The 144,179-nt window shown below is 41.4% G+C and overlaps 2 protein-coding genes and 1 long non-coding RNA gene across 5 annotated transcripts in view; 2 read left to right on the forward strand and 1 right to left on the reverse strand.

Annotated features, from left to right (window-relative positions):
• Positions 1-949: 949 nt before the first annotated feature.
• esr2a (estrogen receptor 2a) lies at positions 950-56,602 on the forward strand. The gene is made up of 9 exons (XM_088324608.1): positions 950-1,090; positions 22,072-22,692; positions 25,222-25,382; positions 25,477-25,593; positions 28,383-28,682; positions 34,180-34,318; positions 41,462-41,595; positions 53,821-54,004; positions 55,407-56,602. Exons 2-9 carry the CDS (start codon positions 22,307-22,309, stop codon positions 55,633-55,635), a joined length of 1,650 nt encoding a protein of 549 aa, XP_088180734.1. The 5' UTR covers positions 950-1,090; positions 22,072-22,306; the 3' UTR covers positions 55,636-56,602.
• A 4,563-nt stretch (positions 56,603-61,165) lies between these two features.
• On the reverse strand, positions 61,166-105,131 carry LOC148346495 (nesprin-2). 3 transcript variants are annotated; one of them, XM_088325002.1, is made up of 17 exons: positions 105,000-105,131; positions 90,470-90,562; positions 89,908-90,052; positions 87,892-88,082; positions 86,584-86,734; positions 85,309-85,491; positions 83,976-84,113; positions 82,545-82,736; positions 79,371-79,626; positions 73,487-73,575; positions 70,664-70,751; positions 70,374-70,564; positions 69,452-69,631; positions 67,599-67,727; positions 65,394-65,585; positions 62,497-62,576; positions 61,166-62,416 (listed from the first exon to the last, which is right to left on the reverse strand). In XM_088325002.1, exons 3-17 carry the CDS (start codon positions 90,016-90,018, stop codon positions 62,212-62,214), a joined length of 2,376 nt encoding a protein of 791 aa, XP_088181128.1. In that variant the 5' UTR covers positions 90,019-90,052; positions 90,470-90,562; positions 105,000-105,131; the 3' UTR covers positions 61,166-62,211. The 3 variants fall into 3 exon arrangements, with proteins under 3 accessions (XP_088181128.1, XP_088181127.1, XP_088181129.1); XM_088325001.1 differs by lacking the exon at positions 105,000-105,131 and having other exon boundaries at positions 90,470-90,570; XM_088325003.1 differs by lacking the exons at positions 87,892-88,082; positions 105,000-105,131 and having other exon boundaries at positions 90,470-90,570.
• Positions 105,132-142,430: 37,299 nt separating this feature from the next.
• Positions 142,431-144,179, forward strand: part of LOC148346496 (uncharacterized) — a 3,373-nt gene continuing 1,624 nt past the window's right edge. The window contains exon 1 of the long non-coding RNA XR_015848285.1: positions 142,431-142,881. This is a non-coding gene — a long non-coding RNA (uncharacterized LOC148346496). The remainder of the gene's footprint in view (positions 142,882-144,179) is intronic.

Raw genomic sequence — 144,179 nt, forward strand, 5'->3', positions numbered from 1 at the left:
GCGGGTAGTTTGCGCGGCCACAAAACGTAATCACCCCAAATTGGCTTGTGAGTGGCGAGAAATGAGTCGCATGGTCATTTGGAAAGATTATCTTGGCAGGCGAGGTGGTGGCGCTCTTCGCGTTCGGCTGCAAAATGACGAGGATGAAAATGCTCATTTGAACACACATCATGAATTTTACTTAGGCCGCTCGAAACGATGCATTTGCTCTACCTCGAAAATTACGCTTCTCGTTTTGTGTCATGGCTCTGTGAAAGAAATCCAGATATTTGTAAGAAATGAGTGTCTGTCTGTCTATCTATCTATCTATCTATCTATCTATCTATCTATCTATCTATCTATCTATCTATCTATCTATCTATCTATCTATCTATCTATCTATCTATCTATCTATCTATCTATCTATCTATCTTTATCCATTTCTTTCTTTTGTCCTGTTATTCTTTTGCTCATTCTCTCTTTTCCTCTCTCTCTGTCCTTCATCATTTCTTTCTTTTGTAACATCTCTCTCTCTCTCTCTCTTTCTCTCTTTCTCTCTTTCTCTGTCTTTCTCTTCTTTATCTATTTCTTTCTTCTGTCCTGTCTTTCTTTTGTTCCTTCTCTCTCTCTCTCTCTTTCTCTCTCTCTATCTCTCTCTGTTTCCTCCTTTCTTTCCTTCTTTCCTTCTTTCCTTCTCTCTTACTTTCTTTCTTTATTTATTTATTTCTGTCTGTCTTTCTATCTTTCTGTCTTTCTGTCTTTCTGACTTTCTGTCTTTCTTTCTTTCTCTTTCTTCTACTTCGTCTTTGAGAGCCCTGCACTAGATCACTTGAAATAAAAGATATAAATTATCCTAAAAGAATCAGCAACGTGGGGAGTGGGCGATATGTAGCTCGTTTTATTATTTACACTCGTTTATTTTGGAGGGAGCAACCGGATCTTATGTAACGGAGTATGACGATCTTGACAGCGCCTCAGTTGGGAGCTGGATTCAGTGCTCTCTGTTTTCGAACGCTATGTTTGAGAGCGCTCGCATTTTTGGCCACTCCTGTCGCGCGCGTTAGTGTGAGAGGACGTCGCCTCGTGACTCGCCCAACTACGACAACTTTGAGTAAGTCCACTTCTTTTTGATTCAATTTCTAAAACCCTTTATTAATGTTTCCCGTCCGGGCACTTTGCATTCAAGCTGGCGCTTGTTAAAGATTTTCTTCTCAAGCAACAAGTGGAAGGCCCGCTGCGTGCGTGGCTCTGTAATCCCATTACACTTGAACGCCACTCGATAGACAGTTCAACAGGTGACGGACAACAGTCGCTCGACAGTAAACAGTAAATGTAAATCCATTTATAGAGTGGCAACAATTTACTTTTGAATTCTTAATATTCATTTATCCTTCATATTTATGTGCTATAATCTTAGGAAGTAAAATACCTTTTCACAAAATACATGGAGCCACAACAAAAGAAGCCTTCTTAAATGAGAAAGATTCAAATTCAGATCTATTTTTTTGTCATTCCGGGCGGATTGATCTAAATATCAATATTATCGGTACTAATCAAGTGTTTGTATCAGATCGATACTGTTGTCTTGGTCTCTCCTCCACCGAGTCCCTCAAAGGACCGCTTCTCTATGAAGATAGCGCTGCCATTCTGTTGCATCCAGCCTTTCAGTCAAAAGAAAGGGCAAAATTGATGCGCTTAATCTTAAGTAAAAAATGAGTGAGGCAAACAGGAAGCACAGGCAGCACAGTATGGACTACCCCCCCCCCCCCACCAACAACTACAGAAAATCACAAGGCCAAGTGTCATTTTTTGTGGCAAAGTGGTCGGCTACTGCGGCAACACCACCAATTGACATGAACACACGATAAAGCTCAAACTGCAGAGAGCAACGAGCTGATATGTTCCTGGTTTTGAACAAAAACTAAAAAATGTTTTACGGCACAAAAATACTACAGATATACTACAACAATTCTACACATATAAAACAGAAATACTACTATGAAAATGCTAAAAAGAAATACTACTGCAGAAATACTACTAATCTACTTAAAACAAAATGACAGTAATACGACAGAAATACTACAGAATCTGTCTCTGAAAGTGTTACATATAACTAAAAAATGCATTTACAGTAATACCACAAAAATACTACAGTTATACTACAAAAAAATCGACAAATATAATACTGAAATACTACTATGGAACTGCTAAAAAATACTACTGGAGAAATACTACTAATATACTGAAAACAAAATGACAGTAATACTACTAAAATACGACAGAAATACTACAAAATCTGACCCAGGAAATATTCCATATAACTAAAAAATACAATTACAGTAATACCACAAAAATACTACAGATATACTACAAAGATTCTAAAAATATAGGACAGAAATACTACTATGGAAATGCTAAAAAATACTACTGCAGAAATAATACAGAAATACTACAAAAATACGACAGAAATACAACAAAATCTGACTCCGGAAATTTTTTATATAACTAAAAAATACATTTACAATAATACCACAAAAATACTACAGAAATACTACAAAAACTGACTCCGGAAATATTGCATATAACTAAAAAAATACATCTACAGTAATACCACAAAAATACTACAGATATACAAAAACATTCTACAAATATAATACAGAAATACTGCTATGGAAATGCTCAAAAAAATACTACTGGAGAAATACTACAGAAATGCTACAAAAATACGACAGAAATACTACAAAATCTGACTCCGGAAATATTGCATATAACTAAAAAGTACATCTACGGTAATACGACAAAAATACTACAGATATACTACAAAAATACGACAGAAATACTACAAAATCTGACTCCAGAAATATTGCATATAACTAAAAAATACATCTACAGTAATACCACAAAAATACTACAAAAGCTCTACAAATATAATACAGAACTACTACTATTACTATACTACTAAAAAAATACAAATGGAGAAATATTACTAATATACTGAAAACTTAATGACAGTAGTACTACAAAATACGACAGAAATACTGCAAAATCGGACTCAGGAAATATTCCGTATAACTAAAAAATACATCTACAATAAGATATTCATAATAAGATATTAATAAGATATTTTTTTGGGTTGTTCCAGAAGTGGATTTGCAGTGGTTTAAAAAAAATGGGCAGAAGGTAAAAATAAATATTGATTTGCTATTTGTTTTGGTAGCTCAATCGGCAATCTGATACTTCGGCAATACATGAGGAAACGTAAACAGATTGTAGGCAATTTATCTCATATCAAATTATAAGTGACGAAAAAGGAGATTCGTTTTTTTAGACTATCAGCGATAAATAAACATGCAGGCGTCTACAGTGTTATTTTATTTTTCATTGAAGGGACAGTGTGTATCAATTAAAACTTCCTAGTTCTTCAAAAAACCTTCAAACATTAAATATTGATTAAAATAATAAGTAAAAATACATAAATTTAATGGTTCATTTGTTTATTCATGGACCATGTCATCAAATTGAAATGAAAGCTGATTAAAAAAATCTAACTTGTGATCATATAATACATGCTGTCCCAAAGATCGGTGTGTCTTATCAACATATGTGTGAAAGAGTATAGTGTTGTTTGTATGAGAGTATAGTAGTATGTGTGAGAGAGTATAGTAGTGTGTATTGGAGTATAATGGTATATATATGAGAGAGTATAATAGAATTTGTGAAAGTGTTTGACTGTGTGTGAGAGTATAGTTGTGCATGTTTGAGAGTATGATTTTACATGTGAGAGCAATAATAATAATAATAATAATATACTTCTCTATGCCTGTCATCCACTACAAAGTTCTCTTACATATATTACTATACCTCATATCCACACTACTATACTCTCTCACACATTATTATACCCTCATACATACACTACTATACTTTCTCATCATATGACTATAGTCTCATACACACAAAACTATACACTCTCACACATACTACTATACTGGGAACAACTCCAATCTGACGTCAAACTGTACAGCATGTACACAGAGACACAGTTTGCATCAAACACACACTACAATAATCTCTCACACACACACCAGTATACCTTCACATACACAGTACTATACTCTCTCACACATATTGCTATACTTTCATACACATGACTATACTCTCTCAAACTTATTACTATACTCTAATAAACAAACTACTATACTCTCATATACACACGGTTATACTCTCACACATATGACTATACTCTCATTCACACAATACTATACACTCTCACACATACTACTATACTGGGAACAACTCCAGTTTGACGTCAAACTTTGCAACATGTACAGAGACACAACAGTGTGCATCAAACACGCACTACTATAGTCTCTCACACACACCACTATACCTTCATATACACACTACTATACTCTCTCACACATATGACTATACTTTCATACACATGACTATACTCTCTCAAACGTATTACTATACTGTCATACACAAACTACTATACTCTCATACACAAACTACTATACTCTCATATAAACACTGTTATACTCTCACACATATGACTATACTCTCATATACACAATACTATACACTCTCACACATACTGCTATACTGGGAACAACTCCAGTTTGACGTCAAACTGTACATCATGTACAAAGAGACGAACAGTTTGCATCAAACACACACTAATATAGTCTTTCACACACACCACTATACCTTCATATACACACTACTATACTCTCTCACACTCATTACTATACTCTCATACACACACACTGTTATACACTTGTACATGTCAAACTGTAAAACATGTACACACAGAAGAACAGTGTGCGTCATACACACTCTACTGTACATGATAAATGGGAGAGTTAACATCTGGATCCTGTTGTGGAGAACCACAGGGTTACGTCCTAGGTCCTAAGCTGTTCAATTCGTATATCAACGATATATTTAATGCTTCAAAACTATTAAAATTAGTCACATTTTATATTCCAATGATAATTATGTTAATGACAAACATTAATATTGAATGGATTAACCTAAAAACATGGATGGATATGAATGAATTTTCTCGTCATCGAAAAAAATCATCCTGTAAAACGTCTGTCCGAGTGAATTAAGGAAACAAAATAACTCCGGTCCTTGAGCAGGCAGCGCTCTCTTTAATTAAAACCCCCTCCAGTTAACTCCCACTCATTGGCCCACAGTCCGATCATTTATTGAGAAAAGCGCACAGCCGTTCCGTATCATCCCAGATATTCGGGAGGTGGCTTTTACTCGGGAATGCCGGATGGGAAACGGCGTCGGCCTTGAGCTTTTGCGTTCAAAGCAAAATGGCTACTCGTATCTTTGGTTAATTGTCCTTTCTTGGACCTAGATTTGGCTCCAGTGGTCGGTGCTGCGTGCGCTAATCCAAAATATTTGCGCATTCGATTCGGGAAAATCTGCTTAAAGGACACTGTGTCATATGTGACCTCTAGGTGTCGCTGTATTTTTAGCGCAGTCCCACACGTGATTCAATTTTACGAAGCCTTTGTAATGGAATTGATGATATGTGGCACGCCAGTGATGTTGACCGCCAAGTAAAATAAATTTGTACAGAAAATAAGAAATTCACCGGTTTACCAGATGATGGCGCTAGCTCTTTGGTCACCTTTCCCCTGGCTTTCTGTGAGAATTTTAACCCAACCCATTTCCGACATGGCGACTATGAATAAAAAAGGAAAGTTGACTGTGAGGGCCACCACTTCGAGGACAATTGGAAATTATTTTGGGGAGTATTTTTCCCACCAAAATCTAACTAATATGCAAAGAGACTATTGTTCTTTTCAAAGAATATAAACTCAAAAGGCACTGCTAAACAGAAAAAGCCAACTTCAAAAATCGGGTTTGGTCTCCTTTGAAAGGAAACACTCTTTTCATCTTTTTTTTTTGCTAGTTAGTAAGCTAAATGTTGACCTTCTTTCTTGCTAGCTATCTAGCTTTGTTTTTAGCTTTCTATTCAGCTATTTAGATATTTGTTTACTCTTTTAGCCAGCTCTCTTTTAGTTTTTTTAACTAGCTAACTATAAAGCTACCTTTTTAGTTATTTGGTAAGCTATCTAGCTTGCTTTTTACATTTTCTGCATGCTATTTCGCTAACATTTCGCCTATTTTGCTAGTTATCAAGCTAAATTTTGCCCCCCCTTTCTAGCTAGATTGCTAAGCTTTCTATTTAGATGGCTTTTCACTCTTTTAGCTAGCTATCTTTTAGTTTTCTAAGGTTCTAGCTAACTGTCAAGCTACCTTTTTAGCTATTCAGTAAGCTACATTTTTTTTTAATGTTTTTTAGCTACCATTTTATCTTTTATTTTTTTGCTAGTTATCAATTTAGGTTTTAGCCTTCTTTCTAGCTAGCTATCTAGCTTTTTTGTTTTTGTTATTTTAGCTTTTAATTGGATTTTTACTCTTTTAGCTATCTAGCTCCCTTTTAGTTTTTTGCCTGTTTAGTCTTTTAGCTAACTATCAAGCTACATTTTTAGATATTTAGCAAGCTTTCAAGCTAGCTTTTTACATTTTTTTGCATGCGACCCAGGTGACATTTCATCTTTCATTTTTTGCTAGTTATCAAGCTAGGTTTTGGCCTCCTTTTTAGCTAGCTATCAAGCTTTTTTTGTTTTTGTTATTTTAACTTCCTGGATGGTTCTTTAATTGGCTTTTTACTCTTTTAGCTTGCTATCTAGCTCCCTTTTAGTTTTTTACCTGTGTACATTTCTAGCTACTATCAAGCTAGCTTTTTAGCTATTTAGCCAGCCACCTAGCTAAGTCGATATCTTTTAGAAATTCCTATCAAACTAGGTGCCATTTACGCTAATTAGTAACAAAAAGTAGCTCGACGCTTGAAAAAGGCTGAGGACCCCTGCACTATGCAATACAGCGACATCTAGTGGCCACATATCAAACACTTTTTACATATATCCAAACTAAATTTCCTTGAATCGAATTTACAACCTACGTTACGTAATCAGGATACCCCCTACAGGAAAAATGGACGTCATCAAAAAATAGGTATAGCAGTTAAAAGGAAGATTACTTTGCGGGGATACGATTTTATTGAAAACTTTATTGAAAACTTTCAATCTCTGACACCAAAGTTTATTCTCAGTAGGGTCGCGGGGGTGCTGGAGCCCATCCCAGTTTGCTAAATTTGAATTCCTTTAGCTTGATGCCGGACTTGTAGATTAGAGAGAAAGAAAAAGAGAGAGAAACAAATATAGGAAAGAGAGGGAGAGAAAAAGAGAGAGGGTGGGACAAAGAAAGAGATAAAGGGAGAAATAGAGAGAGAGAGAGAATGTGAGAAACAAAAGAGGTAAGAGAAATAGTGAGGGGAGAAAGAAAGAGAAAGAAGGAAATCGAAAGAGAGAAGGAGAGCAAGAGAGAAGGGGAGAAAGAGATAAGGGGAAAGCAAGAGAGAGAAAGAGAGAAATAGAGAAAAGAAAGAGGAAAGGAAAAAAGGAAGAGAGAGCAAAAGAAGATTAAACGACACAGGGAGAGAAAGAGAGAGATACTGATAGTGAGAGAAAATGGAGGAAGAGAGAGAGAGAGAGAGAGAGAGAGAGAATGAAAGAAAAATCCAAAGAGAAATTAAAGGGGAAAGGAGAAAAAGAAAGAAGGGTAGAAACAGAGAAGGGAGAAGCAAGAGAGATAAAGAGAGAAAAGAGGGAGAAAAGGAAGAGTGAGCAAAATAATGTAAAAAGACAAAGAGAAAGAGAAAGAGACAGAAAGTGAGAGAAAAGAACCTTAGAAAAGAAAGAATTCCAAAGAGTAATTAAAAGAGAGAAGAGAGGAGAGAAAGAGGAAAGAAATAAAGATGGCTAGAAACGGAGAAGGGGAAAGCAAGAGACAGAGATAAAGAGAGGAAAAAGGGAAGAGAGAGCAACAGAAGGTGAAAAGACAGAGAGAGAAAGAGATGAAAGAGACACAAAGAGTGAAAGAGAGACAGAGAGTGAGAGAAAGGGAAGAAAAGAGAGAGAGAGAAAGAAATCCAAAGAGAACGTGAGACGGCGTGGTTTCGGTTAAGTCCCTGATTGGTCTCTGGGGTGCGTACGGGTGCTTGAAAGCCTTGAGAATGCTTGAATTTTAACCTTGTGTTTTAAAGGGTTGAAAAGTGCTCGTGAATGCTTGAAATGATTGCCATGTTTCTAAACCGGTCTGCCTAAAAGCGACACTGCTCGCCGGTGGCTTCCCCCTGCCGTTGGATTTCTTCTTCTTTCCCGATTAACGGCATCTGGCATGGGCTCGTATGACGTTATCCTGTGACGTCACCGCCCCCCTGGATTCACCAAAATCCAATCGACATTGCGATGTCATATAGTGTGATCGTACGACACCTCTGTTTTTTCTTAGAATTTATGGACAGAAAATCTAACAAAGCTCCCCAGAAGAGGGCGCTGTTTAACATGAGTGTATCCCCCTGTAAAATTCGCCTGATTTTCATTTTGGGACCACATCTCTGCAGATCAGTGTAGCATGGTCCCATTAGCTGGAAAACAGCATGGATCCTTGACTGGTCCCAGGTCAAAGTTGATGACCATCTAAAAAACTAAACATGATTATTTGATACATTTTTTAAGGGTTACCGTAGACCAGGGTTTTCCAACCTGGTGCCTGTGGGCATCTGGGTGCCCCTTAAGGACAGGTGAGGTGCCCGCCGACCTGACCAAGGCTGGGTCACATTGATTTTCTAGTAAAATGATTTTATTTTTTTGCCCGTTGACTAGTTTAAAAATAACCCTACTTCCTAATTATCTCTCCATTTCTCTTGTTTTCTTTCTTTTTTCCTTTCTTTTGTTCTTTCTTTATTTCTCTTTTTCTTTCTTTTTTGTCTTTCTTTCTCCTTTCTTTATCCCTTTCTTTTTCATGTGTCTCTTTGACCCTTTTGTTTTTTTCTCTTGTTCACACCATTCTTTCTGTCTCCCTGCCTCCCTTCCTCTCTTTTTCTTTTTCTTTCTTTCTGTCTTTCTTTCTTTCTTCCTTGCTTTCTTGATTTTTTATTCTCTATCTCTCTTTTACCCTCTCTCCCACTTACTTTCTTTGTTTATTTCTTTGTTTCTTTGTTTCTTTCTTTCTTTCTTTCTGTCTTTCTGTCTGTCTGTCGGTGGGTCTGTCTGTCTTTCTTTCTTTCTTTCTTTCTTTCTTTCTTTCTTTCTTTCTTTCTTTCTTTCTTTATTTCTTTATTTCTTTCTTTCTCTCCTTCTTGCCTGCTGACCTGTTCTCAAAACATACGACCATGGCTAGGTCATTGTGATTTTCTCGTTAAAATATTTTTTTGTTTTGTGGTTGATTAAGATAAAACTAATCCTACTTCCTAATTATCTCTGTCTTACTTTCCGTCTTTCTTTTTGTCTTTCTTTCTGTCTTTCTTTCGTTCTCTCTTTCTTTCTCTCTTTCATTCTTTCTTTTTTCTTTCTTTCTTTCTTTCTTTGATACATATCTTAAGGGAATGTATGCGGCACAGTTCTTAGGTCATGAGATCGAACCTCCTGTGTGGAGTTTGCATGTTCTCCCCGTGCTTGGGTGGGTTTCCTCCGGGCGTCTGGTTCCTCCCACATTCCAAAAACATGCATGTTAGGTTGATTGGCCGATCCAAATTTAGCCAAGGTGTGAATGAGCGAGCGAGTAATTGTCCCTAGGTGTGAATGAATGAATAAGTGAGTGAGTGAGTGAGTAATCGTCTCTAGGTGTGAATGAGCGAGTGAGTAACTGTCCCTAGATGTGAATAAGCAAGTGAGTAACTGTCCCTAGGTGTGAATGAATGAATGAGTGAGTGAGTGAGTAACTGTCCTAGGTGTAAATGAGCAAGTGAGTAACTCGCTCATTTTCGCGTCTGGTTTCCTCCCACATTCCAAAATCATGCATGTTAGGTTGATTGGCCAGTCCAAATTGAGCCGAGGTGTGAATGAGCGAGCGAGTAATTGTCCCTAGGTGTGAATGAATGAATGAGTGAGTGAGTGAGTGAGTAACTGTCCCTAGATGTGAATAAGCAAGTGAGTAACTGTCCCTATGTGTGAATGAATGAGTGAGTGAGTGAGTGAGTGAGTGAGTAACTGTCCTAGGTGTGAATGAGCGAGTGAGTAACTTTCCCTAGGTGTGACTGAATGAATGAGTGAGTGAGTAACTGTCCCCAGGTGTGAATGAGCGAGCGAGTAACTGTCCCTAGGTGTGAATGAATGAATGAGTGAGTGAGTGAGTGAGTGAGTGAGTAAGTAACTGTCCCTAGGCGTGAATGAGCGAGTGAGTAACTGTCCCTAGATGTGAATGAGCAAGTGAGTAACTGTCCTTGGGTGTGAATGAATGAATGAGTGAGTGAGTGAGTGAGTGAGTGAGTGAGTGAGTAACTGTCCTAGGTGTGAATGAGCGAGTGAGTAACTTTCCCTAAGTGTGACTGAATTAATGAGTGAGTGAGTGAGTAACTGTCCCTAGGTGTGAATGAGCGAGTGAGTAACTGTTCCCAGGTTTGAATGAGTGAGTGAGTAACTGTCCCGAGGTGTGAATGAGCGAGTGAGTAACTGTCCCTAGGTTTGAATGAGCGAGTGAGTAACTGTTCCCAGGTTTGAATGAGTGAGTTAGTAACTGTCCCTAGGTGTGAATGAGAGAAGGAGTAACTGTCCCTCGGTGTGAATGAGTGAGTGGTCTGTCTCTGTGTGCCCTGCGGCTGGCTGGCAACCAGTTCTAGGTGTCCCCTGCCCACTGCCCGAAGATAGCTGGGATGGGCTCCAGCACCCCTGCAACCCTACTGAGGATAAGCGGTGCAGATAATGGATGTCCAGGGGTGACTGGTGACACCATACAGACACGTAATTGCTTCTCAACAGTCTGTATAACCCTTGACTGCATAAATGGGATAAAAAAATGACGCCATGGGTTGCGATTCTTCAAGGTCTTTAAATATAAAACTAAATAATACCGGCATATTCCAATCCCGTAGAATGTGTGTACTGTTGGTTAAGTACTTAAGTACCAGAAAATGCACCTTTCCTTTAAAAATTGAAAATTAAAAAATTGAAATACTGGTCCGGACAATCGCAATCAGGTTTTTTTTTTTTTTCAAAATCGTGCCAAAAAATGAAAGTAGAATTCCCCATTGGTAAAATGTTGAGTGAAGAACTTCCTGGCATATTATCAAACACTTAAATGAGAGAGACGTCTCACAAAAATATTTACACACATATCGTTCAGATCTGGGTTTACTCAAGATCTAAAAATCATGTGTCTTGATAAAAAACCCACGCAAGATGTAGGTTTCAGATCAGGGGATGGTGTAATAATAGTCTGTAGTCTGTACCGCCCTTTGAGACTCTTTGCGATTAAAGACGTCACAAATACACATGGCTTGACCTGACTTGAAGTTTTTGAGTTTTTCCTTGCCTTCATGTAGGTCTTAGATCAGGGGATGGTGTAATAACAGTCTGTACAGCCCTTTGAGACTCCTTATCATTAAGGGTGTCACAAATAAACTTGACTTGACTGAGTTTTTCTTGCCCTCATGTAGGTCTTAGATCAGGTTGTGGAGTCATAATAGTCTGTAGTTTGTAATAGTCTGTGGTCTGGGCAGCCCTTTGAGACTCTTTGTGATTAAGGGCGTCACAAATACACATGGCTTGACCTTACTTGAGGTTTTTGAGTTTTTCCTTGTCCTCATGTAGGTTTCAGATCAGCGTATGGTGTCATAATAGTCTGTAGACTGTGCAGCCCTTTGAGACTCTTTGCGATTAAAGACGTCACAAATACACATGGCTTGACCTGACTTGAAGTTTTTGAGTTTTTCCTTGCCTTCATGTAGGTCTTAGATCAGGGGATGGTGTAATAACAGTCTGTACAGCCCTTTGAGACTCCTTATCATTAAGGGTGTCACAAATAAACTTGACTTGACTGAGTTTTTCTTGTCCTCATGTAGGTCTTAGATCAGGTTGTGGAGTCATAATAGTCTGTAGTTTGTAATAGTCTGTGGTCTGTGCAGCCCTTTGAGACTCTTTGTGATTAAGGGCGTCACAAATACACATGGCTTGACCTTACTTGAGGTTTTTGAGTTTTTCCTTGTCCTCATGTAGGTTTCAGATCAGCGTATGGTGTCATAATAGTCTGTAGACTGTGCAGCCCTTTGAGACTCTTTGCGATTAAAGACGTCACAAATACACATGGCTTGACCTGACTTGAAGTTTTTGAGTTTTTCCTTGCCTTCATGTAGGTCTTAGATCAGGGGATGGTGTAATAACAGTCTGTACAGCCCTTTGAGACTCCTTATCATTAAGGGTGTCACAAATAAACTTGACTTGACTGAGTTTTTCTTGTCCTCATGTAGGTCTTAGATCAGGTTGTGGAGTCATAATAGTCTGTAGTTTGTAATAGTCTGTGGTCTGTGCAGCCCTTTGAGACTCTTTGTGATTAAGGGCGTCACAAATACACATGGCTTGACCTTACTTGAGGTTTTTGAGTTTTTCCTTGTCCTCATGTAGGTTTCAGATCAGCGTATGGTGTCATAATAGTCTGTAGTCTGTGCAGCCCTTTGACACTCCTTGTGATTAAGAGCATTCCAAATAAACATGACTTGTCCTTGACTTGACTTTTGTTTATAAAATGTTCAAAAAGTGACTAGATAACAGTGGAACATGTTCATCAGACCTTTCCTGGTGCAAAACCCAATTTGGCCCAACTTAACCTAGCCTTTAGCTCCGGCGGCCCCCGAGAAAATGACACAGTATCCGACTATGTTATCATTATGCAATGTACTTGTCTGTTACGATGAAAAAAATCCATTTTGATACAACGTTTTTGGACAGGATTGAGCCACTCCCTCCTAAAACCCCCAAAACAAAAGTTCATCCCGGTTTCAAAGGCGAGGCGATAAACCCCGCGGTGACTGAGGCAAAGGTCAACTCCGGTGTTTGACTATCTTTTATCTTTTTGCCGAAATTGGATGATTTTCAAATCGTGTTTTCCAGTCAACTCCATTGACACTGACAGGGAAGGGCGGGCGGACCGACGGGAATATCGATACTATCGATATCGAGCGAGTGCTTGGATCGGATCGATACTGGTGTCTTAAGATCGGTGCTGGCTTCCCATAACTTTCGCTGTAATAAGGTTAGTGTGTCCTAACTATATACATCCCTAATCATTTTAGTTGCACTCCTGCTTTTATTTTGGAAATATTGTGCGATCGTAACTACCGTATTTTCTGGACTATTAGGCGCACCTGAATATAAGCACCTTGAAAAATATTTTTTCATATATGAGCGGCCACCAATTATAAACATACAACTTAAATATAAGGAATCTGGTTTCACAATTAAAATGAAGGAATGGTTCCCGTAGACCAGGGTTTTCCAACCTGGTGCCTGTGGGCATCTGGGTGCCCCGTAAGGACAGGTAAGGTGCCGGTGGACCTGTTCTGGAAATACCTGACCAAGGCTGGGTCATTGTGATTTTCTAGTGTTTTTTTTTTGTAGTGGACTGAGTTAAAAATAACCTTACTTCCTAATTATCTCTCTATTTCTTTTGTTTTCTTTCTTTTTTTTCTTTTTTTGTTCTTTCTTTATTTCTCCTTTTCTTTCTTTTTTGTCCTTCTTTCTCCTTTGCTTTCTTTTCCTCACTTTCCTTATCCCTTTCTTTTTTATCTGTCTCTTTCAGCCTATTGTTGTTTTCTCGTTCTTGTTCACACACTTCTTTCTGTCTCCCTCCCTTCCTCTCCTTTTCTTTTTCTTTCTTTCTGTCTTTCTTTCTTTTCTTGGTTTCTTGCTTTTTCTTATTCTCTATCTCTCTTTCACCCTCTCTCCCACTTTATTTGTTTGTTTGTTTCTTTTTTTCTTTCCTTCTTTCCTTCTTTCTTTCTTTCTCTCCTTCTTGCTCGCAGACCAGTTCTCAAAATATACGACCATGGCTGGGTCATTGTGATTTTCTCGTTAAAATATTTTTTTGTTTTGTGGTTGACTAAGTTAAAAACAATCCTACTTCCTAATTATATCTATCTATCTTTCTTTCTGTCTTTCCTTCTCTCTATCTTTCTTTCTTTCTGTCTTTCTTTCTCTTTCTTTGTTTCTTTCTTTCTCTTTCTTTGTTTCTTTCTTTCTTTCTTTCTCTTTATTTGTTTCTTTCTTTCTTTCTTTCTCTTTATTTGTTTCTTTCTTTCTTTCTTTCTCTTTATTTGTTTCTTTCTTTGTTTCTTTGTTTCTTTGTTTCTTTCTTTCTTTCTTTCTTTCTTTCTTTCTTTCTTTCTTTCTTTCTTTTCTCTCTCATTTGTACCCTTTCTCTCTTTCTTTCTTTCTGTTTTATTTTCTCTTTTTCTTCTTTCTACGTAGAAAATGAGTTCTTTTCAAAACGGATGTCAAACTGCGTGCCTTTTTCACCAATAAGTAGCAAAAAGTAGCTCGCCGCTTTGGAGACCCCTGCCGTAATTAATGTCTTTTTTGAAGGCACATTGCAAATTTGAGGGTCTTGGGTGCACCTCATAGTCCAGAAAATATGGTATTTTCCTGTCTCGTGGACACTGTATTTCTATTTTTGTTACGTTACTTTTTGGGAGTTGGACTCTCTTGACTTTTGTTCTGAAACACTCGTTAAAGTATTCTCGGCTGTTTTTATTGGAATTTTACACTAACTTAAGAGAGCAGTGGTTCAATTATTCAATGATCATGACACTCCCGAGCAAAAATTATCGTTCTCGGATCGGTATCGATAGATCCCAAAAAATCCCAGTATCGCCCACTCCTACTAACAGCACATCAAATGATAGTTTTAAGAGAGTTGTTTAGCACTCGATAAACAATTTCCGTTTGGCATTCTCGCGGCCACTCGATAGCCGTGCCCTTGCCTTATCAATCCATAAAAATCGATACTTTTATGGTTATTATTTGTGAAAATGCAATCGGAGAGTGTGCAGACTCTGCCCTGTGCCCTGCACTTGACCTGTGTTGGCATGTGACTCGTATTGGATGTCAGTCCTGTTTACATGTTTACACTATAAACACCTCCGTAACAGCTTCGGAACAGAGGACCGGTGGACGATATCATTTTGATATACTGTTCATTCGAAATATTGACCGGTGTTATATTTTGGGCTTAATTGGTATCGTCTTTTGGCATTATCGACCCCCTGTGAGTAGCCATTTTCCTACTAAACAAAATCTGTCCTATTGATATATATATATATTTATATCTTTTGCATACTTCAACTGTGTTTTCTCTTATTTGAATGAATGAATGAATGCATTTTAAGAATATTTTTTGCTGTTTTGCTATCTATCTCTCTATCTACAATATCTAGTATCTATCTATCTACATGGCTGTTTAATGTGTACATGGATGGCGTGGTGAGAGAGGTGAATGCAAGAGTATTTGGCAGAGGTGTAGAGATGATGGACAACAGTGGAACAGTGTGGCAGTCAGTTGTTGTTTGCAGATGACACAGCGCTTGTGGCTGATTCTGAGGAAACATTGAGAAGGTTGGTAACGGATTTTGGAAAAGTGTGTGATAGGCGTAAGTTATGTGTGAATGTTGGGAAGAGTAAGGTGATGAAGTGTTCACGGGATGGAGTGGGCATGACGTTAGAAATCAGGTTGCATGGACAGGTGCTGGAAGAAGTTGAAAGCTTTAGGTACTTGGGTTGTGATGGGGCTGCAGTCTGTGGAATGGATTTTAAAGTATTGCACGGTGAATCAAGGAAGCAAGGTTTTGGGTGCTCTGAGGAGAGTGATGAGCAACAAAAGTATGAGCATGGATGTTGCAGAGACTTGGAGCCTGAACGTAGATTTGAGAAGGAAATTAAATGTCTTTGAGATGAAGTGTTTGAGGAGTATGTTAGGAGTGACAAGATTGCATAGATTGAGAAATGAAATTGTGAGAGACAGAACTGGAGTAGTCGTGGAACTGAGCAAGTGTGTGGATGAGAGAGTACTCGGTTGGTTTGGACACATGGAGAGGATGGATGAGGAGCGAATGTTGAAGAGGATCTACAGAGCAGAAGTCAACGAAAGGAGATCAAGAGGAAGGCCGCGATTGACGTGGATGGATGGTGCTATGAGTACACTGAAGGAAACGGGTCTAAATATAATGGAAGCTAGAGCTCTTGTTGGTAATAGGAATGAGTGGAGAGGTGTTGTAAAAGGATAGTGGGATGTTTGGACGCTTTCAAAGGGATGGGCAGGGCACCTGTATGATGCGGTAGGGGTAAACCAGTGAAAGCTGTGGGGCCCTGCTGTTGAACAAAAAAGTGTGTTGAGTCACCCTGACCCGAGTGACATGGCCGCTTTCTTTTGTCCCGTTTCATCTGGAGGGACGAAAGCATGACCAACTTAGGTGCCGAGGTGCCTAACTTGTTTGGGTGTTTGGGCATTGTGTGTATTTTTGTAATTTGTTATTGTATGTGTTTGTCTTGCTGTCAGTCACCCCTCTTGAGGGATATGACCAAGAATGATAGATAGATAGATAGATAGATAGATAGATAGATAGATAGATAGATAGATAGATAGATAGATAGATAGATAGATAGATAGATAGATAGATAGATAGATAGATAGATAGATAGATAGATAGATAGATAGATAGATAGATAGATCAGACATGGGGACTTGAGACTTAGTGACTTGGACTCGAGTCGACTCGAGTCGCTGTTTTTATGACTTGTGACTTGACTTGGACTTGGCAATCTAAGACTCGGGACTTGACTTGTGACTTGACTTGCCCAAGAAAAAAATACTTGGGACTTACTTGGGACTTGAAGGTGAAGACTTGAGACTTACTTGAGACTTGCACATGTGTGACTTGGTCCCATGTCTGCGATAGATAGATAGATACATAGATACATAGATAGATACATAGATAGATAGATGTCTAGATGTCTAGATAGATAGATACATAGATAGATAGATGTCTAGATGTCTAGATAGATAGATGTCTAGATGTCTAGATAGATGTCTAGATGTCTAGATAGATAGATAGATAGATGTCTAGATAGATAGATAGATGTCTAGATAGATAGATAGATGTCTAGATAGATAGATAGATGTCTAGATAGATAGATAGATAGATAGATAGATAGATAGATAGATGGGACTGATTGTTAGAAATCTGCACAAAACAAAATCATACTTGGCAACCAAAACCTAAAGGAGGTTAAAAAGTATCTTCCGTTGTTCCAACTCTGGACAAGTGTTCCTTTTTACTAATTGCCGATCACCTCACAAGGTCACCGCGATCTGGGGAACGTTCTCCTTTCGAATCTCGACGTCAATGTATTACAGACTCCGATATTTCGCCAAATGCCGATAGCAACGCTGTGTGAAGTTCCGCGAGATGGATCACTTCGTAGTACATGGTTAACCTACCATCCTTCCAAAATACGCAGACAATAAATGAGAGACAGGCCCTCCCCCCAAAAAAAAGCAAATAACGTTCTCTGACAAGGGATTGAAGGTGAGACGGCTACCACCCAGGAATGATTAACTCTGCTGGCTTTGCTCTATCAGATGTCGTAAAAGCAAACGTGTTCTTTGCTTTCCCGGGATACGCTGCCGTGCATCCAGCTAGCACCGCCATGTACAAAGTACAGCACGTCGTTAATCATATTTTCCTCTCCCGGCCTGTAATATTTGTAATGCTGCAAAGGGAAATATGCAAGAGAAGAGCACAAATGGCATGGGCTGCACAGACCACGGATTATTGCAAATTACAGACTATTGTTACCCCATCCCCTGATATAAAACCGATATAAGGGCAAGGAAAAACTCAAAAACCTCAGTCAAGCCATGTTTATTTTCCCAGCCCTTAATCACAAGGAGTTTCGAAGGGCTGCACAGACTATTGCAGACTACAGACTATTAAGACACCATCCCCTGATCTAAAACCTATGTGAGGACAAGGAAAACCTAAAACAATTCAGTCAAGTCATGTTTATATGTATAGCTCTTAAACACCATGAGTCTCAAAGGGCTGCACAGACTACAGACTGTTGTGAACTACAAACTATTATGACACCATCCCCTGATTTAAAACCGACATGAGGGCAAGGAATAACGCAAAACCTCAGTCAAGTCATGTTTATTTGTCCAGCCCTTAATCACAAGGAGTCTCGAAGGGCTGCACAGACTATTGTGAACTACAGACTATTATGCTCCTGCCCTGCAACGAAAGTTAAAGGGACATTGGGTATAATTCAACACTAGATGTAACTGTTGTATAACCAAAAACAAATGCTAAAGAATACAAACTACAGATTCAGATCCCCAGATTCAGATCTACTTTATTGTCATTCTAGTACACGTGTATACAGAACGAAATGTCGATACATCTGACCCGCACAGTTTCCTCGAATGTACAGATATAAGTAAAAGTTGTATTGTATCATGGCTACGTATAGTATTTTACCATAGTGCCGATAGTGCAAGAGGAGTAGCTAACCAGATGTGCAAGATGGGCATTCAGGTTAACAAGTCAGGTAAACAGTAACATTAACACTGTAACAATAACGCTGAAAGTACAATAGTGCATAGAGCAAATGTGCAAGGAGTGGCAAGCTATAAAGAACTGCCAGTAGTGCAAAAAGTCAGATTAGCAGCCGTTTAGATTTAGGTTAACTATATGTTAGATTGACCATTTAACAGTCTAATGGCCAGGGGGACTAGACTACTGCGGAACCTGGTGGTCCTGCACCGCACTCCCAGAGGCTAGCAGAGTGAACAGTCCATGATGGGGGTGAGAGGGGTCCCCGATAATGTTCTTAGCATGGGATAGGCATGCTGCCAATGTCCTGAATGGAGGGAAGTGTAGTCCCGATTATTTTCTCTACAGAGTCTCAAAGTGACCATAACGCACTATTTCTCCTTTTTGCTCAGCGTTTTACAGGTTTGGGCTGAGGTTTTAAGTTTTTTTTCTTTAAAAGGACAGGTTGTATGACTTGACCTCTATATGGCACGGTATTCTGTCGGGCGATTGAAAACAAGTATTACAAAGCACAAGGAAGAATATAAACTTCAAAGACTCATACTGACCATAAAGCACCATTTATCCTTTATTTTGTGCCTACCCTTTGCCAAGTTGAATGCTTTTTTCTCTTAAATAGGACATGTTGTATGATTAGACCACTAGATTGCACTGTATTCTGTCGTGCAATCGAAAACAAGTGCTACAAAGCACAAGGAAGAATACATACTATGGAGATTCATAGTGACCATAAGGCAGCATTTTTCTTCCATTTTTTCCCCTTCAGCTTTTGGTTCGGTTTTTGGTTTTCTGTAGCAGCAAGATAGCAGACTCTCTTATGTCAAATAAGAACAAGTCCCTCAATCTACAAGTATTTAAAAAAATGCTAATTTAGCAGAATAAGAATCACCTTTATCAGTATTATAGTATTTCTGCACCCCAGGTGGCAAAATATACAATATAAAGACTAACAAATAGAAAAATATCAAGTATTCACACCTTATATTAAGCATTGAAATCCAAAATAAACACTCTACACATCTGTGATATTGCACTTGGAACATAAAAAAAATTTGCACTTAAAACTGTAACAATGTCAACATTACAACTGAAATACTTTCCATTTGCACAATATTTTGGAAATTAAGTGAAAGTGTAAATAAAATAAATAATACTACATAAAAACATTTAATAGTTCGAAAACAAAATACTTTCTATGCAACAAGTGTTAAAACCATCTCAAATAAAAATTATACCTAACCGGGATATTGCACTTTAACGAGGATATTGCATTTAAATCCTGGGGTTTGCACTTTGAAACCGGGACCTAATCGGTTTGGAATTGGACGAGTGTGTCCAATCACCACATAGTTGTCCCTAATGATCCTGAACCTTTATAAGGACATTGGACAGCACCTGTTGTCGGGTCATCCATTATTACCAACAATATCACCATCAGTTTTCAAGTTTCATCCTAGTTTGTGAGGTTTGGTTTTTGTTTTCTGGCTTGAGATAGTTTATGAATTGTTCATTGATCTTAACTTTGCTAATAATACATACAATTATTTTTATGCACCCTGTTACGTTGCGGGGTCTAAGTCGACCTCTTTTACATGTTGTGGGAGAGCTGATCGCTAAAAAGATACGCCAAGCATTCGACTTTTTTACAACTGCCAGTTGGAGAGGGGGAGGGGCAGAAGAGGAGGACTTACCTCCATCTCCTTGGTTGCGCTCCCAACTCTGGGGGCCCTTCCCCCACCAAACTGCATTTATTTAGGCAGAACAAAGACAGAGAAAGAAAGAAATGCCCCTTTGGGCGGTACTAATATTTGAAACAGAAACGTGATACCATCTGGTTTAGAGATATACACTTTTTGTGGAACTAGTTTAAGCCCACTTTACACACGGTTCCTGCTTACCTGCTTTGGTGTCCTCCGCTAATGGTAACACACAAATTACACCTGGCCTTGCCCCTTTTTGTAATTGGAAACATTGTCAGCACCACCCTGTGCTTCCCCTTTGCCGCTGTCATTTTTAGCTTCTGGTAGGGGTGGGCGCACAGGTATGGCCCTCTCTTATGACTGGCAGGCAGGATGAAGCTGCAGACCAGGTTGGGGGTGGTGCCAAAAGTGTGCCTGACAGTCACCATTCGGGCATTGACTTAGAGAGTGGCTGAGGATCCTGGGTGAGGGAGAGTAAGGCTGCGCTATCTTCATATAGAGGCACTTTGAGGAAATTGGCGGAGGAGTGAGGTATCGATCCCAGGACGATAGTGTCGATCCGATCTAAGTACTTTCTGTGTATCCATAATATCGATATTTGGATTAATCTGTCCCTTCCTAGGCCTAAGTGGTTTGAGGGAGACTAGGGAGGAACTCATTAAATCGTTACCATCTCCTTTTTCATTGAGAGAACTTCAACTCTGGTGTATTTAGTAGAACGTGGAACAATGGTTTATTGTTTTATTTGCTGTAAAAAACAAAGTGGTTACTCTTGAGAGTTAATGTTCTGACTTTTAAGTTCTTTCTCACATAAAGCCAAGAAAAAGGGTTTAAAAAGAACATTTATTGAAAAGTTTTGAGAGGTTGAATAGAGTTACACCAGGGGTCTGGAACCCAAATTTTTGAAAGAGCCGTAATGGACCAAAAAAACCAAACTGTAAATAATAAACCTTATAGGTCTATAGACAACCGCTTTACAATGCACTCCACACTTTACTCATTTACACACACACTCACACACCGATAGCAAATCAGCTTGCTTTCAATACCTGCTTATCAGTGGCATGGTGGGTCCAGTGTCTTGCCCAAGGAGGTTTTGATATCTAACACAGATGAGCAGGGAATCGAACCTGGGACCTCTTTAGTATAAAGACAGCCGCTCTACAATGCACTCCACACTTTACTCATTCACACACACACACTCACACACCGATAGCAGAGTCAGCTCTGCAAGGCTCCTACCTGGTTATCAGGGGCATGGGGGGTCCAGTGTCTTGCCCAAGGAGGTTTTGGTATCTTACTCGGATGAGCAGGGAATCGAACCTGGGACCTCTATAGTATGAAGACAACCGCTCTACAATGCACTCAACACTTGACTCATTCACTCACACACTCACACACCAATAGCAAAATAAGCCCCGCAAGGCCCCTACCTGCTTATCAGCAGCATGGGGGTCCATTGTCTTGCCCAAGGAGGTTTTGATGTCTAACTCAAATGAGCAGGGAATCGAACCTGGGACCTCTTTAGTATAAAGACAATCGCTCTACAATGCACTCCACACTTTACTCATTCACACACACACTCACACACCGATAGCAGAGTCAGCTCTGCAAGGCTCCTACCTGCTTATCAGGGGAATGTGGGGACCAGGTCCTTACCCAATGAGGCTTTGATATCTAACCTGCCCCGATCAGTCGGGGTTCAGTGTCTTGCCCAAGGTCACAGGACGAGCACCCTACCTCCTGAGATACTGTCGCCCCAATGTGCTTCACAGCATGTGCAGATGTAGTTTACAATATCATTTACAGTGCATGAGGGCACTTAGAGGGCAGTGTATTATTTCTTAGCGTGTTCAATTGTTACATACACAAACAGTCAACTCTGAATCAACTATTTAATGGAATTTGTTTGTCTTGCAGGAGAAGCCGGTTTCCTCAGTGACTCTTCATAACTGGGTAGAACAGACAGCGGTTCCTCGGATTCCCGGTTATTTCAGAGCTTTACCCGGAGCTCTAGGATGCATCCAGACCCTACAGGATTTTAGTACAGGAAAATCTGTTCAGCAAATTGCACTCAATGTATGAGAAAATGTGTATTGTTCTCCGATACGGATGATGTAGGACTTAGCTGAGAGTGACATCCTTGTAGCTAGCGATGGCCAATCGGCCTCTTCTTCAGCTCCAGGAGGTGGACTCCAGTCGAGTGAGCTGTCGTGTCCTCTCCCCCAGCCACAATGCAACCTCTCCTGGCTTGTCACTCGAAAACAATCAACCCATCTGCATCCCTTCACCTTACACCGAACTCAGCCATGACTTTACCGCAATCCCTTTCTACAGTCCGACTATCTTCTACGCCGGGCCGGGACTTTCGGACTGTTCGCCCGTGCACCAGTCCCTAAGGCCCTCCCTGTTCTGGCCGGGCCACAGTCACATGGGGCCGCCAGGACCGTTGCACCCGTCTCAGGCTCGCCCACAACCGGGACAGCCGGTTCAAAGTCCATGGGTGGAGCTGTCTCCAGGAGCCTGTGAGTTGACTGCAAGGTAGGACATTGTGTTACTTGTTGGACTTTAACCCTTCTAGCTCACAGAATATGCAGCATGAATTTAGTACCGTAAATTCCAGACTACAAGCCACTACTTTTTTGCTACAACACTAGGTCTTGAAAGGTTTGACACCCTTTCAAAGTTTTTTTGCCAATATTATTCATATAATACTTAACAGGAGCTAAACGGGAGATAAACCAGGACTTTAATGAATATTTACAACTTACTCACGCCAGGTGAATGGGGTGCTTCATATCAGGTGTCCTTAAAAAAGATATTTTCTCTATTAAGTATATGTTAGCAATGCCTAACTCGGATCAAAGAGCCCTTATGCTGTAATTCCCATCTCGTCTATCTGCTTTTATCTATCTTTTAACGAAGCTATTCAGGGCAGAACACATTGCTGGAGAGTGACATAATGCTTGTCCCTGTAGGTTTTTGTTCGTATTTGTTTGAGTAATAGTCTGTAGTTTGCAATAGTCTGTGGTCTGTGCAGCCCTTTGAGACTCTTTGTGATTAAGGGTGTTACAAATAAACATGACTTGACTTGACTGAGGTTTTGAATTTTTCCTTGCCCTCATGTAGGTCTTCAGATCAGGGGATGGTGTCATAATACAGTCTGTCGTTTGCAATAGTCTGTGGTCTGTGCAGCCCTTAGAGACTCCTTGAGATTAAGGGCTAAACAAATAAACATGACTTGACTTGACTTGACTGAGGTTTTTGAGTTTTTCCTCATGAAGGTTTTGGATCAGGGGATGGTGCCGTAAGTCTGTGGTCTGTGCAGCCCTTTGAGACTCCTTTTGATTAAGGGCGTCACAAATAAACATGACTTTACTTGACGTGTAGCATGAAAATGGTGAAAGTAAGAAGAAGGCTTTGTCAACTATACTACAAACGCTGACGCAAACCCAGAGGAAGATGAAAAAAGAGTTTTTTTCTCTCGTGTTCAATAAATACATGTACTTGCACATGCATTATGAATGAGTCGACATAGGCTGCAATGATGGAACAAGCCAGGTGATGGAGGCAGCAAGTAAAAATGTTCTGGGCAAGAGAGGGATAAGGGATTTTGGCAAAGTGCTCTCGCCGCATGGACTTGTAAAATGTAAAGCCTGTCTTTCAAAACAAAATCTAAGTTAAACAAGAATGTATAAACAGAGACAAAGGTGAACAATAACGTGTGGATAGTGGAACAAAAAGTGAGAGAAAATCTTGCCCCGACCAAAATGAAATGATTGACCAGAAATTCAGATAGGATCGGGCTTGGGCTCGGGCTTAAGATCTTACATATAGGATGAAAGTGGCGGACAAAAACGTTTCCAATGTTCGAAAGGCTTGCTCGCTTCAAAGTTGTTAGACCATATACTATTAAATCAACACAACAATATATCTCCTTGTGCAGCTCGGTCTCTTCACCACCCCAAAACCAATCATACGTTTCCTAAAGGCCTTCTAGCAGGTGCTCAGACACCAACACGGAATTTGATTGGCAAAACCAACGACTTTCTCAAAGAAATTTATTGTGAAAGTCTCTGACGGCAGATTTCTGAGCCTAGCAACATCTAATGGCTGAAAATGTGACTGCAGGCCGTGGTGTCCCACCACTGCTCCACAGTATTGTTGTGCTCTGGTTCATGTTTTCTTCTGGCGCAGTAGTAAATATGTGCTTGTCTTTGTAATCGCAATTTTTAATGGTCACGTGATCCAAAAACACAGGCTTGACAATTCTTAGACAACAGGCTGCTCCGTAGCCGCATGTGGATCTTCTGCGCTCCCTAGTGGCTCCTCGGTGCTTTTTCAAAAATGTTTGATAATGGAAAGATGTAGGGTGTCTGTAGGAGGATAAACTTGACACAAACAATTATCAATTATAAATCTATACAGCATACGCTTATATACAATGTGTCGCCCTCCTTACAAGGCTTACCCAAAGCTTTTAATCTACATGTGTGTGTTTTGGGGTCCAATATGGCTCTTTCAGCATTTTGGGTTATGAATGAAAACTTTATTCGAACATCAAAATGAAAACAGAGCAAAAACAATAACAATAACTAACAACAAAATAATGTTACATAATATGTTCGAAAAGGGGTAGTAAGAAGCATATGCTTATATTCCCTACCCCTTCATCTTCCCCACCAAATATACCAATGATATAACAACAATTGTAATGATGTTAATAATAACAGTTATGATAAAAGAACAGCAACAATAACACAAAGTTAAGGAGACGCACTATTGCCAATCTCCCGCACCACTCATACCCCACCCTCCTCATCTCTGCATTCCACCAGGAATGTTTCTTTGTATTTAAATTTGAACAGGTGAATAGTTGGACACCGTTTGATCTTGTCTTGTAAATTGTTCCAAAGTTTGACTCCACACACAGACACACACATACTTTTCCTGGTGGTTCTCACCTTTGGGATTATGAATTCACTACAGCCCCTTAAGTTATAATTTCCCTCTTTCCGAATGAATAATTGATGGTTATCAACCTATTCATATTGTCTGCATGTCTGTCAGCAAGCGCAGGCGATCTCAGGAGGGCGAGGAAGCTGTGGTGTCATCGGGAGGCAAGGCAGACCTTCACTTTTGTGCCGTATGCCAGGACTATGCCTCTGGCTACCATTACGGTGTCTGGTCTTGTGAAGGCTGTAAGGCCTTCTTTAAGAGGAGCATTCAAGGTGAGTGGGAACAAACCATTCTTTGATATCGTAGGGGATCTGTCTTCGATTATGTCAAACTCGATTTTCATCGGCACCGCCATCTTTGACTCAGGGCACAACGACTACATTTGCCCGGCAACCAACCAGTGCACCATAGACAAGAACCGTCGAAAGAGCTGTCAGGCGTGCCGCCTTCGCAAGTGCTACGAAGCTGGCATGACAAAATGTGGTGAGTTGGGGTTTAACCTTTAGGTTACATTTTATTGTTACTTTTAAAAATTGTGCCTGGTAGCGCTCGAGCCCAGAAACCATTTGGAGGGAGGGGCGACGGAGATTGTATACCTGTGTTTTCTGTTTCTCTATTCAGTTTTTTTTTATCATTTTAAATGCTGTACGCTGTATAACAATTTTTAAAACGGAAAAACAGACAATAAAAAAACGTTTATTATCGCTCGATAAGGGGAATTGCTAGCAATAATACGGGGTTGATCACTTTCGTTGATGATACGTAAGCACATTATCTTAAAATTAAAGTTACAGTAATTTAAAATGAACGGATTCACAACAATTTTTGCCTTTTCTAGTGTGCATGCGCAAACTGGAACTATCCGATGCTAGCGGTGAGCGGTTTCTAGTGGTAGCTTCTGGGACTGCTCGTGACCTGGATTTTCCTCCGTATAGTGAGCACGATTTCGGTTCCGAACGGAACTTGCATGTCAAAATTATTGTGTTTAGAGGTCCTCATATAGACAAGTAACCCTATAATTTAACTCTTTGTATATGCCAATTCAAATACTTGAATCCGATACCTCTGCAATACATCAGGCAAAGACTATCCAATTTTTCTCTTTTGTTTTTAAAGGCGCTAGTTATATTTAATTGAACATGTGTTTATAAAGTGATCAATTGGTTTGGATAAACTTAAACATTACAAACAAATGTGTTTTTTTAATAAATAAAGATTCAAATTGGAAGTAGTTATCGGACTACATTTGGAGAGAGAGAGAGAAGATCAAAACATTTCTTTTAAATTGGAAAGTCGACATTTTTGTTTATTTTAATCTGATTTATAAAACCACCACCACCACCACCGACAGTCAACCTCCATCAGGCAACTACCTTTGTCCAGGAAGGGGCTAAGGTACCCAAGGGCAGCTCTATACCCACTGAGCAAGGCCAGCTACGTTTGGAAGATGTTGGCTAATCTTGGCCGGCAGCTCCTGTTTCCTCCAGAGATCGCCATAACCACCTTGAGACCCGACTTGGTGCTGTGGTTGCCTTCACGGAAAAAGGCATTCATCATCGAGCTCACAGTTCCTTGGGAGGACTCAGCGGATGAGGCTTTCGAGAGAAAACGCCAACGGTATGCCGAGCTTGCCGCTGGAGCAAAACAACGTGGCTGGAACATTGAGGTCCGCCCAGGAGAGGTGGGCTGCAGAGCAATGTTCCCTCTAAGCTGCGTGTGTGCACAATTGCGCACTACCCAGAGCTTTTCCGCGCACAAGAAAATCTAGCCAGCTCACAAAAATCAGGGCTCGAAATTGCTAATTAAGAAGCAAATTAAGTCAAAGTTACTGTGCATGAAGGTAAAAATACAAGGGTTCCCCTGACGTTGTGTTCTAAATGCGGTATTTTGAAGTCAAGGTCGAAATAGAACGAAGTTGAGTAAAGTCAGTAGAGTTTTTCGAGAACTGGCTTCTTCGGCTCGGCTCACTAAAAGGAACCGGCTCTTTCGGGTCCTGAACGGCTCTTCAGGTTGTTTTTGCTTCTTTCATCCCTGTATGACCAAATATTATGTAAAATTATGCACAAAATGACTTAAAGGAAGGGGAAATAGAACAAAAAAGAAAAAATACCAAAGTGAAAAAGAAGTGAAAAGAAAGGAAGAGAAAAAAGAAGGAAAGGTTCAGAAAAAAAGCCAGAAAAAAGTAAAAAAAGAAACAAAGGAAAAAAGTAGATAGAGAACAAAAAGAAAAAAGGAACAGCTAGAAAAAATAAACACAATGAGATTTTTTTAAATGAATTTAAAAAAAAATGAAAAAAAAAACAGGGAAAAAGAAGAAAAAGTTTGTGTTGCATTCAAATAATTTCAAATTATGTCAAGTGAATCTTGTTGCCAACATTGTACTTCCACTAAAAAAATGTGATTAAATACAGTTGTGTATCGTGCAACAGACTAAATAAGCCCCCAAAAATGTTAGTATTATGCGACAAAAGATACCAGAAAAAAAAAAGAAATGGAAATCTTGTGAAAGAATTGTTGTAAAAACAAATGACGTTTGTAGGCCGTACAACCTTTGCAATAATACCTTAGTCAATTCACTCAAAAGTGAAAAAAAATGTTTGCATTGCCGGAAACTCAGCAAAATGTAACGTGATGTCAAGTTTTGGACATGTTTGATAATGACTTAGTTGCCACACTTGGGATTGCTGTAGCTTACTGTTGTTTCAAGCGTGGCTTTGTGTGAACACTCAGACCCTTGGAAAATTAGAGGGAACATTGCTGCAGAGGCTCTGTCGCAAGATCTACCACAAGTTATTGGTTGACCTGGGAATCCAGGCCCAAAGGCAGCCATGGGCTGTTTATTGGGAGGAAAGACCCCTGTTGGTCCTCCAAGTAGCATGTCAGGAGGTATGCAATGAGCTTTGGCTTGAACGTCTCTGCCATGCACAGTCCTATGAGAAGTGTGCTGCCCATCAAAGCAACTCTCATCAATGAGTAGAACTGACGCAAGCTTGGGGGCTGATCACCCTCTGGCTGGCCACCCCTGGTGAGGGTGTCTAGTGTTGTGGCCAAACTGCCCAATGACCCAGAGTCCCAGAGTGACGCTACTGATGATGCGTCCACACTACAACTTAGCCATCCACCATTCCACCAGTAACCACTAATACAACACTTTCAAGTATGTGCCAGCACAAGGACTCTCCATCCATGTCTTCTGCAAATGTAAACTGTAACTAAATTCATTGTACGAATTTTATGCTTTATCATTTTCCGTTTGGTGTTCACTGATTCAGGTATGCGCAAAGAGCGCGGAAGCTACCGTAACCAGCAGAGGCGGCGAGCGAGTTTATCCTCGCACAGCAAGGCCCAGGGAGCAAAGGCGCTAACGGAACCAGCGTCGGTTTCCGAGCTCCAGCCGCCAGCATTGACTCCTGAGCAGCTAATACAGCGAATAATGGAGGCGGAGCCACCTGAAATTTACCTTATGAAGGACATGAGAAGGCCATTTACCGAAGCCAACGTCATGATGTCTCTGACCAACCTTGCCGATAAGGAACTGGTGCACATGATCAGCTGGGCAAAGAAGATCCCAGGTAGGGGTGTGCTTATTTGCCGGAAAAGTTGGCCGCTATTTTTAACTATCTACTTACAAATTACCGTATATACTCGCATGGTCTCCTTCCTATCACTTAGACATGTGCGCAAGGGATGGGAGTGCTTAAGATAAGTTGCATGGTATGTGTGCAAGCTGTTGTGATTGTACTGACTAAGGCATTTGAGTCAGCGCAGTACATTGAGTTTGTTTTTTTTCGTACTCCAGCGTCTATGTTTAAAACAATTTAATTCATATTGACTGCTGTGCTAGTTGATTGACAAAGTCCAAAACCAGGGTCTTAATCACGGCACAATGTGTTACTTTTCTGTTCTAGACATTTACCCGCTGATTTTTTTTAAAATGTAAGAAATGGATGTGAATCATTTTATTTTTATGGCCTGTGGCTTCAAAATCTGGTGCAGCTTGTATAAAAACCAAGTTGGTGTTATTCCTTAAATTTGCACAGGTTGCTTTTAATCAGGTGCCCTCTGTAGTCCACGAATTTACGGTATTTTTATAAAGAATAAGACTACTTACATGCTCTTACTTTTATTTCAAGTATTTGTTTAGATGAAGAAAATTCTTACCAAACTATCAGTTTAATTCCAAATCACCAAATCCAAAGAAATTTTCCTTCTCCGGGTAAAAGACGCGCAGCTTCCTCTTTCCACCTCCCTCATGTCAGATGTCATTTCTTCGTCTTGCCAATAGCTTACACGTTTACAGACTTTCTTTCTGCTTTTAGGGCAAAAAATGCACTTTTTGCAGCTTGTGATCTGCAGAATTTGATTTTCTTTTCGGTGCCATCTTGTTTGGTTTCCCTTTCGTTCGCTGCACGTCGCCGAAATGCGCACATCGGCGCCATACCGTTTATTTGGGAGCTGCACACTTGATTCGAGGGACTAGGACACAAGTCAACCCCAACCTCTGTTCGGCGCTGAAGTGAATTTCTTGGGATTTGGCCAGGTTCGGGTCGGGTCGGGCTGAATTTTTTAGGCCCGATCTTACCTCTACTTCCAATTAACTTGTCAGGTCCCCTACATCTAATATAGCTGCATTGCTGATGTTTGTAGGAACAGTCCAACTTAATAATTCCCAGGCCAAACGGTTCGATTAGGTATTTTTTGAAATGTTTAACACGCAAGTTAGGAGCCTCGATTTTCACAGGGAGCCTGTTTGCTTGTTATGTTCAACGCTTTTTTTGGATTAAACAGAAAAAAAACAATAGTTAAATAACTTCATTGTTCACCCCCGAAACTATTCAATAAAGTATCGATATGTTTATCTGGTATTTAATATCGCAGACCTACAAATAAGATTGTTATTTTGACTATTATTTACCACCATAACCCTAACCCTTGAATTGTCTTGCCTGGGGATTGAACGCATGACACTATGAGTGTAACACAGACATCTTACTATTTGAGTTATCTGAGTTGTTACGCACCTCCATCAAACCCCAAACCTTAATTGTAGCTGCAACCACAACCTCAGAACCTACAGAAGTGTGTGTGGGCTCTAAATGGCTTACAGTATGGTTAGCCCAATTGGTAGTAGACCTGAACTTAATTCTTAGGATCTTGGGTTCATTTCCCAGGCAAGGCAGTACAAGTGCTAAGAGTAAGTTTTTATTGGAGCAGCCAAAATTCTTGCCCCAGCCTCAAACAAAATCTCAACCCTTATATTTGAACTGTCTTGTCTGGGGATAGCCTCATAACACTGTGTGTGACACAAACATCCTAACGTTTGAGCTATCAGGGTTGTTACACACCTCCACCAAACCTCAAACCTCAATTGAGGCTCCAACCACGACCTCAGGACCTACAAAACCATGTGTGGGCTGTAGGTGTCTTACACTGTTGTTAGCCCAATTGGTAGTAGACCTGTACTTCATTCTTAGGATCTTGGGTTCAATTCCAAGAAAGGGTTAATATTGGAGAAGCCAAATCCCTTGCCCCAGCTCCAGACAAAATCTGAATTCTAGTATTTGAACTGTCTTGCCTGGAGATAGAACTCACGATACTAAGTGTGCAGCTATTAGGGTCCTTATTCTTTTCCACCAAACCTCAAACTTTAATTGTAGTTGAAACCACAACCTCATGACCTACAAAAGCCTGTGTGGGTTATAGATGTTTTACAGTATTGGTAGCTCGAGTGGTAGTAGCCCTGATTTCAATCTCAGGATCTTGGGTTCAATTCCCAGGTGAAACAGTACAAACACCAAGAGTAGGTTTTTATTGGAGCAGCCGAAACAGTTGCCCCAGCTCCAAAAAAAAAATCTGAATTCTAGTATTTGAACCGTCTTGCCTGGTGATAGAACTCACGACATAATGTGTGCAACACAGACACCCTACCATTTGAGCTATTAAAATCGTTGCACTCTTTTACCAAACCTCAAACCTTAATTGTAGCTGCAACTACAACCTCAGGACCAACAAAAGCGTGTGTGGGCTAGAAGTGTCATACAGGATTGGTAGCCCAATTCGTAGAAGACTTGAACTTCACTCTCAGAGTCTTGGGTTCCCAGGGAAGGCAGTACAAGTTCCAAGAGTATGTTTTTATTGGAGCAGCCAAAACTCTTGCCCTTGCTCCAAACAAAATCTGAATTCTAGAATTTGAACTGTCTTGCCTGGTGATAGAACTCATGACACTATGTGTGCAACACAGACATCCGACCAATTGAGCTATCAGGGTTGTTACACACCTCCACCAAACCTCAAACCTTAATTGTAGCTGCAACCACAACTTCAGAACCTACAAAAGTGTGTGTGGGCTATGGATGCCCTGTAGCAGTGACAGCCCAATTGGTAGCAAACTTGTACATCAATTGCTTGGCCTTGAGTTCATTTCCCAGGCAAGGTAGCACAAGTTCCAAGAGTGTGTTTTTACTGGAGCAGCCAAATCTTTTGCCCCAGGTCCAAACAAAATCTGAATTCTAGTATTTGAACTGTCTTGCCTGGTGATAGAACTCATGACACTATGTGTGCAACACGGACATCCTACCATTTGAGCTCTCAGGGTCATTGCATTCTTCCACCAAACCTCAAACCTTAATTGTAGCTTCAACCACAACATTAGAACCTACAAAACTGTGCGTGGACTACAGATTTTGATAGCGTTGATAGCCCAATTAGTAGTAGGCCTGTACTTCATTTTCAGAATCTTGGGTTCATATCCCAGGCAAGGCAGTATAACTTCCAAGAGTATGTTTTTATTGGTGCAGCCAAAACTCTTACCCCAGCTCCAAACAAAATCTGAAATCTGGTATTTGAACTGTCTTGCTTGGTGATAGAACTCATGACACTATGTGTGCAACACAGACATTCTGCCAATTGAGCTATCAGGGTTGTTACACACCTCCACCAAACCTCAAACCTTAATTGTAGCTGCAACCACAACTTCAGAACCTACAAGAGTGTGTGTGGGCTATGGGTGCCTTGTAGCAGTGATAGCCCAATTGGTAGCAAACTTGTACATCAATTGCTTGGCCTTGAGTTCATTTCCCAGGCAAGGTAGCACAAGTTCCAAGAGTGTGTTTTTACTGGAACAGCCAAAACTCTTGCCCCAGGTCCAAACAAAGTCTGAATTCTGGTATTTGAACTGTCTTGCCTGGTGATAGAACTCATGACACTATGTGTGCAACACGGACATCCTACCATTTAAGCTCTCAGGGTCATTGCATTCTTCCACCAATCCTCAAACCCTAATTGTAGCTGCTACTACAACCTCAGAACCTACAAAAGTGTGCGTGGACTTCAGGTGTTTACAGCATTGATAGCCCAATTGGTAGTAGACCTCTACTTCATTCTCAGGATCTTGGGTTCATTTCCCAGGCAAGGCAGTACAAGTTCCAAGAGTATGTTTTTATTGGAGCAGTCAAAACTCTTGCCCCAGCTCCAAACAAAATCTGAATTCTAGTATTTGAACTGTCTTGCCTGGTGATAGAACTCATGACACTGTGAATGCAACACAGACATCCTACCAATTGAGTTATCAGCACTCCACCAAAACTTAAACCTTAATTGTTTCTGCCCAGCTCCAAACAAACATACTAACCTCTTTGTGTTTTTTTGACAATTGTGACACCTTACATCATTTTTTTTAACAATTTCTACATACCAACTAACACCTTAGTGTTTTTTTTCTCGACGTTTTCAACATACTTAAACCCTTTGTGTTTTTTCAACTTTTTTGACATGCTAACTAACCCTTTTGAGTTTTTTTTCGACATTTTCAACATACTAAACCCTTGGTGTTTTTCGAAATTTTCAAGATACTAACCCCTTTGTTTTTTTCTCGACATTTTTGACATACTAACCCCTTTGTGTTTTTCCGACATTTTCAACATACTAACCCCTTACTAACCCCCCAAAGGGTTTAACATTTTGAAAATGTAAAAAAGATACGTAAGGGGGGTATTATGTCGAAAATGATGGAAAAAAAACATGAAGGGTTAGTATGTCGAAAATGTCGAAAAAACACAAAGCGGTTAGTAAGTCGAAAATGCCGAAAAAACACAAAGGAGTTAGTATGTCGAAAATGTAAAAAAAAGATGTAAGGGGATGTAGTATGTCTAAAATGTAGGAATCGTTCTGTATACACGTGTACTAGAATGACAATAAAGTAGATCTGAATCTGAAAAAAAAACGTAAGCGTTTTTTGGACTAATATGAACTGTTGTGTACCTCACTGTTGTTCGTTAATTTGACTATTATGCAGAGTTTACATCATCAAGATTGGGAAATCTGTCAAGGAACAGAAACGGAGACAGGACCCAATAGCGCTTGTTTTATTCAGTTTTTATTAAGAAAGAGAGCAGTGCTTGCATCCACGATCCGATGATCGTCGGTCACGGGTAGCTGATAGCAGGAACGCGGAAGTAGCACTTCCGTGTGGAGCGAGGGTAGTCGTTGACAGCGAGAAAACAGGTCCATCCTGGACGGAGGAGCAAAGGCAGTAACGAGTCCAGAAAAGAGGTCGGCAACAGATATCAGGCAGGAAACAGAGCAAAACAGGTCAATGGCCGGGACGGAAGAGCAAAAGCAGAAACGGGTCCAGAAAAAGATCGGCAACAGGTGTCAGGCAGGAAAACAGGGCAGGATAATGTTGGAGAGTAAAAAAGCTTGCCTAGCTGAGAGCATAGGTTGCAGACGGTCTGACCAGTTCTTTTCGGAAGACGGGGGTTTAAAAAGAGCCATTCAGGTCCCGCGGCTGTTGACGCCAACGGGGCAGACGCAGGTGCCCCGAATAAGTAATCATGACAAAATCATGTTGCTGTTCTTTGATACTCACACCCCTTTAGGGCCTATCTGCTTGTAGTAACCTAGGAGATTTAATAAAAAGAAAAAGCTTGGGGGAGGACCTTTTAGAACAGTTTGGAATTTCTTATCTGAGGTTTGGGTACCTTCCTCTCCTGTTCTTCTTGCATGTTCCAAATCCATTGATGTCTCCTTTCCTTATTTTGAGTGTCAACTAAACTACTGTGACCTCTTCAGGGTTTGTGGAACTCAGTATTCTGGACCAGGTGCACCTATTGGAGTGCTGCTGGCTGGAAGTGCTAATGATAGGACTGATGTGGAGGTCGGTCAACCACCCTGGAAAACTCATCTTCTCTCCTGACCTCAGTCTGAGCAGGTAGGCTGCTCTTCCTTTCATCATTGAGCATGAGCACCGAATATCATTTGGAGCAGTGGTCGGCAACCTTCTCTGTACCGCGGACTGTTTTATGTCTGATAATATTTGGCCAGAGGGCGGCATTGAACATGTTTGTACTTTTTGTAAAATAATAATAGCAACAATTAGAACAATTATAGTTATAACTGTCAGGTACCAGGACAGTAAGCAGAACCCACTCGCGTGACGTTACTCACAGTTTATTGTGGAGAAGAGAAAGGAGCGCACACTCGATCCGGAGATCGTTGGTCGCGGGGAGTAGATTGCTCGGAACACGGAAGTGGTCAAAATCAAACAGATCGTGGCGAGAGCAAAACAAGAGCAAAAACACAGGAAAAACTGAGATACTCAGGGCTTGACATGTCAAAACAGTTTAGCAGACGCTCCGACCCAGGGCGACTCACAGGACAGCGTTTAAGTAGTCACAGGGATTAATCTGTCAACGAGCTTCAGCTGGTGTTATGGGCAAGGACCAATTGGGCGCCATGGCAACCGTGACAATAACATTATTACTTCAACCTAACGTCACCCGGACATTGTCTCCAGAGTCTTTCATGTAAATTGTGTTGGAGCCCCCTGATCAGAAGTCCCGGGTTCGATAAGTGGTTCCAAAAATCAAATAATATAATATTCAATCAGACATTTCCTTGAAAAATGTGCGTTTGTGTCAGTGACCAGAAACGGAGACAGGACCCACTTGCGTTAGTTTTTCATAGTTTTATTTAGAAGGAGGAAAAGGCTTGCACCCACGATCCGGTGATTGTCAGTCACAGGTAGCAGATCGCTCGGAACGCGGAAGTGGCACTTCCGTGGCGAGCGAAGGTAGTGTCCAGAGCGGGGGAAGGACAGATCGATGGCCGGGACGGTGGAGCAAAACGTAATCGAGTTCAGAAAAGGGGTCGGAGCCGGGAATCAAACAGGAATCAGGACAGCTGTGGAATGCTCTTCCCCCTGAGATTCGATCTGCAACCTCAGTGGAAATGTTTAAATCTAAACTTAAAACTCACTTCTACTCCATTGCATACGAATAACCTACTCCTCTTGTCGGTTGAAAATAGTTTGTGTAATATAGTGTAACAATCTGTGAAGCCCTTTGAGACTCTTCGTGATTTAGGGCTATACAAATAAAAATGACTTGACTTGACTTGACTTGACAGGAGAAAGTCAGGGTCAAAAAGGCTTGTCTAGCAGGAGCTGAGGTTCGCAGACGGACTGACAACGGGTGACAGGAAGACGGGGGTTTTTAAAAGAGATAAGCAGCCAATCAGCGTCCGAGACAGTTGGCGCTAAAGGAGCAGACTCAGCTGCCTTGCATCAGTAATCATGACAATATTCAATTTACTACTTACGAATTCAATTTGTTCTGGGAGTAGCTTCGTAACCTGAAATCTTTGTAAGTAGACGCATTTTGGATGTAAATGCACTAATCCGTTCCAAGCTTCTTTGTACAGTATGATATTATTAAAATAAACCATAAAAGAGAATCAGAACATGAAAGAAATACATGGCGATCTACCCAGACTAGGAATCCAACAAGGATCTGATTCTTCATAGAGCAGATCAAGGTTTCGGTAGGAATTTGACTATTCCTTTGGTCTTGACTGTGGAGCACTAAACTTTAAGATTCAATGTGGGCCTTAGCACAAACCCATGGATTTGGGATACTTGTCACAGACCAGGAACGGAGACGGAACCCAATAGCGTTCGTTTTACTCAGTTTTTATTAAAAAATAGAATAGTGCTTGCATCCACGTTTTGATGATCGTCGGTCACGGGTAGCAGATAGCAGGCACGCGGAAGTAGCGCTTCCGTGTCGAGCGAGGGTAGTCGTTGGCAGCGAGAAAAACAGGTCGATGGCCGGGGTGGAGGAGCAAAGACAGAAACGGGTCCAGAAAAGAGGTCGGCAACAGGTATCAGGCAGGAAACAGGGCAAAAACAGGTTGATGGCCGGGACGGAGGAGCAAAAAGAGAAACACGTCCAGAAAAGAGGTCGGCAACAGGTATCAGGCAGGAAACAGGGTAGGACAGTGTTGGAGAGTACAAAAGCTTGCCTAGCTGAGAGTAGCATTGTAACCTGAAATCTTTGTAAGTAGAGACACATTTTGGATGTAAATGCGCTAATCCGTTCCAAGCTTCTTTGTACAGTATGATATTTTTAAAATAAATCATAAAAGAGAATCAGAACATGAAAAAAATACATGGAGATCTACCCAGACCAGGAATCCAACAAGGATCTGATTCTTCATAGAGCTCCACATCAAGGTTGCGGTAGAAATTTGACTATTCTTTTGGTCTTGACTGTGGAGCACTGAACTTTAAGAATCAACGTGGGCATTTAGCACAAACCCATGGATTTGGGATACCCTAAATTGGAGAACGTCTAAGTTGTGTTTCTTTTTGCTGTTTGGTGAACCCTCTTGTCATTTATCCGAATTGTATTGGTGTAATAATAGTCTGTGCTCTGTGAAGCCCTTTGATACCTCTTGTGATTAAGGGCGTCACAAATAAACATGACTTGACCAAATAATGAGCAAAATTTCACTGTGTAGTCATGTGGAACATTTAGATGTTCTTGTAACTTCTACCAAAATTACATTTGATCATTTTCTCGAACTGCTTATCCTACTGAGGGTCGCGTAAGTGTTGGGCCCACGTTTCTGGAATACGGGAGGGAACCTGAGTCCCCCGGGATGGGGGGAACATGCAAACCCCACACAAGGAGGCCGGTAGCTAGAATTGAACCCGGGACCTCTGAATTGTGTTTTTCCATAGGGGCAGGTTCGTTTTGCCTGACATACTTGACCGTTGTCCACATTGATTTTAATTCCAACGGACCACCTCAAAGACCCGATTCGTGTTCAGTCTGAAACCTAGCATTGCCAGTAAGACAACAATAGGTTAGAAAATGAATGGGACTTTATTTTTTGTACGGCCGGGTGCCAATCTACCCATAGCCCGGTACTGGTCTGCAGCCTGGTGGTTGCCTACTACTGGTCTGGTGACGTGCTCCCACTGCCTTGACCTGGGTTCGATGCCTGTTGCATACACTTCTCAACCGATCAATTTACATATATGCTTATATACAGACGTCTTCCCTACTTACAAACGAAATAGGTTCTGGACGATCGATCATAAGTTGAATATGTTCGTAAGTTGCTTTAGTGCTATATTTTGTATGTTTAAGGTTTATATAAGTAACCTCTATTGTTTTGTACTAAAAAAGAAACATTTCACAAAATAATATGCTCTATCAAGATAAATAAAGTGAAGTTTAACTTACTTTTGGAAGATGAGCTTCAAGAGTTAGGCAACTTCCTCCTCCGTGGCAGAAAGTGGCGCAAAAAAGTGATCCGACCATTTTCTCAACCGCATCAAGCTTTTCTTATTCCACTATCATTTCAAAAGAAACGTCTCGCCTCTTCTTTAGATAGATAGATGGATACATAGATACTTTATTTATCCCCGTAGGGAAATTCACACTTCCAGCAGTATCCTTGTGTTGATTATTAACAGGATAGCCTCGGGGTGATGTGTTGTAGTTTAGCAACAGCGTAGTGGATGACGTCACACGCTAGGCCAAAAGTTCGACGTCCCTGCAGCAGATGGAAATCTTTGTGCCCAGGGTTACACCACCTCGTGTTCACGTGGATAGCGAGTCCACCTTCTCTCCGCTTCCCGCAGGCCTTTGTGTCTCTGTCTACAGATGTAGCACGTTAGCATCCGGATGCTAGACGTGAGCTACGTTTCCGTGAAAGACAGCAAACTGTACTCCCTGTACGCTTTGATGTTTTTCACCAGCACAGCCAGTTCGTCGGTCTTATTTGGTAGATAGTTCATTTCCCATGATTACGGACGGTACCGAAGGCTTATAACGCCGCTAGCCGCTTGGCCTTCACCATAGCTCTGGCTCTGCATCCACGATAGGGCTCCCTCATAACGTCGGCACGAGAATTCTTCAGGGCAAGGAGTTGATACCTCAAATCAACGCATTTTTGTGCGTTAAAACCCATAACCATAGGATAGAAAGTCATCCAAAGTGTAGTTGTCAAACGGTACGAAAAACACTAAAGATAGAAGCAGACGATAAAAACAAGAAATCACAAAAAGAGCAAAATAACACGGAGCAGCTGGAAAGGCTGCCGCTCGCGGCGGCGCCTATGATGTCAGAGATTTACACTTTACACCAACCATATATATGGGGCGGCAGTAGCTCAGGAGGTAGAGCGCTCGTCTTGGGATCAAGGATCGCAGTTCGAATCCCGGCTTGTCCGTGTTACATGTCGAAGTGTCCTTGGGTAAGACACTGAACCCCTAATACCCCCAATAAGCAGGTTAGCGTCTTACATGGCTGCAATACAAGGCCGCTATTGGGAAATGTGAAGCCCACTGTAAAGCGCTTTGGGGAAGTCTTGACTTGAAAAGTGCTATATAAATGCAGATCATTTTATTTCATTTCATTTCATTTCATTTCCATATCAAATGGATGCACGAGATATTAAACAATAAAAATATCAATGTTCTTAGCGTGCTGGAGATACAGTATAAAATGTTTACACACGAACTAGGAAGCGGATTTCTTCTTCGGGGTGAACGCTGGGTGAGCTCTCACAGCGCCACACGCTGGTAGAGGCGGAAAGAAGCACTACAGTAATTTCCTGTACTCGGAAAAAGGTGCAAAATCAAAATCAGCCAGTATTGTCCGACATCCTGAAAAAAAATGTTCGTATTTAATGCTATTCGTAACTCGAATGTTCTCTAGTAGGGGTGCGTCTGTATACTCTAAGGCACATGTGTCAAACTCCCGGCCCGCGGGCCATATCCGGCCTGCAATGTGATCATACCCGGCCCGCAAGACCATTTTACTTTATTGTTATTAATGGCCCGTTCTCTATCTCGTTCAAAACTTGAACCATTATTCCTGTTCAGATACACACAAAGCCAAACCAAAACTGAAATAAATAGCAGTACTTTTCAGGATATATAGGGCACCTTTTCACTACGATTTACAGTCAAGGTGCCACACAAAATAAAACTCGTTTTGGCTGTACAACGCTAAAGAATCCTATATGTATAAAAGCTCACTATATGATCTGTGTTCAGTGTTCAGATTATTTTTGCTGAATCCACGGAACAAATTGTAAATACGCAAAAACACCGGAAGACAACTTAAAGTTATTTGATTGGGTGAGTGGGAGGGATGGGAGGAGCTATGCAAAACATGCAAGCCTCCCATCTATCCCCCGACTCCGTCTGCGCCAAAAGTAAGCACATCAGGCTCCCTGTTCTCAGAATGTGTTGACGTTTCTACTAAATAAATGCTTTCATCTGGTTTTGAAACCAATATGTAGGAAAAAAAGGGTCAGCAATTTAGCAATTTAGTAAATTTGTCTCATAATATATGGTGTAGCTCTTTCCCAAAATAAAATTACTATATTTTGCTTTTATGACTCTTTGAGTCAAAAAGGTTCCCGACACTTGCTATATACTATATATACTATACCCTTTTGGCCACGCTGAAAACACAATACTGCAAAGAACTACACAGTGTCCTGCTGCGATCAGAGCAAATGATCAAATCAGAGTCATAAGAGCAAAGAAAACGGAATGATTAGAATTGTTATTTCTGAAAAATACATGTTTTATGTATATTCCCAGGTTTTGTAGCATTTTCATATTTCTACTATGACAGGAGATATATTAAGAGCAAAATCTTTTGGGATATTTAAGGTTTTTTTCATATATACATTGACATAAGAGCAAAGGAATTTGAATGTTATTTTAATGTTAAGTTGTTTAAGTTAAGTTCTAAGTTGTATAATTTAACAAGATATTTTTTGTTTAGAGCAAAAAAATAAATACAGTGGGACCTCGGTTTTTTGATTGCCTCTCAGTTCGAACAAATCGGTGTTCGACCAAAAATTTCGAGAAATTCTTGCTTCGCTGTTCGGTCAAAAATTCGGAGTTCGAACGCCGGTAATGCGTGAATGCGTACGCTAGAGTGCGATGCTGAGCGGCGTACGGGTGTAGATCGTGTAGATCGCCCCCACCCCTCGTGACCAACTGTTATCACGTGCGCACTTGCCTCTTTTTGCTTTCGCTTTTAATATCGGTGAACGGAGTGTTTTAGCCCCTAACTATGCCTTCCTAAGAAGGTCGGTGCAAGCAGGACAAGTGAAAAAAGAAAAGTTGTTCGTACAACTATTGCCTTTAAGAAAGACATAATAGCTAAATATGACAGAGGCGTGCGAGTTTCCGATCTTGCTAGGGAATACAGCATGCGCCTTCTGCTGACCACCACAAAGGTAAGAAATCCTATTCATAATTCTTTATCTATTTTTTTTTTTACACGTTTGTGTTATCGTAATCTTCCGTACGAAAGATTACGCTAACACGAACGTACGATTAGCCTGGGTGAGCTCTATGATTACGTTGAACATTCAGGTAAACATTCAGGGTGTTGGAACTGAGCCCAAAATTCAGGGTGTTGGAACGGAGCCCCCTTTCCAATGAAGCACTAGCCACTTGTGGTGCTAAATGACTTGTAAACGACCTGATTTTTTTTATTTTTACACGTTCCTGTTAGCATAATCTTTCGTACGGAAGATTACGATAACGCGAACGTACGATTAGCCTGGGTTAGCTTCATGTTTACGTTAAACATTTATGGTAAACATTCAGGGTGTTGGAACGGATTAAAACGATTTACATTATTTTTAATGGGAAAAATGATTTCGGTGATTGAACAAATCGGTTCTCAAACAGGGTTCTGGAACAGATTATGCTCGAGAACCGAGGTTCCACTGTACTGTATAAGTTATTTAAGGTTTAAATGTAATATTCTTGTCGGTTTTTATTCATATTTATGTTCCAAAAACATTAAGTTTAAGTGTGTTCAATAAATGTTTATCCTGGTTGGCCTCTTGTGCAATTGAGTTTGACATCCCTGCTCTAAGGGTATAAAGAGCCAAACGGTTATACAGAGTAGCTTTTACTGTAGTCTCAATTTCATTCGCCCTATAGTCTGGTGCGCCTCATGTATGATAAATATATGATAAAATACTATTACTATCTTATAATTGTGTTTTTTAAATTGTATGGCGGCAGAGAAGAGGGCAGCTGCGTCCAGGGCTTTGTGGAGATCTTCGATATGTTGGTGGCCGCCACATCCCGGGTGAGGGAACTCAAGCTGCAGAGGGAGGAGTACGTCTGCCTCAAGGCCATGATCCTCCTTAACTCCAGTGAGTCAACACATGCTTTTTTTTCTTCAGCATGTTCCTCCAGCGCAGCTTTCATCTCGTCCCCATTATTTGTCTAATAGGCGTGAGTCAGGGAAGAAAATGAATTCTTGTTACCAGAGTTCTGGAGAGCACGCGTGGCGCTATCCCAAAAAATAGGATTTAATGAAGAAATGCCGGCCAATTTGAATGGATTTTTTTCCGACGGGGCGCTCGGAGAATCAAAAAAATAAAAGCGAACCAGAGTTCAATTGTTCGCTTTGAAGTCTGGTAAGAGATAAGGAGATATTTTGTTCAAGAGGAGCTTATTAAGTTCGCTGTGTTCGTCCTAGGGTCTGCAAGGCGAAACGTTGAAAAAGCCAGGTTTAGTGTTCGTACGGCTGCTTGAAATCCTTGAATATGCTCGGATCTTACTGGTGGGTTTTCAAGGATTGAAAAGTGTAAGAATCTTGGGTGAAACGTGTCACAAGCCAGAAACGGAGACAGGACACAATATCGTTCGTTAAACTCAGTTTAATTGCAATAGAGAGCAGTGCTTGCTTCCACGATTCGATGATCGTCGGACACGGGTGGCTGATGGCAGGAGCGAGGATAGTCGTGGGTGGCAGGAAAGCTGGTCGGTAGCCGGGACAGGGGAGCAAGGGCGGTAATCGAGTCCAGATAAAAGGTCGGCAACAAGTATCAGGCAGGAAACGGGGTAAAACAGATCGATGGCCGGGACGGAAGAGCAGGGCAGAAACAGGTCTAGAAACAGGTCGGCAACAGGTAATCAGGCAGGAGAAAACAGAGCAGGAGATTATCGGAGGGTACAGTGCTCGCCTAGCAAAAGCGTAGGTTCTGACGGCTTCTTCTTAGATGTCGGGGGTTTAAAAAGGGTCCATGAACCAATCAGCGCTTGGGGCTGTTGGCGCTTACGGGGCATTCGCAGGTGCCCCGAATCAGCAATCATGACAGAAACGATTGTAAATGCTTGAAGTTGATGCTATGGTTGTCACGACCAGAACGGAAGTTGGACCCAGATGCGTAACGTTTATTGAGGTATAGTAGAAAGGCGGCGCGCGCGATCTGGTGCTCGCTGGACGCAGAAAGCAAGCTGCTCACAGAACTGGAACGTGTTCCGAATGCGGAAGTGGATCTTCCGGAGCGGGAGATCGTAGTGTAGTAGACAGAAAAACAGGTCGTTAGGAGAGCAGAACGTGGTCAGGGTCAAAAAACGGATCGTAGCAGGAGACAAACGGGGAAATCGGGAACGGACGGGTCGAAAAGGAGTGAAAAACAGGACCGACGGAGTCAGAGTCAAAAATGCTTGCCTTGTGAAAACAGAGGTTCCCAGACGGACTGACAAGAGGAGGGTGAAAGGACTGAGCTTAAGTAGGACGGGCAACCAATCAGGAAGCCAGCAGCGGCTGGCGCAAAACGAGAGGGCAGAGGTGAAATTAATCAGTCCTCATGACAATTGTTCTCAACAATTCTGCTTGAAAATGATGCCGACGTTGCTCCCTAGTGGATTCCCTCTGCCATTGCATTTCTTCTTCCCTCGCGTTACCGGCGGCTGAGTCGGATGCATGCACAATGAAATGTATATTCGTGAAAGGATCATGGATCAATTATGGGCCATGCAAAAAATGGAGTTTGTGTTTCCCAGTGTGTCATGAACTGGAACAGGATCAGGACCCAATCGCGTGATGTTTCTCACACAAGCTTTTTATTTTACGGGAAATGGGGAATCATGCACTTTAGGCAGCAGTCTGACGGGGAATGACAGGAAGCCAGAGGCCAACGAGATCGATACCAGCTGCCCGAGCATATATCGGACAGATGGGGTCGATACCGGACAGGACGGGACGGATAGGAATGATATCAAAACAGGATATCAAAATTAAACAGGACAAACTAGACGTGACCGAAACTGGAAACCTGTATTAAACAGGACAAAATGAACGTGAACAATAGCGGACAGGAAATACCAACAGAAAACAGGACCAGGTCAAAACCCACGTCTTCCTTGTTATTTTTACCCAACCCCTTTATGTAGGGAGATTTCTCTTAAAAATAAATATGTTCAGGATTTACTTAATATCTAAAAATCATAGGTCTTGATAAACGATACATGATTCATATCGGATATCTTCTTTCAATGGAACTGGAGAAATTGAAAAATTGGCTTTGAAAGTTCTTAAACAGTGCTCTGGGCCATTCCTGACCAAATTGTTTTAGGACTGTACACCACTAAAAGTCGAGTTAAAACGGGAGTCTGTATTGATCCCAATACCAATAATATCGACATTTGGATCGATCTGCCCATCTCTACCACAAATTAAATCAACTTGTGAAAACAACCCCAAAAAGTTGTTGTTTTGGGTCATTTTTGAACAAATTGCTCTAAAATAGAATAGAATAGAATAGAATAGAATATACCTTTTTTGTCATTGTTACAAAATGGGTTTACATATTGTGACAAAGAAATTGGGCATGACACTCCAGTTCACACATTCACAGTGAGGTAAAAAACCCAAAAAGATAAAGGAACAGAGAAGATAAGGTTATAAAACAAGAAGGATAAGGTTATAGTTATAATTTACACAAAATTTACCCAAGAAATGTCGGCATATAGAATGTTACATACAGTCTGGTATCCTAGGGTTGTGCAATATGCATTTGGTGCAAAAATAGTCATCATAGTGCAAAAATAGTCATCATAGTAAAAATAGTCATCATAGTATGCAGAAATAGTATTCATAGTGCTATTTTGCTGGGATGGACTGTACTCCACTAACAGCTAAGCAGTTAAAATAGGATCGATCCCTGTACCGATAATAACGACATTTGGATCGATATTCCCAGGTTTATAATAAGTTGCATCAACTTGTGTGAAACAACCCTAAAAAATGGGTCATGTTTGGAAAAAAAAACCCCAATTTTGGATCATTTTGTTCAGAAATAGACCAAACGTTCAGTATAAGACAACCCAAGTAATGGATCAGCCCATTCTGACCACATTTTGGATCATTTATGACCAAATTGATTCAAGACTGTACTCCACTAATAATTGAGTTAAAACTGGAGGACCGTATCGATCCGAGTACTGATAATATCGACATTTTGAATCGATCTTCCCAGGTTTATAACAAAATATGTCCACTTTTGTGAAAACAACCCTAAAAAATGGGTCAAGTTTTTAAAAATAACCCCCAATTTGTATCATTTTTTTTCAGAAATAGTCCAAACGTTCAGTACAAAACAACCCAAGTAATGGTTAAGCCCAGTTTGACCACATTTTGGATCATTTTTGACCAAATTGTTTCAAGACTGCACTCCACTGACAGCTGAGTTAAACTGGAGGACTGTATTGATTCCAATACTGGTAATATCGACATTTGGATCGATCTGCCCATCTCATCAGCTGCACCGCTTATCCTCAGTAGGGTCGCGGGGGTGCTAGAGCCCATCCCAGCAATCATCTAGCAGTGGGCAGAGGACACCCCTGAACTGGTTGCCAGCCAGTCGCCGGGCACACAGGGACAGACAACTCACACGCTCATTCGCACCTAGGGACAATTTGGACCGGCCAATTCACCTGAAATGCATGTCATTGGAATGTGGGAGGAAACCGGAGTGCCCGGAGGAAACCCACGCAAGCACGGGGAGAACATACAAACCCCGCACAGTAAGTCCGGTAGCTGGATTTGAACCCACACAGGAGGTTCCCAAGACCTTAGAACTGTGCCGCACACGTGCTAACCACTGCGCCGCCAAACGTCCAAACGTTCAGTACAAGACAACTTAAGTAATGGATCAGCCCATTTTGACCTCATTTTGGGTCATTTTTGACCAAATTGCTCTAAGACTGTTCTCCACTAACAGCTGAGTTAAAATCGTATAGCTCGCAGTACTGATAATATCAACATTTGGATCGATCTTCCCACGTTCATAACAAATTACGTCAACAACCCCAAAAAGTGGTTCATATTCTAAAAAAATAACCCACAATTTGGATCATTTTGTTCAGAAATAGTCCAAACGTTCAGTACGAGACAACCCAAGTAATGGATCAACCTGTTTTGACCTCATTTTGTGTCATTTTTGACAAATTTGTTTTAAGACTGTACTCCACTAACAGCTGAGTTAAAATGGGATCGATCTCAGTACCAATAATATCGACATTTGGATCCATCCGCCCAAATATATAACCTCAACTTGTGTAAAAGAACTGCAAAAAGTTGTTGATATTTTGAAAAATTTGGATCATTTTGTTCAGAAAAAGTCGAAACGTTCAGTACAAGACAACCACGTTTGTAATAAATTACGTCAACAACCCCAAAAAGTGGTTCATATTTAAAAAAAATAACCCCAATTTGGATCATTTTGTTCAGAAATAGTCCAAACGTTACAGTATGAGACAACCCAAGTAATGGATCAACCCGTTTTGACCTCATTTTGTGTCATTTTTGAGAAATTTGTTTTAAGACTGTACTCCACTAACAGCTGAGTTAAAATGGGATCGATCTCAGTACCAATAATATCGACATTTGGATCCATCCGCCCAAATATATAACAAATTACCTCAACTTGTGTAAAAGAACTGCAAAAAGTTGTTGATATTTTGAAAAATTTGGATCATTTTGTTCAGAAAAAACTGACGTTCAGTACAAGACAACCACGTTTGCAATAAATTACGTCAACAACCCCAAAAAGTGGTTCATATTTAAAAAAAATAACCCGAATATGGATCATTTTGTTCAGAAATAGTCCAAACGTTCAGTACGAAACAACCCAAGTAATGGATCAGCCCGTGTTGACTTCATTTTGGGTCATTATTGACCCAATTCTCTTAACACTGTACCCCCCTAACTATGGAGTCAAAATCAGATCCATATTTCCAGGAGAAAAAAACGAAAGAAACGGAAGATCGGCGCCTAACCCAGCAATTTGTACACGAACAGTAAAATTCTCTCCAAACAGAGACGTCGATGGCAATTCTGAATGAAAAAGCCTTTGGGCGGAGACTTTTTATGGAAAAGGATAAATCACAAGTCACATTTTATGACGTCGGCGGTTTCGGATTTTACGGGCCCAGAAGAAGTCGTAAAATGGCTCGTTTTCACCCCGCGCTAACTTTTTCATGTCTTTCGGTTCTGCTCGTGCCGAGCCTTTCGAGAAAAGACAACTCCGGTTCCTGGCGGTTCCTGAACGATCGTAAAAAGCGGAACACCCCGACGTTGAAAACTATTCGGTGCGAAGATCGGTATCGTCGATAGCGGGCGAGTGTTTGCGCCCCTTCTCTTGTTCTCTCTCTCTCTCTCTCTCTCTCTCTCTCTCTCTCTCTCTCTCTCTCTCTCTCTCTCTCTCTCTCTCTCTTTCTCTCTCATCTGTAGTGTTTTTTTTCTCTCTGTCATTCTCTTTTTTTCTCCCTTTTATTTCTCTTTCTCTTTTCGTCTCTCATACTCTCTTTGTCTCTCATTCTGTCTAATTCTCTCTCTATCCACCTTTCTTCCTCTATTTGTCTCGCTCTTTCTTTCTCCCCTTCTCTCTTTCTCTCTATCTCCACCCCTCTCCGATTTGCAAAGCAAGTGTAGTGATGTTTGTCTCTCTTTTTCTCCATCTCTCTCTCTCTTTCTCTCTCTCTCTCTCTCTCTTTCTCTCTCTCTCTAATTGTCTCTGTCTGTCTTTCTTACTTACTTTTTCTAACTTATTTGTATCGCTCTTTCTTTCTTCCCTCCTCTTTTTTTCTCTCTATTTCTCACTCTCACTCTCTCTCACTGTATTCCAATGTAGCTGTAGTGGTGTTTTTCTCTCTCCCAGTCCTTATTTTTCTTTCGTTTTCTATCTTTGTTTTTCTTCTTTTTCTTTCTCTTTGTCCCTCGTTCTGTCTATTTCTCTCTCTCTCTCTCTCCCTTTCTTTCTCTGTCTGTCTTTCTTTCTCTGTTTGTCTCTTTCTTTCTCCCCTTCTTTCTCTTTTTCTCCCTTTCTCTCTAAATCTTCTCCCCCTCTCTTTTTCTCTCTCTCTCTTATTTGAAAAGCAACGTTAGTGTTGTTTTTCTCTTTTTTTCCCTCTTTCTATCTCCCACTCTCTTTAAAATATTTTTTCTCATAATAGGCGCATCTAACTATTAGGCACTTGAAACTAAAACAGAAGATAAACACAAATATTAGAGAATCTGGTTTCACTACTAATTTGAATGTATTCATTCATAAATGGTTAGATTTTTCTTTTTTTTTTGGGTAATTATGCATCAGCCAATTTGTTTACCTGTAAAGACACACTAGATAGGTGGCCTTGGGGGTATGGCGCCCGCCCCGAGACTGGGAGGTTGTGGTTCAAGCCTCGGCCTAGTCATACCTAAGACTTAAACATTGGTACCCGTTGCCTCCCTGCTCCTCCGCTCGCGATTAGGGGATGGAATTGGGGGGTTTGCTCACCTAATGACCCCCAACACCTCCGTTGGGTTGAGCGAGGGGGCTGGGAATCCCCTCCTCTAAATCAATCTCCCAAAAAGAGTCAGAAATGACTCTAGCCACTTCCCACTAGGGGATATGGCTGTGGTATATATATATATATATATATATATATATATATATATATATATATACATATATAAAATAATCAAAGCATAGAGCCGCAACAACTAATCGATAAACTCATTCAGAATCGATTATTAAAAGTATTGGGATTGAATTTCATTATCGATTCATTGTGTGACACTATTTATGCGCCACGTTATTTCAATGCAAAACGAGAGTAGTACCACCTTGATCCAGCAGAAGGCGCCTCGAGACCCTTTTTAAACAAAATTATACTCTTTCGTATCATAGAATATTTTATCGTTTCGTGCGCTATTGTTCCCTCCGTCCAAATCTTCAACATTTGATTAAAGAGGAAGAAATTCGAGATGTGTTTTTTAAACATCTGATTCATCGATTAATCGAAAAAAAAAAAAATTGACCGATTCATTCATGATTAAAGTAATTGTTGGTTATAAACCTGCTTTGAAATCTCTGGCAAATGTTGGGGTTTTGCATGCGCCTTATAGTCCAGTAGTCTTGAGGGCATTGTTTTACGGTGTTTGTTTTTTTCCGACATTACTGCTTTTTGGGTTTGACTCGCTTGGCTTTCGTTCTAAAACAGTAAAGTTTTATAATTTTTATGCTGTGTTATGTTTTTACATCGTGTTGTTGACCCTATTTGCACTTTGACCTCGTTTTCGAAATATTGTGCAATGGAAAGTATTCTCGTTATGTTGCTTTTGTATTTTTCGTTACATTTCTGCTCGTTTTTGGTTTGACTCTTGACTTTTGTTCTGAAACGGTTGTAGTAAAAATTCATCCATCCAATATCTGCACCGCTTATCCTCAGTAGGGTTGCGGGGGTGCTGGAGCCAATCCCAGCTATCTTCGGGCAGTGGGCAGGGGACATCCTGAACTGGTTGCCAGCCAGCCGCAGGACACACAGAGACAGACGACCATTCACCCGTTCATTCACACCTAGGGACGATTATTAACTCACTCATTCATACCTAGGGGCAATTACTCACTCGCTCATTCATACCTAGGGACAATTCGGTTAGGTCAATTAACCCGACATGAATGGTTTTGGAATGTGGGAGGAAACCGGAGTGCCCGGAGGACACCCACGCAAGCACGGGGAGAACATGCAAACTCCGCACAGGAGCTTCGATCCCATGACCTCAGGACTGTGCCAAACACGCGCTAACCACTGCACCACCGTGCTGACCCTGTAGTAAAAATATTCATTTCTTGATACTGTCAAAGAAAAAAATAGACAATTTTTAGGCTGATTTTATCGTAATTACGGAGCAACTCATGGTGGGAGGGTTCATTTATTCAATGGTCATGAGATATCCAAGCAGTATTTACTGGGGTCGGACCGATACCAAGAATTCCTGTATCGCCCAACTCTTGTGCCGAAAGGAAGGGCTAAATACGCAGGTTTTTTGTTTAGCGAGCAACTGACTGAAGACCTTCCTGATGTATTTAACTGCTGAATGGTCCTAAATGTACCCTGGAGACCTTGATGGAGACATAAAACAGATGTTGGGCCTTCAAGAATCTCCACGAGGACGTAGAAATAAGATCATCTGAACCTGTGGAGAGACAAGATGTAACCTTCTTCACTCGGGTTCAAACGTGGTCAAAAACGGAGTATTTCATTAGTACGCAGTGCCTAGCAAAAGTATTGGCCCTCTGAGAACTTTGTGTCATGGGCTTTAAGCTAAAATACTGTCAAGACCCAGGACAGGAAACAGCAAGCAGAACCCACTCACGTAACGTTATTCACAGTTTATTGGGGAGAAGAGAAAGGAGCGCACACTCGATCCGGAGATCGTTGGTCGCGGGGAGTAGATTGCTCGGAACGCGGAAGTGCTCAAAATCAAACAGATCGTCGCGAGAGCAAAACAGGAGCAAAAACACAGGAAAAACTGAGATTCCCAGGGCGTGACCTGTCAAACAGAGTTTCGCAGACGCTCCAACAAAAAAAAAACGACTCACAGAACAGCGTTTAAGTAGTCACAGGGAGCAATCAGTCAAAGAGTTTCAGCTGGTGTGAACGGGAGGGGCCAATTGGGCGCCCTGGAAATCGTGACAGAAGCTGGCGCCACACGGCGTGGGCCAATTGGGCACCATGACAACCGTGACAAATACTAAAAACATTGTCTGAGAATCCACAAGATGTGAGATCATGAAATGAACGTTCAACGTTTTATGTTATATTTGCGACGAAAAAAACCAGAGAAGTAGGTGTTGCAAAAAATACTGGCCCCCTGTTCTCTCATCTCAGCCAACCTGACTAAAAAAAATGTGTCAGTGAGTCTCAGTCTGAATAAATCTGCTCTATGATGGGCTTAGAAGCCTGTGAAAGGAGTCACTGGAGAACAGACGGCATTATGAAGTCCAAAGAAGTCAAGTCATGTTTATTTGTGATGGCCTTAATGACAAAGAGTCTCAGAGAGTATTGCAAACTACAGACTATTATGACACCATCCCCTGATCTAAAACCTACATGAGGGCAAGGAAAAAGTCAAAAATCTCAACATGAGGAAAATGAAGAAACCTTGAAGGACCGCATATGAGGTAGTCCCCCTTCCAGGATGACCAGGCTGCTATGGATGTAGAATTAACAAGCAGTAAAATAAAATGAAAACATAAAACAATTCTGGTAAAAGATGTCAAATAAAAAACACACCAGGCAGGTCTTGGATAAAACTGTGGGGATAAAAGAAGACACATCTCCCGGTGCACTGTGTGAGCAATAATGTCAAAATACATAGATCATAAAACTCCTACAAGCCTACCAAGAACCGGCCATCCCTCTGAACTTTCGGCCCAAACCTGGAAAAAACTAATCTGAGAAGCAACCAAGAGGCTTGGAAGACCTGCAGGCATATACAACTGAGGTGGGACAATCAGTGCAAAAGACAACTATTAGTCATACTCTGCACAAAACTGCCCTTTATGGAAGAGTGGAAAGAAAGCCCTTTCTAAAAGAATTCCATAAAAGCCCGTTTGGTGTGAGAAGCCATACGGGAGACACAAATAACATGTTGAAATAGGTGCTCTGGTCATATGAGACTGGACTGAATGTTAAGTGTTACGTTTAACATAGGAATTAACACTGCATATCACCCTGAAAACACCATCCACACTTCGGCGGGGACAGGGGATATCGATGGAGCCAAATCCAGGGTGATTCTTGCTGAAAATCCTGTGGAGAGACCTAAGAATGGGGTGCAGGTTCACCTTCCAACAGGACTTCGACCCTATAAACAAAGCAAAATATTCAATGCAATGGTTCAAAAGTAACAATATAGAGGTGTGGGAACCACCAAGCCAAAGTCCAGACCTCACTCCTTTGGAGCATTTGTGGAAAAACCGGAAAGATTCTGTGCACAAACGATCCTAATCAAAATTTAAGGAAGTTGAGCTGTTTTGTAAGGAAGAATGGGCAAAAATGCCAGGGACATAATCTAAAAGACTTGTGGCTGTGATTGCATCAAAAGGAGGTGGTACAAAGCATTAGCTCAAAGGGGCCGATACTTTTGCAACCCCTACTTTTCATTTTCAAAAATTGTATGTTCAGTCTTAACATTTTGCTAGTTCAAATGGTCGGACAGTATTGATCCCTGGATCCGATTCGAATACTCGCTCGGTATCGACAATATCAATATTTGGATTTCTCCGCCACCCTATACTGGTGGTCATGTGATCAAGGTCTAATAGTCCAAATCCTCACGTGTTGTCAATAGCATTGTTGTGGCGGACGATAGATTCAAGTTCATATGAGTTAGGAAAGAACTTTCCCCCAATGAATTTCAACTTAAATTGCTTTATAAAAACAATACAAATAAAAAAATTAAAAAGTCCTTTTCCCCAGTAACTTCAAATAAGCAGACACTCGCAATGGATAAAGTCAAACCAAATCAACAGTAAAACAAATAAAACTATTAAATCAATCCCACATTTGCGAGGCCGGCAGTATGTCACCATGATTTCATAAATCAGGGTTTTACTGCGTCGAGAGAGAGAGATTAGGAGAGGGAGAGAGAGATTAGGAGAGAGAGAGAGAGCGAGAGAGAGAGAAAGGGGTAAGGAAAGAGAGAGAGAGGCAAAGAAAGAGAGAGGTAAAGAAAGAGAGAAAGGGAGAGAGAGAGAGGTTATGAAAGAGAGAGGTGGGGAGAGAGAGGCAGAGAGGTAAAGAAAGTGAGAGAGGTAAAGAGAGAGAGAGAGGTAAAGAAAGAGAGAGAGAAAGAGAGGTAAAGAAAGAGGTAAAGCAAGAGAGAGAGAGGGGTATAGAAAGAGAGAGAGAGAGAGAGGTAAAGAAAGAGAGAGAGAGAAGAAAAGAAAGAGGTAGAAAAGTAAAGAAAGAGAGAAACAGGGAAGTAAAGAGAAAGAGAGAGAAGTAAAGAAAGAGGGAAAAAGAGAGAGAAGTAAAGAAAGATACAGTTAGCGTGAGATGGAGAGTTAGAGAGAAAGACAAAAAAGTAAGCTAGACAGAGAAAAGAAGAGAAAAGGCGGAGAAAAAGTGACAAAGAGAGAAAAAGAAAGATAAATAAAGGAGACAAGAAGAAAACGAAAAATATACAGAAAAAAAGAGTAAAAGGGAGAGAGAAAGAGAGAAAGAAAGAGGGAGACGATAAATCAAAAGAGAGGGGGGAAAGGAAAGGGAGAAGGAAAGAGCGAGAGAAATAGAAGAAAGACAGTCAGAAAAAGAAAGAGTTAGAGAAATAGACGGAACAAAGGACAAATAGATAGAGAGAAAAGAGAGAGAGAAAAAGACAGCTAGTTGCTTTGCAGATGAAAAAGAGAAAGAGAGAGAGAGAGAGAGAAAAAAGTAAGCTGGACAGAAAAAGAGAGAAAAATAGACGGAATGCGGAACAAAGACAAAGAGAGACAAAGAGTGAGAGAGATAAAAGGGAGTGAAAAAGTGACAAAGAGAAAAAGAAAGAGATTTAAAGGAGAGAAGGAAAGAGATACAAAAATGAAGGGGGAAAAGAGTAAGAAAAGAGAGAGAAAGAAAGAATAAGGGAGAAGAGAAATAGAGCGTAAAAGAGAGAAGGGGATAAGGAAAGACTAAAAGAGCGGGACAATTAGAGGAAAAAAGACAGACATAGAAACAGAGAAATAGACAGAACAAAGGACAAAGAGATCGGGAGAAAAAAGAAAGAGACAGAGTAAGCAAGAGAAAAAAGAAAGAGAGACAAAGGGAGAAAGAAAAATAAAAGAGGGAATGAGAGAGGGAAAAATACCGCCACAGTTGCTTTGCAATTCAGAGAGAGGGTTATAGAGAGAGCGAGAGAAAGAGTAATCTTTACTTGATCTAAACCTGACTAATGTTACGATAAAAGCTAATTCATCAGTCTCCGACTGAACGTATCTCTCTAAAACAAGTGAACTACATTTTTAACGCTATCTCTAAATCGCAAACGCGCTTTTCTATCACGGGCCTTTTGGGACGAGTTAGCTGAGCTGCCGCTCTCTTCTGCTTCAATGGCTCCGCCCCCACTGGTCCCTCATCCAATCAGGAGGCACGGGGTGGGTAGCGAGGAGAGAAGAGGATTAGGAGCAAGTGATAGACAGTCTCGGCTGCATGACACTCAACAATGTACTCGTCTAATGAAAAAAAAAAACACCGATACCGATATCCGTCGAATTCCTAAATATCGTTCCTGCCCGATATACGGTGGACTTTACTAAATAAGTCTTGTTTTCCAGACATGTGCCTGGTCTCTTCCGAGGGAAACGAGGAGTTGCAGAGTCGCACCAAGCTTCTGCGCCTTCTGGACGCCGTGACCGATGCCCTGGTGTGGGCCATCGCCAAAACCGGCCTGACCTTCCGGCAACAATACACCCGATTGGCGCACCTACTCATGCTGCTATCGCATATCCGCCACGTCAGGTGAGGAATGATGATTTTAAGGTCCCAAACAGATTTTTTTCTGGATTGTTTGCTAGAGAGCAGTGGTGGGAAAACTACAACCTGCGGGCCACATTTTTAATCCGGCTCGCCATTGGTCAAAAAGGTGAAAATATAATGATGATAAATATATATATTTATAAAAAAAAACGTTGTCCCCGCTGCCCTGTTTTGTGTCCACAACTAAAATACTACGACCCGAATACTACAAAAATACTTGAACATACTGAAAAACTAAATTTAGAGCTTTGAACCAGAAATCCTATTTACTATTTTGATTTCATTCTAAAAAGAAAAAAAGAATTGTAGGAATACAACTAGAATAGTACTACAGAAATAGTCCAATAAGATTACTATATAAATACAACAACGGTCATATTAGAAAAATATAACGGAAATACTACAATAGAAATACAACAAAAAGAATACAACAATGCAACATTAATAATACAAACTACTGTGGGCATATTTCTGCAGAAATACTAAAAAAAAATACAAAAACAGTAATTGTATAGTACAAAAATACTATCCTAGAATAGTTGTAATACTAGAAATATTACAACAGATATACTACACTTCCTTCCCTTTCACTTCTTTTTCCCTTTCCCTTCCCATGCCTTCCCCTTCTTTACTTTCCATTGCCTTTCCCCTTCCCCTTTCCATTTCCTTTTCCTTACCCTTTACCTTCCCCTTCACTTTCCCATTCCTTCTCATTTACCTTTCCCTTCCTTTGCCCTTCCCCTTTACCTTTTCCTTCCCTTCCTCTTTATCTGACCCTTCTCATTTACCTTTCCTTCCCCTTCCCCTTTTCCATTCTCTTCCCCCTTACCTTCCCCTTTCCTTTCCCTTCCTCTTTCCCTTTCCTGTCCCTTCCCTTTGCACTTCCCTTCCCTGCTACCTTTCCCTTCCTTTGCCCTTCCCCTTTCCTTTCCCTTCCCCTTTATCTTTCCATCTCCTTCCCCTTTCCCTTTCCTTCCCTTCCCCTTTATCTTTCCATCTCCTTCCCCTTTCCCATTCCTTCCCTTTGCCCTTCCCCCTTACCTTCCCCTTTCCCTTTCCTGTCCCTTCCCTTTGCACTTCCCTTCCCAGCTACCTTTCCCTTCTTTTGTCCTTCCCATTTCCATTTCCGTTCCCCTTCCCTTACCTCCCCTACCCTTTCCCCTCCCCTTTCCCTTTGCCCTTCACTTCCCCTTCATATCAAACATAATCGAATGAATTCCCCCAAAAATATGTCGGTCGCTGTAATCCAAACATACTTTTGGTATCGTTAAGAGAACCGATACCTCGATTCATGGCCTGGTATTGTCCCAATACTACTATTGCCACTCTTCCATCCCTAATTATAGCCGAGCATAAGTGTACGTCTCATTTCCTTGATACACAGCAACAAGGGCATGGACCATCTCCACTGCATGAAAATGAAGAACATGGTGCCTTTGTATGACCTGCTGCTGGAGATGTTGGACGCCCATATCATGCACGGTTCCCGACTGCCCACCCGGCCACCGACCCAGGACACCTCCGAGACCGAGGGAGTCCCTGCCAAACAGGAGGAGTCCCAAGGGGTCCCCCCTGAGAACTGCGCGACCCACGACGGAGGTGACGCGCAGTGAAGGGTTTTCCATCGCTTTGCGTGATTTGAAAAACGCAAACTTTTGCAGAACTGTTTGTTGCCTCGGTGCATTAGAGGGCCCAGGAGTAGGGCAACAATCATCTCATTGCAGTAAGGACATGCGGACAAAGCGGGACAATCGGGACAAAAACCGATGGACTGTTTACATCACTTGCAGTCGGGTACAGAATTTTGGAGATCTGTTTTTGTTCCTGTCCGTGTTCTTAATTATTTCAATTTTATTTTTTCTTTTCTTTTATTGTTGCGGTATTGCTTTATGTTTACTGGCCAACAACCAAGAAATAGGGCCCCTTTATTTTGAAAAACCACAGTTGAAGGTAGTGCCTTAAATCAAAACAACGGAATTGAAAACAAAACGTTGACTCCAATATTTTACCTTTATTCATTGACCACTAGGTGTTGCTGTAGGGTGTAGTGTGACGAAAACGACTTGTAAAAAGCACAAGGGAGAATACAAACTACAGAGACTCAAAGTGAGCAAAATGCAGCATTTCATGTCTCAATTGTTTGGCCCATCGTTTTTGGGTACCCGTAGCAGCAAGATGGCGGACAATGTTTTCAGCTTCCTTGAGGAGAAGTTCATGTTATGTAATATAAAATGCTAATACCTTAATACACAAGTAGTTCATATATTTTTGCTTCTTATTATTTGGGGCTGTCTCATTGCCTCCTGGTAACGAGTCATGCTAACGGCTACATGCTAATGAGGAGATGCTAATGAGTCATGCTACGGCTACATGCTAACTCGTCAGGCTAACATTTAGATGCTAATAAAGAGATGCTCATGAGTCATGCTAACGGCTACATGTTACTGAGTCATGCCAACGGCTATATAAGCCTATGATTTATGCCATGCTAACAGGTAGATGCTGGTAAATAGATGCTACTAACGGGCCATGCTAAAACCTACATGCTAACGCGGTAATGCTTAAAGCCATGCTAATGGCTACATGCTAACGAGTCATGCTAACAGCTACATGCTAACAAAGGGGTGCTAATGAGTCTTGCTACGCCTACAGGTTAACTTGTCATGCTAACAGCTATATGCTAATAAGGAGATGCTAATAAGTCATGCTAACGGCTACACTTTATTGAGTCATGCCAACGGCTATATGCTTATGATTTATGCAAATGGATATATGCTAACAGGTCGATGCTGGTAAATAGATGCTTACGGGTACATACTAACGAGTCACGCTAAAACTTACATGCTAGCGAGGTAATGCTAATAAGTCATGCTGATGGCTACATGCTGATGAGTCATGCTAACAGCTATATGCTAACTTTGGCCTTTTCGAAACGTCGTGGTTTATATTCTCCCTTGTACTTTTCAGCACTCGTTTGGTCGTTGCGCCACACCGTACAGCAACATCTACCGGTCATATAATATACACTGTCCCTTTAAAAATGTTGACTGGATATGAAGAATGAAATAAAATGTTATCAAGAGCCAAGACATTATAGACAAAAGCTACCAAAGGCCAAGGAGGAGGAAAAACCTAGCATATACTGGACTGTCTCAGAAAATTAGAATATTGTGATAAAGTTCTTTATTTTCTGTAATGCAATTAAAAAAACAAAAATGTCATACATTCTGGATTCATTACACATCAACTGAACTATTTCAAGCCTTTTATTATTTGAATATTGCTGATTTTGGCTTACAGCTGAAAAAAACTCAAAAATCCTATCTCAAAATATTAGAATACTTCCTCAGACCAAGTAAAAAAATAATTTTATAACAGCAAAACTAAATCAAACATTTGAAAATGTCCATTGATGCACTTAGTACTTGGTTGGGAATCCTTTTGCACGGATTACTGCATCAATCCGGCGTGGCATGGAGGCAATCAGCCTGTGGCATTGCTGAGGTGTTATTGATGCCCAGGATGCTTCGATAGCGGCCTTCAGCTCATTTGCATTTGTAGGTCTGGTGTCTTTCATCTTCTTCTTAACTATACCCCACAAATTCTCAATGGGGTTCAGGTCAGGGGAATTAGCAGGCCAATCAAGGACAGTGATGCCATGGTCAGTGCATCAGTTACTGGTGGTTTTGGCACTGTGGGCAGGTGCCAGATCATGCTGGAAAATGAAATCCTCATCTCCATAGAGCTTTTCAGCAGATGGAAGCATGTAGTGCTCTAAAATCTCTTGGTACACAGTTGCATTTACTCTGGACTTGATGAAACACAGTGGACCAACACCAGCAGCTGACCTGGCTCCCCAAACCATTGCTGACTGTGGGAACTTCACACTGGATTTCAAGCAACTTGGATTTTGCTCCTCTCCAGCCTTTCTCCAGACTCTGGCGCCTTGACTTCCAAATGAAATGCAAAACTTGCTTTCGTCTGAAAAGAGGACTTTGGACCATTCTGCAACTGTCCAGTGCTTCTTCTCCATAGCCCAAGTCAGACGCTTCTTCCGTTGTCTTGAGTTCAGAAGTGGCTTGACCATGGGAATACGGCTATTGTAGCCCATTTCCCGGACACGTCTGTGAACTGTGGCTTTTGATACCTGGACTCCAGCTTCAGCCCACTGTCTTTGAAGCTCCCCCAAATTCTGGAAGCGGCTCTTCTTCACAATTTTGTTAAGGCTGCGGTCATCTCTCTTGGTTGTGCAGCGTTTCCGGCCACATTTTTCCCTTCCAACAGACTTTTTGTGGATATGCTTTGAAACTGCACTCTGTGAACAGCCTGCTCTTTGAGAAATTTTATTTTTGTGTCTTACCCTCCTGATGGAGGGTATCAATGATGGTCCTCTAGACAGCAGACAGATCAGCAGTCTTCCCCATACTTGTGATTTAGTTTACTGAACCAAGCTGAGTGTTTTTAAGGCTCAGGAAACCCTCGCAAGGTGTTTCAAGTTAATTAGATGATTCAGGTGATTAGTTGAATAGCCTACTTGTATACTTTTTCATGATATTCTAATATTTTGAGATAGGATTTTTGAGTTTTCTTAAGCTGTAAGCCAAATTCAGCAATATTCAAATAATAAAAGGCTTGAAATAGTTCAGTTGATGTGTAATGAATCCAGAATGTATGACATTTTTGTTTTTTTAATTGCATTACAGAAAATAAAGAACTTTATCACAATATTCTAATTTTCTGAGACAGTCCAGTATAGGAAAAGTGCCTTAAACCTTGAAGATTGTCCTAGTGGCCAGTAGGAGGCGACCTCGTAGATGTTAATCTATAAGGCAGCCTCTACTGCATCTTTATCAAAAGTTATGATTTTTCGGAATACATGCCAAACAAATGCTCCCTCGGGCCGCTAGAGGGGAGTGTTGACTTTTCGTAGCGTGGTGAATTGGTTCAGATGTAAAACTGCATTCACACAACTGTTAAGATGAACTAGTTAAAGCATTTAATGTCAAAGATGAAAGTGTTTATCTCCATTGTTTGTGAATAAATGTTTTGTGTTTTAAAAAAAGAGTTCTTTCCCTTCCCCTTCTCCTTTCCCTTTCCCTTTCCTTGCAATGTTTATAGAAGTATCTTGGAACTACTACCAAACTCTCTCCATCTCTCTATCAACTGCAGTATTTGCAGTGCAGGATTGTTTTCAAACGTGGCATTTTTCTCTCGTTTCGTTTAGAATAGGGCTGTCGAAAAGGCGGCCCGCGGGCCAGATCAGGCCCTCTAAGAAATTGAATCCGGCCGGCAAAACCGGAAAGCGCAAGACAAAAACGAACTGCAGGTTGAAATATGTCCATTTGATGTTGCCAGAGCCAGGTGCCTCTCACAAATGCTGTGCTTGTATTTCTTTTTTTCTTTCTCTCTCTTTCTCTTCCTCCTTTTTTCTCTCACTCTCTATCCCTCTCTCTTTCACTCTGTCTTTTTCTTTTCTTTCATTCCTCTTTGTATTTCTTCCTCTATGTCTTTTTACCTTCTTTTGCTTTCTTTTTTCCTTTTCTTTCGTTCTTTCCCCTTCTCTCTTTCTCCCCTTTTATTTTCTCTCCTCTCTTACTATTTTTCTTTGGAATTTTTTTCTCGCTCTTTCTTTCCCCCTCTCTCACATTTCTCTTTTTATCTCTTTTGTTTCTTTCTCTCTCTCTTTCTCCCCTCTCTCTCTCTCTCTCTCTCTCTCTCTCTCTCTCTCTCTCTCTCTCTCTCTCTCTCTCTCTCTCTCTCTCTCTCTCTTTTCACTCTCTCTGCCCTTCTCTCTTTCTCTCTCCCTGCCCTTCTCTCTTTCTATCTCTCTTTATCTCTCTCTCTTTCTGCCGTTCTTTCTTTTTTTCTCTCTCTGGCCTTCTCCCTCTATCTCTCCCTCTCTCTCTCTTTCTCTCTCTCTCTCTCTCTGCCCTTTTCTCTTTCCCTCTTTTCCCTTCTCCATTTCTCTCTCTCTCTCTCTCTCTCTCTCTCTCTCTCTCTCTGCCCTTCTCTCTTTTTCTCTGTCTTCCCTTCTCTCTCTCTTTCACTTTCTCTCTATCTGCCCTTCTCTCTGCCCTTCTCCTTCTCTCTCTGCCCTTCTCTCTTTCTCTCTCTCTCTCTGCCCTTCTCTCTCTCTCTCTCTTTCCCCTTCTCTCTTTCCCTTTCTCTCTTTGTCTCTACTCTACTAGTCCGGCCCCTGAGAGAATGTTTGTTCTATCGTGTAGGCCCGAGTTAAAATAAATTCGACACCCCTGGTTCAGAATCTCTCGAGTTCGTAACTACTAACCGTACTAAAATATTGGAGTTTTGATTCTACCGAAAGAAAAAATATTTTTGTACCTTGTTGAGTGCATTCAATGAAATATTACAATTCTCACATGTTTTGGAGGGGCGGTGGTTGGGGAGTTTTTGAGTTTTTTGTTTTTCAAGCAGAGTGAAAATACTAAAGCGGTTCAGGCTGTGCGCTTTTGTGGTATTTGAACGTAAATTACGATTGCCTGCTATCCCTTCAACAAGCAAACGTTTGAAGTGAAAAAAAAAGACGGCTGGCTTATGTGTTCGTGTTGAATAGGGTGGTCCTTAATGGGGGTCGAAATTTTTTTTTTTTGAAATATTGGGCTCTGACCCCCCGCATATGTTCTTATATCGATAAAAACACACTGTGTGCAATTTTGAACAATTTGGATAATATTTAGAGGTAGCTCAACGACTTTGACATTTCCCAAAATGGTAACATTTTGGCAATTTTCGAGAAAAAACGGAAATCTTAACCCTATGTGTACGGCGTTTTAGAACATCCAATTTCAGTCCATTGCTTATAATTGTAACACAAGAAAAGTTACAAGTAACTTTGTACACTAGGTCTGATATAATGTGCGAAAAATCCTTATTTTTCATACCAAAATTTCAGAGGCCTTGAGCGACCTCTAAATATCCTTTGATTTTGATGAAACTTTGCCTAATTACGTTTTGTATATATTGGAACATATTCAAGGGGTCAGAGCATGAAATTTTAAAAGTCGAAAAATAAGGACCACCCTAGTGTTGAATCATCCCGCAAAGGGTCTCTTTGTTGTGTCAAACGTACGGCCCGGGGGGCTAAAGCCGGCCTGATTTCCGGTACAAGCAGTGGACCCAAATGCGTAACGTTTTACACAATGCTTTATTAAGGGATCGGCGAAGTCAGGGCGAGAGAAAAAAGACTGCGATCTGGTGCTCGCTGGCCAGTAGGAGATCGGAACAATTCGGGTAGCCGGGACGTGCCAAATACATGTTAAAATTAGATTACCGCACAATAAACACAAACCAAATGGCACGTAATGTAAAAAAAACAAAGAATAAAATAAATAACAAAGGCAGACGTCATCATAATGAGCGATACCCAGACCTGTCAACGTTTTTCCCGGGTGATTCCTTTCCAAAATTCCAAAACTTCTTGGAATCTCGCCAAAATGTCTTTGATTTGGGCTGATGGAATGATGGCTCTGTCCTCCTCCTTGTCATTTCTAAACTCTTCCTGCACAGTGGTGTGTTTTCATACCTTCCTGCTATCTCCTGCTTTGTTTCGATGGCGAGAAAAAGTCTCTTCCTCTTCTTTTCTCCTTGTCCACTTTTCCGCATGTCCATTGTGAATGATAGCTTTTCGTAGGGGTACCATACAGTAAACTGTTTACAGAGCAGGAAGGGGACACGAAGAGCATGCTGGGATTCACGCATACCCACAGGAACTCTTATTCCTTCTGTATTCTCCCGCTTTCACTGTCCCTCTCTTTCTTGCTATCTATTTCTCTCTCATTTTTTCTCTCTTTTAGCTTTTTCTCTTTCTTGAACAGGAAAGTATTGCCTCTAGTTACAAAGGTGTTTCACGATACAAAGTCAAACAGACAGTACGCGTTGCCATTCGAGTTCTAACTGGCAACACGGTGCATATGCATGACTTTTTTGTATGTAGAGACATTTTGAAGTAGAGGGACCACTATTTCTTTTACGATAAGGCTATTCTAAAGCAGTTTTAGGGGGTTTGGTTTTTGCTGGTACTAGAGAATCACTATCTGAGTAACTCACTACTTTTTTGTTTCAGTAATCTGAAATACTTTTCACATAAGGTCACTAATAACTGTAACTTCTGATTTTTTTTCAGTAAGGAACCCGAAAATGTTGATTGTCCAGCTTTTACCCCTACGCTTGAATCACGTTGGCGGGGGTCCGTTGGTGTAATGCAACATGGGGTGAAACGATCGGGCAAAGTTGTTAGCCACGGTGCAGGCGTAGTGGTCTCTCTTGGACTGTGGCACCAAGTACAAGAGGATGAGTAGCAGCAAGAGGAGAAGGTGGAAGGGGATGGCGGCTCGCAGGACCCAACGAAAGAAAGAACGAACAGGGGAGGAGTCTCTCCTTTCACAAAGGCATTTAAAAAAAAAGTCAGACATACATGATGAATTATACTTCACGACTATTTCCGGACATTTGTGTACCTTTGAGGAGATTCCTTTGTTTGTGTGACGTCCAGCGAAGAATCAGCACCGATACTTTGACCTCTATGAACATTGCACTCCTGGATAGGAAGAGATTCAAAATGTTTATTTTGAATTCATTTTTTTTCTTTTCAACCCAACTTCATTTTTAAAGCCCTTTTAAAACAGCAACAGCTGAAGACAAAGTGCTGTACACAAGTTAAACCTTCATCCATCCATCCATTATCTGCTCCGCTTATCCTCAGTAGGGTCGCGGGGGTGCTGGAGCCCATCCCAGCTATCTTCGGGCAGTGGGAGAGGCAGACAACCGGTCACTCGCTCATTCACACCTAGGGACGATTACTAACTCACTCATTCATTCCTAGGGGCAATTACTCACTCACTCAATCAAGTCATGTTTATTTTTATAGCCCTTAATCACAAAGAGTCTCAAAGGGCTGGATAGACTACAGACGACTATTACAACATCAATAATATTTATCACACCAAAAAAGAAAAAAAAATTACTATGGAAATAGTACAAAAACACTAGTACAGTAATACTATAATACAAAAAAATACTACCACAGAAATATTACAGAACTACCCAATTAATACTACAAAAATACTGTGACGTAAATACAACATCAACAAAAACTACAGAAATATTACAAAAAATACCACTACAGTAATACCATAATCCATAAATACTACTACAGATATATTATGACGGAAATACTACAAAAATACCACTACAGTAATACTATAATGCTAAAATACTACAACAGAAATGTGACAGAAACACTACAAAAACATTACTATGGAAATACTACAAAAATACTAATATGGAAATATTTCAAAAAAACCCTGCAGAAATTCAACAGGAATTTCACTACAGCCATACTCTCATCTCATCTTATTAGCTGCACCGCTTATCCTCAGTAGGGTCGCGGGGGTGCTGGAGCCCATCCCAGCAATCATCGGGCAGTGGGCAGGGGACACCCTGAACTGGTTGCCAGCCAATCGCAGGGCACACAGGGACAGACAACTCGCTCGCACATTCACACCTAGGGACAATTTGGACCGGCCAATGCACCTGAAATGCATGTCTTTGGACTGTCGGAGGAAACCCACTCAAGCACGGGGAGAACATACAAACTCCGCACAGTAAGTCTGGTAGCTGGATTTGAACCCACACAGGAGGTTCCCAAGACCTTAAAACTGTGCCGCACACGCGCTAACCACTGCGCTTGTACCCATCCACTAGACCCCAAGGGATATAGATGAAACATGAAAAGGCAGTCATTATCATACTGTTTTTAGTCAGATTAATGTTGTCATACTTTTTCTCAGCTCAAACAGAGCATTGTAAGTGACTAATGTGGTGATTATGTGCGTTTATTTATATTTTTCGGGACGGTCGAATTACTTCTCACAATGGCTGTTGTCTCAATTCAATTCAGAATGACCAAATTACTTTCCCTAGCCCCTTATCAACATCGAGTTTAAAACGTGTGCGCCTCCTTAATATCTGACAGTATTTTCGCAGCCCGGCCCAATAATAACATCAACAATTTAGTACCATGGCTAAAAATCGTGTAATGTTAATAATAATAATAATAATAAGGCTCAAAACAGGTGCAAAGCAGTTCTTTTGTAAAAATGTCCCAGAATTCAGCAAAGGAGGATGCCAACCTTTAGTGCAGACGCCCCTGAGCGAGGAGTCCTGTGTATAGCTCCGCCCATTCCTACCACTCACCCAATCAAATTGCTCTAGGTGCCTTGCTAGAGCTTCTGGTAGTGGTTAGCGCGTGTGCGGCACAGTTCTAAGGTCTTGGGAACCTCATGTGTGGGTTCAAATCCAGCTACCGGACTTACTGTGCGGAGTTTGTATGTTCTCCCCGTGCTTGGTGGGTTTCCTCCGGGCACTCCGGTTTCCTCCCACATTTCAAAGACATGCATTTCAGGTGCATTGGCCGGTCCAAATTGTCCCTAGGTGTGAAATAGCGAGCGTGTTGTCTGTCCCTGTGTCCCCTGCGATTGGCTGGCAACCAGTTCAGGGTGTCCCCTGCCCACTGCCCAATGATTGCTGGGATGGGCTCCAGCACCCCGCGACCCTACTGAGGATAAGCGGTGCAGCTGATGAGATGAGATGAGATGAGATATTCAATGGCTGGGCTGTGGTGCGATTTCAGGGCACCCTGGTGGAAAATGTTGTCTACAGGAACGGCGGGAACGGGACGTAAGGCTGATATGATAATCAGCACATCCAGACGCAGAAAGGCCCTGATGACGTAGAAACGCTCGTACTTGTTTTGAATTTTCCAGACATCGCGACGCTCTTCGACGAGATGGTGAAGCCCAGAGGGGGGCTTACTTGGCACGCCCATGGGTGGAGCCGGCACGCCATTATTCGGGGAGAAGATGGCCAATAGGAGAAAGCTAAAATACTTGAGAAAAAGGCTTCCCACAGGCACAAACGACACTAATTCGGCCGTTTTCGAGTACACTTAGTTAAATTGTTAATGAAATCAAATCTGCCCCGAGTGAAAATGTCTGCTTTCCTGTTCATATTTTCCCTCAAGATAAGAGCGTGCATAAATTGTTGGGTGATTGTAGGTTGTGTTTGGTTAATGGAGTCAGATAACTAATTTGAACAATTTGGTAAATAGTACATTTTGATATTACTGGTAATTCCCAACAGTACTTATAAGGCTCACGAACCCTAGTTTTCCGACCCGTGGTCTAGTGGACGGGATTTGGCGCAAACCACGCCCTGATCTGTATTCAATTCCTGAAATACAGCTTTTTCTCCGCAGCCCTAGCTCTTATAGTAGATTTAATGCCATGCCCCCAATAGTCAGGTGCGCCTTATGCATGATAAAGATATCCCAAAATGTGGGAGTCAAGAACTTTACCAGACGCCGTTGCAGGATACCGAGGTCACCCCTCACATCCTTCAGGAGCGACTTGAGCTTGCCGGCCGCCACATGAAGTTTTTCGCGTGCCTCGTTGTCCGCTTGGTCCTCGACTTCTGGCTGGAGTTGGGACCGCAACGTCTGCAACAAGGCCTGCTGGCTCTGTCTCTCCACTAACTCTCCCAGCAGGGCCTGAACAGCAAATAACACTGAGAGAAGCTCAAGAGGAATATCAGCGGCAGTTTTAAATATGTCTACTTGATGGGACCAAGACCAGTCACCGCTCGCAAAGCAACTGTAGTAGTGTTTCTATCTATCTCTCTCTTTTCTTCTTCATTTTTTTTCTCCCTCTCCCTTTCACTGTCTCTCTCTTTCCTGCTATATGTTTCTCTCCTATTGCTCCCTCTTCTTTTTCTCTCCTTTTCTATTTTTTTCTGTTTCTTTTTCCCTCATTTGCTCTTTCCTTATTTTTTCTCACTTTCTCTCTTTCACATTCCCTTTCTTTCTCTCTCTTTCTCATGCTCACTCTTTTTTTCTCTGTCTGTGTTTTTCTGTTCTCTCATTCTCTCCGTCTTTCACTCTCTCATTCTCACTTTCTTTCTCTATCTATTTATTTCTTGTTCCCTTCCTTTCTTCTTATTTTTGTACTCTCTCTCCCTATTGTCCTTTCTCCATATTTTCCATATTCTGTCTTTCTTACCCTCTCTCTCTCTCTTACTCTGTAAACCTTTATCCCTCTCTCTTTTCATATTCTCTCTTTCTTCTTTTCCATTTTTCTCCCTCCTTCTCTCTCTCTCTCTCTCTCTCTCTCTCTCTCTCTCTCTCTCTCTGTGTCTCTCTCTCTCTCTCTCTCTCTCTCTCTCTCTCTCTCTCTCTCTCTCTCTCTCTCTTAAACCCACAAGTCCATGAGATTTTTTTTCATCATGTGGCCCCCGATTTATTAAACCTATAAATTGGAATTTAGTTTGTTTTATTTCCTGTAAAAAAAAAATCAAAAAAAGATCAGTAACTAGAACAATAGATTCCCATTCTATTCTCTTATCTAATTACTTAAAATAAATATCAATACTAGATTTTTGGTGTGCATGAAGCGAATGAACTATAATTTATTTATTTGTATTTCTAAAATAACAATATTTTTTTATCATCTTAGTACCAGGTTCATTATTAAACTAGGTTTAAATAGACTCATTCAACCAATAAAAAATAATTTTACTAAAAAAATCACAATGACCCAGCACAGGTGAGCTATTTTCAAAACAGGTCCGCTAGCCATCCTTAAGGGTCACCCTGGTGCCCGCGGGAACCACGTTGGAGACCCCTCTCCTACTGTATTTCAGCAACGATTGTCCAGTCGGTAACCATCTTCGACCTAAATCTCAAATCTATGAAACGGGAATCGAAGCTTAGTAAGAGGTTTGAGAGCTGTGCCAGAAACACTGATTTGCATAGTGCATTCTCTCTCCACTTGATAGCCAACGATTGTCAAGAAAATACTATCGGAGTTCTTTTACGTACGTATACTTATTAAAACACGTTCTTGACGCACAGGAAAAGAAGTGGAGCGACTCTTAAACCTCAGAATGGAGAACAGAATGCACTATGCAAAATCAGCGTTTGGGGAGGTTGCTTCTTTATGAATATTGAGTATATTGGATAATTAAAATATTGAATATCACAAGTTTTTATGATCCAATTTTTCTTTGCAATGAGGAAAACGAAACTGTGTACGATTGCCTGTTATGTTGAACGATTTTGTCTGTCAATAAAACAAATAAAATTTAAAAAGTCTATAAATAGCCCAACAGTTTTACACAAATATACACGGTTTCTCAAATTGTAGTCTCAATTTCTTGCGCCGGTGCACCTTATGTATGAAAAATATATGACAGGGTGTGCCTAATAATGTGGTGTGCCTTATAGTGTGCAAAATACAGTATACTGTGTATTTTTCTTTTTAGTTTATCTCTCTAGCAGTGGACATGCACCTACGATGAAAATTTCAGACCCCTCCATGATTTCTAAGTGGGAGGAATAGCAAAGTAGCAGGGTGTTCGAATACTCATTTTTTTCTCTGTATATATGTGTAAATTTCCATTCATTCATTCATTTTTATCATGTTCTCCATACATACCACACTATTGACACAGCTCAATCCAAGAATGACCGTATTGGGATCTCCCGTTGGGTGACAAATGTTCTTACGGTAAGGGAGCTATGTTGCTGTTTGAGAAGTAAGATGGGCGTGTCCGGATCTCTGATGTCCACCGTGTAGCGTCTGTTCTCGGCGTCTGCAAGCCACAGCAGCAAAGAATGGAGGCTCTCGTGGAACTCCTGCAAAACGGATGGCTAATGGGGTTTTGTTTTTCTTCGTATTTGTTGGTGCGCTTTTGTTTTTTTGTAGGATTGCATAAGGTCCTTGTTCCACTTGAATCACTGATACATTTCATCATGCTAAAAGTGGCATAGGAGCTGCACCAAAAACACACAAAAAAAGAAAAAAAATTGCTCTGTTCGCCATTCATTTTGACCATTTTCTTCTCATTCTAGGGGTGGGCAAACTACGGCTCTGTGGCCTAAGGCGGTTTAACCTGGCCCGCTTAACGCAAATGGTAAAAAGATAATGGTAAAAAATAGAAATACTCAAATACTGTTTTAAACACTGCGGCTTTAAATACCTGCTATTTTTCACAACGCGTGATGTCCGCAAAACTTTATGACGCCCTTCAAGAGAAATGAGTCCATGTTTTTTCAATAGTCATATAATACATTACAGTAACAAAACGTGAGGTAATACTACTTGATTTCCATATTTACAACATACTCACACCTATTTACCCTCACAAGGAGTCCTCAATGTATACATCTGAATTGAAGAGAAGTAGAAGTTAACCATGAAAAACTACCCTACTATTACTGTATCATTGGCGTCAATGTCAGGCCGCTGAAGTTTCCTTTAATCATGAAGGAACGATAACAAGCAAATGTATTTTGGTCCACCAATGACTTCAACACAAAAAAAACACTTCTGTGTTACAATCTGGCACTATCCTCCACAGTATGCTTGCCCTGGCACTGTTTTCTAGAAATTTAGGGCTCAGATTTTATGCGACGCATTTTGCATTTGTTTTCTCTTTTGGCGCAGTAGTAAATATGTGCTCTTCTTTGTGATTGCCATCTTGAATGGTCACATCATCCAAAAGCACGTGACCTAACCAACTCGGAGCAGAATTGATAAACGATTAGGAACACGGTGCTATTGCCGAAGGTGTCGAAGGATTTTATACATTTGACTATAAAGGATTTTATACGATCGAATACAAATTACATTTAATGCAAAAGATATTCATTGGCTGGGCTGTGGTGCGATGTCAGGGCACCCTGGTGGAAAATGTGGTTTACAGGAACGGTGGGAAGGGACGTAAGGCTGATAAGATAATCAGCATATCCAGACGCAGAAAGGCCCTGATGACGTAGAAACGCTCGGTGTTGTTTTGAGTATTCCAGACATCGCGAAGCTCTTCGACGAGATGGTGAAGCCCAGGGGGGGCCACCTTGGCACGCCCATGGGAGGAGTCGGCACGCCATTATGCGGGGAGAAGATGGCCAATAGGAGAGAGCTAAAGAACTTGAGAAAAAGGCTAATTGGGCCGTTTTCGATGGAGTACACTTAGTTAAGTTGTTAATGATATTAAATCTGCCCCCGTGTGGAAATGTCGGTTCTTTTTTCACCTTTTGCATCAAGAAACGAGCGTGCATAAATTGTTGGGTGAATGTAGGTTATGTTTGGTTAATGGAGTCGGATAACTAATTTGAACAATTTGGTAAACGCTACATTTTGATCATTTAATTCCCAACAGTGCCGACACCAAATTCCTCCCGCAGTTGGCCCTAGCCCTATCGAATGATTAAATTTTCTGGTTAGAAAAAGGTAGATGTTATAACCATGGTCAGTTTTTTGGACAAAAAGTTCTTGGGGATCTTGCTAGGGACTGTAGGACGGGATGGGTCCTAAAGTAAAACCAGTTAAAAAACCACAGTTTTACACTTCTTCTAACCTGGCAGCGCATCAGAGTCTTTCTCAAATCGCCTTCCCACTGGTGAAGACGCGCCAAAGCTGGATTCCGGGCTTGGTTTAAATCCATCAGCCTCTCCTGCTGCTGCATGACTTGCAGAGCAGTGCGCAAGTTGATGGACAGCAAGATTGGGTTGTAGTGCGTAAACATCCTCCGCATCTCCTAAAAAGGTGCAAATGCATACCAGTCAACCTGTACGTTTTTGCGTTTATTATGCATTTTAAGACGTGTACGACGTACAAGAAAATCTGTACGGAAAAATTCAAATTTGTCAATTATGGGTACCATCCGGTATACACAGACTATGACGAAACGGCAAATCAATCAAGTCAAACGAGTTCGCCGCGGTAGCCTCTATCTCGGTATCGTTGTTTTCGTTGCAAACGAAGCGAGCAATTTGATGCTACTGTGTGCATGCATCTGCCGCCTGAGGATTTCCCATCATGGATCATGCCGATCACACGTGAACAAAGCGAAAGCAGAGCAGTAGGCCTGCATTACAACATAGTTTTGAATATTCTTTGGATTCAATCATCAAGTCGCAATGGCCGAACCTGAATTAAAACGACGTAAGTCATTCTGATCTGAAAACAACAGGCGAGGTTGATTGAGTAAATTTGAAATACATGTGGTCTTAAAAAACATCGGATTTCATGTGGTAGTCGTGTAGTGAAAGGAAGTCCGTCTCTTTTTAGAGAACCGTCTTTTTCGGCTCAACTCATTAAAGAGAGCCGGCACTCAAACGGCTCACTTGCTTTGATGCATTATATTACAAATTTTTATGTCGTATAAAGAAGTTATAGATGATTTTGTATTTTATAAGGGAAAATACGACCGCTTGTAAGGGCATGGAGCCCTGGAGCTTGAGAGGTATGCACTAGGTAAATTCAGACCTCACTGTTACCTTCATTTCATGAGCTGTGGTTGCCATGTCAACAATCCTGTCGCTTGTGTTATACTGCTGGAGGCGGTCTAACTCTGGATGAAGGTGGGCCAACCAGGAGTTGACATCATTGAGATCAGACGAGAGATTTTGTGGCCCCCGGGGGGCGACGTCTGGCTCCTGGAGCAGCTCCCAGCATTCGTCCATCGCTCCTGTGGAGAATGGGCTCATCAGCTCGGGAGCTCGAACTGGACATTTGGTTTTGGTTTGCTCACTGGATTGCTCATCGGAATCACACATGTTGGACAAACCTGTCTCAGGATGACCTTCTACATCCAGTACCACGAAATCTCCTTTAACGTCTTCGTGGTTTTTGCTGCCATGCGATGTTTGAGGCGTCTGGAAGTAAAATTATTGAAGCAAAAAGCACATAGATGCAGTGGAGTGTCGCTTGGATAAATATAGTAAATTCTGGACAACAAGCCGCTATTTTTTTGCTTTATTTTAAACACTGTGCGAAGAAAATGGCTCTTTTCCAAAACCCATGCGCTCAAAATACAAAACACCGATGTGACATCCGTGAACATTTAGACCCTTCATGAGAAATTAGTTTTTTTTACATTAGTCATACATAACTGGATTAAAAAAACAAATAAATGCTGAACTTCTCTTTCCATATCGTCTGCATCATGTCAGGTTTCCTTTAATCTTCGAGGAACGATAACAAGCAAATGCAATTTGGTCGGGTGGCAGCCACCAAGGATAACAACGCAAAAAGACACGTCTGTGTTACAATCTGGCACTATCCTTCCACATTATGGTTGCCCTGGCTCACATTTTGCAGGACGTGGCTTTGCAATGGATTCAAAGTTATTTGATGGGGAGGAAGCAATATGTGAAAATGGGAGAGTTGGCATCTGAATACTTGGACATCTGTTGTGGAGTATCACAGGGGTCTATCCTGGGTCCAAAGTTATTTAATTTATATATTAACGATATTTTTAATGTTTCAAAACTATCAAAATTAGTAACATTTAGGAGACCCTTCATGAGAAACTAGTTTTTTACATTAGTCATACATAACTGGATTAAAAAAACAAATAAATGCAGAACTTCTCTTTCCATATCGTCTGCATCATGTCAGGTTTCCTTTAATCTTCGAGGAACGATAACAAGCAAATGCAATTTGGTCTGGTGGCAACCACCAATGACAACAACGCAAAAAGACACGTCTGTATTACAATCTGGCACTATCCTTCCACAGTATTGTTGCCCTGGCTCACATTTTGCAGGACGTGGCTTTGCAATGGATTTAAAGTTATTTGACGGGGAGGAAGCAATATGTGAAAATGGGAGGGTTGTCATCTGAATACTTGGACATCTGTTGGGGAGTACCACAGCGTTCTATCCTGGGTCCAAAGTTATTTAATTCATATATTAACGATATTTTTAATGTTTCAAAACTATTAAAATTAGTTAGTTAGACACTAACATTTTCTATTCAAATGAAAACAGTATTGATTTGGTAACCCGCATTAATCGTGAATTAATTAACCTAGAAGTATGGATGGATATAAATAGATTATCTTTAAATTTAAATAAAACCAAAGTAATATTCTTTGGTAATCGCAAGGCAAATCAAGATTTAGAAGTAAAAATGGATGGTGCTGCAATAGACGCTGTATCAGAAATTGAGTTTTTAGGGGTCATAATAGACAGTAAATTAAGCTGGAAAACACACATCAGACACATAAAAACTAAAGTATATAAAAGCATTTCAATAATTAATAAAGCCAAATTCATTTTAAACTACAATGCATTGATTGATTATATTGTTCTCTAGTTCTGCCATACTTAACATATTGTGCAGAAGTCTGGGGCAATAATTACAAAAGTTCACCACAGCCCCTTTTTATCCTCCAAAAACGTGCAATAAGGACCATACACAGGGTAGGATATTCAGATCATACTCATATTTTGTTCCCGCAGTCCAAATTATTAAAATGAGATGATTTAGTAAAATTTTTCACTGCACAACTGCTATTTAAGGTCAACAAAAACATCCAGAAAACATCCAAAAACTATTCATTCAGAAAGAGGTAAAAGTATGTGTGTGTCTGTGTGTGGAGAATAATTTACAAGATGAGATCTAACAATGTCCAACTATTCATGTGTTCAAACTCAAATACAAAAAACATTACTGGCAGAATACAGATATGAAGAAAATGTGGTATGAGTGATACGAGAGATTGGGAATAGTGCGTCTAGAACTATGGTTAACCTTGTTGTTATTGATACTAATATTATAAAATAACTGTTATTATTGCTATTGTTGTTATTATCATTGATGTCAAAATGATATTTGTGACTAGTAGCATTATGACGTTAGTAGATGGGTACTATGATGATCTTACCTAATGTTTACTATTCTGTGTACAGTAATGATAATTGTAATTCACCCTGGTCAATCCTGGAAGGGGGATTACCACGTGTGAGGTCCTTTCTCAAGGATTCTCTTTTTTCCCTCACGCTGAGGTTTTTGAGTTGTTCCTTGCCCGCATGCGGGTTTAGGATAAGGTAATTGTGCAATTTTGTAATTGTAATCCTGTGCAGTCCTTAGAGACATTTTTGTGATTAAGGGCTATATAAATAATTGTGACTTGACTTGACTTGAATAGTGTATGAAATATGTGACTATTGTTATTATTATAATTATTGATATCCGACCTATTTAATATGTATATCCGTGAGATTTTCTTTTATTTAGACACAAAAGAGGAGCTATCTGTAAAATGTAATTAATAAGGAAGATGAAGGGGTAGGAAAAATAAGCATCTGCTTCTTACTACCCCTTTTTGAACATTTTAACATTATTTTTGATGTTGAGTCATTGTTTTTACTTTATAATGTTCGAAATAAAGTTTTCATTCATTCATTCACATTCCGCATTCTCATTTTCTTTCGGTACAGTTGTAAATATATGTAATCGCCATTTTGAATGGTCACATGATCCTAAAACACGTGGTACAAAGACAAAATTAGGTTTCGTCCTTAAATTTGAGCATACGGCTACAAATCAGGTGCGCTCTGTCATCCGGAATTTACGTTAGATGAAAATAAAAATGGAATTGCACCTCTTTAGCAGTTGATCTTGTGAGTGTAGGCCTGATTTCAGTCTGTTGCCATCTGGGGGACTCATCGGCGTCCGTGGATCTGCCTGATACTGGAACACAATGACCGAAATCCAAAGTTTGAATGAAAGCACAGCACCAAGAAACATATCCCTAGTCTGATGAGACAATTGATTCTACCAGCTGACATTTGAACAGGATTACAAATTTGAACTTTAGAAACATTTTGTGACTCATGCTTAAAAATTAGCCATGAATGAGCTACTCATCGTGTACCTGAGAACATCATCTGCCCCATTTTAAGGCCATTTTAGAAGCAGGGACTATTGATTACAAGAATAAAGAAATAATGTTACATTTAGGTATTGTTAAACAAATTCTGACATGGTTTTTGGAATTTCATGTATCAGAGGTCGTAGTATTTCGTATTTGTACTAGTGTAAGATTAAATAAACAATGTTTTATAGTACATCCATATTAGGAACCATGGATTCATACGTATAACAGGTTGTTCTCGTTGGGAACTAAATATTTTTGATGTAGAATTTCTCCATATTTTTACCTTTTTAAAACCAGAATTTTTTTTGACCACCATAGGAGAGTCTAACACTTCTATCGACCCAAGACGATTTGTATTTTGTACTCGGGAGGCTGGATACTACTGCACTGATACCGACATTCAACTCTCACGGAGTCTCAAATGCGATATGATAGCTTACACAGTAATAATAAAATCGCGGATACCGATATAAACTCTCTTGGAGTCCTCAATACAATACGATACCTAAACAATTAATTAGAAAAGAAATCAATGCTAGTTTTAAAAATATATACATTTTAATTTATACTATCCTTTAAATTGTTTCAAATTTTTATTCCTACCCTAATTCAATTTTGCTCTAATTTCTCATTCTTGATTTTAAACGATCCGATGTGAATGCAGCTACCCTACTTATGAACGAGATACTGTAGATTCCGGGCGATCGTTCGTAAGTTGAATTTGTTCGTAAGTTGCTTCAGTGCTATATTTTGCATGTTTAAGGCTTGTATAAGTAACCTGTATTGTTTTGTACTAAAAAAATAAACATTTCATAAAATAATATGCTCTATAAGATAAATAAAGTTGGGTTTAACTTACATATGGAAGATGCGCTTCAACAGTTCTTCCTCCGTGGTAAAAACGTGGACGAAAAAAAGCAGTCGAACCATTTTTCTCAACCGCATCAAGCTTTCTTATTCCACTATAATTTTCAAAAGAAACGGCTCGACTATTCTTTACACTTTACACTATATTTTGTATGTTTAGGGTTTATAAAAGTATTTTTATGGCTTGTATAAGTAACCTGTATTGTTTGTGTACTAAAAAATAAACATTTCATTAAATAATATGCTCTATAAAGATAAATGAGGTTAAGATGAGCTTCAAGAGTTAGGCGACTTCCTCCTCCGTGGTAGAAAGTGGGCGAAAAAAGCGATCTGTCCATTTTCTCAACCGCATCAAGCTTTCTTATTGCACTTTCATTACACTCTTCACCAGTGGTTTTCAACCCTTTTCGAGCCAGGGCACGTTTTTTTTACATTGGAAATATTCTGCAGCACACCACTTACCAAAAATGTTATAAAATGACACTGAACAGTATGTTCCGTTTACCGTAAGTCGAATGGTCTCACTACAGCCCCTTTTTATCTTCCAAAAACGTGCAATACGAACCATACACATGGTAGGATATCGGGATCATACTAATATTTTATTCCTGCAGTCCAAATTATCAAAATTGGATGATTCAGGAAAATGTTTCACTTCACAACTGCTATTTAAGGTCAACAAAAACATGGCGCCAAAAAATATCCAAAAATTATTCATTCGGAAAGAAGGAAATTATATCTTGAAAGGGTGTAGTAAATTCAAAATCCCAAAGGTGAGAACAACCAGGAAAAGTATGTGTGTGTCTGTGTGTGGAGTGAAACTTTGGAACAATTTACAAGACGAGATCAAACATTGTCCAAATATTCACGTGTTCAAATTCAAATACAAAAAAACCTTACTGGCGGAATACAGAGATGAACAAAATGGGATATGAGTGATATGGGAGATTGAAAATACTGCATTTAAAACTATGGTTAACTTTGTTGTTATTGTTGCTATTATTATATCATAACTGTTATTATTAATATTAGTGCTATTCTTGTTATTATCATTGGTGACGAGTGGCATTATGACGTTGAGGGATGAGTAATACGAAGATTAGTGTATAAAATATGTGACTATTATTATTATAATTATTGATATCTGACCTATGTAATATGTATATCCATGAGACTTAGTTATATTAGACACAAGAGGAGAAGAGAATCTGTAAAATGTATTTAATAAGGAAGATGAAGGGGTAGGGAAAATAAGCATCTGCTTCTTACTACCCCTATTCGAACATGGTATGTGAACATTATTTTGTTATTGAATCAATGTTTTTGTCCTGTTTTTATTTTAATGTTCGAAATAAAGTTTTCATTCATTCATTCATTCATTCATTCATCCATTCATGGTCTGAATAGGGGAGCGTGTGTATTGGCCACTGTCAGAAGTAAAACTACCTTCAAAATAAGACTGGTAGTATTGGTACATACAGTAACTATTCTTTTTACATTCATGCTCTGCATGTGGCCCGTGGGCCATAGTTTGCCAACTGCTGCTCTGGCCTGATTGCGATGAATGATAATAGAAGAAACATGTCCAGTAAAGGTGCAGCTGGGATCATTCAAGTGAGCATAAAAAAACTCAAATAACGATGGAGGCATCCATAAAACCAGAGTGGACAGACTATGTCATGGTAAACATAATGGAAAAGGACACAATAAACTGTGAACGTCAGGATTTTGGCAAGCAGAGAACATTTTAGAACTTTCAGAACTGGTTGGTAAACAAAATGTTGATGAGGGTTTCTCATGTCTGAACACAAAGGAGAAAATTGTAGCGAGCTGAACCGAACGTGTCGCCTTGAATCAAGAATGTGTCAAAGTTTGAAAAACGAGTTTGAAGATTTTTGCATGGCGTAGATTAAACAAAAAGGGATACAGTAATCCCTCGCTGTATCGCTGCTTTGGTACTTTCGGCATGTGTTATGTTCTGCAGTCCGATTGAATAGACAAACAATCCGCTCCTTTTCTGCCTGTGTCTGCCTGTGGGTCAATTACGTTGTGGACACGGAAAACAGTTTCACCAACCTACGTGAAAATCTATTTCAAAGTGGAGTTCCTCTCAAATTTATAATGTCTACCAAACACTGGAAAGCAGAGGAAGATGCTTTCTACCACCAACAAAGTTGGACTTCTACATATGGTAAAGCAGTGGTTCTTTTTCTTGTGACCTATTATTATGATCAGAAAAAGGAGTAAAACCAAGAAAATCCCCCCAAAGTGATATGTGGTCCCTCTCAAATGCACCGATTGACTGAACAGGGAATGAAGAGATCGAGCGGGGTATTATCACCTACTGTTAAGGAGTGAAATCAATCCTTTGTTTGTTCTTCTTGTGTCCCCGATAACGTCCACATGATGGCGACAAAATATGATCTCAAGTAAAGTTCAGAAATAATCTTTAATTTTTAACATGGCCTGCAAAACAAAACTGGCAAACATTAAACGTGTCATACCCTTTGAGATGTAAATATCACAGAAAGTACATGATTTAGGCATGTAAAATTCAAATGTATTTTTGTTGAAGATCACAAGATTTATTCTTTAAAATTTGGATATTCGATGTATAATGAAGTATTTAATTAATGAGTAAATGTTTCTACTTTATTGGTTTTGACAGTCGCGGGACCTTTTTGCAAAGCAACCCCCGCAAAAAACGAGGTATTACTGTACGTGAATCTAAGGGATCAAAGTGTTAGGGTTTCTCCTTCCACCAGAGGGTGCCAACCAGGTTTGGAACTGGGCACTGGTGTGTCCAATATCCAAATACCTGTCACTAATTATCCTGAACCTATAAAATGACATTTTGGACAGCGCTTGTTGTCGGGTCATTGCATTTCCATTGTTTCCATTTGTTTATGGTGTCTTGGTTGTTTAGTACCCATTTGTTAGTTTGTTACTTTGTTCCTTGTATTATCCAATTCCGGTATTGGTCTCTGTTTCCAGTTTGGACTTACTGTAGTTAAATTTTGTTTGTACATGACGTTCGTTTTGTGCCCCCATGTTCGTTTGTTACTTTGTTCCTTGTATTATCAAATTCCGGTGTTGGTCTTTGTTTCCAGTTTGGACTTACTCCAATTAAATTTTGTCTGGACATGTCATTTGTTTAGTGCCCCCTTGTTCGTTTGTTACTTTGTTCCTTGTATCATCCAATTCCGGTATTGGTCTCTGTTTCCAGTTTGGACTTACTCTAGTTAAATTTTGTCTGTACATGTCGTTCGTTCTGTGCCCCCATGGTCGTTTGTTATTTTGTTCCTTGTATTATCCAATTCCGGTGTTGGTCTTTGTTTCCAGTTTGGACTTACTCAAATTAAATTTTGTTTGGACATGTCATTTGTTTAGTGCCCCCTTGTTCGTTTGTTACTTTGTTCCTTGTATCATCCAATTCCGGTATTGGTCTCTGTTTCCAGTTTGGACTTACTCTAGTTAAATTTTGCCTGTACATGTCGTTCGTTCTGTGCCCCCATGGTCGTTTGTTACTTTGTTCCTTGTATTATCCAATTCCGGTGTTGGTCTTTGTTTCCAGTTTGGACTTACTCAAATTAAATTTTGTTTGGACATGTTGTCCGTTTTGTGCCCCTTGTTCGTTTATTACTTTGTTCCGTCTTTTGTTAATAATATCATTCCTTTGTGGAGAACACCTGCTACCATTCCGGGTTTCCCGAATTTGGGTCCACCTCCCCAAATGTAACACAAACACTCAAGTGAGCTAGAAAATCATTGAAATATTTTTAATAGTGGATGTTCATGATGGTTCGATAAAGCAATCATTTGATGTCCGTAATCGTAATCTAATTCTGCTTTTTAATCATTTCACCAGCATCCAATCAAATATCACTATGGAAACATTTCGAGTGAAGTAAAAGAGAAATATGCACTTCGTCCCTCGCGCAGCATTTAAATGGAATGACAGACACAAGGTCAACAAGAGCGTTAACCCCTAAGCGTCCTGTAAAATTCGCCTAAAATCCCAATCCACGATGTACCTAAAGTAAATTGTAAGCTCTTTTTAGAGATTATGGATGGTTTTGGTCTCTTTTAAAGGTTCTACACTGAAGTATATCACTGCAACACACAGAAATAGAAGGTTTTTATTCTGGCCTGAATTTTGTTTTGCCTGCAGATTGTAGTGTAGCATTAGCATCCCTGCCCCACCTGCACTGTGATAGACGGCAGGGTAAAATGTGACATAGTGCGATTTTTCAACTCCCCGCCACCAGAAAAAAAGGTTTAGCCAGAGGGTTTTGCGCAGAAAACCCGTCCAATGCCCGCACTGCCGTTGTTTCCAACAGAGCGTAGAATTGAGGCGCTGCCATTTCATGCAAGAAGGAAAATTTGCTCAGAGCAGGAAAATGGACACAGGGGCCAAACTGTAGTTCATAAGTTGAGCATTACAATAACCTCCTGTGAACCATCGAAGAAGAATCGGCATTCTGTCATACCAGCAATCACAAAAGCAGTGGTACTGATATTTAATCCTGTCTGTTTACTCGCTGATTCAATAACTTAAACTAGCAAGTATCAGCATCAGAAGAACACTAGTGATTTCAAACCTGATTAGATGACGAGGAGATTTTGTGGGTGTGACTTGTGTTATGACGTTTCATAAAATTCTTCCGAGGGAGCATGCCCCCGGACCCCCTACACTAACTACCCGCCAGGGTCTCACAAAATTTTACGGGAAACACTGTACCTGATAAAGCACTGAAGTAAATACCCTCTTCGTCGTGATCCTTGTCGTCTTCATGGGAGTTCGACCCACCGACGTCTCCCATGTGGTCCCACTCTAACGGCAGTGAGTCCACGCTTAATGGTGTCTGGTACCCTGAATACTCAAGTGGGAAGGCCAGCGGGTGGGAGGGCGTGGTCGGCAAACTTACTTGGCGCCGGCAAACCAGCTCCAAGCTGGGCTCCATGGAAAAACAGGACACATTGGGTTCCTCTGTGATCTTTTTAGCAAATGAAATACATAAAGGGATCTCATTATGTAGTCTTACAAATAACCCAAAACTATTAACACAGGTGATCAAGAACTGATTAAATGTCCTCTGACTCCAGAATACTGCATCACACACGTTGGCATATACAACCCCTGTTCCAGTAGAGAGAAGCCTGAACGGTGTTTGTATTTATCTACAAATCACAACTGAATACAGTTATGGCAACATCTCAAGGACACTGAATTTCTCCTCATGTAGATATTCTCCCTACCGTATGTATTTGCATTGTACCAGGATATTGATATCAGGGGTCAGCTTTTATCTGCATATTTGGTTGTGTATCGCTAGTGGCAAATAGTAAGCTTGGAGGTGGGAGGCGTGACTTATACAGAGACAACAAACCGACGAGAAATCAATGGGGTAAGCGTGAGCACACGGACACTGACTTTACTGCTAAAGTGAACCGAATTTTGATGATTTCATTTGAAAAAGTATACTTGCAATAAACCATGGCTGGTATAAAAAAATAAAAATGTTTGTCCTATACTTCCGTCTTGAAAAGCGATAAACGCCACTGTAGAAACAAGTAACCTGGAAGCAGCAAGAAAGTTTGGTGTAGTGTCTGGTTCATTGAGACATTTTTTATTCCAATAATACCAAAAAGAAGAGGCACAGCTCGGAAAAAGCTGAGGAGCAACCAAACCTGGGTGCTTGCTCCTCAGCTTTCTGTGTCCCTCAGTTTCTCCACACACTTGGGAGGTCCCTAGATACACCTGTGTCTCCTAGATAAGGAAGATGGTTTGCATACTTAATTCGGAAACACGCCAAATTTGTCTTATCTCTAGCTAACATGAGTAGACTGTTTACAAAACATCCGACCATACTACTAGACCTTTACGAAACATACTAGATTGTATACCAATGTTAAGAATAAGAACATGTGTGATAGCTATCTTATGATTATCCCTAAATGTAGATACAAACAATGTCAGACGATGGAAAAATATCACATCGGTGGAAATTGCACTTAAGGGGATCAAAACATGGAAAGTACCCAGAAATGGAGATGATCTTCGAGTGGTTTGAAGCCCACGGACAAAATGTTTTCAAGCTCCTAAGATTTTATAAGTCAAGAAATGGAAACGGGTTTACATCTTCCACAGGTCATTCACCCTGAACTGGTTGCCAGCCAGTCGCAGGGCACACAGAGACAGACAACTCACTTGCTCATCCACACCTAGGGATGATTATTAACTCGCTCATTCACACCCAGGGGCAATTACTCACTCACTCATTCACACCTAGGGACAATTTGGACAGGCCAATTAACCTAACATGCATGTTTTTGGAATGTGGGAGGAAACCGGAGTGCCCGGAGGGAACCCACGCAAGCACAGGGAGAACATGCAAACTCCACACAGGAGGGTTCGATCTCATGACCTCAGAACTGTGCCGCACACGCTCTAACCACTGCGCCGCCGTGCTCTTCCACAGGTCAGTATACACATTTTCTTCAATTTCTTTTAGTATATAGCTATTCTAAAGCTTTTAGGAGGTTGGCTTTTGCGATGTAGCCTTATTATTAGGTTCCGGACGATCTTTGGTAAGTTGAATTTGTTCGTAAGTTGCTTCATTGCTATATTTTGTATGTTTAAGGCTTGTCTAGTATCCTTTATTGTTTTATACTAAAAAAGAATCATTTCATAAAAAAATATGCTCTATAAAGATAAGTAAAGTTAAGTGTAACTTACTTTTGGAAGATAAGCTCCAAGAGGTCCTCCACTGTGGTAAAGTTGGCCGAAATAAAGCGATCCTACCATTTTCTCAACCGCATTAAGCTTTCTTATTTCAAAAGAAACGGCTCGCCTCTTCTTTACACTTTACACCAACCATATTGAATGGATGCCAAGATATAATAATAATGTCAAAGTTCTTAGCGCGCTGGAGATACAGTGTAGAATGTTTACACACAAACTAGGAAGAGGAAGCCGGATTTCTTCTTCGGGGTTTCGCCACACCCCGGTAGTGGCGGAAAGAAGCACTACAGTAAGGTCCTCTGCTCGGAAAAAGGTGCGCACAATACAAAATCCAACTTTTTCGTAAGTCGAATGGTCGTAAGTAGGGGAGCATCTGCCGAGTCATTCCTAAGACTTAAAAAGTGGTCGGCGGCGCCCTCTGTTGGCTGCGGCTGCATCGGCTCGCTACAACGGGTCAGGTGCAATCGACATTTCGTTCTGTGTACATTGTTACACAGAATGACAATACAAGGAAATTATTATTATTATTATTATTATCTGTATGAGAGTGTATACAGCAATTTGAACCTAGATAGTAACACACTACTTTTCGGTGTCAGTAATCAGAGGGGTAACTGAAATACTTTTTAGCTAGTAACTGTAACCAATTACTGTTTTACAATAACGTGCCCAACACTGTTCACGAGTAATGCACCCAGACTTTGTAAGCTTACCTTGTTTCTTGGTTATTGTGTTTATAGAAATAGTACACAGCATCAGCGACAAGCAATCAAGAATTGGCCATGAAACACCCTGTAAGGTCCCAGTGCCCCAACACCAGGGGACGCTAGAGGAATGGTTACCTCATCGGGCGTCAGCGGTGCTTATTAAAACTCCAGTTTTTAAGGACAGCATGGACAGATCCCCGGGGTCGAATTGTTGATGTTCCTGCCCGTCCGCAACGCTCTCTAAAACCCTCGACGCCTCCTTTATGAATAGTAAGACTTTGTGTTTATCCAGCCTTTCGGTTTTTGGACCGTGTTTTGTTACCCGTTATTCAATATCCCTTTTCTACAGAGCGCCTTTTGTTCCTTTCCTTGTTCACATTAAAAATTGTCAACTTGACACGTGTGTCCGTACTTGGATCCTCCCCGCCCCATGTACCACACACCTGAGAAAAAACAAGCTTACCGGAGGCTGGCTGAGACGCTGGTGGAAGCCAACCAGTCGACCGAAGACCTCCTGACAGTAGGAGTGAAGTTCCTCTAGTTCTTCCTCTAACAATGCAGCATCCTGGGGTGCACTCTTCTGGATGAGACTTTCCCCAAAGACGATGAGCCCATCAATGCGATCCGTGTTGACGATGATCTCCTTCTTTAAACTCTGCATGAAGAAAGATGAACAAAAAAGTCATCACTAAAGATCCTTCAAATGACCTTCAACTTTCAGGAACATAAGTTTGAGTTGTGATTTTCCTTGGCCAGATTATGTATTAGCCACTTCCTACTTTCGCTAGCAGTAAAAGAAACAATATCAAAGCAGTATCTGTTTGTTTGAAACAAATATACAGTAATCCCTCGCTTGCATTGTGTTCTGCATTCTGATTGGCTAAACAGTCACTCTGCCTCTTTTCTGCCTGTGTCTGTCTGTGTGTCAATAACGTTGTGGTCTAAATTGTACGTATGTGCAAATCTTTTTTTATTTCCCGTTTCTCTAAGAGCGATCAAAAATATGCTCTGGACCAACAAAAGCACCAAAAAGCAGAGGAGGATGCATTCTATTGCCAACATCACGGGCCTCTCTACAGGTTAAAGGAAGGTAAAACACGTTTTTCTGTCACGTTTTCTTTTTCCAGTAACGTCCACATAATGGCAACAAAATGTCAACTGAAGTAGATAAAATAGTGTTGTGAAATTATTTCCCTCCTTTTTGGAATAAATAATGCAATGCAGTATAGCAGTAAGATTATTTTTGAAATACCAATTTGATGGTACAAAATGTATTCGCAAAACAAAAAAGCGTTATAATGAAATACAACACAACAGATTTAACTCCATGTTTGCTGGTTCTTGGGAATCCCCCCCAAATCGACTAGCATTATAGCGGGAAACTTTCTTTTTGTGCTCTTAACTTCCAGACTTTCAGCGGTCGAAATCTCCGGTGTCTTCCCCTCCCTTTTGTGTTCCTATCATTAATTCTCTGTGATTAAAAGTTGTGTGTCCTATTTCAATCGGCCTGGTTCATTGAAACTATTTCCTTGAGATTAGTAATTAATATCGGAACTCAAAGAACTCAAAGTAAAAACTTTTTTTTAAATCAGTGTAGGAATTTCTAGCATTCTTCAGAGCAATAAAAGGTTTATGGTGGACCAGAAGCAACACCTAGAAGCAAATTTGTTAACTGATTGCAGTAAAAAATAATTTGTCTCAATCCTAACTATTTTCAAAATCAAACCAGAAAAATCCCTACATGGAGTAATAAGAGTGCAGTTTGCAATAGTCTATGCAGCCCTTTGAGACTCCTTGTGGTTTACATTTCCATTTACTAAAAAATAGAAACCCCCACGAAATCCGAGAGATTACTGAAATTCATATTTAACATTGTATTCTCCTTTTCTCTTACACAAAGCTGTTGTATCTTTTGATGGACGTCGCTCTCAGAAAAGTGCTCGACATTGGTAAGCTGCATGTCCAGTTCTGTCAGCCACACCAGCATGCTCGTTCGGGTGCTCTCGAATTCTTCTCGCTGGCTGGTAAAATGCTGGAAGAACAGTTTGAAATTAAACACTTTTAAGAACTGACGTTTATTCTTCAGACTGCATGAATTTAATTTCAAATCCGTGTGGCACACTCTGGCAGAACGCCCAAGTTCTCTTTAGGGAAATATACGAGTATAAAATGTACAATGCATGTCATCAAATATTAGCTGTTGGCTTGAGCGTCACTTGAATCTTACCGAGGCGAGACAGACTCCGTTTCGTTCGACTGTTCAATTTTCTCTTTAACAATGTGTGTCATTGATCTACCGCCATGATATCCAAGGTCTGCTTTGCAAACTTTGCAATTACAGACGCTCCCCTCCTTATAAACATTCGACTTACGAAAAACAGTAGATACGAACATTTTTTTCGGGATGTCGAAAAATATCCGGACATTGCTGTAAGTTAGATTTTGGATTGTGTGCAACTTTTTCCGAGTACAGGACATTACTGTCATGCTTCTTTCCGCCGCTACTGGCGTGTAGTGGCGCTGTGAGAGGTCACCCAGCATCCACCCCGAAGAAGGAATTTGCTTCCTCTTCCTAGTTTTGTGTAAACCTACTATACTGTATCTCCAGCGCACTAAGAAGTTTGACATTTTTATTGTTTGATATCTCGTGCATCTCTTCCATATGGTTGGTGTGGAGTGTAAAGTAATGAGAGTGCAATAAGAAAGCTTGATGCGGTTGAGAAAATGGTTGGATCGCTTTTGTTCGGCCACTTTCTACCACGGAGGAGGAAGTTGCCTAACTCTTGAAGCTCATCTTCCAAAAGTAAGTTAAACTTAGCTTTATTAATCTTTATTGAGCATATTATTTTATGAAATGTTTATTTTTAAGTACAAAAAAATACAGGTTACTTATACAAGCCATAAATATACTTCTATAAACCTTAAACATACAAAATATAGCACTGAAGCATCTTACGAACAAAATCTCGTTCGTAAGTAGGGCAGCGTCCTTAGTGTTTTTACCGACTGTATCCAGGCTAAAATGCTGCAGAATTCAGAGGTTTTGGCACTACTGCTCGAGACATAAACACTATTGGCTACTGCGCACCCGGTACTTCCAGCTGACAAAAATCGACAATGAAATTCCTTGTTGACTATTTCTATTGTGGGTTTTTGTCGACAACCCTAGTTATCAGTAGGAAATCCACAAGATTTTGATGGAAGATGGTCCACGGAGTATTTCTTACCTTGAGCCTGCGAAGGATGATAGCCACCCGTCGGTGCAAAAGGTCCCAGCGTCGGTTGCCTTCAGTGACCATAGCTTTTAGCTGGCCGGCGCAGTCTGTCCGATTCTCCCGTGCCAAACAGCGATACTGGTTGTTGATGAGTTCTAACTGGTTTAGACGCTCATGTACCTGCCTTTGGAAAGTCTAAATCGGACACAGCAATAATCGTATAATAAAATCACTCATCGAGTACTCTGATGACAAAGGTCTGATGTTAGTATTGGATATCAGTCCGACATCAGGGGTGGTGGAGCCCATCCCAGCTGTCTTCGGGCAGTGGGAAGGGGACACCCTGAACTGGTTACCAGCCAGCCGCAGGGCACAAAGAGACAGACGACCATTCACTCGTTCATTCACACCTAGGGACGATTACTAACTCGCTCATTCATACCTAGGGGCAAATACTCACTCACTCATTCACACCTAGGGACAATTTGGACCAGACAATTAACCTGACATCCATGTTTTTGGAATGTGGGAGGAAACCGGAGTGCCCGGAGTAAACCCACTCAAGCACGGGGAGAACATGCAAACTCTGCACGAGTAGGCTTCGGTAGCTGGACTTGAACCCTGAATCTCGCGCTAACCACCCATCCGCCATGCCGCCTGCTTCTAAGAATATCATATCTATTATTTACACAGGCTGCACTAAAACTTATTAAGATAGGGGCCTCAAATGATCATCCTGCGGGCCACAATTGGCTTACAGCATTGTCACTATTGTCCCAAAATGTTACTGTTCTTTGATTCCCACATCCTTTAGGGTGGATCTTCTTTTAGTAACTCAGGATATTTTATAAAATGAAAAGGCTCAGGGGAGGACTTCTATAATTGATTAGAATTGTATTACAGTTTGTACAGTCTTCCCCTGTTCTCCTTACATTGAGGCATTGTTTCCTTATTTTGGATTTCTACTAAACTATAAACTCATCCAAAATATTTAATTTAATCTAATGTTAGATTTCAATCTGGGGTGTTTACGATTCAAACAAACAAAACTGAACTTTATGCTAATATCACGTTGGATTGTATTGGTTATTGGAAAATATTCTAGGCGTGAATGAGCGAGTGAGTTGTCTGTCTCTGTGTGCCCTGCGGCTGGCTGGAGACCAGTTCAGGGTGTCCCCTGCCCACTGCCCGAAGATAGTTGAGATGGGCTCCAGCACCCCCGCGACCCTACTGAGGGTAAGTGGTGCAGATAGTGGCTGAATGCCAAAACTGGTTTTCTCAACTTACCTCAAACCTTTTAAGTTCTTCCTTGGCAATTGTGTATCGAACATCTCCTGAGTTGGGGTTAACCGCAGTGTTTTCAGCCATCTTCAGCCATTGCTCAAACTGGGAATAGTCCTCGAAGAACTTGCACCACAATCTCCTTGTTTCCTCAACCCTACAAAGGTGGAAAAGGAGCCCTTTGTTACATATCCACAACCATCGATTCTGGACACTAAACTACATTCATGTTTTTTGTGTAGGACAAGTAGGTTATACATATCAGTTATTTCCTTGTGCCTTAGCGAACCTTTTTCGTATAGGTCGCAAATGCTGCTTTGATGGAGGTTTGTTTACCTCCCAGTCCAATTGTAGATGCACCTTCTTTATCTTTTACTTGTAATCCTTTTTGACATGACGTGATCATTTTTAAGGTGCTGGTACAAATGACTTGTGTTTCCTCTGGAAGAAGCGACTACGCGAAAGCAAATTCTGCAACGGGCGTTTTCTTCTGTTCCACGTTCGCTTCGTCAAAACCAAATTAGGTCCAAACAAGTGATCTACCGGCCTTCTTCGCTGCAAGCTTCGTTTCTTTCCAGTTTGTTGACCCTGGGACTATGTTTACGGAGTCTGCCATGACACTCAATGAGCTCACACGGTGGGTGTGGCATAGTGTGGCACTTGCAAACTTTAAATCGCATTTATCGGCTTGTGCTGTTATAAAAACTTGCCTCTGATTGGTCGGCTCTTTTAATACTCGAACAGTAACAACTGTGGTTGGCCAAAACTCCATCACTCACTACAAAACCTTGAAAAAAACACAGTGCTTTGCGGTTTCACAACCGCACTACGTCACATCGCGATGTCGATTTGATTTCGGTTAATGGTGCAGCCCCAACGTGTTGTGTACAAATCGTCAAACAAACATTCAAACTTCTAACTTCGACTTCGGACTGCCGCCCCCTAGCGCCCCCCTAGCGCCCCCTAGCGCCCCCTAGCGCCCCCTACCGCCCCCTGCCGCCCCTTTCTTCCTCACCGACCAACCCCCCTCCACCCCAGATATTTCCACAGCCCCCATTGCTTTAGATCGACAACTGTGGTGACCAAATGACGAGGGTGCTATATCTGAGTCAAAGCAGGAGTCTTTTCCCGCTCTTGGTAACAATGGAAACCAGTACTATTGGTTTCATGTGGGGGCGCAAACCTCAGCGCAAAACAATGAATGGGATGGGCGCCGCCGCGCTGCCCAAGTCACCCAACAGGAAGTGATGCCCCTGGTGGTTAAGGGGTCTGTAACTGGAACAAAAGTGCTACCAAACATCCACAAAATCCTACCTGAGTCGCCTATCTAAGGCCAAGGCGCGGATAGTCTTCCAGCGCTGGTCCAGGCTACGACTGGTTTCCAGCAGGAGGTCATTTTCCCGGTTGGTGCCACCGGCAACATCTTCATCCCTCAGCAAAATATCGCAGAGGTTCAGGACAGACATTGCTCCTTCTTTATGCAGCTCTGTGTCCCTTTGCAACTCCTAAACCAGTGGTTGGCAATCCAAAGTGTTACAAGAGCCATATTGGACCAAAAGGAAAAAAACCCACATGTTTGGAGCAGTTCAAAAATATAATCCAAAAACGTATTTGCCCCCTTCCTGATTCCTGTGTTTTATGCATATTCATCCTTCACAAAGGTTTCTGATCATTAAACCAACAGAGACAACCCAAGGCCAGAAAACCCTACAATCTAGCAGATTCGAAATTATTTTGCAAAGAAGAGTGGGCCAAATTTCCTCCACAGTACAGTGAAAGACTCGTTATTGTCATGATCTGCCAATTGCCCATACCTGTGATCACTCCTTCAGCCCTAGCTGCCACTCGTTCCCTAATTAGTCCTCCTCCTATTTAAACACGTCATTCTCCTTCACTCCGGGTCAGTCCGTCTGCGAACCTCGGTGCATGCAAGGCAAGCACTTTTGACTCTGGCTCCCGTTTTGATCCCAACCTGTTTCCTGTATCAAAGCTCCGTTCTCCTGTCCCGGCTACGCGTATCCTGTCTGATTTTGTTTCCTGTATCGATTCCCAATTCAAGCTCCGTTCTCCTGTCCTGGCGACCTGTATCCCGATTCTGTTTCCTGTATCGATCCCCAATCCAAGCTCCGTTCTCCTGTCTTGGCTACCTGTATCCTGCATGGTTCAGTTTCCTGTATTGATCCCTGATCCAAACTCTGTTCTCCCGTCCCGGCAACCCGACTTGTTCCGATCCACGATCACGCTTCATTCTCCGGCCCCGCCTGTGCGCCTGGCCATCTGTCATCGGCCGCAGGGGCTTCCTGTTCCACCTATCCAGCGAGCACCAGACCGCTGTCTTTTGGGTCAACAGTTTAATTCGGGCGTGACAGTTATTGCAAATGATTTGTTTCTCTTATGTCTGTCAAAGGTGGCCCGACTCGCTATAAGGTTCAGGGGGCAATTACTTTTTCACATAGGCCACATAGGTTTTGAATATTTACTGTGGTGTACACGTTTTCTTTTATTTCTTTTTATAATTTGGCTATTTTAAAGCCGTTATAGAGGGTTGGCTGAAATGTGACAGTATACACTAGTTTGTAACTAGATAGAGCAGGGGTGTCAAACAGGCGACCCGCGGGCCGAATCAGGCCCACTGAGGGATCGAATCAGGCCCGCGAGACATCGCTCAGAGAAGCGCAAGAGAAAAACAAGCTGCAGGTTGAAATATGTCCACTTGATGTTGCCAAAGCCAGGTGCCTCTCACAAAGATGCTGTACTTGTATTTCTTTCTCTCTCTTTCTCTCTCTCTCTCTTTTCCACCCTTTTTCTCTCACACTCTGTCGCTCTCTTTTTCACTCTCTCTGTCTCTCTTTTTCTCTTTCTTTGTTCCTCTTTGTCTCTTTCACTCTCTCCGTCTTTTCCTTTTCTTTGTCTCTCTCTCTCTTGCTTTCCCTTCTATCTCTCTACCCTTCTCTCTTTCTGTCATCTTTTCTCTATTCAATTCCTCTTTGGATTCCTCTCTCTTTCTTTTCCCCTCTCTCACTATTCCTATTTTCGTCTCTTTTGTGTCTCACATTCTCTCTCTTTTTTCTCTCTCTCTTTCCCCCTTTATCTTTCCTTGTCCCACACTCTCTCCTTTTCTCTCCCCCTGTTTTTCTTATTTCTATTGTCTTTTCTTTTTTCTCCACTTTTTGTGTCAGTATTACATGGCATGACTGAATTTTTGAATGAAGTACTTAGTAACCAATTACTGTTTTTCGGTGGCCCGCCCGACACTGGTGTCGACGTGGCCGTAATGAAAAGAGAAATGACGAGAGGAATAGATAGGGAACTATGAAAGGGGTGTGTTACCTGCTGCTCCATCAGCCTTTTCTGTATTTCTTGATGATGACACACACTGTAGGTTATGGGCCTGGACAATTCGGCCTCGACGCGTGAAAGCCACAATCGTAAGCTACTCATGTTTTTGTCCAAAGTAGCCTTCAACTTTGTCACTCTAAACAAACATACATAAATAGGAAACCTCAGGTTTTTCCATTTTTTCAACTTCAACAATGACAAATAGCCCTAAGAGAAAAAAGTATGCATATAAAAATTTGACAAGATGTCCTTGACCCTGCTGGTTCTGGCTCTGAGACTCTGCAGTGTTTTTACCTGAAAACAATATATTGTAGAGACATTTCGTTGCCTGTTTCAAAAGTGTTGAGCCACATTGGCTGAAAAACAATGAGGTGAAGGTCCTAAACAGGGTGATCCAACTGGATAGCTCAGGGGTGTGCAAACTACTGCCCACGGGCCACATTTCAATTCTCTAATAGCACTGTGTTTGTCTGCTTTATGATATACCAAACTGAAATTGTCTCTCTAAACAACCAATGATCTATAAGTGTCATGATTTGCCACTTGCCCTTACCTGCGCTCACTTGTTCAGCCCCAGCTGCCACTCGTTCCCTAATTAGTCCTCCTATTTAGACACGTCATTCTCGTTCACTCATGGTCACTCCGTCTGCGAACCGCAACAAAAATGTTAAAATCTACAAACTTCAATCTCCTTCAAACTTCACATTTTCGTAGTATCTTTATGTTTAATGTTTGTCTCGTGCATCGAATATGTATACCTGTAGTGCGCATATTGAACATTTGTGAAATCTTTCAAATAATCCACATGCTTTTATATTTCTCACTCATCCATCCATCCATCTGCTCCACTTATCCTCGGTAGGGTCGCGGGGGTGCTGGAGCCCATCCCAGGAATCTTCGGGCACTGGGCAGGGGACACCCTGAGCCAGCCAGTCGCAAGGCACACAGAGACATACCACTCACTTATTCACACCCAGGGACGATTACTCACTCGCTTATTCACACCTAGGGGCAATTACTCACTCACTCATTCACACCTAGGGACAATTACTCAAATGTGTAACGTTTCACACAACACTTTATTAAGGGATCGGGGGGATAAAGGAGAGGGGAACAGAAAGTCCCCGCGGCTGGTGACAGGTGGCTAGGTGGACAGCCGGGGCCAGAGAGCAGAGCGTGATCGTGAATCGGAGCAAGTCTGGTAGCCCGGACAGGACAACGGAGCGTGGTTGTGGATCAGAACAAGTCGGGTAGTCGGGACAGGAGAACGAAGCGTGGTCGGGTATCGGAAGCAAGTCAGGAAACTGGAGACGATCGGGAAGCCAGGGGCAGGTGAAACAGAAAGCCCCTGCGGCCGGTGACAGGTGGCGAGGCGGACGGTCCGCTGTCGGACTTACAAAGAGTGACCAGAGAGGAAGAACTTAAATAGGGAGAAGAAAAATTAGGGCACGAGGGGCAGCTGGGGCTGAAGGAGTGAGCGCAGGTGAGGGTAATCAGAGGGCAACTGATAGGATCGGGACATTTCGATAACCTTATTTAGACTAAATATTGTTTTTAAAATAAAGCTGTTTTTACCCCTTTTCTATAAAAAAAACAAGTGTTGTCAGTAATGAAATTTACTCATGACATGAAAGTATAACATATGCAATGTTATAAACTAAATAAAATAAACTAAAAATATTTTGGATATCAAGTCAAGTCAAGTCAAATTTATTTATATAGCCCTTAATCACAAAAATGTCTCAAAGGACTGCACAGGATTACAGTTACAAAATTACACAATTACTGATCTTAAACTAGCTGATCTTAAACTAGCAAACCATCTCCAGTCTACATTGATATATCATGGCGTGAAGTTCTCACTTATAATGCATTGTGGGAAATGTAGTTTTTTAGTCAAAATCACGCTTGTGTCACATCTATTTTTAAAAACACAGGCATCGTAAGCTCTCTCGGGTGACATAAAATCACGTGGTGGGCCTTGAATTTGGCATACGTTGGATGAAATTGAACCAATAGGATCTTTCGCTTAATTTCCCCGCCCGATTTGCTCCACTTGTATGAAAAGGTAAAGTAAACAAAATGTCCTTCGTAGGTGTTTTCTATTAGACCCCCACAGTATCCATGGTTACAGACCCCTGCTGGGTGCTATAGTAACACCTGGGACAAAAGAAGATCTCTCGGGAAAAAAAATGAATATCAGAGCCAAGAGTTTGGAGTAAATCTCCCCCTCCTTGATTCTTTCCTTCTCGTTGAGGACCAATGAGGCAATGGGAGATGCTCTCAACCCGAAAAATGAACACTCGGATGGTAATCAGTAGTAAAACAAATCGCCCAACGGTAGGGGTGGGCAGAACTTCGCAAATATTGATATTAGCGATAATAAGAAAGTACTTGGATCAAGTTGACACTATTGTCCTGGGATCAATACTTCTTCTTTTGAGCTGGGAGCTAAGGGCTGGGAATGAAAGACAATCAATATTGCATTATTTACTTTGTTTTCAAAACATTGTGTAAAAAGAGGTATTTTAGTCGTGTGGTTGACATTGTTATACAGTATTTGTGTTAGGGTTCGACACTCTTGACTTTTGTTCTGAAACAGTTGTTGTAGTACATATATATTTTTAAAAGGTTTTTATTATGTATTGTTTACACTACTTGTGCTTTGACTTAAAATATTGAGCAATAGAAAGATATGTATTTGTCTTGTTGACATTATATTACAGTATTTGTATTTCCGTTGTATTGTTTTTTGGTTGGACTCTCTAGACTTGGGTTTTGAAACGGGTGTAATATAGATACACATTTTTCAAAGTTTAAAGTTTACATTGCAGTTATTTAATTGAAAAAAAAACATGTTTAGAACTTACTATCTTTGTGCTGTTCGTATCGTCGTTATAAACTAACTCAAGGGGAAAGGGTTTGATTGATGTAGCTTTCTGCCTAATTTTATGAGGTTATTTTCGATGCTTTCGATGTGTCGCTGGTCTAGCTGCGGTAAAGGTTTTATAGCCATCAAATAGCAACAGAGGATTGGCAACATTGAAGGCCTAGGTGTGAAATGCGAATGGAAGCATCCAGTTTCCATTTCTGTTTTAATGGCGGTAAAATCCAAACAGCAAACTGGGTTTAAATTCACCTGAGCATCACCGTTGTGGCCTACTAAATGGTATTTTGCTCCCATAGTTGGTTGATAATTACACGATTATAGACATCTGAAAAATATTAAAAATATGAATCCTGGACAGAAAAATGTCCTGGAACAAGGGTCTCAAACTCAATTTACGTGGGGGCCTGTGGAGACATTTTTATCATTTAATATCTCGTGTAAAGAAGAGGTGAGTGTCACGACCGGAACAAGCAGTGGACCAAAATGCGTAACGTTTCACACAATGCTCTACTACGGGATCGGGGAAGTCCGGGCGAGAGGAAAAGACAGCGATCTGGTGCTCGATGGACAGGTGGAACCGGAAGCCCCCGCGGCCAATGACATGTGGCGAGGCGGACAGGCGGGGCCACAGGGCAGAGCGTGATCGTGGACCGGACAAGTCAGGTTGCAGAGACAGGAGAACGGAGCGTGATCGTGGATCAGAACAAGTCGCGTAGCCAGGACGGGAGAACGAAGCATGGATCGGGGATCGAAACAGGGGACGGAATCAAGCAGGATATGGGTAGCCGGGATAGGAGAACGAAGTGTGGTCGGTGATCGATACAGGAAACAGGGGACGGAATCAGGCAAGATACAAGTAGCAGGGACAGGAGAACGGAGTGTGGAACGGGGATCGATACAGAAAACAGAATCAGGATACGGGTCACCAGGACAGGAAAACGGAGCTTTTATTGGGGATTGATAAAGTTCAAATTTGTAATACTGGTCAAATTTCGGCTGATTAATAGATAGATAGATAGATAGATAGATAGATAGATAGATAGATAGACAGACAGAGAGACAGACAGACAGACAGACAGACAGACAGACAGACAGACAGATAGACAGATAGATAGATAGATAGATAGACAGACAGACAGACAGACAGACAGACAGACAGACAGACAGACAGACAGACAGACAGACAGACAGACAGACAGACAGACAGACAGACAGACAGACAGACAGACAGATAGATAGATAGATAGATAGATAGATAGATAGATAGATAGATAGATAGATAGATAGATAGATAGATAGATAGATAGATAGATAGATAGATAGATAGATAGATAGATAGATAAATAGATACTTTATCCATCCATGTCGGGAAATTCACACTTCCAGCAGTATCCTTGTGTTGAAAAATAAAATATTAAGATAAAATATATAGAATACAAAAATACCCTATATAACGTTTTGCTATAGAGTATTTAAATAGTCCTATGGAAAATACACACTGTAATGAAAATAGGGTAATATGCAAATGTGGGGGTAGGGTTTAATGTGGCCTTTTACTCCCCCGGGTGGAGTTAAAGAGCCTCGTGGCATGAGGAATAAATGATCTTCTCAGTCTGTGATGATGCTGTGTAAATCAATGCAAATTTGATGATTAGAGTATTCTGAAACGTTTATCTTATAGCTCAACTAAAAATGATGGAGGGGCTTCCGGTACCCCGATTTCTGTGTGCCTTTACATAACCAGATTATTGTAATCGGACTATTGCCTGTGCATGTAAACCTAATTTGAGAGAATGTTTCGGATGTCTTCTCTTGCATATTACAAACAATAGAGTATTGTTAGTGTCCTTAATATGCTCTGACGTAATTGGGGCTGACAGACTCCTCTCTTCCTCTGATCCCACCATCCCCTAACAGAAGGGGTTCTGCTGGAGTGCGCATATGGTCCTGTCTGAGATTTTAATTTTGGTTTCTTCTGGGTATGGTAGCAGCACAACATTGTTTAGAGGAGGGGGCGGCTTGATTATCGAGGGGGGTTGGACTGCTTTGTGATTTGGAGAAGTTTTCATGACAGCTGTGGAGCTGAGTGAGCGACAGCAGGTGGATGGACTCACATTGGATAGACCATGTGTTCTTTCGAAACAAGCCAGATTGAAGCCTGTGGATTTCCCATGTTTTTAATCTTGAAATTAGCTTGTTTTGCAGGGCGGTTTTGACTGAAATATGGCTCCGCCTTTTCAAGAATACATCCATCCATCCATTATCTGCACCGCTTATCCTCAGTAGGGTCGCGGGAGTGCCGGAGCCCATCCCAGCTATCTTCAGGCAGTGGGCAGGGGACACCCAGAACTGGTTGCCAGCTAGTTGCTGGGCATACAGGGACAAACAACTCACTCGCTCATTCACACCTAGGGACGATTACTAACTTGCTCATTCACACTTAGGGGCAATTACTCACTCGCTCATTCACACAAAGGGACGATTACTAACTTCCTCATTCACACCTAGGGGCAATTACTCACTCATTCATTCACACCTAGGGACAATTACTCACTCGCTCATTTACACCTTGGGACGATTACTAACTTGCTCATTCAAGCCTAGGGGCATTACTCACTCACTCATTCACAGCTAAGGACACCTACTCACTTACCCATTCACACCTAGGGAACACTCACTCATTCACACTTAGGGACAATTACTCACTTGCTCATTCACACATAGGGGCAATTACTCACTCACTCACTTAGACCTAGGGACAATTCGGTTAGGCCAATTAACGTTAAATGCATGTTTTTGGAATGTGGGAGGAAACCGGAGTGCCCGGAGGAAACCCACGCAAGCACGGGGAGAACATGCAAACTCCACACAGGAGGTTCATCTTATGACCTCATAACTGTGCTGCACACGCACTAACCACTGCGCCACCGTGCCGCCCCTTTTCAAGAATACACACGTTAAAATATGTCAGGTAGGGAGGTAATTAAAAACAGAATCGTTCGATTATCTCTACCTACAAACTTCACAGCTCACCAAGGCCACAGAAAGAAAAACAGTTCGTTTTTTCATTTTATGTACAGACGCTCACTTACGACCATTCGACTTAAGGAAATGTCAAAAAATATCCATGATTATATTTTGTATTGTGTGCACCATTTTCAGAGTAAAGGACAGTACTGTAGTGCTTCTTTCTGCCGGAGAGTGGCGCTGTGAGAGGTCACCCCAGCATCCACACCGAAGGAAAACAGGCTTCTACTTTCTAGTTCATGTGTAAACATTCTATACTGTATTTCCAGCACGCTAAGAACGTTGTCATTTTTATTGTTTAATATCTCATGCATCCATGAGACGTTTCTTTTGAGATAAAAGTGGAATAAGAAAGCCTGATGCGGTTGAGAAAATGGTTGGATTGCTTTTTTCGGCCACTTCCTACCACGGAGGAGGAAGTCGCCTAACCGTTGAAGCTCATCTTCCAAAAGTAAGTTAAATTTAACTTTATTTATCTTCATAGAGCACATTATTTTATAAAATGTTTATTTTTGAGTACAAAACAAGACGGGGTACTAATACAAGCCTTAAAGTACTGACTTTGGTACCCCATTCAGAGGGTTATGGCGGAAATAGTACATCTCCACTGATGTCAGGGAACAGGTTCTTGTTAGATATTTCTGCTCCCAACTTTCAATTCACTCATTTTTAGTTTGAAATAACGTCCCCATATTTTGTCTTTTCAAATCACATTGTAAACTAAGAGAGAGTCCTGGTTGGTTACTGAGTCTTTTAGGAATATACATCTTTTTGTGGTATTGCTGCCTGACCTCTGAAATTCTGCGAACCTGTCCACCTTCAAATCCGGACTGAAACTTCAAAGTACAATGTATTATTATTATTATTATTATTATACAGGCTGTATAACAGCCAAACCATAAAAGAAGCAATGTAAAGAAAATACAAATACAGTAATCCCTCAATCAATCACGGTTTACTTTTAACCAATTCGATACTTCAGCAGCAGACAACATAAAGCAAATGCTATCTTGGGGGCGGGTTGTGGAGGGCTGTGTGTGTAGGTTGGGTGGAGCTACTATGATAGGCTGGAGTTTGCTGACAGTCAAACAACAGGAAGGGCGCAGCAGTCAACGTGTCCGCTGAAACAAACTGCAAAGCATTGCGGCAACTAGTATTTTAGCGGCTCATTACATTGAAAATAAATTAAAATTTGACATTGAGGAATGTGCAAATAAATGCTGGTCACCACCGGGTGCTCTGAGAATTGTTATCAGGTCCAGGAAGAGACAGTGTCGAGAGAGAAAGCAATAGCCTAGCCGGAGGTCCGGCCTACTGTGGCTAGGCTATGTAGTACTCTCACAAGCTACCCCTGCCTAATCTCACCAAGGCCAGATCCATTACGCATGAAACGGATGATCTGGAGCTACAACTCGTGGGAAACCGCTACATTCGTGACTCTTGTATTTTAATCATCACGGAGACCTGGGTCACGCCGAGGATCCCGCGCTAGCGTGCAGCTCGCCGGACGCTCTCTAAATTGATTTCTTGCACTGAAAGGAGAAGCCCTCCTTCTGTTGTACCAACATAGACCGATTTCAACTGCAATTCTGTGTTCTGTGTCTTCATTTTTAGATTTATAGTTATTTTGTTCCAGTTGTATGTATCATACATGACTAAAAACAATAGTAGCAATCCGATTCCAGGTACTAGCTCAAGATTGATAGCTACAATTAGCACTGTGCCTCTCACATATATATATATATAATTACCTTTTCCAGCTTTCTTCAATGCTGAGTTTAGCGCCATGGCACACCCTGTTTTCATTCTGCCTGAGCCAATCGCAGAGCTCCTTGTTCTTGTCATTCAAGATAGTCCAGGCATAGAGCTAGTTAGCAATTTGTGGTATTTGATCAAGAGAGTGCAAGACCATTTTTTGTCTACTAGAATTGACGGATGCAACATAAAGAAACAGCTTAAGTAACCAGACTACAGATTCGCACAAGACAAACTAAAAAAGTGAATCTTTCAGTCGAGAAATAACAAAGTCCACTGAAATGATATGCGGTGGTTAGAAAAGGGACTGCATCATCGTAAAGCTACTGGACGTTCAGTTAGCTTTTTGTGGCGATGCCAGGACATCATTGCCTTGTCATTGCTTTGGTGTCTGCCACCTTTGATCTGCGTATTTAGACAAGGACTATGAATGTATTCACATATGAAGTATTTTGCACTGTTAATGTTTTTTGTTTGTCGACAACCTCGACTAACACACATCTTTGGATTACAGTAAACCCTCGTTTTTTGCAAAGGGGTTGCGTTCCAAAAAAGACATTGATTTTTCGATTAGATATCAGTAATAGTTCAACGAAATTGGAGGGTTTCTCCTTTCAGTGTAAGTGATGTAGCATCAGGGATCCGTGGGTTGGAGCCAGGTCCTTGTGATGATCAAGTCAACTCAAGTGTTTATTTGGAAAGGCCTTAATTACAAGAAACATCAAAAGGCCGTAGAGACTACAGACTAGTAATACACCAGTAATATACATCTACATGAAGAATGTGAAGAATCAACAAAAAGTGGGACACAATCATGAAGTGGAACACACGTTGTTGGATATTCTTAACTTTTTTAACAAATAAAAACCTTTACTTTCAGTGCAGCAAACTCTGTCCACAAGTTCAGTGAGGATTTTTGAATGATTTAATGTTGATCTAAATGACTAACGATGATAAACGGAATCCACCTGTGTGTAATCAAGTCTCTGTATAAATGCACCTGCACTGTGATAGTCTCAGAGGTCCGTTTAAAGTGCAGAGAGCATCATGAAGAAGGGAGGAACACACCAGGCAGGTCCGAGATACTGCTGTGGAGAAGTTTAAAGCTGGATTTGGATACAAAAAGATTTCCCAAGCTTTAAACATCCCAATGATTGTGTCCCACTTATTGTTGATTCTTTCTTTATTTGTTTTATATCTTTGTGTTTGAAGTCTGTAATGTGGCAAAAGAGCACAAAGTTCAAGGGGGGCAAATAGTTTCGCAAGCCCCTGTAATAACAGAATGTCCAGTTGACAGCTTCCTAAAGTCAACCTCATTCATAAGCTATGGAATAGAAGTGTGTTTTAGGCCTGGAATTAAACAGTTCCACCAAGGTTGCAGATCGAATCCCAGAGGGCAGGGCATTCCACAGCACCGGGGCCCGAACAGAGAACGCTCTCAAACCTGTGGATTTCTTCTTGGCTCTTGGGATCACTAGTAGACCAGCGTTTTCTAAGCGAAGGCACAGATTAAGGTACAAGTGTCACAAATGTAGTGCTTTCCCTTGGTGAGATAAAGGTTCCTGCAGGGGTAGCATGTGAGGCCTGTGACACCGCTGTGCCTTTTCTCCAGACGCCGCCTCAGTCTCTTCTTGGACTCGATAGCAATCCATGAAGCACCCAGGTGGTGATCAGCATTTGTTTGCCCTTTTCTGAATTTCGTCAGAGGCCAATATCATCGATAGATTTCTTTACAATATACTACAAACCAGCCTATCACAATCGCGCACCCACGCAAAACCTTCTGAAACCTGCCTCAGTGATAGCATTTGCTGTGTGCTGTCTGCTGCAGAACACAATGCAGAATACGTAACTATCAATGACAATTCAACTTTTAAGAATCGAAACTGCAAAAAGTAAACCGCGATACAGCCAGGGATTACTGGATATTGAAGTTATATTTTATGCGCTGTTTTATTCAACTTATACTCAAAAATACTTATCCTTTGTGTCACCTGAGCCTGGAGTGGAACTTTTTAAACGCCTGTGCTTTGGAATGTTTTCCTTGTTTTCAGTCTGTGCAGATAACAATGATTTAATCACCTCGCTGGGGGCAAGGGCGATGACCTATCACTTTTCTCCCAATGCTTAAAATTGCATCAACACGGCGCGGACCAATCAGCCAGAGGCTTGATCATGGGGTGTGGACAGTCCATCCCATGCGGCATTAAAGGGGCAACCCGGAAACCCCCGTCGCTCTGTCCCCTGCACACTATTGTAATTGGCCCAAACAGAAACCTGATTTGCTCAACTATGTGATTCGGCTAAATAAATTGATATGCGGACTATATGCGGCACTCGGCTCAATCATTTCCCTGACTTTAGAACATGCACCAACTGTACGGGTTTGGACAAGACATGTGAAGTGTCTGATGGAGTCAGATTTCAGTTTAGTAAATGTTAAAACCTTACAATATGTATCCTCAAATTTTGAACATACATCACTGTAGATTCTAGACAACAGAGTGTACATGCTAAAATTTAAGAACATAACTCAATTTTGTTTTTGTATTAGCCGCACCGGATTTAAAGTGAGATGATTGAATTTTTCATTTAGGATCTTTTTTTGTGCCAAAATTGCTTGCTGCTACGTTATACTTTGGTATTCAAAGCGATAGTTTTGAATAAAAGAATAAAAATCAAAAACAATTTTTGTAGTAGTGTCATAGTCTCATTGTCATGGTCGCCTTGGCGACCGATCTGCCCCGCCCCCTGGGCACCAGCTGAAGCAGTTCAACTAATCGCGTGTCTGCTATTTAAGGCTGGATTGTGGGCTTTGCGGGTGCTGGCTCATTATATACACATTGTCCGTTCTGTTATGCCTTGTCCTGTTTTGTTGAGTTGGAAGAAGCCTGTGTTTGCACGTTTTGTTAAAACCTGTTTGTTCTGTCTTATCCCTGAGTTATGGACAACTTTTATTTTGGTAAATAAAAGTTTTGGATCGTCACGCAATTGAGTTCTCCCTTCCTGCCTCCTGCCTCCGCTCTGGTCCGGTCACCCCTTCCATTCCGTGACACTCATAGTTGACACTGAATGGGGGTAACGCTTCCTCGGGGAATGCTTGATTAAAAAGATCCATTTACTTAAGGCCGTTAAAACGTCCCATCGCACAGCGGATACGGTGACGGTGTTTGTTCGCTCTCGAGTACTTCGCCTCACATTTTTGTATATTTTGCTATTTGCCGGCATTTATTTGATCCCAACTAGCCCGGCTTTCTTTTCAACCCGTGATTTGTAGCTCTGCTGGACTCTTGGGTATTAAACAGGCCTTAAAAGCTGCCGTCACTCGTGAAAACAATGGATGCAGGCACACAAATATCTGAGCTCCTAGGAGCCATCTGGTTGTCAGGGGCCACTCCAGAATCTTCACTCCAAATGAAAAAACTTTAATTTCTAAGGAAATAACTACGGTACATCGCAAACTAAGTGGTTAGCGCAGGGGTGTTAAGCAGGCGACCCGCGGGCCAGATCAGGCCCGTCAAGGGATTCGATTTGGCCCGTGAGACAATGCAAGAGAAAAACGAGCTGCAGGTTGAAATATGTCCACTCGATGTTACCAAAGCCAGATGCTTCTCACAAAGACGCTGTAGTTGTATTTCTCTCTCTCTCTCTCTCTCTCTCTCTCTCTCTCTCTCTCTCTCTCTCTCTCTCTCTCTCTCTCTCTCTCTCTCTCTCTCTCTCTCTCTCTCTCTCTCTCTCTCTCTCTCTCTCTCTCTCTCTCTCTCTCTCTTTCTTTCTCTGTGTCTTTTGCTCCCTCTTCCTTTTTCCCCTTTCACTCTCTTTTCTCTTTCTCTTGCTTCCCCCTTCTCTCTTTCTACCCTTCTCTCTTTCAATTTCTCTTTCAATTTCTTTCTTTCTCTCTTTTCCCCTCCCCCACTGTTTCTCTTATTATCTTTTTTGTTTCTCACGTTCTCTCTCTTTCTCGCTCTCTCTCTCTTTCTCTCTCTCTTTCCTCGTCCCACACTTTCTTTTTCACTCCCTCTCTTATTCTTATTTCTCTCTGTGTCTTTTTACCTTCTTTTGCTCTGTCTTCCTTTTTTTCCTTATCTCTCTCTTTTCTATCTTTCTCTTCCCTTCTCTCTTTCTCTTACCCTCTCTCACTATTTGTGTTCTTTTATATCTTTTGTTTCTCACGTTCTCTCTCTCTCTACCGTTCTCTCTTTCCCTCCTATTTTCCTCTCCTTCTCTCTTTCAATTTCTCTTTGGATTTCTTTCTTTCTCTTTCTTTTCCCCTCTCTCACCAGTTCTCTTTTATCTCTTTGGTTTCTCACGTTCTCTCCCTCCCCTGCTTTCTCCCTTTCTCTTTTTCCTTGTCCCACATTCTCTTTTTCTCTCCCTCTCTTATTCCTATTTCTCTCTGTGACTTTTTAAGTAATAAAATATCTATCTATCTATCTATCTATCTATCTATCTATCTATCTATCTATCTATCTATCTATCTATCTATCTATCTATCTATCTATCTATCTATCTATCTATCTATCTATCTATCTATCTATCTTTTTACCTTCCATTGCTCTCTCTTCCTTTTTTTCTTATATCTCTCTTTTCTCTCTCTCTCCCTTGCTTTCCCCTTCTCTCTTTCTCCCCTTCTCTCTTTCTCTCCTCATTTCTCTCCTCTCTTTCAGCCCTTTGAGATGCTTTATGAGTTCGAATCCCAGCTTGCCCGTGTTACATGTCGAAGTGTCCTTGGGTAAGACACTGAACCCCTAATACCCCCAATAAGCAGGTTAGCGCCTTACATGGCTGCAAGGCCGCTATTGGGAAATGTGGAGCACATTGTAAAGCGCTTTGGGAAGTCATTGACTTGAAAAGCGCTATAGAAATGCAGATCATTTCATTTCATTTCATAAGGGCTATAGAAATAAACATAACTTGACTGTCTTTCTATTTCTCTTTGGATTTCTTTCTTTCTCTCTATTTCTTTTCCCCTCTCTTACTTTTTCTCTTTTCATCTCTTTTGTTTCTTGTGTTCTCTCTCTCTCTCTCTCTCTCTCTCTCTCTCTCTCTCTCCCTTTCTCTCTTTCTTTGTCCCACTCTCTCTTTTTCTCTCCCTCTCTTTCTCTTATTTATTTATCTCTTTTATTCTTTCTCTCTAATCTACTAGAATGTTTGTTCTATCGTGTGGCCCCAAGTTAAAATGAGTTCGACACCCCTGGACTAGGGTATTGATGTAATTGAAAGGCAAGCTGTTAAAAGTTGGAAGTTGAATACAGAAAGCCGTCAAATGTAAAAAAAAAGTAGGGAATGGTATTTGATGTGGAAAACTGTCTGTCCACCATTTTATGACCTCAATCGTGCAGGCAATTTGTTGAAAGTCGAATATAGCAGGTGACTTTTAATGAGTTTCTAATTAGTTATTTGCCGTTTACACACAGAGTACTGTGTTCCAAAACCCTGCGAATAATCCAGTTGGGAAATAAGGAAGATATAAAAAAATATATATATATATATATATATTCATGAACACACTTATGTTATGTTGGAAGATAATTCTGCTAATGTATATTGTTTGTATAGGAAGAAGAAATCCGGCTTCCTCTTGCTAGTTCGTGTGTAAACATAGTATACTGTATCTCCAGCGCGCTAAGAACTTTGAAATTTGTATTGTTTAATATTTCGTGCATCCATTCAATATGGTTGGTGTAAAGTGTAAAGAAGAGGCGAGCCGTTTCTTTTTAAATGAAAGTGAAATAAGAAAGCTTGATGAGGTTGAGAAAATGGTCAGATCGCTTTTTTTGGTCACTTTCTACCACAGAAGAGGAAGTCGCCTAACTCTTGAAGCTCATCTTCCAAAAGTAAGTTAAATTTCACTTTATTTATCTTTATAGAGCATATTATTTTATGAAATGTTTATTTTTTTTAGTACAAAACAATACAGGTTACTTATACAAGCCTTAAACATACAAAATAAAGCACTGAAGCGATCTCGTTCGTAAGTAATGCAGCGTCTGACAAACCTCGAGTGTTTTTTGTAAGTTAAAGAAATGTGTTTATACACGAATACATACAGTATAAGGCAAGTAGGTCAAACATACGGCCCGCGGGATGGATTCAGCCTGTTAAACATTTCTAATATGTCCTTTCTGTCCCTCTCATTTTCTCTGTATCTCTCTCTCTCTCTCTCTCTCTTTTTTGTCTGTCTTTCTCTGTCTCTCTCTCTTTGTCATCTCTATCAAAAGTTATGATTTTTTTTTAAATAAATACAAACCAAATGGTTCTCCCCGCAGCTAAAGGTAAGTGTTGAGTTAGTTATAGCGTGGTGAGTTGGTTTAGGTGTACAACTGCATTCATTCAACTGTTTAAATAAACCATTTAATGCCAAATATGAAAATATGTTTCCCCATTGTTAGTGAATAAATGTCATCTGTGATTATACTGATATAGGGTAGGTTACTGAGTGATAAAGCAGACTACTGAAAACCAAAGCTAAAATTTAGAGTTGACATTCTTTTACTGATCTGGTATTGTGGAATAAAAAGTAGAAACAACTAGTGCATGGTTTGATGGTATGTTGAAGTCAATGTTTGAAGTGTCGGAGATTTTTAAGCAAAGCGTTAACAATAAAGTTAAAATTAATCAATTACAGCAGGCTGATGCGCCAGCGGCTAAGAATACAATTCGGGTCATTTAGAATTCGTGCTTTAGAAGTACAGTTATGATTTAGTATACTTTACCTTTACTCTTTATTTTTCTTACATTTCAATTTTCCGGTTGTTTTTGTTTATCTGATTGGGCGTGTGGGAGATAAATTTCCAAGGGGAGGATATATTGTGGAATAAAAAGTAGAAACATTTGGAAGGTGCGTGACTGACAGGACTTTGGCCGGGTCAGGGCGTCTCCAACTATTTGCTTAACTGATAAGAATTTGGACTCCAATTATTTGCTTAACTGATAAGAATTTGTCTTGGTCAGGGCAACTCAAATCAAGCGCCCAACTAGAGAAAAACCACACATCTTTGCTGACCGAACACAGTATAAATGCCACTCTCGCCCGGACAACTTTGGAACGGGACTGAATGTTTGGATGAAATAAACAACGTGTTCCCCTCTCATTTCGACTCTCTCTGCTCTCTTGTGTATGTTTTGGGGCGGGGACGATAGGCGTCCTGCTCTGAAACTGGCCGGCCTCAGAACAGAAAAACTGGATGCGGCCCCAGAGCCAAACTGAGCTTGACATCCCTGGTATGAACACTTCATAATTGTCAAAACTAAGAACAGCAGTAAGAGTCAAAAATAACTATCCATGAGGCCCAGGTGCCAAACGACCCACGGCCCAGTTCCGGTTCACGACCTGGTGGTTGCCGACCACTGCTCGACTTCACGTGTGGCAAAACTTTCCCATGTGAGTCACCTTGTGTTCTTGCCTCACCTTGGCGTGCAGTCCTTCCGCCCGCAGTTGAAGCCTCTCCAACTGCTGTTCCAGCACAGAAGCATCACCCGCCGCAGCTTCTCGGGACAGGTGAGGCTTCAAAAGCAAAAAGTTAGCCCCCGTCTGCTTCCTTCGGCTCTGACCAAGTATCTGGAAAGGGCTGCGCATGGGACTGGGGGATGGTGTAGGGTCCTCGAGGGCTCAAAGGGGGAGGAGTGCCAGGCAACGAGGCCATTTAATGAGCAAAAGGGGGGCAAACTCATAAGTCCTCTGTCGCGTAAATCGACCTTGTTGAGTTTGAAACGTTCCTTTGTTAAGTTGCTTTTCATTATAATGAGATTTCCAGACCATAAGAAGTACCCTAAAAACCCTAAATTGGCCAGAAATTTGAAAGTGTGCCCTACTATCCGGTACATTTGGATAAGCATAGTTACAGTGAAATGATACTGCATATGGTAACTGTTCTGCCTTTTAGAAACATAGACAATGGTCTTTTAGTGTCCTCTTGTGGTTAACATGTTTATTGCTAAAAGGAAACTAGGATGGATGTGTGCCTATCGAGAGTCAAGATTGAGATCCTGACCAAACTTGTTCTTGTCTGAGAGAGTAGAATGTCTTTCTGGGAAAGCTGCTTGGTCAGCAAAACAAAAAATATAGAGGCAGCTTTTTGGGGGGAGAGTTTTCACATCTGGGGTAACCTACAGAATTGCCTGCAAAATCCTGTTGATATTTAATGTCTGGCCTGGAAAAAAATGAGTCAACCAAACCAAAAGTGCTGAGTCAGCTCTTTTTGGCATTTACAGAGTGATTAGATTTATACTGATGCCTGTGACCATCCCTAATATATATATCACGTAATTTAATATTTTATCATAAAAAGGTGTCACAGTGATGTGTAAAAATCTGTATCTGAAATCTCCCTGGATGGTTTTTTAAAGAGTACGTTTTTTTCTAAATTTGTTTTGGGGGAATAATCACACTTTTTTTGTATAGTACAGTGGAACCTCGGTTCTCGACCATAATCCGTTCCAGAACCCTGTTCGAAAACCGATCTGTTCGATCACCGAAATCATTTTTCCCATTAAAAATAATGTAAATCGTTTTAATACGTTCCAACACCCTGAATGTTTACCTTGAATGTTCAACGTAAACATAAAGCTAACCCTAACATGAACGTGTAAAAATTAAAAAATCAGGTCGTTTACAAGTCATTTAGCACCCGGGTCTCCACAACAAGTGGTGAGCAGTTCATTGGAAAGGGGGCTCCGTTCCAACACCCTGAATGTTGGGCTCCGTTCCAACACCCTGAATGTTTACCTTGAATGTTCAACGTAAACATAAAGCTAACCCAGGCTAATCGTACGTTCACGTTATCGTAATCTTATGAACAAGATTTCTTACCTTTGTGGTGGTCAGCAGAAGGCGCTCGCACACCTCCTTTATATTTGGCTATTATTTCTTTCTTAAATGCAATAGTTGTACGCACTACTTTTCTTTTTTCACCTGTAGCAACTTTGCTGCTTGCACTGACTTTCTTCGGAGGCATAATAAGGGGCTAAAACACCCGTGCGCCGCTCAGCAACGCATCACCGGCGTTCGAACTCCGATTTTTTGACCGGACAGCGAAGCAAGAATTTCTCGAAATTTTTGGTCGGACACCGATTTGTTCGAACTGAGACGCGTTCGAAAACCGAGGTTCCACTGGATAGTACAGACGCTCCCCTACTTACGACCAATCAACTTACGAAAAACTGTATATTTTTGGTGGGGGATGTCGAAAAATATCCGGACATTGCTGTAAGTTAGATTTTGTATTGTGTGCACCTTTTTCCAAGTACAGGAGAGTATTGTAGTGCTACCAGCGTTTGGTGGCATGGTGAGAGGCCACCCAGCATCCACCCCGAAGAAGAAATCCGCTTCCTCTTCATAGTTCGTGTGTTAACATACTGTGTACTGTATCTCCAGCGCAGAAAGAGAGAGGCAGAGAGACCGACACAAAGAAATACACAGAAAGAGAGAGAGAGAGAGAGAGAGAGAGCGACAGAGATAGACAGAGCGAGAGACAGAAAGAGACAAAGAGACAGAGAGAAAAAGACAGAGTGAAAGGGAGACAAAGAGAGCGAGAGACAAAGAGAGAGAAAGCGAAATACAAATAGAGAGAAAGGAAGGGACAAAGAGACAGACTGAAAGAGAGAGCAAGAGAGATGGAGACAAAGAGACAGACAGACCGGCAAACCGACAGACAGAGCGAGAGAGACAGAGAGGAAGACAGAGACATACAGAGAGATAAACGGATAGAAAGACACAGAGAGAGCTACAGAAAAAGACAGGCAGAGGGCCAGAAACAGAGAAATACACCGAAAGATACAGAGAGAGAGAGAGAGAGAGAGAGAGAGAGAGAGAGAGAGAGAGAAAGAGAGAGAGAGAGAGAGAGAGACACACACACACACAGAGCGGGGAGACAGAAAGACAAAGAGACAGAGAGAAAAAAACAGAGTGAGAGGGAGACAGAGAGAGCGAGAGACAAAGAGAGAGGGAGAAAGACAGACACAGAGAGAGACAGAAAGGGACAAAGAGACAGACAGAAAGTGAGAGCAAGAGAAATGGAGACAAACGGACTGACAAACCGACAGACAGACAGACATTAACTGAGAGAATGACACAAAGAGAGAGCTCTACAGAAAGAGACAGACAGACAGACACAGGCAGAGATACCCATAGAGAGACAAAGAGACAGAAAGAGAGAGAGTGAGAAAGACAGAGACAAAGAGACAGAGAGAGATACAAAAAGACAGCGAATACTTCAATCAAATACTGTAGATGGATAACCATAAGGTGTATTAAGTACAACAGAATTAATAATATGAATATTTAAATACTCAAATGGATTCATACCTGTCGCGCTCCAGGGCTCCATGCCCTTACAAAATGTCGTATTTTCCCTGACAAAATACCAAATAATCTTACACCATATTTTTTTTCCAACGTGTTTATTTATGTAGTTTAACATGTTATATCGTACATGCGTTATATCATATATATTGTTAATGAACATTTTGTTGACATGAATGAGGTTTATTATAAAAAAGTTCAAAAATGAAGTAGCTTGGACGTTCACTGCAGAAGGAAAAAGTACATGCAAGTACAATTTTCTTATTCAATTATGAATTCCTTTTCTCCATGAAATTATTGTTGGTATTATTGGACCTGGTATCTCAGTCACCCGGAAGAATTCTCCTTCTTCAGTCAGGAAGCATTTTTTTTTTTTTAACTCAGCTCCTGCAGTTCCTCCATTGCCAACCATCCCTGTAACGTAGATGCCACATTGTCAAGGATGTCTGGAGGAGACCACATCATCTCAGGTGTTGGAATTGAATATCAAAAAGTACCGTTTACCAAATTTTTCAAAATAAGTTATCTGAATCCATTAACCAAACACAACCTACATTCACCCAACAATTTACGCGCGCTCGTTTCTTGAGGGAAAAGGATCAGGAAGCCGAGATTTTCACACGGGGGCAGATTTAATTTCATTAACAATTTAGCTAAGTGTACTCCATCGAAAACGGCCGAATTAGTCACGTTGGAGTCTCTGGGAAGCCTTTTTCTCAAGTCCTTTAGCTTTCTCCTAATGGCCATCTTCTCCCCGCATAATGGGGTGCCGACTCCTCCCATGGGCGTGCCAAGGAAGCCCCCCGAGGGCGTCGCGATGTCTAGAATACTCAAAACAACACAGAGCGTTTCTACGTCATCAGGGCCTCTCTGCGTCAACAGCGTCTGGATGTGCTAATTATCTTATCAGCCGTACTTCTCGTTCCCGCCGTTCCTGTAAACAACATTTTCCACCCGGGTGCCCTGACCTCGCACCACAGCCCAGTCATTGAATATCTTTTCCATTAAATGTAATTTGTATTCGATCGTATAAAATCCTTTATAGTCCAATGTATAAAATCCTTCACAAGTCAGAGTTTGTTTGAGTTTTTTCTGTTAGTTATTTTGATTTATGCTTTGCGATTTTCAGAAGCTAAAGCGTTGAAACGAAAGGAGGGAGCGTTAATGGTACGCAGCTGTCTCTGGATCAGAGATGGATTTGGAGCTGTACTTTGATCCCTCTTGGCAAGAGCGAGGGCTCACGTCACGCCTGGATGTAAAAGGTTGCCCGTTTGGGTACTGAGATTAGGGTCTGGATAGGGCTCAAGAAAAACTGACATGCCCCCTCTTGCCACCCGAACACTGTCGTTGTAGTATGTGGATTGACTCAGTCTTCAGCAGTCACACAATTGAGTTAGTTTCGGGGTTTTGATCAAATTGAGTGATCCCACTGACTTTACTGCATGCTTTGTTACTGTGTTTCTCCATCCTTCCATTTTTTTCACCGCTTGTCATTAGTAGGGTCGCGGGGCTGCCGGAGCCCATGCAAGCTGTCCTCGGCCAGTGGGCAGGGGACACATTGAACTGGTTGCCAGACAGTCGCAGGGCACACAGAGACAGACAACTCACTCACTCACTCACTCACTTTCACTCTCTCTGTCTATTCTTTTTCTCTTTCTTTGTTCTTCTGTCTCTTTCGCTCTCCGTGTCTTTTTACCTTCTTTTGCTCTATTGCTTTTTTCCTTTTCTCTCTCTTTTCTCTCTTTCTCTCTTGCTTTCCCCTTCTCTCTTTCTACCCTTCTCTCTTACTCTCCCCTTTTCTCTCCTTCTCTCTTTCAATTTAAACATAACTTGACTCTCTTTCTATTTCTCTTTGGATTTCTTTCTTTCTCTCTCTTTATTTTGCCCTCTCTCACTATTTGTCTTTTTTATCTCTTTTGTTCCTCACCTTTTCTCTCTCTCTTTCTGCCTTTCTTTGTCCCACATTCTCTTTTTCTCTCCCTCTCTGTCTCTTATTTCTTTCTCTCCTATTTTCTTTCTCTTCAGTCTATTAGTCTGGCCCCCCGGAGAATGTTTGTTCTATCGTGTGGCCCCCGAGTTATGAGTTTGACACCCCTGTGCAGAGTAACACGCTAATTTTGGGTCTCACTCATCTGGGGGGTTACTTAATTCGTTTTTAAATGGAGTAACTAGTCACTGTAATGTATTACTTTTTTCAGTAAAGTGACCAAAAAAGTTGAAATTATATTTATCTCTATCTATATAGCTATCAGGTTTTCACAGTAAAATAGTCCGAGATTGTAGCTTTCCATGTTAAACAGAAATCCATAAAAAAAACGAATAAAACGGCAGCGCAAAACACACATCAGTCATCATTCCGTCGACCGGTTGCCAAATGTGAATAAAAGCAGTTGGAGTTTACGAGCGTTTAACAGCACTTGGCGCGACGGACAAGTGGAGGAGAAAGCTCAAAAAGCGAAACTTTCCTTTAGACCTCGCTGATAATCTCCAGGCTGTCCAAGTATCAAGAGACCACAAAGTGAAATTTATGGAGAGGGACGTTGAGCTCTTCCAAAACCGGAAACATCTGCAAACTACTGCCTTTTGCCGGGTTGGTGTGTTGCCAGAGTCTGATACCCAGTGAGGAAAAATCAAACGCAGCTGGGAAAGGGCAGATAGGGTTATTTTAAAGACGGCGGCGGGGGTCGGACCCCACAAAGTCAGGAGTGGCAGACTGAAAAGACCCTACAGGGCCCTTTGGAGAAAATTGAGGGACCTCTGACGTCAGGATGCAAGGTTAGCAAACGCGAGTTCTTTCGAGTGAACTGCAGGGACAGAGGTTGTATACTTTCTTCATTTGTAACTTCGAAACATAGGAAACCATTTTCAGTTCTTGAAGAGAGGTTTCAACAAACAAAATGCTAACCAAACATCATAGGCGCTGTCGCGAGCGGCAGCCTTTCCAGCAGCTCCTTGTTATTTCGCTCTTTTTATGATTTATTGTTTTTATCGTCTGCTTCTATCTTTGGTGTTTTTCGTCCCGTTTGACAACTACACTTTGGATTACTTTCTATCCTATCGTTATGGGATTTAACACACAAAAATGCGTTGATTCAAGGAATCAACTCCTTGCCCTGAAGAATTCTCGTGCCGGCATGATGAGGGGGCCCTATCGTGGCTGCAGAGCCGGAGCTATGGTGAAGGCTAAGCTGCTAGCGGCGTTATAAGCCTTTGGTGCCGTCCGTAATCATGGGAAATGAACTCTCTACCAAATAAGACCGACGAACTGGCTGTGCTGGTGAAAAACAGCGTACAGGGAGTGCAATTTGCTGTCTTTTACGGAAACATGGCTCTCGTCTAGCATCCCGGACGCTAACGTGGAGCTACCCGGCTTCAGCGCTGTTAGGGCAGACAGAGACACAAAAGCCTGTGGGAAGCGGAAAGGAGGCGGACTCGCTATCTACGTGAACACGAGGTGGTGTAACCCTGGGCATGTAAACACAAAGAATTCCATCTGCTGCAGGGACGTCGAACTTTTGGCCTAGCGTGTGACGTCATCCACTCCGCTGTTGCTAAACTACAAACACAGCACCCCGAGGCCATCCTGTTAATCTCTGGGGACACCGCCTGCTTTCTTTATTATTTTATTTTTCAACACAAGGATACTGCTGGAAGTGTGAATTTCCCTACGGGGATGAATAACGTATCTATCTATCTATCTATCTATCTGAGCTAAACGCAGCCAATCACGCTGGTTCTATGAGTCAGTGCTTCAGTTCAGATCGTGATTTACTCTGGTCGTGCGAAGTGAATGAGACGTGAATCGATCCCTCATATTGGCAGGGACAATATTGGTGGGGACACGTCCGTCCATGCCAGATCGACACCCTCGGTCTCATGCATCCCCACTTGTATGTTTTGACTCCAGCTCCTTCAGGATCAACGTTACCTCCTGACTCTTATGTTAAAAATCTTGGGACAGGTGCTATACACGTTGCATAGTTCTGAACAAAGGGCTATAATTCTTAAAAAACCCACTTTAGCTGCAAAACCTACCGTATTTCCCGGACTATAAGGCGCATCTAAAATCCCTTATAATGGCCACGAATATGAAAGTGTGCCTTATAATCCTGTGTTCCTAATATCTATTCTATCTACTGTATCTACCCTGGTCATATTCCTTTAAGACCGACAGCAAGACAAACACATACAAAAGGAAAAAAAGTGGCAAAAAACACAAAAAATGTGACCATGGCTAACCCGAATGCCCAAACACCCAAACAAGTGAAGCACCTCGGTCATGCTTTCGTCCCTCCAGATGAAACGGTACACAAGAAAGCGGCCATGTCACTCGGGTCAGGGTGACACAACATACTCTTCTGTTCAACAGCAGGGACCGAAGCTTTCACTGGTTTACCCCTTCTGCATCAAACAGGTGCCCTGCCTGTCCCTTAGAACGTGTCTAAACATCCCACTATCCTTTTACAACACCTCTCCACTCATTCCTATCACCAACAACAGCTCTAGCTTCCACTACATTTAGACCTCTTTCCTTCAGTGCTTTCATAACACCATCCATCCATGTCAATCGTGGCCTTCCTCTTGGTCTCCTTCCATTTACTTCTGCTCCTAAAATACCAGTGGAAAGATTAGGATATGCACAGTTACAATCAAATGACACTTCATACGGAAACTGTTCTGCCTTTGAGGAACATATAGTGTTTACGTGCCCACTTGTGGTTAACATGTTAATTGCTTGACGCCAACTCATTGCAAATCCTTTTTTGTCGTTATTTTGGACAATAATGGACTTTTAATGTAAATGGTCTGCATTTATATAGCAAGTTCAAGCAAATTCAAGCCAATGAAGACCTACCAAAGTGCTTTACAATGGGCTTCACACTTACCCATTCATACACACACCCACACACCAATAGGGAGTCAGCCATGCAAGGCACCTACCTGCTTATTGGGGGCATTAGGGATTCAGTGTCTTGCCCCAGGACACTTCGACATATAACACAGAGGAGGTGGGAATCGAACCTGCGACCTCTTGATCCCAAAACGAGCGATTTACCTCCTGAGATAATGCCGCGCAATAATATGAATAATGTTTTGATTACTTGATGTAATCTTGTTTGAATTGTGGTGGGAATATACTGCTTACGGTAACTGTTCTGCCTTTAGGAAACTGTTGTTTTCGAGCGCCCTCTTGTGGTTAACATGTTCGTTGTTGTTAAAAGTAAACAAAAGGCCAACGGTTGAGGAATGCAATTTAGTCTTTCACAGCAGCAACCACATATGACAACAGCTCTCAAAAAACACGTCTGTGTTGCAATCTGGCACTATTCTCCACAGCATGGTTGCTCCAGTGCTGCTTTCTAGAAATATAGGGCTCCGGTTTTCCTTGATGCAACCGTTGTTCATGTTTTCCTTCGGCCTAGTAGTAAATATGTGCTCGTTTTCGGAATAGCTCCAGTCTTTTCCATCTCGAACGGTCCCATGATCCGAAAACACGTAACGTAAGCAACTGAATACGGTTTTAGGTGTGCCGGTCCCTGTTGGAGTTCTGCAGCCATCCATGACAACGCCAACCTCCCCAAGCGTGAAGAATTTGGTGCAACTTGTACAAAGATGATATTGAGTTCGGTTCTGAAATATAAGCATGCGGCTTTTAATCAGGTGCGCTCGGTTGTCTGGAATTTACACCTCTTTTGCAGTTTTCTACTAAGGTGAACAAATGTGTAATGGATACAGCAGTTCTTATGGCAATACCTGAATGCTGGTTAAACATGAGGATCTCAAGTAAGCCTCTGATTGGCTTTTGGACCACTGGTTTGGTGAGAGGCACGTGTTCTTACTGATCTTCAGACATACAGTGGCTTGCAAAACTATTTGGCCCCCTTGAACTTTGTGACCTTTTGCCACATTTCAGGCTTCAAACATTAAAATATAAAACAGCAATTTCTTGTGAAGCATCAACAATAATTGGGACACAATCATGAAGTGCAACACACTTTTTTAACAAATAAAAACCAAAAAAGTGGGTGTGCAAAATTAATCGGCCCCTTTACTTTCAGTGTAGCAAACTCTGTCCAGAAATTCAGTGAGGATCTCTGAATGATTCAATGTTGATCTAAATGACTAACAATGATAAATGGAATCCACCAGTGTGTAATGAAGTCTCTGTATAAAAGCACCTGCACAGTGATGGTTTCAGAGATCTGTTTAAAGCGCACAGAGCATCATGAAGAACAAGGAACACACCAGGCAGGTCCGAGATACTGTTGTGGAGAGGTTTAAAGCTGGATCGGTTCGTCCCCCTAAACTTTCAGCTCATACAAGGAAAAACCTGATCAGAAATGCAGCCAAGAGGCCCATGATCACTCTGGATGAACTGCAGAGGTCTACAGCTGATGTGGGAGAATCTGTCCATAGGACAACAATCAGTCGTATCCTGCACAAATCTGGCCTTTACGGAAGAGTGGCAAGAAGGAAGCCATTTCACAAAAAGTGTCTTTTAAAGTTTGCCACAATCCACCTGGGAGACACACCAAACATGTGGAAGAAGGTGCTCTGGTCAAATGAGACCAAAATTGAACTTTTTGGCAACAATGCATGACGTTATGTTTGGCGTAAAAGCAGGACAGCTCATCACCCTCAACACACAATCCCCACAGTCAAACATGGTGGTGGCAACATCATGGTTTGGGCCTTATTTTCTTCAGCAGGGACAGGGAAGATGGTTAAAATGGATGGGAAGATGGATGGCGCCAAATACAGGACCATTCTGGAAGAAAACATGATGGAGTCTGCAAAAGACCTGAGACTGGGACGAAGATTTGTCTTCCAACAAGACAATGATCCAAAACATAAAGCAAAAGCCACAATGGAATGGTTCACCAAAAACATATCGAGGTGTTGGAATGGCCAAGTCAAAGTCCAGACCTCAATCCAATTGAGAATCTGTAGAAAGAACTGAAAACTTCACAAACGCTTTCCATCCCACCTCACTGAACTCGAGCTGTTTTGCAAGGGGCAATGGGCAAAAATATCACTTTCTCCATGTGCAAAACTGATGGAGACGTACCCTGAGCGACTTGCAGCTGTCATCGCAGCAAAAGTTGGCGCTACAAAGTATTAACTCAATGGGGCCGAATCAGGGGCAGCACGGCAGCGCAGTGGTTAGCGCATGTGTGGCACAGTTCTGAGTTTGCGAGATCGAACACCCTGTGTGGAGTTTGCATGTTCTTCCCGTGCTTACATGGGTTTCCTCAGGGCACTTTGGTTTCCTCCCACATTCCCAAAACATACATGTCAGGTTAGTTGGCCGGTCCAAATTGTCCCTAGGTGTGAATGAGCGAGTGAATTGCCTGTGTGCCCTGCGATTGGCTGGTAACCGGTTCAGGGTGTTCCCATGCCCACTGCCCGAAGAAAGCTGGGATAGGCTCCAACACCCCCGCGACCCTACTGAGGATAAGTGGTGCAGATAATGGATGGATAATGGGGCTGAATCATTTTGCACACCCACTTTTTTGTTTTTCATTTGTTAAAAAAGTTTCAAATATCCACTTTATGATTGTGTCCCACTTATTGTTGATTCTTCACAAGAAATTACAGTTTTATATCTTGATGTTTGAAGTCTGAAATGTGGCAAAAAGTCACAAAGTTCAAGGGGGCCGAATAGTTTCGCAAGCCACTGTACCTCAGACTTTATTTGCATTGCAGCAGAATCCATTAACAGTGCCAGAAAATCGTTAATGTATTTGTCAAAGCAATTAAAATAAAAACGCTTCCGCGCGTTTTCAAGCCATCCCTCTAAAAATAAACACGCCAGCTGGATGCTCGGGACTACAATTTAGTGTTTGATGAGGTATGTGGAAAATTTGGAAAGCAGGTCTCTCGAGCTTGTTTTTCAAAACAAGCCCTAATGCATTATGTGCACCGGATAAAATGAGGGGAATCAATCAATGTAGCCATAAAGAACGAAGATTAAGACTCATGGGTTCGTCCTCTTAATCGGTGCGAGTACCTGGTGAGTCAATCAGGTTGGTCAAATTATTCTTCCAAAGTAAAAAGAACACATAAAATAGGGATTGCACTCCGTGTCCCTCCACTTGTAACTGAAATAACCTCACGGAAATCAGAAATTAATTTGCTTCGTTGGAAGTATTTTTTTTGTAAAGTGCATGAACTAACCTCGGGTGAGTGAACCGTGACCTGCAGTTTCCTGTTCCGGTGAAAAGGGGGGAGTACTGACACTGCAGGTGTTCCAGTTGAAGGGAGACCTTTTCGAAGGCTTGACTGCTGTTCGTGGCGAAGGGTCTCCTCAGTCGTCTGGTGTTCCTCCTTTAACTTTGCCAACACGTCCTCCCACCTGAAACCAAAGTCCGTTTCAATTTATTATTTATAGTAAACTGCTTTTCGCCACATGTGGAAAATAAAATGCTAAAACCATTACAGGGTCAGGAGAACAACATGGGGATAACTGATGATAAATTAAAACTGTTTTTCAAGGTCGATGTAAGTTTTGTTGCAAGGATGGATGGATTAATGGATGGATGGATGGCCAAACATAAGGATGGCTGGCACGATGGATGAATGGATGGGGTGAGCAAAGGATGGATTGATGCAACAGTGGCTCGATAGATGGAAAGAGTGAAGGATGGAAGAAGGGAGGAATAATAAGGGACAAATGGATGATAGACAGAGAGCTCGTTGATTGTATGATCAGGTATATGGATGGATGGATGGATGAATGGATGGATGGATGGATGGCCAAACATAAAGACGGCTGGCACGATGGATGAATGGATGGGGTGAGCAAAGGATGGACTGATGCAACAGTGGCTCGATAGATGGAAAGAGTGAAGGATGGAAGAAGGGAGGAATAATAAGGGACGGATGGATGATGGACAGAGAGCTCGTTGATTGTATGATCAGGTATATGGATGGATGGCCAAACATAAAGATGGCTGGATGGATGAATGGATGCGTGAGCAATGGATGGATTGATGCTACAGTGGCTCGATAGATGGAAAGACTGAAGGATGAAAGTAGGCCGTTATAGTGTTGCGTTACTTATGGCGGCATGTCCGGGTTGTTTACGTCACATCTTTCGGGATCATTTCACCATTCAAAATAGCAACTACCTTATAATTAGATCGCGACTACTGATTCAGTATTTACTAATGCCTCGAAGAAATCCCTTAGCGGGCCTGATCCGGCCTGCCGGCCGCCTGTTTGTCACCCCAGCTGTAACCCCTGCATCTAAAAATGGAATGTGGGAGGAAATGAGAGTTTCCAAAGAAAACCCCGGCATGCTCAAGGAGAACATGCAAACTCTGCACACTCAGCAGCTGGAATGAAATCAGAGACTTCTGAACTGCAAGGCAGACATACTAACCAGTCAAACAGATCTAAATTCTGGTTCGACTAACTTTATCATTGTGAAACTTCTTCCTACACCGAACAATAGATTTTTCCATCTACACTGAAAACTATCAATCTCGGAACCAGAAGGTAGCATGATAATATCATTATTTGTCCCATAGAAACAAATGACTATATTATATTATACATTATACATATAGAGCACTTGTTGGTGATAGGAATGAGTGGAGAGTTGTTGTAAAAGGATAGTGGGATGTTTGGACGCGTTCTATGATGCAGCAGGGGTAAAGCAGTGAAAGCTGTCAGACCCTGCGGTTGAAGAGAAGAGTATGTTGTGTCACCCTGACCCGAGTGACATGGCCGCTTTCTTGTGTCCCGTCTCATCTGGAGGGACGAAAGCATGACCGACTTTGGTGCCGAGATGCCTAACTTGTTTGGGTGTTTTGGCATTTGGGTCCAAATTTTTGTGTGTGTTTTTTGCTACTTTTTCCCTTTTTTAAATTTTGTTTTTGTTTGTGTTTGTCTTGCTGTCTGTCAGCCCTCTCGAGGGATATGACCAGGGTAGATAGATGTCTAGATATATGTCCAGATAGATAGATAGATGTCCAGATAGATAGATAGATGTCTAGATAGATAGATAGATAGATAGATGTCTAGATGTCTAGATAGATGTCTAGATAGATGTCTAGATAGATGTCTAGATAGATGTCTAGATAGATGTCTAGATAGATAGATAGATAGATAGATAGATAGATAGATAGATAGATAGATAGATAGATAGATAGATAGATAGATAGATAGATAGATAGATAGATAGATAGATAGATAGATAGATAGATGGATAGATAGATAGATAGATAGATAGATAGATAGATAGATAGATAGATAGATAGATAGATAGATAGATAGATGGATAGATCTCTAGATGTCTAGATAGATAGATGTCTAGATAGATAGATAGACGTCTGGATGTCTAGATAGATAGATATAGATTGATATTATACATTTACTGTATACTCGAGTGAAACAGTATTTTTCCCCGTTTTTTCATTCAATCACGACGTTTTTTCTCAAATTCATTACTTGTGTTTTCAAAAAATTGGTCATCTAAAATAAACAATAAACAGTTGTCTAGTACAGTATACAAGACTTGGAATCTGTTATCTATAAAGTGAACCATAAGTAATGAGTTAACGTACAATGTTTATTCAAATATATATTATATTTGAAAGATATATACTCGGGAGGGACGCCTGAACGGGGCTGGTCTAGTAAAAAAAACTAAATAAAACAATCTTGTCCTCTACTGCCTCCTGCAGGTGAACCCAATGCTCTTCGAGGGAACTAAGTTGAGGGAACTAATGTCATCCTGGCTGCCATTTCCAACCACATTCCAGTCATCTCTGCTGTCGTCCACAACCATGCCAGGTTTGGTTTCACTTGTTTGTTACTTTGTTCCTGATTTTTGACTTAAATAGCATCCTTTTTGAGATTCTTTGAATTCTGGGATTTGTGGCCTGTCTTTTTGCCTTGAGCTGGCGGCAGTCTTTCATCCATTTTGTGTGAGTGTGTTTTTATTATTTTCATTGAATATTTCTTAACCCACAACGCACTGTGTAGGAATTATAGAGTGCAAAGTAACAAGGTAAAACGTTACTGTACATTATTTTCACTATTTTGTTTTTCATGATCAAGCCAAGTCGTATCGCGGGGCAAGTTCGAACCACTGGTGTTCCTCATGGCTCCTTTACGGAGATCCTCTTTTTCAGTTAATCAGGAGATCCTTTTGCGTGGATTTACCGAGAAAAAGGGTAGGTGGAGTCTTGAGCCAGACCTCCAGATCAGAAAGCAGCTACTGAATACACAAGCTTTCTCTGGCGGGCTGGCCTAAAATATGAGATTCATTTGATGATTTGATTTGATTAATGACTGTATTTTGATCATCCAAACTATTACCTGTCAGCATTGCTTCTTCCAGGTTGCGCTGCTTCCAGATGTGTGTTTCCATATTTGAGCATTTACCCAATCACATTTCAGCCGTTACTTGTTGCTATGCTTCAGAAATCTACGCGGAAGCCTTCACTGTCATGAACCGGAACTGGATCAGGACCCAAACGCGTGACGTTCTCACACAAGCCTATGATTTTACGGGAAATGGGGAGTCATGCACGTTAGGCAGCGGTCTGGCGTGGAAAGACAGGAATTCAGAGACCAACGAGATAGATTCCAATTGCCCGAGCAGATATCGGACAGTTGGGGTCGATACCGGACAGGACGGGACGGGACGGACAGAATTGATAATGAAACAGGATATCGAAATAAACAGGACAAACGAGACGGGAGCGAAAACTGGATAGAATAATAAACAGCACAAAAATAGACGGAAACGAAACTGGAAACCGATATTAAACAGGACAGAATAAACGGGAACAATACCGGACAGGAAATACCAACAGAAAAACAGGGCCGAGTCAGAACCCACGTCTTGCCGTGAGAAATTATCCAATGTCACTTTTTCAAATTTAAAATTTTATAAAACATTCATGAATCATTTTCTGCAAATATGTCATTATCAAGTCTCTGTGCTGTAAAAACTAGGGGTATTATACATTTTATCATAATTAAACATACTGTTCAGTGTCATTTTATAGCATTTTTGGTTAGTGGTGTGCCGCAAATGTTTTCCAATGTAAAAAACATGCTCTGGCTCAAAAAAGGTTGAAAAACACCGGTCTAGGGGGCGGAAATCCACCAGAGTGATCGCGCCAACAGCAACACATATTGTGTTGGTTTAACAGCTAAAAGTCAGACAACTACAAAGCGAGCAAGACTATTGCAGGCGGGAACAAGTTTTGTCCGCCACTTTCAGCCCCGGGGTCAATTCTTAACCTCAAGCCCGACCTGATACAAATTTTGGGCCGTACGTTTGGGTCTAGCCAAGCTTCTCTCTCGCTGACTTTTTTAACATTCATTAACCGACACTGTTCTTCTTTGTCTCTGTTTATACAGTCTTGTTTAACTTACAAGACAGGCCCTTTGTGTCCCTCTAGCTCCCCTCGTGGGATACGCTTAATGGTGAGGCCACCAACTCAGAGAAGCGGATCCTGAACTGGACCCGCGACGTGGGCTTTCCGTCAGACGGCGCAGTCGGGCATATTCTCTGGAGGCACATTTTTGATGGGGAGATAGAACTCCTGCAAGATGAGGTAACCCGTAAGATATCATTTATTCACTAGAAGACCACTTTGAAAGTAATCTTTGACACCCACAGCCGCTTTCAATTAAAATTACCCTTGTATACAAACCAAATGGTGTGGCTTAAAAGATAAGCCCATTTATTCAAGTCTTTAAGGGGCTGTATGGAATTTTATACTCTGTGCTGCCATCTCCTGGCTTGAAGTCATGATTACAGTGTTACATTGCACATGCAAATACGTGTTTCTTGTCATGATTTCTGATGCGAGGCACCTGAGCCTCCTCGAACGCTGATTGGCTCCCTGTCACTTTTTAGAAACGCACGCAAGTGGGTCCTGTCTCCGTTCTGGTCCTGACATTTCTTGGGGTTTGGGTTTGATGTTTAGACTGAACTTGATGCAGGCCTTTAGTACCTTCACCATTTTCATGCTCCACTGAGAAAAAAAATAAAAAAACTATGGGGACGAGCACGTGGTCACTCTACAGCACTCCCCCCATTCCCCATTTCCTTGTGTTCTGCACCGAACAGCTCTGATAGAAGCAGATACATGCAGTGGAAAGTAAAGCATAAGGGATCTTGGAATTGAGCATTGGTAATACATACTTAATAGATAAATTATTTGACTTTTAACTTCTTCAGGGCGAGTCAAATGATGCACCCTACCCTTAAAAAATAAAAATAAGAATAAGGGGAAAAAATAACCCTGAAACATGAGTCATAAAAGATGATAAAGTTGGATGAAATAGTCACTGCAGTACCTCTTCTTTGTTTTCAACTGTCAGGACCCACTTGCGTATGTTTCTCTCACTTTTATTGGAAAAAAGGAAAGGGTTGCACCCATAATCCGGTGATCGCTGGACGTGGGAAGCAGGTCACTCTGAATGCGGAAGTGGATCTTCCGTGGCGAGCGATGGCGGTGTCGGGAACGGAAAAAATGGGTCAGTAGCCGGGACAGGAGAGCAAAAAATGTGGCTGGAATCGGAAACAAATCGAAAGCCAGGAGAGGAGAGTAGACGTCGTCAGGATCAAAAAGCGGGTCGAAGCCGGGAACCAGAGCAATAACATAACAAGAAATCATGGCCAGGAAAGCTCTAACCACAGCCGCACTTGGCAGACTTAAACCTGTCTGGAGGGACAAGAACATAATAATAATAATAATAATTTCCTTTGTATTGTCATTCTTTGTAACAATGTACACAGAACGAAATGTCGATACACCTGACCCGTTATAGCGAGCCGATGCAGCCGCAGCCAACAGAGCAGTGAAATCAAAGATCAGACAAATGAAAGTGTTAGTTACTTCCATCTTCCTTTACTCTTGCAAAATATGGACTCCCACAGCAAAACTGGAAAAGAAAACCCGGCCATGGAGTTGCGATGCTACAAGAAACTCCTAGACATCAGCTACTAACCCTTGTGACAAACAAAACGGTGCGCAACACCATCAGAGGGCTCATTAGACCCTACAAAGACTGTTGTCAACTGTGCTCTGACGGAAACGTCAGTGGTATGTATGGTGTTGGGAATTAACTGTCAAAATGTAGCGTTTACCAAATTGTTCGAATTAGTTATCTGACTCCATTAACCAAACACAACCTAGATTCACCCAACAATTTATGCGCGCTCGTTTCTTGATGGAAAAGATGAACAAGAAAGCCGACATTCTCACACGGGGGCAGATTTAATTTCATTAACAAATTTAAGTGTACTCCATCCAAAACGGCCGAATTAGTGTATTTGGAGTCTCTGGGAAGCCCTCTTCTGAAGTCCTTTAGCTCTCTTGTCATTGACCATCTTCTCCCTGCACAATGGCGTGCCGACTCCTCCCATGGGCGCGCCAACGAAGCCCCCTGTCCTCCACCATCTCGGAGAAGAGCGCCGCGATGTCTGGAACAACCAAAACAACACCGAGCGTTTCTACGTCATCAGGGCCTTGTTCTCAAAACAACGCCTGCCGTCCTCCGTCAGAGTCCTGTTATCAAAATTCCCCAGTCAAAATATTCTGCATTTGGAATAGCGTGAGCCCAGTCAGTGAATATCTTGCATTTAACTCAATAAATGTAACTTGTATTCAATCATATAAAATCTTTTATAGTTAAATGTATAAAATTCTTCACGTCACGTCACAAGATCATCAGGACTGGCCGAGATCATTCTCCAGGGTACAGTCCAAGGGGACAGAAGAAGAACTGGGCCCACAACATTAAGAAATGGACTGGTGCCAACTTTGCCTGAACCTAAGAACAGGCCAGGGATTGTCAACAATGGAGAAGACTGTCCAGAGTTGCGTCCTCATCAGTGTCCCACAACCCATGCGGTTAAAGGATCCGTGAAGTATATAAACCAATAAACTGGTTGATGATGCTCTACTACTTTGTTCCCCTTTCTTCAGACTTTTGATGACTGGCCAATCTCCGATGGAACCTCAGCATAGTGCTCCTGTACGCTGTCCAGGATAGCTTTTAGCTTAAGCCTCTGTTAAGCAGTTGCTGTTTAAGATCTTCTAGAGTTCAGATAAAGGAAAAAAAAGGAAATTTTGTTTTCAGGAGAGGGTGGTATCGTGTGGGGAGCAACAAAATCATGCTACAGAGTGCATGTACATAGTTGTGTTTTCTTATTGTCCTCAATCTTTCTTTGTCAGTGTGTCAACGAACCTCTGCCCCGCAAGACGTGGGTTCTGACTCGGTCCTGTTTCCTTGTTGGTATTTCCTGTCCGGTATTGTTCCCGTTTATTCTGTCCTGTTTAATATCGGTTTCCAGTTTTGTTTTCGTCTATTTTTGTCCTGTTTATTATTCTCTCCAGTTTGTCTGTTTATTTCAATATCCTGTTTCATTATCAATCCTGTCTTTCCCGTCCTGTTCGAAATAACTTTTATTGGCATATTTATGCTAATAAAAATCAAGACAATCTTGAATCCCAAGTTAAACATCGAGATAATAGTCTTTAAGATAATGTGTTGATCATTAAAATAGTGTTACAATTGTTTTTATTTTGCTGATGAATACAGAATACTGACAATGCCAGGGTAGTTCTATTCTGACTGTTAAATGCTTCCAAAGAAGAATGCGTACAATGCCAGCTTGCAAAGATTAAGAAATACCTCTGAAGTACTACAAAATAACACAGTAATATGAGAAAAATAATTCAGAAATACTACTAAAATACTACAGAAATACCATAAAATCACATCTACAGTAATAATATGAAGAAAAACTACAAAAGTACTACAAAAATACATCAGTAATATTATAAAAGTACTAAAGGAATACTACTAAAATACTACTACGTACAGAAATACCATAAAAACACATTTACACTAATACTTCAAAATATCACAGAAATACTACTACGGGCATACTACAGAAGTAGTACAAAAAGACATCAGTAATATTGTAAAAATATCACAGAAATAGGACTAAAATACTACAGAAATACCATCAAATCAAATCTACAGTAATAATATGATATATCACAGAAATACTACAAAAGTACTACAAAAATACATCAGTAATCTCATCTCATCTCATTAGCCATACCGCTTATCCACATTAGGGTCGCGGGGGGGCTGGAGCCCATCCCAGCCATCTCCGGGCAGTGGGCAGGGGACACCCTGAACTGGTTGCCAGCCAATCGCAGGGCACACAGGGACAGACAACTCATTCGCTCATTCACACCTAGGGACAATTTGGACCGGCCAATTCACCTGAAATGCATGTTTTTGGAATGTGGGAGGAAACCGGAGTGCCCGGAGGAAACCCACGCAAGCACGGGGAGAACATACAAACTCCGCACAGGAAGTCTGGAGCTGGATGTGAACCCACGACAGGTTCCCATGACATGAACTGTGCCGCACAAGCGCTAACCACTGCGCCGCCGTGCTGCCACATCAGTAATATTAGAAAAATAATACAGGAATACTACTAAAATACTACAACGTAGAGAAATACCATGAAAACGCATTTACAGTTTTAATGCGAAGGTTTTTCTATTTTGATGATTGAATGCTTGAAATTCATAATGTTTAAAATGCCAGGGTTGGTTTATTTCGATCGTTATTGAGCGTTTTCGATGAGTATGCTTGCGATGCCAGGTTCTGTTCGTGATCACTGTTGTCATTTTTTGCCAATCATGCTGCTGTTCTTTGATTTCCACAAAATTTAGGGGTTGTTCCATGTCACCGGGGGGATTCAAATAACAAGGAAGAGCTCAGGAGGGGGATCTTTAGTACAGACTGGATACTGTGCATCTCAAGGTTTTTGTGGGGTGTTTAAATAATTCCAAATTGTTTATCAGCTTCCTTTTATTGCTTTCTCTGTGGTTGTGCTACTTCCAATTGTGTGCATTAATATTTTGGCATTTAACCAAGAACATTTCATCTATTACTTGTTGCCAAGGTCAGTACTCAGCCCGAAAGCCTTCACAAAGGCTTCTGAAGGCCGTGCGACATTGTCATGATTACCGATATGCTTCACCTTCACCACTGCCTCATAATCCGATTGGCTCCCAGTCAGTATTTAAACCCTCGTCTATCTGTCACCTATGGTCAGTTCGTCTGCGAACCTCAGTTTACTCTAGGCAAGCTTTTCTGACCCTGACTCACTCCTGTTTTCTGTTTTTTGATCTTGACCACGTCTACTCTCCTCTCCTGGCTTTCGATTCGTTGCTGATCTCGACCAGGTTTTTTGCTCTCCTGTCGCAGCTACTGACCTGTGTTTTCTGCTCCCGACATCACCATCGCTTGCCACGGAAGTGCAACTTCCGCATTCAGAGCCACCTGCTCCCCGCGACCACCGGATCATGTGTGCAATCCTTTCCCTTCTTTCCAATAAAACTGAGAGAAACGTACGCAAGTGGGTCCTGTCTCTGTTCTGGTCTTGACAGACATAACATCGGCGTTCAATAAAGCTGTTGGTTTAGCAAATCAGATTCCGAGTTGGCGTCCGAGCACCTGCTTGAAGGCCTTTGAAAACGTCACTGGCTTCACAAACTAAGATTGGCTAGTGAGCGGTAACGAGAGTTTCACAAAGAAAACGTGAATAAAGAATGTTCGTGCTCACTGCTTCGGTCGAACAGACATTTTCAGCCTTGAATCTGATAAAAATGTATCCCATGAATATGACAGGAAAAGCTTAAATTTCATCATTAGCTTCAATGGTGATAGAACAAACCTTCTCGATGGAACTGAAACGCATACAAAATCTGTACGACAGAGTAATTAAATCTTTCTTGAGGTAAGAAGGGAAGATGGATTTTGGGCAAAAATAAAAATGATAATCCATGCATTATCTGCACCGCTTATCCTCAGTAGGGTTGCGGGGGGTGCTGGAGCCCATCCCAGCTATCTTCGGGCAGTGGGCAGGGGACACCCTCAACTGGTTGCCAGCTGGTCGCAGGACAGCACGGCGGCGCAGTGATTAGCATGTGTGCGGCACAGTTCTGAGGTCATGAGATCGAACCTTTCTGTGTGGAGTTTGCATGTTCTCCCTGTGCTTGCGTGGGTTTTCCTCCGGGCACTCCGGTTTCCTCCCACATTCCAAAGACATGCATGTCAGGTTAATTGGCCAGTCCAAATTGTCCCTTTGTGTTAATGAGCGAATGAGTAATTGTCCCTAAGTGTGAATGAGTGAGTAATTGTCCCTAGGTGTGAAAGGGTAAGTGAGTAATTGTCCTTAGCTGTTAATGAGCGAGTGAGTAATTGTCCCTAGCCGTTAATGAGCGAGTGAGTAATTGTCCCTAGGTGTGAATGAGTGAGTGAGTAATTGCCCCTAGGTGTGAATGAGCAAATTAGTAATCGTCCATAGGTGTGAATAAGCGAGTGAGTAGTTGTCCCTAGGTGTAAATGAGCGAGTGAGAAATTGTCCCTAAGTGTGAATGAGTGAATGATTGTCCCTAGCTGTGAATGGGTAAATGAGTAATTGTCCTTAGCTGTTAATGAGCGAGTGAGTAATTGTCCCTAGGTGTGAATGAGCGAGTGAGTAGTTGTCCCTAGGTGTGAATGAGCGAGTGAGAAATTGTCCCTAATTGTGAATGAGTGAGTAATTGTCCCTAGGTGTGAATGGGTAAATGAGTAATTGTCCTTAGCTGTTAATGAGCGAGTGAGAAATCGTCCCTAGGTGTGAATGAGTGAGTGAGTAATTGCCCCTGGGTGTGAATGACCGAGTTAGTAATCGTCCCTAGGTGTGAATGAGCGACTGAGTAACCATCCCTAGGTGTGAACGAGCAAGTGAATTGTGTGTCTCTTTGTGCTGGCAAGCAGTTGAGGGTGTCCCCTGCCCACTGCCCGAAGACAGCTGGGATGGGCTCCAGCACCCCCGCGACCCTACTGAGGATAAGCGGTGCAGATAATGGATGGATGCATAAAAATGATTTAGGTAAGTCAAATGTGGCTATGGCTATAAATAATAGAGCAATTTTATGAGGCTATTATCCATGCTTTTCTATGAGTAGATGTTTTATAGCCATAAAAGAGTTCATGAGGGTTGTATTGCTACAGGCTACTGAAATGCTAGGTGTGAAATGAACAGCCTGCCACTTTATTTGATAGAGTTTAACTTTCAGGAAGACTGTATTCTGCGTTCTTTCCTCAATTGTCCATTGGGAATGTTTTCCTTTTCTCGCTCGCTCATTCACACCTAGGGACAATTACTCACTCGCTCATTAACAGCTAAGGACAATTACTCACTCGCTCATTTACACCCTAGGCGAATTACTCACTTGCCCATTCACACCTAGGGACACCTACTCAGTCACTCATTCACACCTAGGGACACCTACTCACTCGCTCATTCACACCTAGGGACAATTACTCACTCGCTCATTAACAGCTAAGGACAATTACTCACTCGCTCATTAACAGCTAAGGACAATTACTCACTCGCTCATTTACACCCTAGGCGAATTACTCACTTGCCCACTCACACCTAGGGACAATTACTCACTCGCTCATTAACGGCTAGGGACAATTACTCACTCGCTCATTAACAGCTAAGGACAATTACTCATTTACCCATTCACAGCTAGGGACAATTATTCACTCATTCACACCTAGGGACAATTACTCAGTCACTCATTCACACCTAGGGACACCTACTCACTCGCTCATTCACACCTAGGAACAATTACTCACTCGCTCATTAACAGCTAAGGACAATTACTCACTCGCTCATTTACACCCTAGGCGAATTACTCACTTGCCCATTCACACCTAGGGACAATTACTCAGTCACTCATTCACACCTAGGGACACCTACTCACTCGCTCATTCACACCTAGGGACAATTACTCACTCGCTCATTAACAGCTAAGGACAATTACTCACTCGTTCATTTACACCCTAGACGAATTACTCACTTGCCCATTCACACCTAGGGACACCTACTCAGTCACTCATTCACACCTAGGGACACCTACTCAGTCACTCATTCACACCTAGGGACAATTACTCAGTCACTCATTCACACCTAGGGACACCTACTCACTCGCTCATTCACACCTAGGGACAATTACTCACTCGCTCATTAACAGCTAAGGACAATTACTCACTCGCTCATTTACACCCTAGGCGAATTACTCACTTGCCCATTCACACCTAGGGACAATTACTCAGTCACTCATTCACACCTAGGGACACCTACTCACTCGCTCATTCACACCTAGGGACAATTACTCACTCGCTCATTAACAGCTAAGGACAATTACTCACTCGTTCATTTACACCCTAGGCGAATTACTCACTTGCCCATTTACACCTAGGGACACCTACTCAGTCACTCATTCACACCTAGGGACAATTACTCAGTCACTCATTCACACCTAGGGACACCTACTCACTCGCTCATTCACACCTAGGGACAATTACTCACTCGCTCATTAACAGCTAAGGACAATTACTCACTCGCTCATTAACAGCTAAGGACAATTACTCACTCTCTCATTTACACCCTAGGCGAATTACTCACTTGCCCATTCACACCTAGGGACAATTACTCACTCGCTCATTAACAGCTAAGGACAATTACTCATTTACCCATTCACAGCTAGGGACAATTATTCACTCATTCACACCTAGGGACAATTACTCAGTCACTCATTCACACCTAGGGACACCTACTCACTCGCTCATTCACACCTCGGGACAATTACTCACTCGCTCATTAACAGCTAAGGACAATTACTCACTCGCTCATTTACACCCTAGGCGAATTACTCACTTGCCCATTCACACCTAGGGACAATTACTCAGTCACTCATTCACACCTAGGGACACCTACTCACTCGCTCATTCACACCTAGGGACAATTACTCACTCGCTCATTAACAGCTAAGGACAATTACTCACTCGTTCATTTACACCCTAGACGAATTACTCACTTGCCCATTCACACCTAGGGACACCTACTCAGTCACTCATTCACACCTAGGGACACCTACTCAGTCACTCATTCACACCTAGGGACAATTACTCAGTCACTCATTCACACCTAGGGACACCTACTCACTCGCTCATTCACACCTAGGGACAATTACTCACTCGCTCATTAACAGCTAAGGACAATTACTCACTCGTTCATTTACACCCTAGGCGAATTACTCACTTGCCCATTCACACCTAGGGACACCTACTCAGTCACTCATTCACACCTAGGGACACCTACTCAGTCACTCATTCATACCTAGGGACAATTACTCACTCGCTCATTAACAGCTAAGGACAATTACTCACACGCTCATTTACACCCTAGGCGAATTACTCACTTGCCCATTCACACCTAGGGACAATTACTCAGTCACTCATTCACACCTAGGGACACCTACTCACTCGCTCATTCACACCTAGGGACAATTACTCACTCGCTCATTAACAGCTAAGGACAATTACTCACTCGTTCATTTACACCCTAGGCGAATTACTCACTTGCCCATTCACACCTAGGGACACCTACTCAGTCACTCATTCACACCTAGGGACACCTACTCAGTCACTCATTCACACCTAGGGACACCTACTCAGTCACTCATTCACACCTAGGGACAATTACTCAGTCACTCATTCACACCTAGGGACACCTACTCACTCGCTCATTCACACCTAGGGACAATTACTCACTCGCTCATTAACGGCTAGGGACAATTACTCACTCGCTCATTAACAGCTAAGGACAATTACTCATTTACCCATTCACAGCTAGGGACAATTATTCACTCATTCACACCTAGGGACAATTACTCAGTCACTCATTCACACCTAGGGACACCTACTCACTCGCTTATTCACACCTAGGAACAATTACTCACTCGCTCATTAACAGCTAAGGACAATTACTCACTCGCTCATTTACACCCTAGGCGAATTACTCACTTGCCCATTCACACCTAGGGACAATTACTCAGTCACTCATTCACACCTAGGGACACCTACTCACTCGCTCATTCACACCTAGGGACAATTACTCACTCGCTCATTAACAGCTAAGGACAATTACTCACTCGTTCATTTACACCCTAGACGAATTACTCACTTGCCCATTCACACCTAGGGACACCTACTCAGTCACTCATTCACACCTAGGGACACCTACTCAGTCACTCATTCACACCTAGGGACAATTACTCAGTCACTCATTCACACCTAGGGACACCTACTCACTCGCTCATTCACACCTAGGGACAATTACTCACTCGCTCATTAACAGCTAAGGACAATTACTCACTCGCTCATTTACACCCTAGGCGAATTACTCACTTGCCCATTCACACCTAGGGACAATTACTCAGTCACTCATTCACACCTAGGGACACCTACTCACTCGCTCATTCACACCTAGGGACAATTACTCACTCGCTCATTAACAGCTAAGGACAATTACTCACTCGTTCATTTACACCCTAGGCGAATTACTCACTTGCCCATTTACACCTAGGGACACCTACTCAGTCACTCATTCACACCTAGGGACAATTACTCAGTCACTCATTCACACCTAGGGACACCTACTCACTCGCTCATTCACACCTAGGGACAATTACTCACTCGCTCATTAACAGCTAAGGACAATTACTCACTCGCTCATTAACAGCTAAGGACAATTACTCACTCTCTCATTTACACCCTAGGCGAATTACTCACTTGCCCATTCACACCTAGGGACAATTACTCACTCGCTCATTAACAGCTAAGGACAATTACTCATTTACCCATTCACAGCTAGGGACAATTATTCACTCATTCACACCTAGGGACAATTACTCAGTCACTCATTCACACCTAGGGACACCTACTCACTCGCTCATTCACACCTAGGGACAATTACTCACTCGCTCATTAACAGCTAAGGACAATTACTCACTCGCTCATTTACACCCTAGGCGAATTACTCACTTGCCCATTCACACCTAGGGACAATTACTCAGTCACTCATTCACACCTAGGGACACCTACTCACTCGCTCATTCACACCTAGGGACAATTACTCACTCGCTCATTAACAGCTAAGGACAATTACTCACTCGTTCATTTACACCCTAGACGAATTACTCACTTGCCCATTCACACCTAGGGACACCTACTCAGTCACTCATTCACACCTAGGGACACCTACTCAGTCACTCATTCACACCTAGGGACAATTACTCAGTCACTCATTCACACCTAGGGACACCTACTCACTCGCTCATTCACACCTAGGGACAATTACTCACTCGCTCATTAACAGCTAAGGACAATTACTCACTCGTTCATTTACACCCTAGGCGAATTACTCACTTGCCCATTCACACCTAGGGACACCTACTCAGTCACTCATTCACACCTAGGGACACCTACTCAGTCACTCATTCATACCTAGGGACAATTACTCACTCGCTCATTAACAGCTAAGGACAATTACTCACACGCTCATTTACACCCTAGGCGAATTACTCACTTGCCCATTCACACCTAGGGACAATTACTCAGTCACTCATTCACACCTAGGGACACCTACTCACTCGCTCATTCACACCTAGGGACAATTACTCACTCGCTCATTAACAGCTAAGGACAATTACTCACTCGTTCATTTACACCCTAGGCGAATTACTCACTTGCCCATTCACACCTAGGGACACCTACTCAGTCACTCATTCACACCTAGGGACACCTACTCAGTCACTCATTCACACCTAGGGACACCTACTCAGTCACTCATTCACACCTAGGGACAATTACTCAGTCACTCATTCACACCTAGGGACACCTACTCACTCGCTCATTCACACCTAGGGACAATTACTCACTCGCTCATTAACAGCTAAGGACAATTACTCACTCGTTCATTTACACCCTAGGCGAATTACTCACTTGCCCATTCACACCTAGGGACACCTACTCAGTCACTCATTCACACCTAGGGACACCTACTCAGTCACTCATTCATACCTAGGGACAATTACTCACTCGCTCATTAACAGCTAAGGACAATTACTCACACGCTCATTTACACCCTAGGCGAATTACTCACTTGCCCATTCACACCTAGGGACAATTACTCAGTCACTCATTCACACCTAGGGACACCTACTCACTCGCTCATTCACACCTAGGGACAATTACTCACTCGCTCATTAACAGCTAAGGACAATTACTCACTCGTTCATTTACACCCTAGGCGAATTACTCACTTGCCCATTCACACCTAGGGACACCTACTCAGTCACTCATTCACACCTAGGGACACCTACTCAGTCACTCATTCATACCTAGGGACAATTACTCAGTTACTCATTCACACCTAGGGACAATTACTCAGTCACTCATTCACACTGAGGGACAATTTGGACCGGCCAATTAACCTAACATGCATGTTTTTGGAATGGGGAGGAATGGGGAGGAAACCGGAGTGCCCGGAGGAAACCCACGCAAGCACGGGGAGAACAAGCAAACTCCACACAGGAGGTTCGATCTCATGACCTCAGAACCGTGCCGCACACGCGCTAACCACTGCGCCGCCGTGCTGCCCCCCTGCATATCCATCACAATAATATGCTTGCTTTTCACCGTTTAATCTTTCTGAGTATCAATTACCATTTTCAATGTTCCTGGAGAATCAGCTGACTGTCCAAAGGCTGATCTTGCCTTGAAGGATGGACATTTGGGTGGAGGAAATCCAAGTCCACCTCTGTCAGCGGTTGGCCTCGTAAAACACACCGTATTGATTGAATTACAAGCTTGTTCTGTATTCGGGTTTCTTCCAGGTTGAGTGGGTTCATAAGGAGTGTTTGAAATTGATGGTGTAGTCATCTCGACGCGCCACAATTTTGGTGTCCACTTCTGTGTTTGGCCTTGGCTCACGAAATACAAAAGAATTGAATTACTATATTTTGTATGGAGAAAAGCTCTTTTAAGCTATTAAAATTTTATTACTGTGCAGAGGTCTGGGGCAATAATTCCAAAAGTTCACTACAGCCCCTTTTTATCCTCCAAAAACGTGCAATAAGAACCATACACAGGGTAGGATATCGAGATCATACTCATATTTTATTCCTGCAGTCCAAATTATTAAAATTGGATGTTTTAGTAAAATCTTTCACTTCACTGCTATTTAAGCTCAACAAAAACATAGTGCCAGAAAACATCCATAAATTATTCATCCGGAAAGAGGGAAATTATAATTTAAGGGGCTGAAGTGAATTCATAATCCCAAAGGTGAGAACCACCAGGAAAAGTATGTGTGTGTCTGTGTGTGGAGAATAATTTACAAGATGAGATCAAACAATGTCTAACTATTCACGTGTTCGAATTTAAATACAAAAAAACATTACTGGCAGAATACAGAGATGAATAAAATGAGGTATGAGTGATGCGAGAGATTGGGAATAGTGCATCTAGAACTATGGTTAACTTTGTTGTTATTGTTGCTATCGTTATATCATAACTGTTATTATTAATATTATTACTATGGTTGTTATTATCATTGGTGTATTTAATAGGGAAGATAAAGGGGTAGGGAATATAAGCATTTGCTTCTTACCCATTTTGAACCTATTATGTAACATTATTTGGTTGTTGAGTTATTGTTTCTGTTCTGTTTTTATTTTAATGTTTGAAATAAAGTTTTCAATCATTCATTCATTCATTCCAAATACGGGTGGCCAAGATTTTCGATTCGCGGGCCTCATTGGGTCAAATATTTGGCGGAAGGGATGATTAAGAAAGAAAAAAAAATGATTTGAAGTTATACAGTCCGTAGTGCAATACAGACTCACAAACAAGATTCAGGACGATCGTTCATAAGTTGAATTTGTTCGTAAGTTGCTTCAGTTTGTATGGAATGTATGCTAAAGGTTTATATAAGTATGTTTTGCTCTAAAAAATAAAATAATATGCTCTATAAAGATGAATAAAGTTGAGTTTAACTAGGGGGGAAAGGAGTGCCTGACCTCCAGCTTTTCCTGGGAAGCAAATATGTCTCTCTCCACTTCCAAAGCGCTGTGGGCCCGGTTTTGGATGGGCTCATATTTGCGGAAGCTAAAGCTTGAACCAAACAATCGTTTGATTCCAGTTTCATTTAACTTGCCACCAACGCATCTCTTTATTCTGGATTTTTTAAAGAAGTTTGATTTGGAAACACAGGAGTGTCACACTTTGCAGAACCACAGGGCCCTTATTGCTATTGTGCAAGAGCGAGCGGCAGTAAGTCCTGTGCGGGGGCTTGCTTTTGGCGAACCTACAACGGTTTGGAGCAACGTGAATCATCCTGCCCTCCCAAACAGACTACAAGACTTGTCATGGATGGTGGCTCATGAGGTTCTCCCAGTCAGAGCCGTAATGCACCACCGAGGAATGTCAGCGACTTCGACGTGCCCTCGACCTGGCTGTGGCGCCCAGGAGTCGGTGAGGCACCTTTTTTGTGAGTGCAACGCTGCCGAGGACTTGTGGACAATGGCCGACCAACTAGGAAAGTTCCCGGACTTGCCAGCAGGGGAGGTCCCTGATGCACAGTACGTGCTTTACGGGGTGAGTCGGTCGAGGAGGTCTCGGAACGACTTTGCCAGGGACTGGCTCACTCTCGCCGCCATCAAGGACGCCATCTGGACCTCCAGAAACCTGCTGGTATGGAGGTGCAGGCAGATCCCCCCCGTGGCTGTGCTCCAAATGGCTGCAGATACCATACAATCTGCGAGCGGCGGGCCTAGGACGCAGCCATAAAGAAGAATCGTCTGCACCCACCCGGAGGGGGGAACTGGAGCTACACTGTGGGAGTCGAGGTGAGAAGGGAGAGGACCCACACAGAGGACTGGAATGCTGCTGCTTGGGAGGGTGGGATGTAAGAGCTATGCCCTTGCACAATAGTATTGCCCTTTACACGTTGGTTAACTACTGTTAAAAGATAATAACTTTGAAATTGTTTAATTGATGTTGAAAATGTCAGGAAAAAATGTTAAAACGTCATATCGTCACGTCATATTGTCAGATATAACAAAATTGTGAATATGCTTGATGGCTGTTGAGATTGTCGTGTTTGTTTTGCTGCTGTTGGTGTCGGTGGATTGGTTCAGACCAAAAACAATCGACTTTGGCCTGGACGGATCTATTGACACTAACCAAGATGTTATATAACGAAATTGTGAATATGCTTGATTGCTATTAAGATTTTCGAGAAGGGTTGTTCAAACCTCAAATTGTGTTTGCTGTTAAAAACGTCATATTGAAATATAATATTGTGAATGTGCTTAATTGCTGTCGAGATTGTCATGATTGTTTTCTGTTATTAGTGTCAATAAATTTGTTCAAACCAAAAAAAAAAAAAAAAAACTTACTTTTGGAAGATGAGCTTCAAGATTAAGGTGACTTACTTCTCCATGGTAGAAAGTGGCCGGAAAAAAGCGATCGAACCATTTTTTTCAACCGCATCAATCGTTCTTATTCCACTTTCATTTGAAAAGAAACTGCTCGCCTCTATTTTACACCAAACGTATAGAATGGATACACGAGATAAGAAACACTAAAAATGTCAAAGTTCTTAGCGCGCTGGAGATACAGTATACAGTGGGACCTCGCTACTTCACAGTTCCACGTTTGCGGGTTCAGAGCTTCACGAGTCTAAAAAAAAAATAATAATAATAAAATAAAATAATTTAAAAACAACTTCTTTTTTTTTAAGCATTTTTGAAGGGGCGTCGCTACTTGATTCGTGGGCTCAGAGCTTCGCAGGTCTAAAAAAAAACTATAAAAATAATATAATTTAAAAAAAAAAAACTAAAAAATAATAATAATAAAAAAAATTAATAAAAAAAAAATAAAAATTTGAAGGGGCGTCGCTACTTCGCAGATTTTCACTTTTCGCGGGTGGTTTTGGTCCCCATTAACCGCGATAACCAAGGGATTACTGTACTATGTTTACACACGAACTAGGAAGAGGAAGCGGATTTCTTCTTTGGGGTAGATGCTGGTTGAGCTCTCACAACACCACACGCCGATAGTGAAATGAAATAAATGAAATGATCTGCATTTATATAGCGCTTTTCAAGTCAATGACTTCCCAAAGCGCTTTACAATGTGCTCCACATTTCCCAATTGCGGCCTTGTATTGCAGCCACGCTAACCTGCTTATTGGGGGTATTAGGGGTTCAGTGTCTTACCCAAGGACACTTCGACATGTAACACGGACAAGCCGGGATTCGAACTGGGATCCCTTGATCCCAAGACAAGCGCTCTACCTCCTGAGCTACTGCCGCCCCCGATAGTGGTGGGAAGAAGCACTACAGTAATGTCCTCTACTTTGAAAAAGGTGCACACAATACAAAATCTCACTTACAGCAGTATCCGGATAGTTTTCGACATCCTGAAATAATCGTATCTACCATTTTACGTAAGTCGAATGGTCGCAAGTAGGGGATCGTCCGTACCTCAGTAATCTGATGAAAAAAAATTAGGCGTTTCCAGTTTTTCTCTTATATTCGCTGCTGTTTTTAAACAGCGTATCGCATTATTGACCTTTTTTAGTAAACATTCCGTTCATGCAAAATATAATGAATGACAAAAAATGGAGATGTGTCTTTAGGAAATGGCAATTAATAAACATGCAGACATCTTCACGTATATTTCTTTTTTTAAATCTATAGATAGAATCCAATTGGTTTTGAGTCGCTCAGAATGCAAGCAAAGTTGTAAATGATTAATGATTTTTCAAGCACAAAATTTGATAACATGCATTGGAAAACTCAACATGCGTTGCGGCTAACTCAGAAGTGCTTTTTTCATTTTTATAAAATTTGATAAATATCTTGATGGACAAATTAACAACCAATGTTGAGGACACTAGGGACAAGAGTCGCACCAAGTCAACAATTGTAATTAGTAGTGCATTTAAAACCATTTTATACATACAGACGCTCCCCTGCTTACGACCATTCGACTCATGAAATACGGGAGATACGACATTAGATTTTGTATTGTGTGCACCTTTTTCCGAGTAGAGGACAGTACTGTAGTACCTCTTTCCGCCGCTACCGGCGTGTGGCGCTGTGAGAGCTCAACCAGCTCGGGGCGGCAGTAGCTTAGGAGGTAGAGCGATCGTTTTAGGATTAAGGGATCCCAGTTCGAATCCCGGCTTGTCCGTGTTACATGTCGAAGTGTCCTTGGGTAAGACATTGAACCCTCAATTACCCCCAATAAGCAGGTTAGCGCCTTACATGGCTGCACACATCACGGCCGCTATTGGGAAATGTGAAGCACAATGTAAAGCGCTTTGGGAAGTCATTGACTTGAAAAGCACTATATAAATCCAGCTCAGTAGCCTAGATGGTAAGGCGCCCGCTTTGAGACTGGGAGGTCGGTGGTTCGCGCCCCGGCCGAGTCATTCCTAAGACTTAAAAAGTGGTCGGCGGCGCCCTCTGTTGGCTGCGGCTGCATCGGCTCGCTACAACGGGTCAGGAGCAATCGACATTTCGTTCTGTGTACATTGTTACACAGAATGACAATACAAGGAAATTATTATTTATTTAAATGCAGATCATTTCATTTCATTTCACCAGCAACCACCCCAAAGAAGAAATCCGCTTCCTCTTCCTAGTTCCTGTGTAAACATAGTATACTGTATCTCCAGCGCGCTAAGAACTTTGACATTTTTATTGTTTAATATCCCATTCGATATGGTTGGTGTAAAGTGTAAGGAAGAGGTGAGCCGTTTCTTTTGAAATGAAAGTGGAATAAGAAAGCTTGATGCGGTTAAGAAAATGGTCGGAATGCTTTTTTTCGGACAGTTTTTACCACGGGGGAGGAAGGCGTCTAACTCTTGAAGCTCATCTTCCAAAAGTAAGTTAAACTCAACTTAATTTTTTTCTTTGTAGAGCATTTTATTTTATGAAAAGTTTATGGTTTTAGTACAAAACAATAAAGGTTACTTATACAAGCCTTAAACATACAAAATCTAGCACTGAATCCATTCAATATGGTTGGTGTAAAGTGTAAAGAAGAGGCGAAAGTGGAATAAGAAAGCTTGGTGCGGTTGATCAAATGGTCGGAACACTTTTTTTCTGCCACTTTTTACCCCTGAGGAGGACCTCTTGAAGCGAATCTTCCAAAAGTAAGTTCACCTCAACTTTATTTATCTTTATAGAGCATATTATTTTATGAAACATTCCCAACACCATGCTTGACTTTGCACATCTTTGGACTCCTCCATGCTTGACAACATCTGAGCCAAATAAATTAATCTTTGTCTCATCAGACCGCAGGATATCTTTCTAGTAAGCCATGGCCTTTCTTTTCATTGAGTCGAAGTGTTTCTTCAGTAATGTTCCATCTAATGGCATCTCTGCAGAAATAAGAGGGGTGTACTCACTTTTGTGACGAACTGCATCCAGCTAACATTTTACCTTTTATTTTTGCCAGTTATCAAGCTAAAGTTTGGCCTTTCCAGCAAGCTATTTAGCTACATTATGTTTTTAACAGTTTTCTGACTGTTAAGATGGCTTTTAATGGGTTGCATTTCCGTTTTTGGCAGGGTCTTTCTCGTCTCGAGGGATATACCTGAATACTTGTAAGATTGTGATCTTGGCCAATCTTGTTCTGGCCTAGAAGAATAGAATGTCTTTCTCGAAAGGCTTCTGAATCAGCAAAGCCAAAAATGCCACGTCACTTCTTTTCAGTACTTTTACTACTTGGGGTAACCCACCTGACTACCTGATTGCTTGTTTAAATTGTGATCCTGCCCAAACTTGTTCTGGTCCGGGAGAGTTGAGTGTCTTTCTGGGATAGGTGTAGAGTTAGCACAACCAAAATGCCAAGCCATTTTTTTGCTTTTTTCTCACATCTTGGGTAATCCATATTCAATGTTGTTCTACTGGCAGACCGAAAGGTCTTTCTGGGAAAAATACTTGGTTAAAAATGCAGAGTCAGCTTTTTTTTGTTTGCACTTTTCCACATATAGGACAACCCTTTTAACACTCTACAAGATATTGTGACCTACCTGATTGCTTATGAAAGCTTGTGATCCTGGCCAAACCTGTTTGGGTCCAAGAGAATAGAGTGTCTTTCTATGAAAGCTGCAAAGTCAGCAGAACAAAAAATGCCAAGTCAACTTGTTTTGGGCAGTTTTCACATCTAGGGTAACCTACCTGAGTACTTGTTAAATATAGTGTTAATATTCAACGTCTTTCTGGGAAGAAATGCTTAATCCACAAAACCAAAATTGCCGAGTCAGCTTTTTTGTTTGCATTTTTTCACATCTGGGGTAACCTACTAGACTGCCTGTGAAAGATGGTGGTCATATCTAAACTCTTCCTTTTCTTGGGTGAACACTTTTTAATCCAACCCAACAAAATCTTAAAAATATAATGATAATTTGGATAAATAGTTTTTTTAAAAGGTACGCGAAAGGTCGCTGGTTCGAGACTGGGTGGAAACCTGTAGGTTTGAAGATTGATGGGCGCCACCAGTCTGTGCTTGCCCAAGACACACTACAGGAACAAACAAAGTGGTCAAGGGATCCAGCCTACCACCCCTTCGGATAACATATTACCCTAATTTTTGTTTTTTTGTAAGATTTTCAAGGTGCGCCTTATAATTCAAATGATCACATTTAGATCTTAAAGGGATACTGTGTGATATTTGATCACTAGACGTCGCGGGGGTCTCCAATTTCACAACCTGGTAATAACATAGTAACATCATAGTAATAACATGTTTTAGAAATTCACATCTCATTAGTAGCCCTTTGTGCTAATCAGCTACAAAATAGGAGCTCAGTATCCAAAAAGTTGGCGACCTCTGGTGTAATGCAGCAAAAATGAGTGCTAAAAGGAAGAATACAAACTACGGAAACTGTGACCAAAGCCTGCGTTTGGTATTCTCATATATTTTGATATACTCGTGTTTTTGTATAATAATTCATGTAATTGTGCTTATACAAATCAATGTATTTATTTTCTTTTTTACCACTAGGAGGGGCTAAATAGTAAACAATATCCCTTTAAAATGAAGACTAACAGGCTTAGGGAGAGTTTCTTCACCAGGGGGCATCACCACCTTAAACAAGTACTGGTGATCCCAAGAGCAAAGAAGTGTTCTGCTGGTTCGAGAGCGTTCTCCATCCGGGCACCGGTGCTGTGGAATGCTCTTCCCCCTGAGATCCGATCTGCAACCTCAGTGGAAATCTAAGCTTAAAACTCACTTCTACTCTATAGCATATGAATAACCTACTCTTTTCGTCGGCTCCAGAGCAGGGGAATGTATAATAATATTCTGAAAAATAGTCTGTATAATTGATAAAGTTAAAACTTATATAAACTCTATGTTGGCAGAATTAAACAAATAAAAACAGGCATTTTTCGGCTGGGCTCCCGGCCACACTACGCGCCCCCGTGTGTCTAGTTAACTTTAGTCACACAGGAAACAGATAAATACACCGGAAATGCAACTTCAGAATAAAAGAGTACAAAACTGATAAACGTACAAGAGATGCAATTAGACTGATTATTGAACCGTTACTTCATGTGTATGTGTGTGAAAGATTGTTTTTATATTTAGGAATATAAAAACAAGTTATATTCATACAGTGAATTCTGAGAAATGTTACAACCAAAACGACCAACCTATCATTCCCCCTGTTGTTAATTTTGAAGAAAACAATACCAGAGGTTTCAAGTTTTTACATCATTAAGAAATCCAACAGGTTGGTAGCTTTGTGGAGGGGCGAAAAACCTTAGTAAAGGAAAAAATTCCCCTCCTCCCACCTCGTTTCCATGAGGTCGAGAGTGTTTCTTATACTAGAAAACGTAGTAGTAATGAGCGGTGGTTAACTATAAGAATCACAGATAAAACGAACAAAAACCAAAACAAATACAAAAAACAAAAAAAAAAGAACCCTGCCTGCGCGTTTGTCTCCACAGGGCCTGGGTGACTTCGTGAACGGGGGCTCGATTAGCCTTACCCGCTCGGATCTTTGCGTGTGCAATGGGGGGGTTTTCCCTTTAGCTGGTAAGGATAAGTCCTTTTAGACAACGCTGTCTAAGTCCATGTAAAATGTATGGGAACTGATACCAATGTAACAAAGCAGTCCGCAAAGTCCAAAGTTTTCAACAAAACAAATTGAACCAAAACTCCTTTCTTCCCACAGTTTTTTAGGAGTCTTATTTTGGTACTTTTACGACCACCAGTTTTCTTGATATCAATGTGGAATACGATACCTATTCTTTCGGGAGAATAGATTAGGACATCATTTGCGGCTTTTGATGCTGTTTTTCATGAGCATGGCAACCGTTAAAATCCCCACGCCCCCTGGCGTGATGATGTATTGCTTGTAGATGAGGTGACACAATCCAGTTGTCCACATTGGACTGCACCTCTTTTCGGATCTGGCTAGCTAACTTCTTCCCTGTGATGACAACAGCATCTTGCCTCGTGGCGGACGTGTGTAGGAGACACAGCTGATGACAAGAGTGCTGGCACACTCCCAAGAGTACTGACCGCTGCCCTTGGGAAGAAAAGTTAAGTTTGAAGCTCCCTGGGCTGACAGAACTCCGTTATCTGGTCAGCAGGGGTCACCATATCCTGTATGGATGAGAAAAGCTGAAGAAAAGTTAAGTTTGACGCTCCCTGGGCTGACAGAGCTACGTCATCTGTTCAGCAGGGGTCACCATCTCCTGTATGGATGAGAAAAGCATAATGAATACCATAGAACTGAATATTCAGGGAAAGCTATAGTTGAGAAAAAAGGATAGCTAGAAGGACTTAAAATTTTTTAAATGGTTTATGTTAACCATATCTTATTCTATTCCCCCCTGTTGAGACATTTTGTGGCTCAAAAAAACTAATTCATTTATAGATTCATATATTTTCTTAAGTTCTGTTTATTTTTATCATAAGTGAAAGCAAAAATCCCCACTATAAGTTGTCATATCCATTTTGAGCATTCTATCCCAAAATTCCAACTCGAAGATAAACAATTTATTTTTTAAATTGTTAATTCTAAATCTCAAATTTTGCTTTTTCACTAAATCCAGTCACTGAATCAGTTTAACCATTATCCTTGTCAGAATCATTTACCCTGATTTGAGTGATTGTTTTCTCTTTTGTGAATTGATCATATTCAAAAAACATTTTGTATGCACTTTTTATTTGCATTTTCTTTTGATTTTCAATGCGTTATCTTGCTGTTGGCCATTCCCCTCGAGGCAGATGAGCAGGGTAGATTGTTAAATTATCAATTTAGCCAAATAAAACACGTTTTTATTGTTATGATTCACTCTTTGTTTTGCCTTTTGTAAAAATCATAACCTACGTATTATCTTTTCAGTAAGTAAATTTGTTCAAAATAACAGTATTTTGCAAAGAAAGCAGGTAATTCACGCTCAAAGTGAATGATTTTGCCAAAAATGAAAAATACCATCCAAAAATGTTCTCCAAGTGGGCGATAATCTAATGGTGAATGGTTATTATAATTGATTATTTCGTAGCTCTCCAGCTAATCTTCTATTTATTGCCGTTCTCTTGTCTTTTTTGCTTTCACTTTTGGACACATGTGTGGCCAAAAACACTTACAGTAGGGACGAACTTATTCGGTTGGGTGGGCGTCTAAATTTCGATTTTTCGGGCACTTTTTATACCGGCTATGATATACCGAGCGAACTTCAAAGAGACCCGGCATCCTTGTGGACAGCTATTCCTCTTAATAAACGACGGCGGCGGCGCCGTAAAGAAAGGAAACAGAAGCGTGGTTGCCGTGCAGGTAGATGTGTGAAGCGTGTGAAGTCCAAGCAGCAAGATGGACGCGAGGATGGACGCGAGGATGTAACTAATTCCACCATTCATTCCTCGCCGGACAACCGACGCTTTAAACTCAGCGCTCACGAACGGCCACAACGCCGGGAGCTTTTGAAGATCTCGACAAAGACTACAAAGAGTTCAGCTAAGTCAAATGATTCAGCAAAACTGAAATTTGGTCTGTTAAATATTAGATCGCTTGCTCCAAAAGCTTTACTTGTTGATAACATTATTCGTGATTATAAACTTAACTGTATGGGTCTTTGTGAAACGTGGTTACGCCCGGATGAGCACTTAGCGCTAAATTATGCCTCTCCCCCAGACTACGAGAGTAGTCATATAGCACGCACGCTGAAAAGGGGTGGTGGTGTTGCGCTAATCTCTGAAAAATCGCTCAAATTTAATACACGTACCTCTAATAATTACAAAACGTTTGAGGCTCTTGTGATGCGGTCCCCTCAATTGTCAATTGATGTAATAACTATCTATCGTGCACCTGGGCCATACACAACTTTCTTAGACGAATTTGCTGAACTTTTGTCTGAACTAGTAATCTATGCAGACAAAATTATAATTATGGGAGACTTTAACATTCATATGAACTCCCCACACAGTTCATTTACTATTGCGTTTAGTTCTCTAATTGATGCATTTGGTTTTACTCAACTGGTTGACTTGCCAACCCATAAAAATGGGAACACGCTAGACTTGATTCTGACTCGAGGAGTTTTAACCTCAAACATTATGGTGCTACCGTGTACTACTGTTATCTCTGATCATTATTTAGTGACATTTGAGGTGCTAACTAAATGTAGAGTTAATAAAGCTGAGGGATTTAGCGGACGCAATATATGCACTGGCACAGTTTCTGAGCTCTTTGAACTCCTTCCTGGAGCAGTTGCGTCCTTTCCTAAATACAATGGCTCGATTGACTCACTCATGAATGAGTTCAATACCACCCTGACTAGTGTGCTGGATTCAATAGCGCCCATAAAACTAAAATCACGTCCTAAAAGACGCACACCTTGGTTTACTGATGAAACTAGAACCCTTAAAAAAGAATGCAGGAAATGGGAGAGAAAATGGCGCGCTACCAAGCTTGAGGTTTTCCATCAAACCTGGTGTGACAGCTTGTTAAAGTATAAAGCGGCCCTTGCCTCTGCAAAATCGGCCTACCTTTCGAAGGTGATTGCGTCTCAAAAGAACAACCCCAAAGCCCTTTTTGACACTGTAGCATCGCTTACAAGGCAACAGGCTATCGCAGACAGTTCGACACACTCTGCTCAGGACTTAATGGTCTTCTTCACTAAGAAGATTCAATGCATACAGGAAGAAATTGCAAGATATTGTTAGTACCACACGTATTAAAGGACTGAAATTTACAGATGCACGACAGGGTGGCTGCCCTGGGAAAATGGCCGGTTTTAGTGAACTGTCACTTGATGATCTCAAACAAGTGGTGAATGCGGCCAAACC

The sequence above is a fragment of the Urocampus carinirostris genome, chromosome 20, assembly GCF_059441175.1.
Source record: "Urocampus carinirostris isolate Australia breed hairy pipefish chromosome 20, RoL_Ucar_1.0, whole genome shotgun sequence".
Classification (NCBI taxonomy): domain Eukaryota; kingdom Metazoa; phylum Chordata; class Actinopteri; order Syngnathiformes; family Syngnathidae; genus Urocampus; species Urocampus carinirostris.

Bases quoted from the DNA above. Each gene is read 5' to 3' on its own strand.
- esr2a (XM_088324608.1), top strand. From the start codon at position 22,307: ATGGCCAATCGGCCTCTTCTTCAGCTCCAGGAGGTGGACTCCAGTCGA. The intron at 25,594-28,382 runs GTGAGTTGGGGT...TCACTGATTCAG, and splicing joins AGCTGGCATGACAAAATGTG to GTATGCGCAAAGAGCGCGGA. The intron at 41,596-53,820 runs GTGAGTCAACAC...CTTGTTTTCCAG, and splicing joins CATGATCCTCCTTAACTCCA to ACATGTGCCTGGTCTCTTCC.
- LOC148346495 (XM_088325002.1), bottom strand. From the start codon at position 90,018: ATGAGTAGCTTACGATTGTGGCTTTCACGCGTCGAGGCCGAATTGTCC. The intron at 79,627-82,544 runs GTAAGCTTGTTT...TTTGCTAAAAAG, and splicing joins AGCGTCTCAGCCAGCCTCCG to ATCACAGAGGAACCCAATGT. The intron at 73,576-79,370 runs GTACAGTGTTTC...ATTGTGTTCCAG, and splicing joins TTACTTCAGTGCTTTATCAG to TATCAGGCAGATCCACGGAC.